The 143,129-nt window shown below is 41.2% G+C and overlaps 7 protein-coding genes and 1 pseudogene across 10 annotated transcripts; 4 read left to right on the top strand and 4 right to left on the bottom strand.

Moving 5' to 3' along the window:
* Positions 1-30,992: 30,992 nt before the first annotated feature.
* On the top strand, positions 30,993-31,664 carry RNASE10 (ribonuclease A family member 10 (inactive)). Its single transcript, XM_027843009.1, has one exon. The coding sequence runs from the start codon at positions 30,993-30,995 to the stop codon at positions 31,662-31,664; it is 672 nt and encodes a 223-aa protein (XP_027698810.1).
* A 48,832-nt stretch (positions 31,665-80,496) lies between these two features.
* Positions 80,497-90,089, bottom strand: PNP (purine nucleoside phosphorylase). The gene is made up of 6 exons (XM_027843121.1): positions 89,971-90,089; positions 87,236-87,405; positions 85,529-85,632; positions 84,673-84,848; positions 84,368-84,558; positions 80,497-83,658 (listed from the first exon to the last, which is right to left on the bottom strand). The coding sequence occupies exons 1-6, from the start codon at positions 89,979-89,981 to the stop codon at positions 83,438-83,440; spliced, it is 873 nt and encodes a 290-aa protein (XP_027698922.1). The 5' UTR covers positions 89,982-90,089; the 3' UTR covers positions 80,497-83,437.
* A 13,488-nt stretch (positions 90,090-103,577) lies between these two features.
* On the top strand, positions 103,578-107,347 carry PIP4P1 (phosphatidylinositol-4,5-bisphosphate 4-phosphatase 1). The gene is made up of 7 exons (XM_027842987.1): positions 103,578-103,755; positions 104,058-104,248; positions 104,630-104,736; positions 105,216-105,321; positions 105,571-105,623; positions 105,735-105,825; positions 106,516-107,347. Exons 1-7 carry the CDS (start codon positions 103,593-103,595, stop codon positions 106,657-106,659), a joined length of 855 nt encoding a protein of 284 aa, XP_027698788.1. The 5' UTR covers positions 103,578-103,592; the 3' UTR covers positions 106,660-107,347.
* Positions 107,348-107,444: 97 nt separating this feature from the next.
* Positions 107,445-109,643, bottom strand: APEX1 (apurinic/apyrimidinic endodeoxyribonuclease 1). Of its 4 annotated transcripts, none has more exons than XM_027842985.1 (5): positions 109,558-109,643; positions 109,049-109,191; positions 108,628-108,809; positions 108,213-108,405; positions 107,445-108,087 (listed from the first exon to the last, which is right to left on the bottom strand). In XM_027842985.1, exons 2-5 carry the CDS (start codon positions 109,113-109,115, stop codon positions 107,570-107,572), a joined length of 960 nt encoding a protein of 319 aa, XP_027698786.1. In that variant the 5' UTR covers positions 109,116-109,191; positions 109,558-109,643; the 3' UTR covers positions 107,445-107,569. The 4 variants fall into 4 exon arrangements, with proteins under 4 accessions (XP_027698786.1, XP_027698785.1, XP_027698783.1 ...); XM_027842984.1 differs by having other exon boundaries at positions 109,381-109,623; XM_027842982.1 differs by having other exon boundaries at positions 109,417-109,623.
* Positions 109,644-110,048: 405 nt separating this feature from the next.
* On the top strand, positions 110,049-115,658 carry OSGEP (O-sialoglycoprotein endopeptidase). Its single transcript, XM_027842981.1, has 11 exons — positions 110,049-110,271; positions 111,073-111,192; positions 111,314-111,489; positions 113,104-113,199; positions 113,429-113,478; positions 113,644-113,722; positions 113,947-114,012; positions 114,139-114,229; positions 114,539-114,614; positions 114,755-114,853; positions 115,366-115,658. The coding sequence occupies exons 1-11, from the start codon at positions 110,157-110,159 to the stop codon at positions 115,403-115,405; spliced, it is 1,008 nt and encodes a 335-aa protein (XP_027698782.1). The 5' UTR covers positions 110,049-110,156; the 3' UTR covers positions 115,406-115,658.
* A 52-nt stretch (positions 115,659-115,710) lies between these two features.
* LOC114028718 (solute carrier family 12 member 3-like) lies at positions 115,711-120,769 on the bottom strand. The gene is made up of 5 exons (XM_027842986.1): positions 120,668-120,769; positions 119,687-119,778; positions 119,360-119,482; positions 118,097-118,144; positions 115,711-117,415 (listed from the first exon to the last, which is right to left on the bottom strand). Exons 1-5 carry the CDS (start codon positions 120,750-120,752, stop codon positions 117,410-117,412), a joined length of 354 nt encoding a protein of 117 aa, XP_027698787.1. The 5' UTR covers positions 120,753-120,769; the 3' UTR covers positions 115,711-117,409.
* Positions 120,770-120,773: 4 nt separating this feature from the next.
* LOC114028733 lies at positions 120,774-126,449 on the bottom strand (annotated as a pseudogene).
* Positions 126,450-128,299: 1,850 nt separating this feature from the next.
* On the top strand, positions 128,300-134,873 carry KLHL33 (kelch like family member 33). The gene is made up of 4 exons (XM_027842948.1): positions 128,300-129,029; positions 132,196-133,120; positions 133,497-133,664; positions 134,155-134,873. Exons 1-4 carry the CDS (start codon positions 128,300-128,302, stop codon positions 134,657-134,659), a joined length of 2,328 nt encoding a protein of 775 aa, XP_027698749.1. The 3' UTR covers positions 134,660-134,873.
* The last annotated feature ends 8,256 nt before the right edge of the window (positions 134,874-143,129 follow it).

The following is a 143,129-nucleotide window of genomic DNA, read 5'->3' as shown; positions in this document are numbered from 1 at the left end:
CCAGCCAGAACAAGAAAAGAAACCTTTCACAGATAACAGGTAAAACTCCATAATTAGAAAACAATTTTCTTTTCAATTAGCAGTTGAGACTCCATCTTCTCACAGACTCCTGGTATATCAAAGTTAAAATTCACACCATCCCCACCAAACGCTGGCAGTTAAGCTGTCTTTGTCCAAGATTCTAAAATCTCTTAGAGACATAGCAACATTTCTATAGTTTGTATAGGACAAGCTTTTGATATTATTGTTATAAATATGTATAAGAATCAATGCTCAATAGTAAATAATAATAGTAAAGTAAAATAAATTCTCTAAGAAAAATATGTAAGCTATCAACAACTATATGAAAAATCCTCTAATTCATCAACAATAAGAAAGCAAGTTCATGGATCTCAAGTTAAGAACTCTTGTTCTAGATTCAGTTTACCCAATCCTATTACAGGCTTCAGGCTATCTTCACAGTATCACAGATCTGAGAGTTGGAAGGGACCTTAGCTGCCATCTAGCTCAACCCATACATGAAGGAAATCCCTGTTATAACATCCCCAACAAGTAGTCACCCTCAACTCCTATTTCCTAGATAAAAAAAATTTTTTTGGTTAAAGAAAAAAGCCCTGCTCTCCTTCACACCTCTTACTGAGAAAGAAAGAAAAACAAAACCCCTGTTATAAACTTGTATAGTCAAGCTAACAAATTTCCTTATTAGCCATGTCCAAAAATAAAAATTTCTTTCTGTACTGAGTTCTTTGCATATTAGGAGGCAGGTAGGTGGCATGTTTTAGTAGTGTGAGTCCTCAGGAATCCTGGTTGCTCATTACATTGATCAGAATTCCCTATTGCCTGCAAATATGCCCATGTTTCCCTCATCTTCAAAAAATCCTAACTTGATCCTTCTATCCTCACTATCCTGTATATCTTCTGCCAGGGTATATGGGATATTCAGGGAGGACTAGTATCTCTGGTATGAAGGTTTGGCCATGAAGGTGGCTGAAGCAGATGCTATGGAGCATTTAGAGGTTGGTCAGACACTGAAGACACCAAAGTTATCCACTGCATCCTGAGCCATCACCAGTCATCTTGACTTTTGTCTTGCCACTGGACTTTGATGACTTTGAGAGAGTGAGGCTAATAACTTTGTGCAACTCTGCCTCACTTAAACCCGATTCACACGCAGGTCAATACATCACTCCATAATGTTATTGGTCCTCTTTGAAAATAGAGGATGAACAACAAGAGAAATGCAAATTAAAATAATTTTGAGGTTCCATCTTAGACCCATACAATTGGCAAAAATGACCAAAAAGAAAATAGCAATTTTCTAGTACTGGAACAATTGTCAGTTGTTCCAACTACTCTGGAAAACAGTTTGGAACTATGTTACTAAACAGTGCTTATCTTTTAACCCAGCAATGTCATGAAAAGGCAAAGATAGAGGAAAAGATCCCACAGAAATATTTATAATGGCACTTTCTGTTGTAGCAAAGACTTGGAAACAAAATGGGTATCCTTTAATTGTCAAATGATTGAAAAAATTACAGTATATGAATATAATGGGATAATATTGTTACAATAAGAAATCACTAAAGGGACAAATTTGGAGAAACCCAGGAAGATTTTTACTAACCAATGCAGAGTCTTGTGAGTAGAAACAAGAAAATAATTTGTACAATGACTAAAGCTGGGATCCGTGAAAGTAGGTTTTCTTTAATATTTTAATAACTATATTTCAATACAATTTATTTCTTTTGTAATTCTATGTGTTTTATTTTGTACATTTAAAACATTATTCTGAGAAGGGGTCTATAGGCTTCACCAAACTAGTGAAGGAATTCATGACACAAAACTGGTTAAAATTTCTGATACGGCTTTGAAAGATTTAAGAACTGTGATCAATGCAATTACGATCCCAGAAGACTGACGAGTGGACATGTTTCCCACCTTTTGGCAAAGAAGTGATGGACTTAGAGATATAGAATGAGACATTTTCAAATATAGCCAATGTGTAAATTTGCTTTGCTTAACTAGACTTGTTACTAGAAAAGGCTTCTATTGAAGTGGAGGATTGTGGGGGAAGAAGTTGATGAGTAGTGATAATAATGGGGGAGAAGAAAAGATATTTTTAAAAAATATATAATAGAGGACTTTGTCTTCCCAAAGACAATGGGGCCAACTAGCTATGCCACCGATATCTTCAGGTAGGTCAAGTTTCCAGCCACCTTCTCCATAAGCTATTGAAAAATGGCTCAGAGATACCTTGAGATATACTTTCAAACTATTAGAATCCAACCAGGCAAATAAAAGCTGCTTTCTCTTTGTTTTCCCTGGCATAAGAGTATGGCAGTGCCCACTTAAGTGGTTTTTCATCTTCTCTCATTTCCAACTGTCTTTTGGACATGTTGAACTGGAGGTCTTGTAGACTTTTTAAATTTGACGTGTCCAAAATTGGATTCATCTCTTTCCCCAATCCCTTCCCTCTCCCTAACTTTCCTTTTACTGTTAAGGGTACCACCATCCTCTCAGGCATCCAGGCTTAAAATCTAGGTGATATCCTTGATCCTCACTCTTTCACCTCACATATCTAATTAGTTATCAAGTCCTGTCTATTTTACCTTCACAACTTCTTTCATGTAAGTTCTCTTCTCTCCTCTGACATTAGAACCACTCTGGTGCAGATCCTCATACCTCAATCCTGGACTATTACAACAGCCTTCTGTTTGGTCTCCCTATTGCAAGTCTTTCACCATCCTCTACTCAGTTGTCAAATTGATCTTCGTGAAGTCCAGGTCTGAACACATCACAACCCCTCCTTATTCAATAAACTCAAAGAATTGCCTTGTACCTCCAGGATCAAATGTAAAATCCTTTGCTTGGCTTCCTGGCAAACTTGGACTCTTGGCATGGTATTCTAATTTACTCTAGTTCCCTTGGGGGCAATTCAGTGGACAAGAGTTCTGAACAGACAGGAAGATGTGAGTTCTAGTTGTATGGTCCTGGACAAGTTATCTTACCTCTGTTTTCTCATTTTTAAAATGAAGATAATAATAGTTTCTACCCTACAGGGTTCTTGTGAGGATTAAATGAGATTATATTTGTAAAATGCTCTGCAAACATTAAAGCACTCTATAAATGCTAGCTATTATTATCATAGTCAAAGTTTGGCAGTCTATGCACATTTGTTTTTTTCCATTCTTCTTCTGTACCACCGCTACAGGAAATGTATAGAGATCTCTGGATTCCACAGTGATACCACTGATGACTTCTAAGAGCTATCATTATGAATAGAAGAATCTTCCACAATTGCTCTCAAAAAGATCGGGAATCAGTTGCCTGTATTTGCTCTTTGGATATATGTAACATCCCACTCATGAAATAGATAACATACATAATCTAAAACACCCATGACTGAGTGACCATTAGAAATCAGGAGACCCCACCAATGCCAGTAGTCAATTCTTGACTGTACTAGTACTTTCTAAGCCTTCAGTCAAGATCTTCCTTGCAATGAAATGGTATTCCTGGGTCAATGTATAAAGAAGTTGCCTAAACTAACTAAGGACAAATTGTCCCAAGTTAAGACCACCACCACCCTCCCTGTCCTCCTACAATAAATGAGGAACAAGAGGTACAAATCTGGGGGAAAACTGACTTTGGTTACCAGGTGGCAGGCTAACACCCAACTTTTAGATAACAAGAAAGCCATGAAAATAGGAATGGGTCCATGACTGACCATACAAATGGGGTGAGGGAAAGGAAATAAGTATTAAGTGTCTACTATATGACAGGCATTATTCTAAGTACTTTACAAATATTTTCTCATTTGATCCTTACCATTTTACAGTTGAGGAAATTGAGGAAAATATGTTAAGTGATTTGCCCATAGTTACATAGCTAGTGTCTGAGGCCAGATTTGAATGCAGGTCTTCCTGACTCCAGACCTAGCACTCTATCCACTGGACCAGCAAGATGCCTATCACTACTATGATAAGGACCTCTCTCTGTATTCTAGCAACTCAAGACATTGGCACTGGCCAGTCCACAGGCTGAATTGCTGCTTCATGGAGTAACTTTCTCTAAAAGATAACTCAGTACCATCTTTGGCAAGAATCTTTTCCTACTCCCCCAAGTCCTAGTGCCTTCTCTCTCAAACAACTTCATATTTAACAACTTTATGTATATATGTATGTATTCATTTTATATTAATCCTCTCTGGTTTTATATGTATGTGAATATATATATATATATATATATATACACTTGTGGCCTACCTTCTAAGAATGTAAACTGAGAAAAATTAATATCATGCTATTAAATTAATAACAAATTATTAATTTGTGATCCATCCTTTTCCTCCTATTTCTGTTAAGACCCAACTCCTAAAAAAAGCAGACAGTTTTAGAAGAGTGTATCAGTAAGTAATCTTCTCCTAGCCCCCAAGGCATATGCTCATTACCTAAATTGGACAGGACTCCACCCAATTGGGAAACCTAATTACTGTTTAGAGTGGAAACCTAATTCCTGTTTAGAGTACAGTTATCCCTTCCACATCATGGGGGTTAGGGACACAATGTCTCTGTGATGTGGAAAATCCATGTAAATTTTTTTGTCCCTCTCTTTGTACCGGAGAAGAAGTCTGAACTATTATAATATTAAATGATAAAATATGTTGAAATTATACAATACTATACATATATTTTATGCATTTCTGAGTTTCTAAACTTTTTCTGTGTCATTTTCTGTTTTTCGTGTGTCATCTGTGGCTTTCACAAAACTCCCTCCAAATTCCCATTTAATTTCCTATGCCAACCTGTGATATATTGAAACCATGGTGAGGAAAGTCACAATGTGGAAGGGATAATTGTAGAAACAGAATGCAGTCTTGGTGAGCCCTTACTCTGGGGGAAAGAACTCTTATCCTTGATCCCCTCCATTAGAGTTTAGGGCAACCCAGCTCATGAAGGAGGAAACCTGACAGAGAGGTCCAAATGGAAGTAGCTTCCCCTGTGCAGATGCCTTGAGGCTGCTGAGCCCCAGGATTAAGCCAAGTTGTCAGCAGAAGAAGCTAAAGACTTTTAGCCCACCTCCTCATTAAATGTCCACCAATCAGGGTTGAGTTTAATTTGTCAGGGGAGTTTCCTGTCAAAGGGTACACATCTGATTTAAGACATTTCAGATTCTCCCTTGGCGTCTTTGGTTATCAAGAGAAACCCCTGACCATCAATTTATTGATTATTAGCTAGCCTAATTAATAAATTGATTATTTATTACCTGGAAACTCTGTCTCTCAGAACTTTTATTCATTACAAAATTGCTTTGTATTTATGACCTTGGTGCAGGGTGGCTGGCACACAGTAAGTGCTTAATAAATGTTTGTTGACTGATATCACAGCAAGTCACTAGACCTGGCACAAGGAAGGGGAGGAGGAAAATTCTGCAATAATAAGGCCACTTTTAGAACCACCTGATCTAGGGACTTTGCCATATGACCAGTTATGTTTACCATTCATCCTGAATTTCCCAAATGATCACATAATGAAAGTTCTAGTGGAATGTAGGGGATCTAGCAATTTTACAGACAGTAACTGGATTCATCAGAAAAATGTTCCTCTATAGCCCTTTGTCTAGATAAATAAGTAAATAAGTAAATGAGTAAATTTACATGAGTAAATAAGGATTATTTCACCTTTTAAAAAAATTTCCTTTACATATTCCCAGTTCTCAAAAGAATTATCATTATTAATTTATTAATATCAATTCACAACCACATAAAAGAATTTCCAAATCACTAATCATAAGAGAAATGTAAATTAAAACAACCCTGGCTCCTAGCTCAGCTTTCCATTTCTTCAGATTTTCATCATATTTTGCAATCTTCCTCCACCCAGTTCCTCTTCACTGACTCCTAAAGACATTGGGCCCTGTTGGATCTTCTGTGACAAAGTGAAATAGTAGAGGGAAATTGATTTGGAATCCAGAAAATCTGGGCCTTAGTCTTGGTCCTCTCATTAACTAGCTATGTGACCCGGGCAAATCACCTCTTAACCTCACTTAGCTCATCAGTAAAATGAAACTAGATGAGAATCTAACATTCTATGATTCTAGTAATCTACTATTTCAATCCCTAGATGAGAAATGAGGACTTTGAACTTTACACAACTCATCCTGAGCAAGCCTTGGGGTATAGCCCAAAGCGAGAGAAGGGCAGGGGCCAAGAGCAAGATTGTAATCCAGGGCATATGTAGGGGGAGATGGGAACATTCTGAGCTTTGTACTTCTGCACCTGCAGTGTCTTCCTTATCTCCATCAATTCAGAATGGACCAGTATCTCCTTGTTCTCTTTAATGGAAAATCTGTGCTCATTTCCCTTGCCTCTTGCCATGGATCACCACCACCACTGCTGCCACCATGGACACCTGGTACCCAGATCTTTTATTTTCCTAGAATCCTTCAGTTAAAGGAGTTTTCAAGATTTTGGTGAAACATGTTCCTATAGGGAAACAGTAGCCATTCACCTTTCATATGTTCTCCTTCCTAATCTTTTTCTTATTTTCCTGCCATTGTCATCCCTTCTTTGGTAATCTCAACTTCCTTAGCCTACAGAGCTTAAGCAAGGGTAAAGAAAGTTGTTGTTTCAATGTCCACATCCAGAGTTGTGTGACAAAGGAAATTTTATATTATTTTTTATAATGGCCAAAGAGACAGCATTTGCCTTTAGCTTGTTTAATGCTCTTCCCAATTTGGCTCCAGGCCCAAACAGAAGGGAACAAGATGATACTGTCCCAGAGAAGAAAAGCAGATTCCTTCCTTTCATCCAAAGTGATACCACAGCAATCGGACTAATGTCCCACTTATTAGGTTTTTCAGTTAAACTGAGAATCTTCATGCAAAAACAATTGAAACTACCTCCAGCCTTTGTCTGTAGATTTAATACACTGGCCCTAAGTGACCTTAATGGGGCAGGAATACAGGTCTGATTCTGGCTCATTAAAAACAAGACATGGCCCTCTATTTCTCCTCTTCCCCCACATGATTGATGATAGTGACACTGATGAGAAATCATCCCCATTTATTCTTACAGATATTGCTTTAGTTTCGGGGGTTAATGAGTAACTTTGAGAATGAAGTTAAGTAGGTGCAATGGCTAGTTGTTGATACTGAAGATATTTTACTAAAAAGGCAAAGATTTAAATTTTTGTGTTATGTAAAAATAGGTTTGTGATATACTACATTGACTCTCCTAAGACTAATATCCCTGATATTGTAACCAGAGAACAACGAATAGAAACATCATGAATTTTGGAGATGGGTGTAAGATGCACCATTCTTTTATTCACCTTCATTGGTTGAATATCCCTAACGTCTGTGATTCCCCAAAATTCCAGTGTCTGGGTGAAAATATACCCTGTTACCAGAACAACGGGAGTATGGAGTTGAAAACTTGTAAATTCATTGAAAAACTCCTCTTCTGTGATTGTTTCTCCATGGCAGCTATTTGGAAAAATTCAGTAGTTGTCTCATATCTCTCCAAATGAGAGTACTTACTCTATTCCTGTGGGAGTAAAACACACTCCTGTCTTTATTCCATAACCAAGAAAAAGAAATGCTGGCTGCACAGGCAAAGGGTAGTGGATCCCCTCCCATCTGAAAGGAATAATCAGAAGAGAGGTAAATAAGCTGAAATTTTGAGTATTTCCACAGGGCTCTTCTTAGCACTTCTGAGGGGATAGAGGGGATAGAAATCTCCCTTTTTGTATCCAGTCTCTGTCTCTTTCATGCTCCCTGAGTTTGTAGAAGACATTGAGGTTGGTGAACTTCTTCAATTTCTACTGAAAGGCCATGGCAAATTCTTCCCTTCATGAGACTGAATAGATTTATTGACCACAGATCTTCCCATTGCTAGCCTGAAGCTAATAATGAACGAATAATGGATTTCAATTCCAAAGAACCAGACCACAAGACTGAGATATTTCACCATGAATAAGAACTTGAATTCACCTGATTTGTGTGTGGAGAGAGTGTAATCAGCAATAGTTTGAATATATTTCTATACAAGATATGGACATCTCCTAGAAAAGAAATGCAGTTGGGGTTACTTGGTAGCCAACCCTTCAACTTCAATTCAGTTTTCCACTTCCCTTGGAGATCTTTATAATCTTCCAGATTTATAGTGTTTCCTTAAGGTTTGGGGATATCATCCATTGGGAATTTTCCTTGATATTGTTAGATTTTAGTCACTGAGCCATGTCCAGGAGCAGTATCTGGGGGGAGGGAAGAGAGGGAAATGCAAATTCTTAGGCACAACCAAGAAAATCTGAGAGATAATAAGGCAAGTAAGTATCCTGAGATGAAGATGCCATTACGCAGAGAAGATTGGCATTTATTCCACTGATCCAAAAATCCTACACATATATGTGATGCACACTCTACTTACTGTTCTGTGTTCCTCCCATATGAAAAAAAATGACATAGCTTGCAATAGATATTACAAAAGATGAAAAGTACCCTTTAAACATCTTGGACATAGAGGAAGTGATACCCTATTTAAAAAGATAAAAACACTTAGTCAATAGTACTGAAAAACCAACACCTAAGCTTCTTTGAGTCATCAACCTTCTTTCATTAGGGACCAATATAATCCTACAGGCTTTGGTATTATCCTATAACCTAGGGGCCTCCACTAAAAGAAAATTTTGAACTTGAGGTTGCTAGTCAACCCCCTTCCCAGTGGACCTGCACAGGCTAAATTATTCACAGTTAACATTAGAGGTGGGGGAAAGGTCTAGTTAGCTCCTCCACATCATGGCTCTATCCCCAGCTGTTCCTCTCCCAGATAGGACCATATCATTGCTCCTCTTCTCTCCAAGAGAATTGGTTCAGGAACATACTCTCCTCTGGGAAGCTTGGTCTAAGAGTACTTACTGTTCTGCATTTGCAGATAACTACTTCTACCTCTGGCACCATTTAATTCCCTCATCTCCTGGGGCCACAAGTCTATCCCCTCCAGGAACACCTTGGATACTCTTTAATTGCTTCAATCCATCTCTGGAACTGAAAGTTTAATTCTACCATTGCCTCCTTAAAACTGCCATCTCTAGTGCTGAAGGTTTACCTGGGGTATGGGCAGAAGGGGAGTATATAAATGCATCAACTTTACCCCTCCCCAGTTCCCACAGATTCAAGTCCACTTTCTAATATACTATCTCCCTCTCAGCTCTAGTTCTCTAATCTCCAGCCAGTACCATCTGCTCCTCTTTATATAGCCAAGTCCAAGGATACAGCTTAGATCTACAATAGCTATGGCTCAAGCATCTTCAGTTAGGTATCAGTGAGTCAACAAGTACTCTGAGCTAGAGTCCTCTCCACACTCCATGAAGGATATATCCTTAATCATCCCAATGTGGCAGCAATGAGGAAACCCTTACCTTCCACAAGATGGTTTCAAATGCAAAACAAAGAGCTCATGCTTTAACCTCATCAGGTGGACCAGGCTGCTGGTCCTATCAAAGAAATGTCATTGATAACCTCAGTAGGGATGACTATACAAATATAGGGAGACTTCTGACTACTCCCAGTTACTTTCTCTACATGTGTTTCTATTTCCCATAATCAGTCTTTTGGGGGTGGAGTGGTGTATGTGTATGTATGTATATATATATATATATATATATATATATATATATATATATATATATACACACACACACACATATATGTGTGTGTGTGTGTGTATGTGTGTACCTACATACTATTCACATGCATCTATAGTTTAAGTGTGACTTGACCCAACTAGAAACTTAGAATTAGGGATTGAATACCATTTGTCCCTGATAAATCTGACAGATCTGGGCTAACAGACATTCAGACCAAATCATGCATAGTAATGAGATATTCCTCTATCTGCAGAGTATAAGGTTGTGATCCTAAACTGATTTCAGTCACTGGGGCATGGCCAGGAGCAATTTCCATTGTAGGGTGGGGAATTCAGCTCCTTGGGCATAGGCAAGAGATTTTGTTGTTGTTGTTCAGTCTTGTTTGACTCTTCGTGACCCCATTTGGGGTTTTCTTGGCGAAGATACTGGAGTGGTTTGTCATTTCCTTCTCCAGCTCATTTTACAGATGAGGAAACTGAGGTAAACAGGGTAAGTGATTTGCCTGGGGTCATACAGCTGGTAAGTGTCTGAAACCAGATTTGAACTCAGATCTTTCCTGACCACAGGCCCAGCACTCTATTCACTGTGCCACCTAGCTGCCAGGAAAACCTGGGAGTTAATAAGGCAAGTAAGGACCCTGAGATGAAAATGCCACTGTGCATGGAAGACTGACATTTTCTCCACTGGTCCCAGAGTCCTGAACATGCATGTGATGCACACTTCACATGCCGATCTGTGTTCTGCCCTATATGAAAAAAATGACATGGCTTGCAATAGACATAACAAAAGATTAAGAGTACCCTTAGACACTTTAGGCATGGAGGAATTGGTGCCTTATTTAAAATATAAAAATACTTAGTCAATGTTACTGAAAAATCAGAGAGTGACTTTTACATGGGCAACAGGAGTTTGATTCCTCAGGCAGGTCACAAGGCCTATAGGCATCCACCCTTGCTAGTTTGACAGGAAACTAGTGAAGCTGTAGGCATCTAGGAGGTACAGTGGATAGAGCATTGGGCTTGGAGTTTGAAAAACCTGAATTCAAATCCAGGCTCAGATACTTAATAACTGTGTTACTTAAGTCACTTAATCTATGTCTGCCTCAGTTTCCTCAACTGTAAAATGATAATAGCAACTATTTCACAGAACTGTTGTGAGTCAAAAGAGATATTGTTTGTAAAGCACTTAGCAAGTGCCCACCACATAATAGATGCCTAATAAATGCTTATTCCCTTCTCTTCCCACCACCTGCTACTCTCATTCCTGCTCATGTATTACTGAATGAAGTTGGAGAAAATATAAACCATGCCAACTAGGTTCACTACACATTTGTGTTACATTGTTTCAATTCAGCTTTCACTGCAACAAGGTAATCTTTTTACACCTCCCTAATAGATTCACTACTGCAATATAGAGAATGGCTTTTCCAAACCTTTTCATCCCTTCTCAAACTTCTCATGATTCCCCTTCCCCCGTCCCCTCCACCCCTCTCACCCCCTCCCTCTCTCAGCCTAGAAGCTTGTCTCACATTTCTCTGAAAAAATCGAGGCCATTCCCAGAGATCTTCCTATTTTCCCCTCATCATCTCACATCAATCAGATATCTTCTGCTATTACATTCTCTTTGTCCTGTGTCACATTAAGAGGTGACCCTTCTCTCTGACAAGGCAAGCCCTTACACAAGTGATTCTATTCCATTCTATCTTCTCCAGCAGACTGCTCTTACTAAGATCTCCACTCTCTTATCTTCCATCTCTCCTTATCTACTAGCTGCTTTGCTACTGCCTACAAACATGTCCATATTTCCCCATTCTCAAAAAAACAAACAAACAAAAAAAAACTTCATTTGATCCTTCCTGCTAGCTATTGCCCTATATCTCTTCTCCCTTTTCTGGCTAACCTCCTTAAGAAAGTTATCTCCACTTGGTTTCTCTACTTTCTTTTCTCTCACTCTCTTATTAACTCTATAGCCTGACTTCTGACATAATCGTTCAAATAAAATTTCTCTCTCTAAAGTTATCAGTGTGCTGAGTGAAGCGAGCAGAACCAGGAGTGTTACTGTACACAGTAACAGCAGCATTTGTGCAAAGATCAACTTTGTTAGACTTAGATCTTCTCAGCAATACAAAGATCTAAGACAATTCTGAAAGACCTATGATGCTATCCACATCCAGAGAAAGAACTATGGAGTCTAAATGCAGATTGAAGCATACTATTTTCTCTCTCTCTTTTTTTTGTTTTCTCTTTCTTGTGGTTTTCCCCTTTTGTCCTGATTCTTCTTTCACAATATGACTAATGTGGAAATATGTTTAATATGATTGTACATGTATAGCCTATATCAGATTGCATGCACTCTTGGGGAGGGGGGTGGGGAGGAAGGGAGAAAAATTTGTAGCTCAAAACCCTATGAAAGTGAATGTTGAAAACTAAAAATAAAGAAAAAATAAAGTTATCAGTGATCTCTTATTTGCCCAATCCAATGGCCTTCTCTCAATTCTCATCTTTCTTGACTTCTCTGTAGCCTTTGTCACTGTGATTACTCCTTGATATTCTCCTCTCCAGGTTTTCATGACACTACTCTCTCCTGCTTCTCATTTCATCTGTCAGATCATTCCCTCTCAGTCTCCTTTTTTCGATCTTCAGTGAATAGTGGGAGAAGGGTTGCAATGGCAAATGTAGGTGTTGTGAAAAAACAAATGGTATTACTAAAAGCTTATGTCTTTACACTCACAATCCAATTCAAGTCTCTATTACGTACAAAGTACTGTGGCAGGCAAGGTACAAAGATAAGTAAAATACAGTTACCCCTCTGAAAGAGATTGCAACCTAGAGTTGTAGAGGAAGTGGTGACTATGTCGATAACTATAGTAGTAAGTAGAATATGTTAAGCAGCACAAGAGTGATACAGAGAAAGTAGGGCATTCATCTGACTTGAGGGATAAAGAATGGTTTCATGGATGATGTAGTGTTTGATACTGGCTCCTGCCTCAAAAGCATCTTGGTGAATCTGGTCCTGACTGCTACCCTGGAAGGGGATGATGACTTTGGACTTTATTCTGCCTTCTTTGCCACGCCTAGCATAAGGCCTAGAGCAAGAAAAGCAGAACTGTACTCAGGGCATAGCAGCTGGGTTTTATCTGAGGGTTCCAACATCTGGAGGGTTGGGGCACCATTGATTTTTTTCTCATAGTGGCTCAGAGAGCACATTCCCTATACCTCACACCAAACAATCTTCTAAAAGTATCTTCGTCCAATGGGGTTGGAGGAGAAGAGGAGATAGGTCCCAGAACATGGATGTCATGATGATAAGAATCTGGAGATAGCAGTTTAGGCTCAGGAGAGGGAGCAGGGGTCAGGGCCTGATAGATGATGGCAGTACAAGAGGGCTTCCACCTCTCAGACTGAATCTGCAGTCAGAAGGTTCTTTTCTCTGTACCATCAACACACACCCCTACTACTTTTGCCCCAACTACTTTTGCCCCAGTTAAAAAAGCACCCCCCTAGTTATGGTTCTGAAGAGAAGGATCAAAGAATAGATCTAAGAGAAGTGGGGAGAGGAGAGAGAAACATTCTGAACTTCATTGTTCTGCCTCTGCACTGTTCTCTTCATCCTTAAATGTTCAACATGTACCGGAAGGGTTCATTCTTCTGACTTGACACATCACCACAGCTAACTATTGCCACTACTACTACCCCCATTCTCATTATCTGAAGCCAAAGTCTTTCATTCACCTCCGAATCCTTGGTAGGTTGAAGGAGATTGGGAGGTAGTTATGATGAATGAGTTTCTGTTAACATGCAAATGACAATCTCAGGTCCTTCTTTTGTTATAATGGAGGAGGCAGTTAGAAAACAGGAAGGAATGGGAACCCCTCCCCCTCCCCACATGATGTGGGGAAGGGCACTACAGAGGTTGGGAAATAGGCACAGAAAGGAGAAGCTGGAAGCATGGCAGACAAATGTTGCGGACTTTACAATTTCAATGTTGCCCAGTCCTGCTTATATTTTTCATCAATGCAGAAAAAATTAAAAGCTTTGAGCAAGGTATCATCTTCATCTGTTCATGATTTTCCACCAGTGTAATAATCTGGAGCCAGAACAGAATAGCCTGGTATGTCCTTCTTTGGGTACCATCTTTAAAGGATGTAGCATCAAAGGTATTGGAATGCTTTACTTTGTAGTGTCTCAAAAAACTAACTGTTCCAGGAGCCAATGACTCAAATTCTACCACTAGAGATTCTTTCTTTTGTTTCATGACTTTGTCCTCTTTTGAAATGTAGATACCCGAACAGGGGTGTGTTGGAACCCCCTCACAGGGGCTCTTGAGAGCCATTTGTTAAATTTTCAGGTTGAGCACTTGTGCCTCAGAAATCAGCAAATAATATAAATCCAAGCTTGGTTTATTGTTTTGCTGATTGTCTAGACTTAATAAAATGGTGGAGAAAATGTTCCTAATGCATATTCAACTTAAAAGTATTTCCTGTGTACATTTTCTCTGAGGAGCAGTTAAACATTTACCAGCGTCACCTCTGTCTTTTTTTTTTTAGTCATTTACATCTTAATGTGTTTCAGATTCTTTCCTGAAAGTAGATTTTGATAGGAAAGAGAGTGGAGAGAGGATGAGGATATTGTGAACCTAATGCGAAAGATTAAGACTTGGGGTTTAAAAGATTAAGACCTGGGGTTTAAAAGATGGCCACCAAGGGAGGGAGAAAATCCCCTAAAAGAAGTCAAAGCCCTTATACCTCACACTTTTGCCTGAGACTTTCCCTGCTGAGTCAATCATGTTACACAAATGCAATCTATTTTATAGTGGGTTCTTTGGGGCATAGGCAGGGTGGGTATCTTCACACTAATATTTTAAGTTCAATCTTTTTACAAAGTGACCCCAAGAAAAGATCTCATTCTTTTCCCCTTATTCAGATCAGTCTCCTTTCCATTGGACTAGATGTTCTGTAAAGTCTCTTCCAGCTCAGATCCTATGGTCCTATGATCTTCCTTACCTGTTCTCAACTCCACCCCGTCCTTGATGGGGTCAATATCAAAAGAGCCCAGGGACTACCCCAACCACAGAACAGGACTCACTCATTCTCTGCAGGAACCACAGTGCAAGGACTCCATCAGGTGAGCTGGCCCCAGGGTAGGACAGGGTGACCATTTGGATCCATTTGGATCTTTCCAAGAAGAAAATCTCAATAGATAAATAGAGAAAATGAGATTCAGGGTGGAAAAAGAGTATAGTGAACAGAAAAATAAGACAAGAAGGAATCTTTTACAAACATCATTTCATGTGGCCCATGTACCAAAATCCTATGAGACAGATAGGGCAGGAATAAGTTTACCTCTTCTGCAGGTGAGAGAGAAAGATGGGTCTAGAATTTGTAGTGACTTGCCAAGGTATCACAACTATTTAAAAGGAAAGCTAGGATTGGAAATATCTGACTCTTAGCCCAATGTACTTCCCACTGCCTGACAATAGAAAGAAATATAATGAAGTCCTCATGGGCAAATGAATAACAGGTATGGGGTTAGGATAGATACACTACGAAGTGACTTAGGATAGGAGCATTCATCAGACTTGGGAGAGGGACAGAGTACATATATCAGACATATGGTAGAAAGATATGGAGTTAGGCTGGCCAAAGGAGATACTAACAGGCAACATTGGGTCAAGCTCAATTTTTTTCCTACTGTGGGACCCATTTCCAACCCCAAGTACTATCTCCCTAAGGAATTAAGGACAGGCAGACCTAGGACAAAGTAAAAGGTTATAGGTTGTGTCTGTTGGCACTACTCTCTGTTTGCCTTGTGGAGTGGTGGAAAGGAGAATAGCCTGGGAGTCGGAAGACCTGGATTCAAAACCTGACACTTCCTGTGTGACTTTGGGGAAGTCACTTGATATCTCTGAGCCTCAGTTCTCCAATTTGATAAATAAGGATAATACCTGTTTATTCCCAGGATTACTGTTAGGATAAAATGAGAGGGTATATGTGAAAGAATTTTGTAACCATAGTGGATTCTAGAAATATAAGGCATTATTTATTATTTGTGACTGTGCCTAAAGTGGAAGAGTCCACAGAGGTAGGGTCTTCAGCTCATCTATGACTCTTCCCAATTTGTCACTGGCTGAGATGGGACAGAACAAGATGTCAGCTTTGCAGTGGTATCTACTTAATAATGGAACCAGGACTATAATCTATAGACACCTAGTTCCCCACAATCTCTTAACTTGCAATGGAAAGACTAGAATTGTCACAATGATACAGTTAAATATAGAAATAGTGGTTTTCTAATTGGAGGAGGCATCCTGAAATATGATTCAGGATGAGGGGGGGAGTGGTTGTATACATAGAGGCAGGAAAGGACACAGTGAGGACCCAGGGGAGGCCTGATAGTTGAGAGCAATGGTATCAAACTTCAATAGAAAAGTTTCCATGCAGTTGCACACCAACTTAGAAAATCACAATTTGACATGATCTATGTTGTATTGTATTTTTATTTATTTTGTGAAACATTTCCCAATAGCATTTTAATCTGGCTCTGCTGTACTTGGGAGTTTTGCCTGTAGGTCTGTGGGCTTCTTCAGTAGATCAGTGGTGTCAGATAAAAACTGGAGCCTCTAAACCATATATAAGGGTCCCTGTGGGTACATATTGGCTTAAAAACCACATGTTAATATTATCTATGTTTTATTTATGTATTTTTATTTATCTTATTTATGTATTTTTATTTATTTTGTTAACTATTTCCTAATTATATTTTAATCTGGTTCAGGCCTGCACTGGGGAGAATTGAAGGTCTTCCTTCGGTCTAGAGGAAAAAACACTGGATTCTATCTCTAGAAACCTCGGTATAAATCACATGGCTATACTTCTTACTAGTTCTAGGCTATGTTCAAAGTATTTAACTTCACCAAGCCTCAGTTTTCTCATCTCTCAAATGGGGATAATAATACCTGCCCTCTCAATTTTGTAGGGATATTGTGAGGAAATCACTTTGTGAATTGTAAAGTATTTTATAGATATGAGCTATTATTATATTCTTCCACCAAATTGCTACTCTCGTGTTTTATCATCATGTAGAAGTGATCCTTTTTGAAAATTATGTCAGTAGGGACAGCTAGGTAGCAAAATGGATAGAGTACTCGCTCTGGAGCCGGGAGAGCCTGAGTTCAAATCTGACCTGAGACACTTACTAGTTGTGAGCAAGTCTGGGCCCTGGGCCAGTCACTTAACCTTGGACACCTAAAAAAAAAATATGCCAGTGAAGGATAAGATCTCAGATGTCCTATCAAACTGGAAAGAAAAATTTCAAATACAGGCCTGTCAATAGAACCCATGTCTCTGGAAGAGCAGCCTGACCAGATTTATTAATGCCCACCACCAGAGGATGGCCCACTAGTTGGTAAATGGTTTTGGCCACTGCAACTCATTAAAATATCTATCAAGACAAAAAAAAAGATTCTAATCAGCATCAATAGATGAGTACTCACATATGAAATCATAGATCCTTGAAGTATGAAATAGTATTATATTAGATCAACCAATCACCTTTCCTTCTATCCAAAGATGGGCTGCTAGTGGGACTGTTAAGATCCTCACATTCAGGATACCTTTAAGTGACTTTTAAGGGGCAAGTATGGAATTACAAGTCCAGTCAGAAGCATGGGCTGATACATCTACTTTTCCCTGCAGAGCATGTGATACCAGCTGCGGTGGGAAAGCATTCCTTTCTATTGCTGCTGCTGTTATTTCAGGGGCTGGCAAAGGATTTCTTCTCTGTATAAGATGAGAAACCAGATAATAAAAATCATTACTTCGAAAGAGAAAAAAATCTAATTTGTCAAGTAGAAATTGTGTTGAAGAATATTGATTCCTAGTGAGTCAGACACAGGCATCACCCCTTTATATCTTTTCTTCCAACTTTACAGGGGTACTTACTGGTTGTGAGAGGAAGCAAATGATTGTAATTCTGGAGGTGAGGGTGGTGGGGTGGGGTGGGGATAGAATATAGGAGCATCAGGAAGGAGGCTTGGGGCGAAGGTATGTTGATTGACAGTATGGAGGGTGGTCTGGGTTCTGTGACCATCTAAGCCCCAAAAGAGAGTCAATAGTTGCTGTGAGAATGTGCTCTGGTTGTAGATTTGTATGATATTAGGGAATGGAGAGTTGTTTGCAGTGAGAATGGTTGTAGCGAGTGATGAAGACTGAAAGACAGTGAAGGCAGATGTAGAGGCTGAAAGGAGCTCTTGGTTCAAGAGAGGAGTTAGCTAGAATAGGCTTGTGACCTGGTTGTCATTATTTCCCTTATAGCTAGCTTATGGAGTCAGCAGTGAAGAGAGCTCCAAAGATCAGATTCTTGTGGACATCTGATATCTCTCTTGGTTTCTGTTGTAGAAAGGGGAGGGGAGAGAAGGGAAGGGAGGAAAGGAAAAAGATGAGAAAAGAGAAGAAAGTAGGAAGAAGAGGAGAGGAAGAGGCAAGAAGAGAGAAGTCAGAACACGAGAGGGAGGAAAATTAAGGGAAAGAAGAGAAAAAAGTAAGGAGGTGAAAAGAGGAGGAAGAAGGAAGAAAGCAAGAGGAAGGAGGAAGAGAGGAGAAGGTAGGAGGAGAGAGAAAGAGCAGAAGAGGAGGAGGGAAAGGGTGAGCAGGAGCAGGGAGGAGGAGGTGATAGAGAGAAGAGAGAAAGAAACAAGAGGAGGAAATAGGATTATTTATTAATAGCTATGAATGATCTCTAGACCTCAAGGACTCTCAATTACATTCCCACCCCTATTGGTATAGTCAAGATAACAAAAGACTTTGTAATTTTATTATAGCAATAAAAGAGATATTCGACTCATAACTCAATTGTGATGGTTCCCCATTATCTACAGGATAAAGTCTAAGTCTCCTTAGCTTGGCTTTTAATATTCTACATAACTTGTCCTTAACCTTCCTTTTCCAAATTTATCTTCCACTATTTCCCAACACCAACCCTCTATTTTAAGCACTGTTCTACTCACTTTTCTTCAAATATGATCTGTGTATTCTCACCTCCCCAGCTGTGCACGCACTTTATTCTCCCTCATTTAGAAAGCCCTCTTTCAAATGTGCCTTCCTTCCTCCTAATAAGAGGGCAAGGGGAGGCAGTATCTGTGTGGAATGTTAAATAGACTGTCAGGCAAAAATTGTGTATCAGTTATTTTTCCTGTCTTTTCCTTTGCTACAAGGGAAGAAGGTGGGACATATCCAGGAATTACTGTTGTACAAAGAAAAGGCATGAATAAAACCTAAAAATAAAAAGATGGGGAGAAAAAAGAGAAAGTCCTCTTTTTCCCCTTTCCACCTATCCTTCAAGACACATCTCAAGTCTCTAAGTCTATTTAAGGAAACCACTGTAAAATGCACATTTCATTTCACTCAGATTTGTTTTAAGATGTTCAGAAGGGGAGTAAATGTTATAACACTTTAAGAAATCTTTGGCAGAAATCCAGATTTAAAAAATAACGCTAAAAGTTTTTGGAGACTTAGCAAAGAGCAATTCAGTGGAAAGATGAGGGAGAGTAGAAAGAGCTCTGGATCTAAACCTTCATCTAAATCTTCAGCTTCTTCTATGAGGGCTCACTTTAGCAGAATCTGGGAACGTCTATGGACTCCTGCTTAGAATCACATTTTTAAATACATAAAACAAAACACATGGTATTGACTATGAAGGAAACTAATAGTATTGAAATTATTAAAGCCCAGGTTAAGATCCTATGCTTTAAAGAAATAAAGAATGATTTATAATTAGAGGGATACTCATTGCTCATGATTGGACTATGTCAATGTAATAAAAATATAATACTATCCCAAGCAATTTCCAGATTTTGCACTACACCAATAAAACTGTATAGAGCTAAATAAAATAATATCATGACTCATTTAGAACAGAGGTTCTTAATTTTTTTGTGTGTCCTAGATGCCTTAGGGCAATCTAGTAAAGCCTATGGACCCTTTTTCAGAATTATGCTTTTAAGTGTCTAAAACAATGCATAGGATTACAAAAGAAACAAATTATGTTGAAATACAGTTGTAAAAATCTTTTTTAAATTCATGTACCTGAGGATAAGAATTTTTGATTTAGAGTAAGGAACCTGTTTTCTAATATCCATTCATCCACTTACTAGCTGTATGATCTTAGGTAATTTATTTTACCTCTCTGGGACTCATCTGTAAATTGGATTAGGTAAGCCCAAAGGATTCTTCCAAAGCTAAATAATTATCCTAAAATCTTATCATAACAATATTAGCTATCATTTGTGCAGAGCTTTAAGGTTTGTGAAGACCTTTCCATTATGTTATCTCATAGGATCTTTACTATAACCCTGGGAAGTAGGTGTGGTATTATCTCCATTTTACTGATGAGGAAACTGAGGCTGAGAGAGGTTAAGTGACTTTCCCAGAGTCACACAACACATAAGTGTCTGAGGCAGGATAGATCTCAGGTCTAGCTCTAAGTCTGTAGCTCTATCCCCTATACCATCTAGCTGTTCTTAATAATGATAAAGGAGGGGAAAGGTTAGTTAGGCTAGTTTGGGGGTCAATGGTGGAAAAGTGTGGTTTTTAGATTGTCCAGTATCTGAGATAATCTACCACCTCTCCCTATCCCACCCTCCACCCCCCAAATAATCTCTTTCCAAAACAGAAACCAAGAGATCTTCAAATCTCAGTCACAATTCCAAGTTGTATTAGAAAGAATCTGATCTTGGAATCTTTCTTCATTGCTGATTCCATCCAGCCATAAGCCATAAGTACCTCCATGTAGGAGGTACTAACAACCAGATCACAACCCTACTCCAGCTACAACATTTATCCTCACTCCTCTCTTGAGCCAAGAGTTTCCTTCTGCCCCCACATTTGCCTGCCCTGACTTTCACTTTTCATCACTCCTGAACAGTCAAGTCACAACAACCACTCTTGCTCCAAATTCTCTACTCCCTAATATCACACAAATCCACAACCAGAACACACTTTCATGGCAACTATTAAAATGGCATAGGAATGGCATATGGTTAATTTTGAGGTTAACATGCTCACAGCATCCAGCCCACCCCATAAGTCAATGGTGTCTTACTCACATAGAAATGAAGGTCACCAAATCATATGTAAGGATCCACACAGGTCATATATTAACTTAGAAAACCACATGCCAGCATTATCTATGTTTTATTATAATTTTGTTTATTTTGTTAAATATAATTCAAGAGTCTCCCCTCCCCTCTTCCCCATCACTGCCTTGTCTTGGCCGTGGGGCTTGTGTGAAACTATGAGCTATGCCATACAGGGTTACCCATGTGTGTAAAAGCTGGCTTGAAGCTTAACATCAAAAAAACTGAGATCTTGGCTATTGGTCCCATCACTTCTTGTCAAACAGGGAAAAGAAATTAAGGCAGTGTCTGATTTTATGTTCTTGGGCTCAAAGATCACTGCAGATGGCAACTGCAGCCATGAAATTAAAAGATGCTTGCTCCTTGGAGAGGAAGCTATGGCACATCTGGTCAGCATACTAAAAAGAAGAGGCATCACCTAGCCAAAAAAAGTCTGTATAATCAAAGCTATGCTTTTTTCAATAATGATGTATAGCTATGAGATTTGGACTATAAGGAAGGTTGAGCGCCACAGAATTGATGCTTTCAAATTGTGGTGCTGTAGAAGGTTATTGAGAGTCCCTTGAACAGCAAGATCAAATCGGTCAGTACTTAGAGAAATTAATTCAGGCTATTCACTGGAAGGTCAAATACTGATGCTGAAACTTAAATACTTGGATAATGAGAAGACTAGACTCATTGGAAAAATCCTGATGTTGGGAAAGATTGATGACAAAAGGAGAAGGGGATGGCAGAGGATGAGATGGATAGAGAGTGTCATGGAAACAACAAACATGAACTTGGACAAACTTTGAGAGATAGTGGAGGATAGAAGGGTCTGGTATACCATGGTCCATGGCGTCATGAAGAGTCAGACATGACTGAACAACAAACATAAACTCAGGAGTCACTCCAGAGCGTTGTAGGTGAAACCATCAGGTTTCATGTTTGACACTTATGCCAAGACTATCAACCAGCAGACACCATTCCTGAGCCTCTTTCCTGATGTTCCTTGATTTTATACACACATACACACACACACACACACACACACACACACACATACACTGCAAGCTCAGAATTGCTTCCCTTTGAAGCTATCCATGCAACAGTGGAAGAAAAGGACATCTTCCCATAAAGGGTCAATACCCTTGTTTTTCTTACTCTCTCAGTCCTGTAGTTAACCATTCAGTTAGCAAGCATTTACTAAGCACCTACTATGTGCCCAGCACTGTACTAAGTGCAGGAGATACAGAGAAAGGCAAAAAACACAGCCTCTGCCTCAAGGAGCTCACATGCTAATGAAGGAGACAACATGTAAATAACTATCTATATATAGAATATATTGATTGGTTGGTTGGTTGTTGTCCTTCATTCTCAGAGAACCAAAATGATGCCACTATGCTGGAATCACGTTTCACTGTGTCCAACTGTGGTTGACGAGACCAAAATGAGCTCGGAGTGTTCTACCACAGGTCAGGCACAAGTAGTCCATGTGAGTGAACATTTGGGGTGTTTTCTCTAAATTTGCTCATTCTGCGTTTCCTTTGAGCTGTTTCAATTCTGTTTTGCTCATAGAAGACAGCACCTTCTCTGATGTGGGCATGCCATGCTGAGTGGTCCTATGCCAGCATCTCCCATGTCACACAATCAATTCCAAAGTTCTTAAAAGAGACCTTGAGAGTGTCTTTGTATCACTTCTTCTGACCACTTGCCCTATGTGAGTTCTCCATAAAATACTCTTTTTGGCAAGTGTATGTTTTGCATTCGAACAATATGGCCAGCCCATCAGAGTTGCACTCTCAGAAGCAGAGTTTGAATGCTTGGGAAGTTTAGTTCAAGAAAGGACCTCAGTGTCTGGTATCTCATCCTGCCAGGAGATCTTCAGAATCTTCCCAAGACAATTCAAATGGAAGTGATTCAGTTTCCTGGCATGGCATTGGTATACTGTCCAGGTTTCACGGGCATACAACAGTGAGGTCAGCACAATGGCTCTGTAGACATTCACTTTGGTAGTCAATCTAACACCTCTTCTCTCCCATACTTTCCTATATAGGATATATACAGTATAAATGAAAAGCAATCTCAGAGAGAAAGCACTAGCAACTAAAGGGGGGACAGAAAAGAGGGAACAGAAAGGGGGGAATCCCTCCAAGGCCTCTTACAGAAGATACGATTGGAGTCTTGAAAGAAACCAGAAAATTCAGGAGGCAGAGGTGAGGAGAAAGACCATTCTAGACATAGAGGAGAATGAGGGGAAAGGCCCTGAGCTGGGAAATGGAGGTTTGGAGGAACAGAAAGTATGCCAGTATAACTGGATAGAAGTATCTGTAGAAAGAAGTAAAGAATAAGATGAGTAGAAAGGTAGAGAGGGATTAGATTGTGAAAAGCTTTAAATACCCAACACAGGATTTTACATTTCATGCTAGAAGTAATAGAGAACCACTGGAGTTTGTTGAGTGGGGGCAGGGATGATTGACGTGGTCAGATCTGCTGTAGCATCCGAGGGTCTTAGCAGTGGTTGTCAGTCACCTTCTCCTGATTGGAAGAAGATGATTATAAGGGGACGATGATAAGGATTCAAGCATAATTCATATTTCTACTTTCTCTGCTTTGGCCTTGGAAAGACAGTAAGCAAGAAAGAAGCAAATGGTAGAAGCTAGGATTGAGGAGCCAATTCAGAAAGCTCAGTTTCTCCTTGAGGGACTTGTTAAAAAGAAGAGCTAAAAACCTTCACTTTGATAAATAACTAAAGCAAGTTACAAACCAGGAACTGTATGTCCAGGGTAAAACTATAGGTGAAAGTTAAGGTTTCAGGGTAGCTAGGTGGCCCAGTGGATAGAGCACTGACCCTGTAGTCAGGAGGACCTGAGTTCAAATCCGGCCTTGAACACATAATACTTCCTAGCTGTGTGATCCTGGGCAAGTCACTTAACCCCATTGCCTAGCCAAAAAAAAAAAAAGTTAAGGTTTCTCCTCAGGGCAGAATAGCAAATTGAGGTTATATCAAATCATAATCGACAGTTGATAATCATTATTCATGCATAAGTGTTTGTATTTCCATTTTTAAAATGCTTAATAAATTATATTTTGACTTAATGTGTTGTGGAAAGTTAGCAATTAGCGGTTGGTCAATATTTATGCTATTATTTAATAAAGGCTTATATTTTTACATAAAAATCAAAATTGATTGGATCTGGAGTATATTTCTGCTTCTTCTCAGTTATACATAATTAGGATGCATCTAGGGCCATCTCTAGTCATTTTGACCTATATCTTGCCATGGACCCAGATGGCTCCAAGGGAAAAAGTGAGGCTAGTGACTTTGCACAGTCCTCCTCACTTAAATGCGATTCACTTGCAAGTCATGGCATCACCTTCCTAAGGTAATGGTCCACTTCGAGAAAGAAGGACAAACAACAACCTAATTAGGATGAACCTTAAAGTTTGAACTACGTAGCTAAAGTCACAAATGACTAGCTGGCAGCTGTGGGAATTAAAAATACAGTGCTTAGGATGAAATGATCACACTAAAAGCCTGATTTGTAAATGTTTCTCTTTTTGGACTTTTTAAAAAAATATTTAACAAGCATTTTTCTCTTACTCCTTTCCCCTATAAAAAAAAAAGAAAATTAAAACTCATAATAAATACTAATAGTCAATCAAATCAATTCCCATATTAGCCATGTCCAAACATTTATGTCTCATTCTTCATTGAATCTATGACCTCTCTGTCAGAAAGTGGGTAGAATGCTTTATTATTGGTCCTGGGGAACCATGGTAGGTTATTGGATTGATCAGAATTTTTAAGAATTTCAAAATAGCCTGTCTTTATAGTACTATTATTACTGTATAAATTGGCGTCCTGGTTCTGCTCCCTTCACTCTGCATCTGTTCATACAAGTCATGCCAGATTTATCTGAACTGTCCCTTTCAATTTTTCTTACAGCACTGCAGTATTCCATTATATTCATATACCACACACACTTTGTTCAGCCGTTCCCCAATTTATGGGCATACTTTAGTTTCCAGTTTTTTGCCACAGCTGCTATAAATATTTAGTGTATATGGGTCCTTTTGCTTTTGCTTTGATTTCTCTGAGGTATTGAATTTATAAATCCAAACCTATTAAATGATCCCAAACATAGTATATTCTTGGAAGGATATATTCTCCAGGGTCAATGGGGTAAATCCTACTCTACATTCTACCTGTCTTTTTTCATGTTTCTAAACTAGCACACACAAAACGTGTGAATAACAAAAGGGCCTGACTAAAAGCAAGTTGAAAGCTACAAATAGTTGGCGGCTGCTTCCCAGAGCCTAACTCAATCTCAAACTAATCCTAACCTCTCAACTTGCCTTAATGAGACACTCTGCTTCTCTTTGTTGTAAGTAGTAAACATGTAATACATGCTTGTTAAATGACTGATTGTTTTTGCTATTGATCATATAGCCCTAGAAGGGCTATTCAAGGTGCTATATCAGGTAGAGCCAGGAGGTGGAAGGCTAGGCTCAAGCTGTTCCAACTCATTTGTTTGGTATGCAAGGAGAAAGAGACAAACTGGTGGCTTGCTGTATTAAATCAAAGCACTAAATGGCCCTAGATACTTGTGCCTAAACACTAGATACTAAATCACTTCATTCTTGGAGGGTGCAGGAAATTCTCTTTTTTGCCACCCTCAGTTTTTCTTACTCCTTCTCAAGCTCACTTTCTATGGATATAAAATAACCCAAATGATAATACATAAATCTCTCAAGGTTCAGTCCCCATTGCAATGAAATCTAATCTCTTTCCTAGCTTCATGTGACCCTGAAAAATTAATCAACTACACATTAAAATACATTTTGTAGGGAGGTGGAAAGAGAAGGATATATGGGACACTATGGTGATGTAAAAAATAGAAAATATCAATAAAAATTATTTTAAAGAATAATAACAATATATATTTTGTAAAACAAAATAAAAACTAACAAAGTACAGGATTAGAATTCCAGAATGACTTTCTCTTGTCTTCTGGATAATTTATCTGCAGAGCCATAATCTGGGACATGGTTGATTGGATGTGTGGGCTTGATTCCAAAGAGAGTTAATGTTGAATTGCCTAGTTACCTAAAAAATAGGGGGTGCCCAAATCCTCAGCAAATTCCCATAGGTTGAATTATCTGATTAGCTAGTTGTCAACTTGGAAGGTTCCATATTCAGAGGATAGAATTCAGGACAGATCAGACCCAATTAGAGGGGGGAGTTTGGAAGACCTCGAGTGATAAAGGCAGTCTATGGAGGTGCTGCCCTGGACAGCAAGCCTGCCTAAACCCTAGCGGGAACAACCCAATGCAGAGGCAGACAAAGCAGCCTGGGACAGACAGCCAAGAAGAGAGGCACAGCATTAAACAGGATGCCTTAAAGAAGGAACAACTTGATACCTCATCTACCAAGGCTCATCCCCATCCTGCCCCTACATGTTTACCTCTCTTTTTTTTCTCTCCTCTTTCTGCTTTGTTTCCTTTCTTCTCTCTACTTCCGGTCTTCTTGGACCAGAAAAGCCACTTGAGAAGTAATTCTTGTGATTTGACCAAAAAGCAGCAGAACTCCAAAAGCTAAACGCACACAAGGGGGATCTTTCTCAATATCACCTGGGCTCTGAGGTTTATAAAAGGGAAAGGGGATGTGATTCACACCTTTAACGCAGGTGGTACAGTCACAGATTATACATGATCAGGTTTTCATGTAAAAACAAGCTGTGTCTATGCTCTGATACCTTTATGAGGTTCAAAAATTCTCTTATTGAGTCAAGAAGGAAATAACTCAATTGACCGGTGATGGGGGGGTGGGGAGCACAGAATTAGCCATTATTCTAGAGGCATTGAAAAGATAAATTCTGAGGAGCAGTCAAGGCTTAGAGAAGTTGTGAAGTTAGACCCCTATAGGTGAGGAAGAAGGGATTTAATCTCTCTTCTCTCCCCATGCAGCATGACATCTAACAGCAGAAGGGGAGACACCCCATCCAGCAGTTCAAGAGGGAGAGAGATTTCAGGAACAATGAGACACTGCCTCTAATGGAGAGTGGATAAGTATGGAGGCAAAAGGGCTCACAGACATGCAGTTACCCAGAATCAGAATCAGAGGCAAATAGCACAGATGCACACTCCAGACAGACACTGATACAGGAGAAGCACACCTGAGAACCCAGATGGGCAGCCAGCTAAGCAGAGACGCCCTGTGAGGAGCAAACCCAGCAGGGCAGTGAAGCAGCCTGCCCAACAAGAGACACTGTAGTCAAAGGGAGTTGCATTAGGACTTTGGGAAGAGAGAAGACTTCCAGACCTTGCAATACTAGGGGGTGAGTTGTCTTCACCACACATTTGCTGCACGTATGCTTAATAACTATCTTGCTCTCTGAGTCTGAGTCAACTCTTTCCACCAACTGTATGTGTACTTGCGGGACAATGTGCCCCAAGTTTATGAAAGGAATGTTTTATAGAAACTCTTTTTACTATACTCTCTTAGTGAATTATTTTTTCTAAGAACTAATTGCCTATACTGGTTGATTGATAGGAAACACAAGTGCAGGAGCTCCTGAGCTGTGTTGTTAGGAGTGCAGTTCCATAGGACTCCCCTGGAGCCTAAGGTAGAAGGAGCAGTCGAATTCTGGAAGATATTTAACAACCGCGTCTCTGAAAACATCCAACACTTTTAAGTTTGTTCTGTATCATCAATATTTTCTCCATCATTTTCTTACCAACAAAACAATAAATCAAGGTCTGATTTGTAGCATTTGATGATTTCTGTGATGTATGTAATCACACTGAAAATTTATTCATTGGCTCTCTTGAGCAAGTTCTAGCTGACTTCAGCACAGCTCTGAACAAATTAGACTGAGGTATAAACAAATGACTGTCATCAGATCCTTTCCTGAAGCCAAGTTTCAGTAGGGGAAGATGAACTGGTCATGCAAACTGAGGAAGTAAATATTGCTGATTTTTACTTCTGCCTTAGGATCTGCCCTGTAACCACCTACTGGGAAAGAAATTGATAGAGATGACTGATAAACTAATTTATACAAAAGTATCCTTGATTTCTGAGAAGACTAGACAGCTCTCTGTTGGAAATGTTAGAGAAGAGATTAATGTTTTCTCCAAAGATTGGAGGCCCCTTCCAATTTGGGTATTCAATGATTCTAAAGCCTTCTCTTGAATTCATTCTTAAATTTCTACTAACTCCTACTTCACCTGCATCAGATATTTACTAGCTGTATGTCTCTGCACAAGTCAGTTTACCTCTATCTGTCTCAGTTGCTTCATCTCTGTGATGGGGAAAACAATAGAACCTCCTTCACAGAGTTGTTGTGAGGATGAAATGAGTTAACATATGTAAATCACTTTGTAAACCTTAAAATGTTATTATTATTTCATGCCAAAAAGAACAATATAGTCATATTGCAAAGACTGAAAATATTAGAGATCAACTTACAAATCCCTTTATAGACAACACTAATGGTCCTTGGACCACAGTTTGAAGACCCTGGCCCTATGTCTCAAATCCCGATCATTAGTTTTAAGACCTAAGCAAGTCATTTAACTTATCTGAGCGTCAGTATCCCCATTTGTAAATTCAGGATGCTATTTGTCTTCTTTACTTCAAAGGGCCCTTGTGAAAATCAAATGAGTGAATGCTTATTGGGGCACCCTCTAGCAAGTTTCCTGAAATTTCAAGTCTTTGAGAATTTTCTGGGAGCCTAAGTAATTAGGCTTATGATCCTGCTTATAAGATCACACAGCTAGTATGTGTTAGAGATAGGTTTTGTGAGCTCCAAGACCAGATTTCTATCTACTATGGCATCCTAACTCTCAACAATCATGAAACCTGTGGTTTCATTGATATATGGCACTCCCAGTAAGGGAAACTTCCTCTACCAACTTGGTACCTTCTCTGCAACATATAATCTAGGACAGAGTGCCCTGACCTAAAGCAGTGAGGGCTTAAGTGATTTGCCCAGAGTCACACAACCAGTATGTGTCAGAGACAAAATTTAAACCCCGATCAAAAATAAAAAATAAAAAATTTGAACCCTGGTCTAACTGATTCCTAGGCCAGCTCTCTAACCATCATGCCATGATACCCCTATAATATATTTTCTCAAACTGGAAAGCCAGATAACCATAACGGACAGTTAAATTGAGTGACCACCAAAAGGCCTGGTTTCCCCCAGAAAAAGAATTAAACTAACAAGAGCTAAAGAGAATATAGAAAACATTTAAATTCAGGTGTGTGGCTACAGGTCGGCCACAAACAAGAGAGCTGTGGGGGTGTAAGCAAGGAGCAGAACTGTCTAATGATTGAAGAGTTGCCAGTCATTTTCCAGTCTTGGATCATTTCCCTTCTTGATGATCAGATGTGTTTCAGCCTCCAAATGGCCTAATTTTATAGAATTTGTGGGGGTAGGAGCAAGAACAGGCTGAGAATATACCCAGAGAGCTGGGAGGTAAGGGGGTGGAAGGAGGGGACAGAACTGTATATAAGGATAAATACTAAACCAGGAGATTCATTAGTGTCCTCTGTAGCTCAGCTTCAGCATCTGATAAAGGGAAGGAAACCCTAGGTGGGAAGGGAGACTCCAGGGAGGATAAAAGGGGAGAGGCACGAAATTGAAGAGAGCCTTGGAAGCTATTCCAGTGCTCAGGTAAGTTACATCAGTACTGAGAGTACTGGAAGAAATACCATCTTAGACGCAAGGGACCAGCCTGTGGAGGTCTGCCTTGGATTCAGAGCTAAATGCACCTTTACTCAGCTGTCTTTAGATTTGGTAAGCAAGGCAACCCCGCACTAGCTACCCTACATCCCCTATCCTACCTTGGGGTTGGCTGAAGTTCAAATATAACTGGATAAAGAATAGTTTATCAGCTGTAGAAGCGTCCTCGAGGCAAGACCTAACTCTAACAAGCATTATCTGGTCCTGACATATAAAAGTAAATATTCCCCTCCCTGAATTGGCTTGGAGATATGGAATAGATAAGAGTGAAGGGAGCTTCTTCTTGCATTTGAGGTGGGGTAGGGGGTAGATTTCACAAGGAAAAATTGCAAGAAAAATAAGCATACAATAGCTTCATCTACATATAGGATCATAAGTATTATTGCTGAATGGGATCATTTAATCTAACAGTCATTTTACAGTTGAGAAAACTAAGGCCCAGAAAAACTGAGTGACTTTTCCAAAATAAGGAAAATAGTATTAGAACAAAGACCAGAAACCATGGTGTTTAGAAACCAAGCCAGTGTTTTTTCCAAACACTTCGCAGTCTCCCATTATAGTTCTCTATACAGAGTGAGGTTTGGAACTGGTTTCCCTATTGCTGAGGATATTTCTCAGATGTTAAAAAGGTAAGGTTAAAAAGATTTGCTCCAAGCGAGAGGAAAAAAATAAAACCTACCCTCACAGAATCTTGTTTCATTCAACCCTCAGAGCTTTGGAATTTATGATCCCAGGTTTACATTCTCACTAGACTGTGATTGTAATCTTGCTGAAGAGAAGTACATTTGTATGAATTTATGTTACCCCTGGCCTTCTACCTTGGGGTTGTTGTAGTCATCTATGTTTTAAGGGAATACTTGGGTGACTTCTGTTTTTCCCCTCTAAGGTACTGCATGTAGATAAAGTCTCAACTTCACCTATTCCCACTAATTTCCAACTCTAGCCCCTGTCAACTATAGAATAAAGACATTTCGTAGAGCCTCTTCGACCTGAGAAAGAGGCAGATCTTGTTTCTGTAGAAACCATACCACAAGACCTGGGGAGGGAAAGGCCCCAGAACTGTGATAGAATGTCTTGGGTCAGCATAGGCTATAGTAGAAAGGCCACTGGATCTTGAGTCAGAGGAGCTGGATTCATAATCCTCTAATGCTTACCACCTGTGTGACCCTAGGCAAAACATTTAACCTCCCTGTGCCTCTGTTTCCTCATCTGTAAAATGAGGAGGTTGGAGGAAATCATTTCTAAAGTCCCAGTTCCAAGGTCATGACCTGAAGATTCCAAAGTAAGGTCAGAAAGTAGAGTAGAAAGAATTACAAATATGTGAAACATAAGGAGATGGGTATTTTGTCATGTGTGGATGAGGGAATGTGGGGAAGGAAGACACCAAGGGACAGACTGGGAGAATGTGGGGAGATAAGTGTCTAAAAAAAACATATTCGTACCTCTCTTCTCTCCCTCTATCTCCCTTTCTTGTCTCATAGGAAAAATGAAGTCAGTCCTGCTGCAGACCTTTCCTGTGATGCTGCTGCTGCTGCTGCTGCTGCTGGGGCTAGGGCTGGGCCTGGGCCTGGGGCTTTGGCTGGCTTCCACAAAGCTAGAGGACGGCCAGGAGTTGCTGAACCAGCTCTGGGACAGTGACTCATGGGAAGAGGCAGAGACCACAGAGGATATAGGAGGCTTCAAAGCTACACAACTGCAGGAGTCTGGCAAGAATGACATGCTATTGGATGAGGTGAAAATGTCATTGGCAGAGGCCAGCGAAAAGGATGTTACTGGCCATGCAACACCAGTAACTGAGGAGTTGTTTCAACAGGAGGCTCTATTCTACTCTAGGCAGCTCAAGAATGATGGGGGCTGCGATGTCATGATGGCCCAGAAGTTATCAGGGCCGAAGGGCACCTGTAAGGAGAAGCATATCTTCATCCATGAGAGCTCTGACAAAGTCAGAGCCATCTGTGCCACCCCAAACATTCCTTGTAAGGAAAAGGGGAATAACTGTCACCAGAGCAGAGAACCTTTGCAATTGACTATCTGCCAACTGATGTACAACATGGGCTCTTCCCATAAGTGCAAATACCAAAGTGTTCCCGTGACCATGAACATAATCATCACCTGTGATGAGATGAACCCCCGGACTTTCAAAGAACATGCTTCATGATGCAAGCATCTCTTCTCCTTTTTCCTATTTGTTCTCACCCTAAGGATATAGAAAAATTGACTCCAGATCCTAATGAGAAATATATAGATTATCTAGTCCACCCCTCTCACTTGAAATGAAATCATGTTTGTAAAAAGTACTTAGTGCAGTACCTGACACATAATAGGTACTGTATAAATATTTACTCTCCCCCACCTTCCTTTCCCTTTCCCTTCCTAAATCAATAAACTGAGGTCAAGGAACTTCAAGAGAATTGCCCAAAATTCTCTTCCTTCTCTTCCCACCCCATCTACATACACACATCGTAGGAAGGCCCTGGGAAGAAGTGCCGACAAAATGAGTTCTCACCCTCTCTGCTTTTATCACCCCTTCAGCAATCACCCTAGTGAGTGTCTTCTAGAAAGTGGGGCATACCTTTGACCTTTGGGAAGATGGAGGTAAGAGAAGCAAAGCCATTAAGTTTCTTTTTTTCTGTTGGTATGGGAGGTAATGAAAAGGCAGGTCCGGTGTTGGGACTCTACCCCTGCCAAACCTCTTCTCTCAATCCAGGAACAGGTATAAATGGTGGAGAACTCTCACCCTAGTCTTGATCTCCTGAGTTTCTATTTCAGGAGAAACTTGGGTTTGGTTAAAATCGAGATAAACTGAGTCTCTTTGCTTTTGCTGCAATTAAAATGGTTATGATTGTGTGACAACTATAGGTGGGTAGTAATTTCACATAGGGAACCAAAATCAGTTCCATTTTAACCAATCCATAAGTAATGATAGTATCTCTCTTATATTAAAGGAATAATCAAGTAATATAAAAATTAGATAATCTGATTTTATGCTATTGATTCAAACAAGAATGTAGACATTTAGGGGAGGGTTCCAGTGAGTGCCTAGTTGTACTGTTCATGGTTGGCTATTAGTGTGAAACTCTATAGAAGTAATTCTTGAAAAAAAAATGTGAAGGAAGGTGGCATAGCAGTAGCAAAAATCAAATTGCATTACAAAGCAGGAATCATCAAAACAATATGGTACTGGCTGAGAAATGGAGTGGGAAGATCAGTGGAATAGATTAGGTACAAATGCATAGTAGTAAATGACCATAGCAATCTAGTGTTTGACAAACCCAAAGATCCAAGATTTGGGGACAAGAAATCACTATTTGACAAAAATTACTGGGAAAACTAGAAAGCAATTTGCAGAAACCAGGTATAGACTAATATATCATACCATATACTGAGATAAGGTTAAAATTAACAAGTGATTTATACACAAAGGATGATATCATAAGCAAAAAAGGGGAGAAGGGAATACTTTTCATGTCAAAGTTATGGAAAAGGGAAGAATTTATGACCAAACAAGAAACAGAGAGTATTATGGCTATAAAATGGACAATTTTGATTACATCAAGTAAAAAACTTTTGCACAAACAAAACCATAACCAAGATTAGGAAGGAAAGCAAGAGATGGGGGGAAGGGAGCACAGAATTTTTTACAGTGAGTTTCTCTAGTAAAGACCTCATTTCTCAAATATATAGGGAAACTGAGTCAAATTTATAAGAATATGAGTCATTCTCCAAGTTATAAATGGTCAAAGTATATGAACAGATAGTTTTTAGAAGAAGAAATCAAAGCTATCTATAGTCACACAAAAAAATGTTCTAAATCAAAATTGATTAGAGCAATGCAAATTAAAACAACTCTGAGGTACTACCTCCTACCTATCAGACTGGCTAATATGACAGAAAGGAAAATGACAAATGTTAGAGGGGATGTGGAAAAATAGGAACACCAATGCACTGTTGGTGGAGTTGTGAACTTAACCAACCATTCTGGAGAGCAATTTGGAACTATGCCCAAAGCACCATAAAACTGTGCATGACCCAGCAATACCACTACTAGGTCTGTACCCCCAAAGAGGTCAAAGAAAAAATAAAATGTACACAAATATTTATAGCAGCTTTTTCTGGTGGCAAAGAATTGGAAATTAAAGGAATGCCCATCAATTGGGGAATGGCTGAACAAGTTGTAATATATGACTACGATGGAATACTATTGTGCTGTAAGAAATGACGAGCAGGCACATTTCAAAAAAACCTGGAAAGACTTACATGAACTGATGCAAAGTGAAATGAGCAGAACTAGGAGAACATTGTACACAGTAATAGCAATACCGTATAATGATCAACTGTGAATGACTTAATGATCTAAAACAATTCTAAAGACATGATGAAAACTGCTATCCACCAGAGAAAGAATTAATAGAGTCTGAATGCAGACTGAAGCATTTTTTTTGTACTTTATTATTATTGGAGGTTTTTTGGTCTGTGCTTTCTTTTGCAACATGGCTAATGTGGAAATGTTTTGTGTGACTGCACATGTATAATCTATATTAAATTGCTTCTCTTCTTAAGGAGGGGAGAGGGAAGGAAGAGAAAGAGAGAATTTGAAACTCAAATTTTAAAAAATGAATGTTAAAAAATGTTTATTTGAGTTGTGGTATATGAATGTAATGGAATACTATTGTGCTATAAAAAAAGATGAGCAGGTAGACTTCAGAAAAACCTGGAAAGGCTTATATGAACTGATGCTGAGCAAAATGAGCAGAACCAAGAGAGCATTATACACAGTAACAGCCACATTGTGTGATTACTAATTTGTATAGACTTGATTCTTCTCAGCAGCGCAAGGATCTAAGACAACTCCAAAAGACTCACAATGGAAAATGCTATCCACATCCAGAGAAAGAACTATAGACTCTGAATACATATGGAAGCATACTATTTGCTCTCCTCTTTTGCTGCTTTGTTTTATTGCTTCATTCTTGTGGTTCCTCCCCTCAGTTCTAACTATTCTTTACATCATGACTAATGGAAAAATATACTTAATATGAATGTATAAGTAGAACCTATATCAGATTGCATGCCATCTTGGGAAGGGGGGAGGAAAAGGGAGAAAATTTAAAACTCAAAATCTTATGGAAATGAATGTTAAAAACTAAAAATAAATTAATTAATTATTAATTTTTTAATGTTTGTATGTAATTGAGAAAACATGTAAAAATAAATTTTTTAAAAACTGTTTAAAAAAAATAATCCTTACCAAAGAACAGATTCTTCCTAGACTTTTCCCCTATCCCTCTCACCACTGCCCACTAAAGGAATGACCTTTTGATAAGACAATAACACTTGGTTTGCCAGGGTTCATAACCTGAGCTCCATGAACTTTTTAAGTTATATATATTGAAAATATATTTCAATACAATTAGTTTCCTTTGTAATCCCTTGTATTTTATTTTAGGTATTTAAAAACATAATTCTGAGAAGTGGTCCACAGGTTTCACCAGATTGCCAATGTACTCCATGACATACAAAAAAAAGGTTGAAAACCTTTGGTTTAGAGCATCCTTAGCACTCTTAATGGTATGTTTTATTTATGTATGCATATGTCCTATTTTCCTTCCAGACTGTGGTCCTTCCTATAAAGACATGAACCTTGACTTACCCAAACTTTATATGTGGCTGGTGGTGAAATGGATAGCAAGCAGAGCCTGGAATCAGGAAGACTTGAGTTCAAATCTGGCCTCAAACAATTACTAGCTATGTGACCATAGGCAAGTAATTTACCTAGTTTCCTAATTTGTAAATGGAATAAACAATAGCACCTACCTCAAAAGGCTGCTGTGAGGATCAAATGAGATGATATTTGTAAAAGCACTTAGCAAAGGGCCTGAAACTTAAAAAAAGTTAGCACCTAAAGAAATAGTAGGTACTAAAGAAATGCTTATTTACTTCTTCCTTGCTAACACATCTCCTTGTATACAATAAGTACTTAAAAATACTTTTAAAATTGATGGTCAATAACTGGACCATGAAAAAAAATTTCTATTCAGAGGCCGAGGAATCCAAAATTTTCCAAGAAAAAGTGAGGGTTTAAGGTTGGTTAATTGGCCTAGGTGTAGAGAAACTTGAATCCTAAGAGAAAGCCTTACTATAACCACAGGCAGGTCTACAGAAGGACATAATATACAAATCAGTTAAATAAAGCCCTAGGTCACTTTTTCTTTAAAAGGTGGACTTCAGAAAAACCTGCAAAGGCTTATATGAACTGATGCTGAGCAAAATGAGCAGAACCAAGAAAACATTATACACAGTAACAGCCACATTGTGTGATAGTAAATACAAAATAGTATTATACATACTAGTATTTGTATAGTATCAGTATAATATTACAAATACAAAATAGTATTACAAATTATAAATATAAAATACAAAGTAAATACAGAAGAGTACATGGAGTTCCAAGAGTATACATGTGGGTCACTCTGCAAATGTGCCTCTCTCCCTACCTCTCTTCCAATGAATTCCTGCATTTCTTGTAGCTGTAGCATCCCTCTCTGAGGCAATTCCTCCAATTGGGTACTTGTACCCACAAGCATCTTGGGGTACTAAAGGGTGGCTAACTATTTTCTTCTTTCAGAGTTCTAGGAGCAACCCTTAGAAGGTGGAGTTTCTAGTACTACATCAATAGTTAGCCAGTAGACCAGGTCTGCACAACATACAGCTCTTGGGCTACTTGTGGCCCATCAAAGGTTTTCAGGATGCCCATGAAAAATGTAGAGGATGCAAAAGAAAATAAAGATGCAATGAGTTCTTTGTCTGCGCCCCACTTAACCCGCCTTCTACTAGTTACTATTGTGTCCATCATGTAATTTGGCAGATGGGTCCCCACTGTTCACTTTCTCCTGTTTAAGTGACCCACAGCAACTAACCATCATCTGTCTGTTTCTAGTCTGAAAGGAATGCTGTTTTTGGTCATTACTGGTGTTGAACAGGGATGAAGTGAGTGCAGCCACTCATCAATACAGCTGACTCCCACTATGTGATGAGTGCCAACAACACGAGGGCTTCTTTCCTACCCTTGCTGTATGATAGCCCTCCAAGTTACATGAGTGTCTGGCACTCTCTCTAAGGTCAGACACTCAGTTCAGTATTTCTTTATATGTGAGCAGTTGCTGTGGAGATTTTTTGGTTCTAACATTTAAGTTTTTGGGGTGACTTTGTAAAATGGGTGATAAAAAGAAATAGAAGATCAAATCAGAACATAGAGTGCTTAATCTGGAGTGGACAAATAGATATTTGTTTACTTCCATGAGAGATAAAATATTGTGACTTGTTTGCTGAGAAGTAATAGCTGTTCCAAAGGAACACAATCTTCATCGCCATTTTGAATCGCTATTATGTCATCCTGACATAAGCAAATTGGACACCAACGAAAAACAAATTAAAATATCCAAGTTGTTGAAAAATCACAGTGGGGAATAACAGTTTTTCAAGAAATTAAACTGTGAAAATGAGGTGGCTACTAAGGTTAGTTTTCAGATTTCTAAAGAAATTGCTGGGGACGGAGACAAAATGGTGGAGTAAAAGCAGTGACTTGCTTGAGCTCTCCCCCAAACTCCTCCAAATACCTGTAAAAAAATTACTCTAAACAAATTATGGAGCAACGGAACCCACAAAAAGACAGAGTGAAACAAATTTCCAGCCCAAAACAACCTGGATGTTTGATAGGAAAGGTCTGTTGCACCAGACTGGAAGAGGAGCACAGTTCAGCATGGGCCAGACAGGCAAAGACAAGGCCTGAGCAAACCTGGAGCAGGCCTCAGGAGACTGAATCACAGGCAGCCACGGCAGTTTCCAGTCTTCTCAACCCACAAACATCAAAGACAACTTAGAAGGTCAGTGGGAAAGGTGTGCTGGACCTGGGTGAGAGAGAAGCACGGTCCAATCTTGGCCCTAGTGCAGACCCCAGGTGGTAGCCCCAGTGACAGCAGCTGTTTCTGGAGCTCTTGGCCCACAGAAGGTGGGGAGATTGAGAGGCTGATCAGAGTGGGATTGCAGGGATCTCTTTGCTGGTGCTGAGGCAGAATTCTTTTGCTTTGCCCATGCTTGGATCTGGGTCACAGTCCTAGGTCTCAGTCTTGGGGTGAGGAGGAGTGCTGGTGTGGCAGAGCTTGTGGCAGCAGTGTAGAGGAATCCTCCTCACAGTTCCAAGGCAGAAAAGAGTGCTTGTGATCACTCATAGATCAGAACACAGATCAGAAAAGGAGTAAACACCTATCCTTTGATCATACTACCTTGGAAGAACTAAAAATTTATAGGTCTCCAAAACTATCTCTGACAACAAAACTCCTGAAGCTTGGGAAAGTACATCCTCCACACTGAAAGCAGACCCCTACCTTAACAAAGAGTTAAAAAGTCAAGTAATTGATTGGGAACACAAACAAACAGTGGAAAAAAATTCAGGCTATAGAATCTTGCTTTGATGACAAAGAAGATCAAAGCATAGAACCAGAAGAAGACAACAAAATCAAAGTTCCTACATCTGAAGCCTCCAAGAAAAATATGAATTGGTCTCAGGCTGTGGAAGAGCTCAAAAAGGATTTTGAATATCAAGTAAAAGAAGTAGAGGAAAAATTGGGAAGGGAAATGAGAATGATGAAAGAAAATCATGAAAAATGAGTCAACAGCTTGCTAAAGGAGACCTAAAAAAATACTGAAGAAAATAACACCTTAAAAAAATAGACTAACCCAAATGGCAAAAGAGGTCCAGAAAGCCAATGAGGAGAATGCCTTAAAAATCAAAGTTGGCCAAATGGAAAAGGAAGTCTAAAAGCTTACTGAAAAAAATACTTCCTTAAAAATTAGAATAGAGCAAAGGGAAGCCAATGACTCTATGAGAAATCAAGAAATTATAAAACAAGACCAAAAGAATGAAAAAATAGAAGACAATGTGAAATATCTCATTGGAAAAACAACTGACCTGGAAAATAGATCCAGGAGAGATAATTTAAAAATTATTGGACTACCTGAAAATTATGATCAAAAAAAGAGCCTAGACATCATCTTTCAAGAAATTATCAAGGAAAACTGCCCTGATATTCTAGAACCAGAGGGTAAAATAGAAATTGAAAGAATCCACTGATCACCTCCTGAAAGAGATCCCAAAAGGAAAATTCCTAGGAATATTATAACCAAATTCCAGAGTTCCCAGGTCAAGGAGAAAATATCGTAAACAGCCAGAAAGAAGCAATTCAAGTACTGTGGAAACACAATCAGGATAACACAAGATTTAGCAGCTTGTACATTAAGGGACTGGAGGGCTTGTAATATGATATTCCGGAGGTCAAAAGAGCTAGGATTAGAACCAAGAATCAACTACCCAGCAAAACTGAGTATAATTCTTCAAGGAGAAAAATGGACATTTAGTGAAATAGAGGACTTTCAAGTATTCTTGATGAAAAGACCAGAGCTGAATAGAAAATTTGACTTTCAAATGCAGGAGTCAAGAGAAGCATGAAAAAGTAAACAGGAAAGAGAAATCACAAGGGTCTTATTAAGATTGAACTGTTTACATTCCAACATGGAAAGATGATATTTGTAACTCATGAGACCTTTCTCAGTATTAGGGTAGTTGGAGGGAATACATGCATATATATTCCCTCCAGCTACCCTATATATATATATGTGTGTGTGTGTGTGTGTGTGTGTGTGTGTATACATATAAAGACAGAGGGCACAGCTGAATATTAAGGTATGATATCTAAAAAAAAATTAAGGGGTGAGAGAAGATTGTGCTGGGAGGAGAAAGAGAGAGGTAGAATGGGGTAAATTATCTCACACAAAAGAGGCAAGAGAAAACTTTTATGGTGGAGGTGAGGGGGGGGTGAGAGGGAATGAGCAAACCTTACTCTCATTAGATTTGACTTAAGGAGAGAATAACATACACACTCAATTGGGTATGGAAATCTATCTTACCCTACAGGAGAACAGGGAGGAAGGGAATAAGAGAGAGGGGGAAGATGATAGAATGCAGGGCAGATTGGGGGAGGGGTAATCAGAAGCAAATACTTTTGAGAAGGGACAGGGTCAAAGGAGAGAGTAGAACAAATTAGGGGCAGGATAGGATGGAGGGAAAAATAGTCTTCCACAGCATGACTATTACGGAAGTGTTTTGCATGACTACACATATTTAACCTATACCGAATTGCTTGCCTTCTCAATAAGGGTAGTTGGGGAAGGAGGGAGGGAGGGAGGGAGGGAGGGAGAGAATTTGGAACTCAAAGTTTTAAAAATGAATGTTAAAAATTGTCTTTACATGCAACTGGGAAATAAGATATACAGGCAAGGGGATAAAGAAATCTGTCCTGCCCTACAGGAAAATAGAAAGGGAAGGGGATAAGAGAAGGAGGAGGGGTTGATAGAATGGAGGGAAGATTGGGGGAAGGGGTATTCAGAATGCACACCAATTTGGGGTGGGGGAGGGGAGACATGGGGAGAAAATTTGGAACTCAAAATCTTGTGGAAGTGAATGTTGAAAACTAAAAATAAATTAATTATTAAATTTTCTAAAAAAGTGCTACTGCTGGGAAGTCTTTTACTGAAGGTGACTTCATAAAGAAGTGTTTGCTGATTGCAGTGTCTGGATTATATCCCAATAAAAAAGTGTTTTTGAGAATATAAGTTTGTCCCTTATGACCTTGCATTGAAGAGTAGCTGATGATAAACTGATTGCTGACAAGAAGTGTAATACATCCCATCAACTAAATGTAAACAGTAAGAAAACCTCAAAAATGTATTAAAACTTGTACCACTTAGCAAAGTAATTTTTTAACATTAGTGTGATTTCATGATAAAAATCTTAAGTAATAAGTGTAATTAATTGATATTAATTGAAATTTCTCCTTGTAATATGGTTTATTTGTAAAATAGTTTAATCATTAATTATACCTTTACTTGGAAAATGAGCTGCTAAAAACCTATCTGCGGCCCAAAGAAGTTTAGCCTATTTTAATTTTGGGCCCTACCTACTGCCAAGTTGTGCAGCTCTGCAGTAATCAACAATTAGCTTTTAGAAAAGTAATTTATTAAAAAGTTATAGCAAGAGTTGGTATAAAACAATCCACCAAAATCCTGAGGTTTGCTGTCCCACAGACAGACACAGAGTCCATGGGGGAGAGTGGGCTAGTGCCTTAAGGGCACTTAAGGCTGATGAGGCATACACAGGGAGAACTAGTGTGGCAGGAGTTCCTCCAGACTCCTGTAGCTGGAAGTACTTCCCCATCTCACCCCCAGCTTTCTATGAGAGGCATTAGTGTCTGGTGGCATTCCACTGGGTTGGCTCCACAAAAAGTGAAACATCTCTATTAGACAGGTGGGTCCACTATGAAACTGAACAAATCTGCTATTAGGCTATGCTACTCTCCTGGCTGCTGAACTGGCTATTCTTTTTGTGGGCTGAGTTTTTTTGCTGCCAGCTGGTTCATCAGCCATAGCCCCTCCTGTCATTAATGGAGATCTGGACCTCCCAAGCTCACAAAGTCACTGCCACTGCCTCCACCTTGGATTACTCATTCACGTAGGATTGGGAAAGAACAAATACCAATGACAGTGGTGGCCATGGGCTCACAGTCACCATGGCAGGGTGGGAGGGGAGATAGGACAGTCCTCCCAAATGGCTCTAGTGGAGGCAGGGAGGTGGAATGCAAAGTAGTACTGCCTCCTGAAGGAAAGAGAGCATAAGAAGGGTAGGTCAGCAGTAAAAAGCGGGTCATCTCTTTTGCATAACCACTCAGAGCTGATTCAGCACCCCTTGTATTATCATTTCTTCTCACTCTATGGGCAACTACAAGACTTTTTTGTCTTTAAGCAGTATTAACTCCTAGTCATCATAGTTGGAAAACAGATTCTCCTGAGATTTCACATTCACTTAGACTGAAACCAGGATAGAAATATATGGGCATACTTCAAGGACTACCTCCTCCACCTTCCTATCACTCCCCTCCCCCCTCAAGAAATTGTAGATTATTTAGATATCTATGAATGTAGAAGCAACATGTTTGGATGAAAGAATGTGGAATAGGTGAAGAAAACCAAGGAAAAGAATGTAAATCTTAATAAACTGTCATTCTGTTTCAATTAGTGTGATTTGTCCCTAACACTTTCTCTCCTCATCTTACATATTTGAGAGCATTGTTTGGCTGATAGCAATGTTATTTCAACAACTACTTGGAGGTCTCTGAAATTTGATTCTTTCTCCCTCTTATTTTCATCTCTACCTGGAACTGCTGCTGTAAGAACTGAACCCCTGAAAGGACAAATACAGAGGGCTTAAGGGATCAACTGCTGAAATGTCCGTATAGAGATATCAGGGCAAGGGGAGAGCAGGTAGAGTGTAAACCAAATAGTGTTTGAGCTGGGGAAAGCATACAGGTGTCCTGGCCCTGGAATATCTCCTTATTCAGAGAAAAGGAGAGGAGCATGTTAGGGGGACTGAACAGGGGCATTGAGGTATAATGAAAAGAAGCACTTAGTGACATGTGATGGCAGAGCATTTGTGTTCAAACCCTGTCTCTGCTATTCACTACCCATGTGACCTTAAGACACGTAACCCATCTGAGCTTTTATTCTATCACCTATAAAACTAGAGAACTTAATGATTAGGTCCCTTCCAGCTCCAATTTCTAAGATTTAAAATCCTATGACTCATCAGAACTTGCTTCTGAGATGCCCATTTCCCCTAGTCCTCTTCACTCTCTAAGAGACAGGACCAAAAGAGGTAAAAGTGAAACAAAATAAATTTGATGGAGTTGGAGTCAAGACAGCAGAGCAGAGGCAGTAATATAATCCAAGCTCTTCCAACATTTCCCTCCACACAACTTTAAAATAATGCATCAAATCAAATTCTGGAGTGGCATAGACAACAAAAGGTCAAGGAGAGACATTTTTTCTAGCTAAGATAACTTAGGAGGTCTGAAGGAGAGGCCTGTGACATTGGGGTTAGGGCTGGCCCAGAGCCCATACTGGGGCAACACCAGCAGTGGGTCTTGGAGGCAGTTGTGAGAGCAGTAGCAGCAGAAGAAGCTTCAGGAGCTCTCAGACCAAAGATGGTGATTGGAAGTGGTCAGAAAGAGATTACAGGGGATGTTTGTGATGACACTGAGCACAGAACCAGGTGTTGTTTGGCATTGTCAAACCCTGAACAAAGAGCCACCGAAGTTATGCAGTAAGTTAAGTCTGAAAATACCAAAGCTCACAGAGGTTATACACCAACTGTTAAACTCTGAAAAATAAAATAAAACCTAAGAGTTCACAGAGGCTATTGGCAAAAAGTCTTCTTTATTCCATTGGAGAAGGGAAACTAAACATGTGTCTCGGAGTCTGCTCTAATACAGAAGATACCCATTTTAGCAAGACCAAGTCTTGATACATATAGCAGTGGCTAGACAAAGAAACACAGTGAATTGTAGCCAGGGCAATGAAGGGGTAACAGCAACAATGAGGTGAGTTTGATTCGTAGCAAGACTTCATGATCAGAATGATCAGACGAGCAGGTACTCATCTGAGCTCAGGGATAACCTGGGGCTGGTATGGAACAATGCTGGGATTTTGCCGCAGCAGAGTTCATGTAGAGGTGAGCACAAGAATTATTGTTATGCCCAGCTCAGGGGACAGCTTGCTTGCTGGGTCTTAGATCTGGAAAACAGGGTGTCTCCTAATAGTAAAAAGAGAGAAAAGAGGGAGGCGGTGTTGGCATGGAGATCCTGACAGCACCTAAATTTCCCACACATAGTTCTGGGTCACAGTTCCAAAGTGGAGAGGAGTGCTAGTCATAGGGGATCTTCTTGATTAAGGGCCGGAGGACAGACCAGGAGAACAGTGACCAGAACTCTCCCCAGATCACATAACCTTGGAAACACCAAAAACTTTCAAACCCCAAAAACTCTAAGAAAAGCACTGTGAAAAACAAAACAAAACCTGAAGCTTGAGATAATGCATCTTCTACCAGGTGAGCAGAGCCCAATTTTAACATGAAGTTCAAAGTCAAGAAATAGGCTGGAAAAATGAGAAAACAACAAGAACAAAAAAGAACCTGACCATAAAAACCTACTATGGTGACAGGAAAGACCAAGACACAAACTCAAGAGAAAATAATATAAAATATTTACAAGCAAAGCCACAAAGGAAAAAAAGTGGTAAGTGGACACAAGCCCCAAAATGCAAATAAGAGTAATAGAGGAAAAATTGGGAAAAGTAATGAGAGCAATGCAAGAAAATTATGAAAAAGAATTAATAGCTTGGTAAAAGAGGTATAAAAAATACTGACAAAAATAACACCTTAAAAAACAGACTTGGGGGCAGGTAGGTGGTGCAGTGGATAGAGCACTGGCCCTGGAGTCAAGAGGACCTGAGTTCAAATCTGACTTCATACACATAACATTCACTAGCTGTGTGACTCTGGGCAAGTCACTTAACCCCAATTGCCTCACCAAAATAAATAAATAAATAGATGAATGAATGAATGAATGAATAAAATTTAAAAAAATAAAAAACAGAATTAGCCAAATGATGAAAGAGATACAAAGATCACTGAAGAAAAAAATTCCTCAAAAATTAGAATTGGGCAAGTGAAGCTAATGCATCCATGAGACATCACAAAACAGCCAGAGAAAGTAAAAAAAAAAAATTAAAAAGTAGAAAATGTGAAATACCTCATCAGAAAAACAATTAACATGAAAAAGAGGTCAGGGAGAAACAATTTAAGAATTATTGGACTGCCTGAAAGTCATGATCAAAAAAAGAGCCTAGACACTGTCTTTCAAGAAATTATCAAGTAAAACTACTCTAAAAATCTTAGAACCAGATGGTAAAAACAATTGAAAGAATCCACTGATCACCTCCTGAAAGAGATCCCAAAATGAAAACTTCCAGGATTATTACAGCTAAATTCCAGAGCCCCCACATCAAAGAGAAAATACTAAAAGCAGCCAGAAAGAAAATATGCAACTATCATGGACCCACAGTCAGGATCACACAAGATTTAACAGCTACCACATTAAAGGATCAGAGAACTTAGACTATATTCCAGAAAGCAAAAGAGATAGGGGCATAACAAAGAATAACCTACCCAACAAAACTGAATGAAATCCTTCAGGGGAAACAAAGGATATTTAATGGAATTGAGGACTTTCGTTGTTGTTGAGTCATTTCTGACTCTCTGTGACCTCATTTGGAAGTTTTCTTGGCAAAGATACTGAAGAAGTTTGCCATTTCCTTCTCCAGTTCATTTTGCAGATGAGGAAACTGAGGCAAACAGGGTTAGGTGACTTGCACAGGATCACACAGCTAGTAAGGTTGTGAGGTCAAATCTGAACTGAGGTCCTCCTGATTCCAGGGCCAGTGCTCTATCCACTGCACCAGGCCAGAGCCAAATAGAAAATTTCACATTCAAACACAAGATTCAAGAGAAGCATAAAAAGGTAAATATGAAATTGAAATCACAAGGAAATTAATAAGGTTAAACTCTTTACTTTCTTATGTGGGAAGATGATATTTATAACTCCTAAGAACTTTATCATTGTTAGGACATTAGTTAGAAGGAGTATACAAAGATAGAGGACATGGGTATGAGTTGACTATAATAGAATGATCTCCAAAAAACGGAGGGGTGAGAAAGAGAGATGCACTGGGAGAAGGGAAAGGGAGAGAAAAAAATGAGGAAAATTATCTCACATAAAAGAGGTGTGAAAGGAACAGCTTTTAAGATGGAGGGGGAAATAGGGGTGTGGCTGACAACTCTTGAACTTCAATCTCATCAGAATTGGTTCAGAGAGGGAAGAATATACATTTGTGTGTGCATATATATGTATATATGTATTCAGTTAGGTATAGAAATTTATCTTGCCCAACTGGGAAACAGGAGAGGAAGAGGATAAGACAAAGGGGAGAGGGAGTGATAAGGGGAAGAGGGAGTGATAAATGGGAGAATGGATTAAGGGGAGCAATGGTCAGAAATAAAACAGACTTTTGAGGAGGGACAGAGTTTAAAAAAGAGAGAGAGAAAGATTAAACAGAAGAAAATAGGTTGGTAGGAAATGCACAGTTAGTAATCATAACTATGAATGTGAATAGGATGAACTCACTCATAAAATGGAAGCAGAAAGCAGAATGTATTAGAAACCAGAATCCAACAATATGCTGTTTACAAGAAACACACCTGAAAGACACAGTTAAAATAAGAGGCTACAATGGAATCTATTATGCTCCAGCTGAAGGAAAAAGAAGGCAGAGATGGCAAACATGATCTCAGACAAAGCAAAAGCAAAAATAAACATAAGAGAGATGATCAGGAAAACTACATTTTGCTAGAAAGGTACCAGAGTTAATGATATAATGACAATACTAAACATATATACCATGAATGGCAGAGCATCCAAATTCATAAAGGAAAAGTTAAATGAGTTACAGGAGGAAATAAACAGTAAAATGATACTAGTGGGGGACCTCAACTTTCCCTTCTCAGAGCTAAGAAAATCTAACAATAAAATAAATAAGAAAAAAGTTAAGGAGATGAATACAATTTTAGAAAAGTTAGAATGATAGACCTCTGGAGAAAACAGAATAGGAATTGAAAGAATATCTTTTTCTCGGATGTACATGGCATCTTCACAAAAATTGACCATATATTGGAGCACAAAAAGCTCCCAAACAAATGTAGAAAAGTAGAAATATTAAACGCACCATTTCTAGACCATAAAACAATAAAAATCATTCCATAAAGAGCTGTGGAAACATTAAAAATTAATTAGAAAGTAAATAATTTAATCCTAAAGAATAAGAGGGACAAATAACAAATCATAGAAATCAATAATTTAGTTAAAGAGAATGACAATAATAAGACAACATTCTCAAATTTATGAGATCTAGCCAAAGCAGTATTTAGGGAAATTTTATATCTCTACATGCTTACATGAATAAAAAAGAAAAAGAGCGGATCAATGAATCAGACATGCAACTAATAAAACTAAGGGTAAAAAAATTTTAATCTCTGATTAAACTGCAAAGTAGAAATCCTAAAAATTGAAGGAGAGATAATAAAAACTGAAAGAAAAAAAGAACTAATTAACAAAACTAAAAGCCGGTTTTATGAAAAAAAACCCAATAAAGTAGATAAACAATTAGTTAATTAAAAAAAAGAATGAAGAAAATGAAATTACCAGTATCAAAAATGAAAAAGGTAAATTCCTACCAATGAAGATGAAATTAAAAGAATTATCAGGAGCTATTTTGCCTAATTATTTGCAGTAAAGCTGACAGTCTAAGTGAAATGGATGAATATTTATGAAAGTATAAATTGCCTAGATTAACAAAAGATGAAATAAAATAAATAAATAATGATTTAATTTATGTAAATATATAAATAAATATTTATTTATTTTGTATTATATATGATACATTATATAATTAACAGAACACATATATATCAATAATATAAAAATAAATAAATAAATAATTGGAGCATGTTTAATTAAATATAATATATAATAAATTAAGTTAATTTAAGTAAATATAATATGTAATAAATGTAATAAATAAAAATAATAATTAAATAAATAAATTATTATAAATTTGAAAAATAAAAATAAAATAACCCTATCTTAGAAAAAGAAATTAATTTTGCAGGGTAAGTGATTCTTGGTTGTAGTCTTAGCTCATTTGCCTTCCAGAATATCATGTTCCATGACCTCTGCTTTTTTAAGATTAATTATAGTCATTTACTATTGTGTCTTGTTTACCTAATCTGTTCCACTGATCCACCACTCTACTTCTTAGCCAGTACCAAATTTTTGATGATGGCTGCTTTATAATATGAATTTTAGAACTAGTATGGCAAGGCCACCTTCCTTTGCATTGTTTTCATTAATTCCCTTGATAATCTTGACCTTTTATTCTTCCAGATAAATTTTGTCATCATTTTTTCTAGCTCTATAAAATGATTTTTGGTAGTTTGGTAGTTTGATTGGTTATGGCACTTATTTGAACTGATGCAAAGTGAAGTGAGCAGAACCAGGAGAACATTAATCAGGAGAACTTGTTCACAGTGACAACAATATTGTACAATGATAAACTGTCAAAGACTTAGTTACTCTGATCAATACAATAATCCAAGATAATTTCAAAGGACTCATGATGAAACATGCTACTCGCTCACCTCCAAAGAGAAAACTAATGAACCCAGTACAAATTAAAGCATATTTTTAACTATTTTTTTTTGTAACATGGTCAATATGAAAATATGTTTTGCATGACTTCACATGTATAACTGATATCATATTGCTTGCTTTCTCAGTGAGTTGGGAAGAGGATGGAGGAATGGAGAGAATTTGGAACTCAAAAAATGTTTACAAATGAAACTGAGGCAGAGGTTAAGTGACTTGCTTAGGGTCACCTAACTTGTAAATGTCTGAGATCAGATTTGAATTCAGATCTTCCTGACTCCGGACCTGGCATCCACTGCACTATGTAGCTGATGAGCCAAATACGGTCCAAAACAAACATCTATGGCACTCTACCAGTTTGTGTCATGGACCCATTTGGCAGTCTGGGGAAATCTTTGAATCCCATCTCAGAATAATATTTTTAAATAATTAAAGGAAGTGTTAAATTTCAGTTAGATGCTAGAGAAAATAAAAGTGTAATTTTTTTTAACCATTCAAGTTCACAGCACTTCTCTCCTCAGAAAGATAAGAATCTAGGTTAAGAGCCCCTGCTCTAGGTTGGTATCAATCAACTAACCAACAATGTTTGGGTCTAATTGTTCCACCTGTTTCTAATCTACCTAATTGCACTATCCTTCGGCCTTCTCACAAGAATATTCTGAAATTTCTAATCAAATTCCTTGCTGAAATTCAGGTAATGTGTTTTTGACATTTCCCTTACCTACCAGTTTAGCCACTTTATTTTTTTTTAAAGTGAGACTAATTATCTTTAACTTGTTCTCTTTAAAACAGAGAGAACTCTTTAAAAAAGAGAACAATTTGTTCTCTGTAAAAAAAAAAAATTAACATACCATTTTGATACAACCCATGATTTCCAGCAAAAATCCAATCAACCCTGCCCTACAAAAAACATTTACTAAAAATAACCCAGCAAAACAACTGATTGCAACAGGCTACTTTTTTAGTTTATTGACTGTTAACAGAAAGGATCTCTTTTTTAACTTTGAAACTATGGTACTAGCATTGACATATATTTAACCCCCACTTTGTTGCCTGTAAGCATTGCCTATATTTATACTATTGTAATCAATGATTGTTTTTCTTTGGGTTCTGTTTTCTTCAGTTGACATCATTTCATGTGAGTCTTATCGTGTTACTTAACACTAATTATATTGGACATTCCTAATAACACAATAAAAATCCTATTACATTCATATTAGCACACTTTCTTTAGTCTTTCCCCAATCACTGAACAAATATTTGTTTCCAGTTTTTTTGTTATCATAAATAATTCTGCAATAAATGCTTAATATAGATGAATTTTTTTATTATTGTCAATAACGTCCTTAGGGTACCCCAGTAGTGGAATCTCTGAATCAAAAGGTTTAAACAATTTAGTAACTTTTCTTGCATAATTCCCAATTTTTTCTGTAGCAGTTGAGCTGATTCACAATCCTACCAGCAGTGAATTAATATACCTGATTTTCTATAGCTCCTCCAACAAAAAAAAAGGTGTCCCTTTTTTTGCCATATTTGCAAATATGATTTTGAGACAAAATGGGAGACCATTCAGCTCCAACATACATGTTCCAACAAAACCCCGAAGTTTGTATCAGATTGAATCATAAGGTCATTAGAAGAAGCTTCCAACAAAGCCAGCACTAGTACAGGGTAGCCTAATACAACTAGAGAGGGCCAGAGACATGTGTAGACTGTAAGGCTCTGTGTTCAAGGCACCAAGAGCAAAGGCCTCCTCTGAGAAAACCCTGGAGAAATTAAACAGCCTTAGGCTAGAAACTTCTAAGCAGCATGATCAAACAGAAACTAGTAGGACACTTAAGCACTCTGACCAAATTACCCCAGGCTCAGAGCCTCTGAAGTCCCTAACACTACCTGTTAAGACATTAGAAGGGGCCCTAAAGATATAGCTCCTTCAAATGTAAAGATCCACAAGAATTTCTAATCCTGGAAGGTGAAGGTTAGTGCAAGAACCCAGGTGACTGAAGGTGGAACCAAGCAGCAACAACCACTCCCCAGGAATAGAGCCTGGTGTTGGCATAAGAACCCAATTCAGGAGCTAAAGTTAGAGAGTTGAATAAAGAAATTAAAAGCAGGAGAATTTTTTTTTTAATGAAATAAAATCTCTCAAGGAAAGATTTGGAAGGAGAATAAATGTCTTCAAAGAGAAAATGTTAAACCTTACCCACTAATGGACTCCTGAAAACTGAAATAAGCTAAAAAGAAATAAATAAATGACACCATGAAACATCCAGAATTATTAAAACAAATCCAACAGATTTTAAAAAATAGAAGAAAATGGAAGATAACTGATTTTTTAAAAACCTAACCTGAAAAACAGGTTAAGGCTAGTCAATTTAAGAATCGTAAGACTCCTTGAAAACCATGACAAAACAAGAAGCCTGGACTACACTTCAAGAAATCATAAGTAGAAACTGGCCAGATTTATTTGAAAGAGTGGGTAAAGTGAAATTAGAGAGAAACCACCAATTCCCTGATGAAAGAAACCCCAAAATTAAAAGTTCCAGGAATGCTATAGCTCAAACCCAGAGCTCTCACACCAAAAAGAAGATAAAACAAGCATTCAGGGAAAAGCAGTTCAAGGACCAAGGGACCACAGTGAGGATCACCACAGCCTCACAGCTTTTACTGTAAATAAGAGGAGACCTTGGAACACAATATTCTCAAAAGGCAAGAGATAAAGGCTTTCGACCAAGAATAATTTTCTCTGAAAAACTGAGTATAATCCTCCTGGATTAGAGGGAATGGACTTGGAATGGATCATTAATGGAATAGAGGACTTTAAAGCATTTCTGATGAAAAGATCAGAACTGAGGAATTCAAAAATGCAGACACAAAACTCAAGAGAAATCTAGAATGTTTAAGTAATTAGGAGGATCTATATTAAGCAATGGTGCTGATGTTTTTTTTTTAATTTTATTTATTTTATTCTGAACTTAAGACATTAAACAAGCATTTCCATAACACAGTAGAATACAAAAAAAAGATGATGGTACATGAAACTGCAACCTTTTATGTGTACTTGCTATTCCTTTTAAATATATAATAAAGTTATAGTGTAACTTTTTTTCCTTTTTTCTTCACCCCCCCCCCAGAGATGGCTATCTTTAGACACAAATAGTCATCAAACTCAACTGGGAAACAAGCAGGGACAGGTTTAAAAGGAAAATTAGCAGCAGGGAGAGAATAGTAACAGGGGGAAGGGAAGAATTTAATGTTTTATATTGTATCTTAGAATATTGGGGAATGACTGAACAAATTGTGAGATATGAATATGATGAAATCTTATCGTGCCATGAGAAATAACAAAAGAAACTATTTCAGAAAATCTTGATGTATTAACTGACACAGAGGGATGTTTAAACAACAAGAACAATTTATACCAGGGCATCAACATTGTAAAGAAAAACAATTTGGAAGAATTAAGAACTCTGATCAGTGACCAACTGTCATCTGTGCAATGGCCAACCATGTCTCCAGAGGCCATGATGAACCTTGTTATCCACCTCGTGATAGAGAGGTGATGGGTATAAAGTGAAGAAAGGGACAATTTTTTTTTTTTTGCTACAGCCATTTTATGGATTTGGGTTTTTCTTATTTATTTGTTACAAGGGTTTATTTTCTTTCTTTTTCTCAGTTAGTTGGGTGAGGAGTAGAGAAAAAGGGTTAGCAATATTAGTACCCACCCCCAAAAAAGACAGCCATTGAAACTTTTTTTTAATGTAGAGAAGAGGACAGAAGGAACTCCAGAAGGAAGCATAGCCAAGCAGGTCAATTCTGAAAGTAACATATAGAATGTATTATATACTTCAGAAAAAAGCAAGTGGTATAAAATGAGTATTACAGTTTTATAGAGAATTCTTTGTGTGTTCTTTTGTATGGATGGATAGGCTCCTTTTATGTTTAAATGGAGAATTTTAAAGGAAAAAAGAAACCATATTTGTTAAGTTGCTGAATGTAAGGTAACATATTAGAGTTGTTTTAATTTCTGTGATTAATAATGTCTTTAAGGAATTTTCAGGTGATTGTTGATATTTCAAGTTTCTCCTTTTGAGAATTGTTCGTATCTTTTGACCACTTGCAGACTTCCTCTTTACAAACCATGCTGATCATGATCATTCTCTCATAAAATGCACAAACCATACATTTAATAATGTCTTATAAAAGGAAAACTTACTGGCTTACAGTTTAGACAAACTGCCTTCTCTTTGAAAACAGGGACATTTGTCCTCTCTAGTCCTTTGGCACCTCTGCCATTCTCCAAGATTTTTCATGGAAGCAAACAGTCTCTTAATTAGAGCATACATCAGTGGACATCTAGTCTAAACTGTCCTTTAATTGGAGTCTCCTCTACAACATCCTGTCAAATGGTCATTGAGATTCCACTCAAAGCTTTACAGTGATGGAGATTTTATTACTTCTCTAAATAGTCCATTCACTCTTTGTACTACATTAGCTGTTAGGAACCTTTCCCTTTCATAAAGCTGAAAGCTTCTTTTCATCTCTTCCACCATTGTTCCTAGTTTTGCCCTCCAAGGCCAAAGAAAACAAATCAGATTTATCTTCCACATGACAGCTGTCTCAATGCTTTTCAAAGGTTACCACTCAGCATTCATAAGTTTCTTATTCATTCCTATATTCACTGTTTTTCTTATTACCCTGGTATACATTTGATTTGTAACTAGTGGCTTCCAAGCCAAGTAGCAGCCACATCTCTTTTTTAATCTTCCTCTTGTCTACAATATACATTTTTTAAAATCCTTTTTTCTGTCCTTATTGTTTATTACAAACTTCAGTTTGATCTAGTTGTTAACCTCCCTGATATTCTTGCATTACCTTGTACCTCTTCTTTTGTATTTATCTTCATTTACTTGCCATCTTCTTTTTACATATCTTTTTAAAACATGAATTTTTCAGTGGATTTCCTGTGCTACTCCAATATCACTTTAAACATCTGCTCCTTTTATGAATTACTGGAATCATTTGTTTTTATTGTCAGAATTTCATACTTGAGAGCCAGAACTGTACCTCATGAGCCAACTTCCTCTCTAGAATTTTAAGCTATGGGATCCTACCCATCTTTTCTCTAAATTCTTGGAATGTAAGAACTGGAAAGGACCTTAGAGACTACATAGTTCAATTTTCTCCTTTCACAAGTAATCAATCCATCAATAAACATTTATTAAGCACTATGTGTCAGGCACTGTACTACATGCTGTGGATACAAAAAGAGGCAAAAGACAGTCCTTACCCTTAAGGAGCTTACAGTCTAATAGAGGAGACAACATGAAAACAAATATATACAAAGCAAGCTGCATACAAGATAAACAGGAAATAATTAAAAGAGGGAAGGTACTAGAATTAAGAGGGGTTGGGGAAGGCTTCCAGTAAAAGATAGGATCTTAGTTGGGACTTCAAGGAAGCTGAGGAGGTCAGTAGTCAGAGTGGAAAAAGGAAAGCATTCCAGGCACTGGAGACAGAGAAACTGCCCACAGCTGAGAAATAGAGTATCTTGTTCATGGAAGAGCTAGAAGGTCCAGTATCAATAGATTGAAGAGTACATGTCAGGAAGTAAGGTGTTAGGGTGAATGTCTCACGGTCTCATGAGAGCTCTGTTGAGGGAACTTTCCCATGGGAGTTCTAGCTTCTATCAGTAGAAGCTGAGGGTCACAACATAGTTGCGTGGCAAAAATAAGAAAGTCTCCCAGGACCTCTCCTTTGCTGACATGCAGCTCCCACGGTTGGTTTGGCTCTCCTCTCAATGGGAGATGAGTCCTGACACAAGCTCCAGCAGACCTGATGATTGGCTATCACAGGGGGATCACGCTTTGAACATGCATCACTAGGGCCATAAAAGACAGCTAACTGCACTCAATAAACGGAGCTTCTGCCACCTTGCTGTCTGCCACCTCATCCATGCGTCTCCGGGTTACAGAGCACTGAGCTGGTCTCATGCTCACCACTGCAGCGGCCGCGTCAGTAAGGTATTAAAAAAACTAAAGAGGAAGGGGAGGTACAAGTAGTACCTAGATTATGAAGGGCTTTGAATGGCCAAACGAGAACTTTGTATTTGCTCCTAGAGGCAATAGGGAATTACTAGAATTTATTGAGTAGGTATATAACATGATCAGACATGCGCTTTAGGAAAATCACTTTAGTGGCTAAATGGAGGATAGATTGAAGTGAGGAGAGAGTTGAGGCAGCCAGAGTATTGCAATGATCAATATTAATTTTGCAATATTTCAATAATCAATAATAGCTAGCAGCTATTGCAAATAATCCAGGCATGTGATGATGAAGGTCTGTACTAGAGTGGTGGCAGTATCAGAGGAGAGGAGGGTGGTATTTGAGAGATGGAGGTAAACATGACAGACCTTCACAACAGATTGGATATGGAGATGAAAGATAGTGAGAATTCCAGGATGGTTCCTAGGTTGTGAGCCTGAGGGACCAGAAGGATGGTGTTGCCTTCTGCAGTAATAGGAAAGTAGGAGAGGGGGAAGGTTTGGGGAAAAGATAGTAAGTTCTATTGGGACATACTGAGTTTAAGATGGCTACTTGACATCCACTTTGAGATGTCTGAAAGACAGTTGGAGATGTGAGCCAGAGTTTGGGGCAGGATAGATAGATTTGAGAATTGTCAGCATAGAGATGCTAAGTGAATCCATAGAAGCTGATGAAATTACCAAGTGAAGTAGTGTAGAGAAAGAAGAGAAGAGGAGCCAGAACAAAACCCTGAGGGACACCTATAGTTAGAGACCATGATCTAGCAGAGGATCCAGCAAAAGAGACAGAGAAGGAGCAGTTTCCCCTAGGGACCCTTTTCCCTGTAAGGGAAGGCAGAGGGAGAAGTGAAATGCCCATAGATTATGGTTAGATAAGAAGATTTAAAAATTCTTGAACATAGAGGTGGTATGTTGGTGAGTGATGGCAATATCAAGAGTATGACCATCTTTGTGTGTGGCTGAAGTAGAGCAGAGGAGTAGATAGTGGGAAATGAATAAGGATAGAATGTTTGAGGGAGTAGAAGCCCCCTAGTATGAAGGCAGGAGTTGAGGAAGAGAGAAAAATTGTGAGCCATATACCAAACTCATTGAAGAAGGAAGGGAAGTAACATGGGGGTCTATAGAAAACAGCTACCAGGATTTTGATTGGGTGGTAAATATGAATAGTACGAACCTAAAAGGAGGAGAGGTTCCTAAGTGTTAGAGGTAAAGGGAGAACCTTGAAGTAGCAGTAGGGAGCACAAACTATTCCAACTCCCTTGCCTTAACCAGTGAGCCAAGGAAAGTGAAGGCATAGCTAGTACTGGAAAGGGTGACCAGAGAGGCTTATCAGAGGAGGTGTTATCAGAGGAGAGCTAGATGTCAGTAAGAGCTGGTAGACAGAAGGAATGCTAGAGGAAAAAATTTAAGATGAAAGGAAGTTTGCTACCTATGGAACAGGCATTCCAGAGGGCAAAGTGGAAGGGTTGGGTGGAGTTTGAAATGTTATGGTAAGTCAAATGACACCCAGAAAGTTAAGTGACCTGTCTAAAGTCACACAACCAGTAAAGCTGGAACCAGAACCTAGATCTTCCATCCTGCACTTTTTCTTCTATATGCAACAACTTGACTCCTAGCAGGATTGTTCTTGACAACACCCAGGCAAATGGAGGTATGATTATTTATCCTTTTCTTAAGAAGATTCTAGGGGCAGGTAGGTGGCGCAGTGAATAGATCACTGGCCCTGGAGTCAGGAGGACCCGAGTTCAAATCCAGCCTCAGACACATAACACTCACTAGCTGTGTAACTCTAGGCAAATCACTTAACCTCAACTGCCTTACCACAAAAAAAAAAAAAATCTATAACTCTCCTAGCAATTCTTGCTCACTTCCATAGTAAGTGCTTCTTTTAAATGACCTCAATCCTGCATGTAGTCATTATAAACTCTGAGGATCCTTGTCTCCTACTTTGAGAACTGATTCTGATCACCCAGAGCAAGGTCACATATCCCCTTCATGGTTCTAAGGGTAGCCCAAAAGGGAGGGAAGAGTGATTATCTAATGCTGTTGGCTAGAGCCCCACCCCAATCCCTGTGTGTTCTCCCTAGTATCAATGAACAAGAATTATCACTGTTATTTAACCAACTAACATCAATTATCTTTGACAAAGGGATATTTACTAAGAGGATATAGTAAGAATAGGAAGTTACAAAACATTTCCCCCAATGCCTCCTCTATACTGCCCCTGTCCTTGGGGAGAATGGATTCATATTATATAATATTCATCCCACTCAATTCATTTCCAAATTTGCCATAGCTGATGGATGAATCACCCTCTTCTGGCTGCTTTCAATGTAGGTTGAATCAAACAAATCTCTTAGGACTCTACTCCTCACCTCTGGCTTCCAGAAAAATCTGACATGGACTCCGATTCATGAATTTCTGATATTTGCAATTCCCACTTTTAATTCTTTTTCCAAAAAATAGGTCATAACTAGAGATTTATAGCATTTCACATGCATGTACTTTTTTCCTTTGTTTTTTCTCTTTCTGGTTTAGATATGAAGAGTATATTTCTTTTATAGAAAAAATTTAGCAAGATCTTTCTTATGCCTATTTTTCCAAACAGTTTATGTGATATGTGATATTAGAATGAATTTTTCTTTGAATATTTGGTGGTATTCATGTGTAAATCCACCTGATCCTGAGATATTTTTCCTTGGAATTTCATATGTGGTTTATTCAATTTCTTTTCTGAGATTGGGTTATTGAAATTCTCCCTTATTCTATTTATCTGGGTATTTTATGTTTTTTTTTAATATTCATATATTTCATTTAAGGTTTTTGCTGGGCAAAATAATGGCTAATAATGTCTTTTATTTCATTTTCATTTCTTATGAATTTCCTTTCTCATTTTGGGTACTGGAAATTTGGTTTTCCTTTCCTTAAAAAAAATCATATTAGCTAAAGCTTTATAAGTATTACTATTCTCGGGGCAGTTAGGTGGCACAGTGGATAGAAAAACACTTGACACTTACTAGCTGTGTGACCCTGGGCAAAATCATTCAACCCCAATTGCCTAAAAATAAATGAGTATTATTATTCTCATTTTTAAATAGTTCCTAGATGTATTTATAAATTTAAAGAGTTATTGGGTTTTTATTTCAATTTTACTTATCTCTTCTTTAATATTTGGGATTTCTATGTGTTCAGTTGGGTTTTTTACAATTTCTGTTTTTCTAGGGTTTTTTGTTGCAATTCCAATTCACTGATTTATTCCTTTTCTCTTTTGTTGAAGAAAGCATTTAAAGACATAAAATTTCTTCTTAAGACTGCTTTGGCTTCATCTCACAAGTTTTGCTATGTTGTCTCACTACTATTGTTTTGTTGGATGGCATTATCTACAATTTTTAGTGTATTCTTTGACTCACCCATGCTTGGGGACTATTTAGTCTTCATTTAAGTTTGAATCCTTTCTTCAAATGCCTTTATTGATTATAATTTTTTGTGTGTAGCAAAGGATGTATTTAATATCTTGGTTTTGTTGCATTTCTTTATGAGGCTTTATGTCCTAGGACATTGTCAATTTTTATAAAGATTCCAGGTTATGATGAGAAACATGAATATTCTTTTCTACCCATATTCGCTAATTGTCGAAGACCTATCATTTCTAACATTTCTAAAATTCTATTTAGTTCCTTAGCTTCTTTCTTATTTATCCTTCTGTTAGATTTATCTGTGTCTAGAAAGGACACACTGAAGTGCCCAACTATTAGTTTTGCTTTCTATTTCTCCCTCTAATTCAATTAATTCTTCCTACAGATATTTACAGGCTATGCCATTAAGTGAATATAAATTTAAAACTGATTTTGTTGTATTGTGTGTGATACTTTTTAGCATAATGGAGTTTGCATATTTAACTCTTTTAGTCATATCTAATTTCAGTGTTTTATTCTCTGAGATCATAATTGTTATACTTGCTTTTTTTGAGTTTTACTGAAGCTTAATAAATTCTATTCCATATCTTCATTCTAATTCTGTGTGAATGTTTCAAGTATGTTTCTTATAAACAAAATATTGTTAGATTTAGCATTCTACTATCCTCTTCCATTTTGTGGATGAGTTAATCCCATTCACAACCATTGTTAACATATTAGTTTTGTATTTCCCTCTATCATGACTTCTAATATTTTTTCTTCTCTTTGCTTTCTGACCTCTCTTTTAAAAGGAGGTCATTCACTTGACAGAGAGATAGGAAAAGTTTGAGATAAACATTTTTGGACATGGCCAATATTTGAATGGGTTTTGCTTAACTATGCATATTTGTTACTTTGTTCATAGCCTCTCCAGGGCTACCTTCCCAACCACTTCTCCAACTCCCACTAGCACTGGTCAGGGTCAGTCTCTAGAATGAATCTGATTACTTCTTTTTGTGTTCTAGGAGAAAGACTTGAGAGGTTGAGGGTGGTTTTTCTATTACTGTTGCTCACAAGCCCATTTCTGATTCTCTTCCCATTAATTACCAATCAACCAGATTTAATTAGCTTTTAGGAAGTGGTATTTACTAATGATTTACCAATCAATCAGATTTAATTAGCTTTTAGGAAGTGGTATGTAGTATATTAAGAACTGTTGACACAAAAATATTCTGCAGGGGCAGCTGGGTGGCACAGTGGATAGAGCACTGGTCCTGGACTCAGGAGGACCTGAGTTCAAATCCAGCCTCAGACACAAAACACTCACTAGCTATGTGAGCCCAGGCAAGTTATTTAACCCCATTACCTAGCAAAAAAACAACAACAACAAAAAATTCTCCAAAAGTTTAAGGGGGGGCAGAGCCAAGATGGAGGAGTAAAAGCAGTGACTTGCTTGAGCTCTCCCCCAAACCCCTTCAAATACCTGTAAAAAAAAATGGCTCCAAACAAATTCTAAAGCAACAGAACCCACAAAAAGATAGAGTGAAACAAATTTCCCACCCAAGACAACCTGGATGGTTGATTGGAAAGGAATATCATACCGACTGGGAGAGGAGCGCAATTCGGTGTGGACGCGCAGGCCTCAGCAAACTTGGAGCAGGTCTCAAAGGACTGAATCACAGGCAGCTGTGGAGGTTTCCAGACCCCTCAACCCACAAACACCAAAGACAACTTAGAAGGTCAGTAGGAAAAGTCTGTGTCTGTGGTGGGGTCCCAGCCCCCGAGCATGGCCTGGGGCAGTGACTGCCTCCAGAGCTTCTGCCCACAGACTGAGGGAGAATCTAGCGACTGATCAGAGGGGATTGCAGGGATCTCTTTTCTAGTGCAGTATTCTCTTGCTTTGCCCTGCTTGGATCTGTGTCCCAGTTCTGGGTGGTGGTCCTAGGGGGAGGAGGAATGCTGGTATGGTGGAACTTGTAGTGGCTGTGGAGAGGAAACCCTCCTCACAGTTCCAAGACAGAAAAGAGTGCTTGTGGTCACTCATAGACCAGAGCACAGGCCAGGAAAGGAGTAAATACCTCACCCTTGATCATACCACCTTGGAAGAACTGAAAATTTACAGATCCCTAGAAGTATCTCTAAAAACAGCTGCACAAAACCCCTGAAGCTTTGGACAGTACATTCTCCACACTGGAAGCAGACCCCTACCTTAACAAAGAATTTATAATTCAAGTAATTGGCTGGGATCATGAGCAAGCAGCACAAAAAGAGTCAGACCATAGAATCTTATTTTGGTGACAAAGAAGTTCAAAACATACAACCAGAAGAAGACAACAAAGTCAAAGCTCCTACATCCAAAGCCTCCAAGAAAAATATGCATTGGTCCCAGGCCATGGAAGAGCTCCAAAAGGATTTTGAGAAGCAAGTAAGAGAAGAAGAGGAAAAACTGAGAGTGATGCGAGAAAATCGTGAAAAACAAGTCAACAGCTTGCTAAAGGAGACCTAAAAAAATACTGAAGAAAATAACACCTTAAAAAATAACCTAACCCAAATGGCAAAAGAGGTCCAAAAACCCAATGAGGAGAAGAATGCCTTAAAAAACAAAATTGGCCAAATGGAAAAGGAAGTCTAAAAGCTTACTGAAGAAAAAACTTCCTTAAAAATTAGAATGGAGCAATTGGAAGCTAGTGACTTTGTGAGAAATGAAGACACTGTAAAACAAATTCAAAAGAATTAAAAAATAGAAAACAACATGAAATATCTCATTGGAAAAACAACTGATATGGAAAATAGATCCAGGAGAGAGAATTTAAAAATTGTTGGACTATCTGAAAGCCATGATCAAAAAAAGAGCCTAGACATCATCTTTCAAGAAATTATCAAGGAAAATTGACCTGATATTTTAGAACCAGAAGGCAAAATAGAAATGGAAAGAATCCACTGATCACCTCCTGAAAGAGATCCCCAAAGGAAAACTCCTAGGATTATTATAACCAAATTCCAGAGTTCTCAGGTCAAGGAGAAAATATTGCAAGCAGTCAGAAAGAAACAATTCAAGTATTGTGGAAACACAATCAGGATAACACAAGATTTAACAGCTTCTACATTAAGGGACTGAAGGGCTTGGAATATAATGTTCTGGAGGGCAAAGGAAATAGGATTACAACCAAGAATCACCTACCCAGAAAAACTGAGCATAATCCTTCAGGGGAAAAAAATGGATATTCAGTGAAATAGAGGACTTTCAAGCATTCTTGATGAAAAGACCAGAGCTGAGTAGAAAATTTGACTTCCAGATCTCATGAGAAAAATGAAGAGGTAAACAGGAAAGAGAAATCACAAGAGACTTATTAAGATTGAACTGTTTACATTCTGCATGGAAAGATGATATTTGTAACTCACAAGTCCTTTGTCGGTATTAGAGTAGTTGGAGGGAAAAAAATTATATGTATATATATTGATAGATAGATAGTTAGATAGAGAACACAGGGAGAGTTGAAGATGAAGGGATGATATCTGGAGAATAAAACTAAGGGGTGAGAGAGGATTATACAAAGAGAAGGAGAAAAGAAGAAGTAGAATGGGGTAAATTGTCTCACATAAAACAGACAAGAAAAGGCTTTTATAGTGGATGGAAAATGGGGGAAGGTGAGAGGGAATGAGTGAATCTTATTCTTACTGGATTTGGCTTAAGGAGGGAATAACATACACACTCAATTGGGTATGGAAATCTATCTTACCCTACAGGAAAATAGGGGAGGAAGGGGACAGGAGAGCAGGAGGATGGTAGAGGGGAGGGCAGATTGGAGGACGGCTAGTCAGAAGCAAACACTTCTAAAGAGGGACAGGGTCAAAAGAGAGAATAAAATAAATGGGGGGCAGGATTGGATGAAGGGAAATAAACTTAGTTTTTCACAACATTACTACTATGGAAGTGTTTTGTATGGCTACACATGTATAACCTGTATTGAGTTGCTTGCCTTCTCAATGAAGGTGGGTGGGGATGGAGGAAGGAAGAAAATTTGGAACCCCAAATTTTAAAAACAAAAGTTAAAAAAAATTGTTTTCATATGCAACTGGGAAATAAGAAATACAGGAAATGGGGTATAGAAATCTATCCTGCCCTACAGAAAAATTGAAAGGGAAGGGGATAAGAGAAGGGGGGAGAGATAGAAGGGAGGGCAGATTGGGAGAAGGGGTATTCAGAATGCATGCCATCTTGGGGTGGGGGGAGGGATGAGATGGGGAGAAAATTTGGAGCTCAAAATCTTGTGGAAGTGAATGTTGAAAACTAAAAATAAATTAATTAGTTTTTAAAATTTCAAAAAAAATTAATTAAAAAAATAAGAAAAAAGAAGTTTGGGACACTTTTTCCATACAGAGTCCACAGAAAAGTGGTCTCAAATTTAGAGAAAACATCTGACTGAAGGATAAATAGCAACTCTTGACTGGATAAAAGTCCTTTTTGCCCTTCATGGAGTCCTCATGAAGTTCCCCTTAGATGTAGCCCTCAGCTGGGCTCTGAGTTTGGTGCCTCAGTGTCTTGAAGCTGCCTTTCTTTAGTGTGTCTAAGTTGTCTTTGGGCATGTATCTCAGCTCTCAAAGCAGAGTCTGAAATGTTGCCATCAGTTGCTGCTGTTCTGGAGATAATGAGAGTCCAAATCTTCATATCTTTCTAAATTCATAAGGTCATTCTCTGGTCAAGAGAATTGAGAGAAATAAGTTATCCCCAAACCTAGCCCCAAGTACGATTACCTCAAGCACTACTAGCCTGGCAGGTTGCTGGAATCATGCTGGAAAGCTCTTGCTGGAATCCTCTTGATGCAGTGCTTGACTCTGGAACTGGTCTCCTAGACTATTCCTGTTCAGAGAACTGGATCTCTGGGTCCCCTCAGTCATTCACAGAATAATATGGGATCCCCCCCTCACCCACCACCCTGAAGCTTACTTGGTTTAAAGCACTGGAAGCTTCTATTCTATTTACCTGTGCTAACTTCTCTGGTGCAATCCCTTTTCCAATGTTCCCAGGCTTCTTTTTTGTTTGTTTGTTTGTTTTTATGTAGTCCTGGGATGGCTGAAGGAGCTTATTATTGTTTCTCTCTTGATTTATTGATCAATACTCAGTCTGGTATTTTTTTTTTATTTTGGCTAGAATATATGTGGGAGAGAGGGACTCCTCTGTGACCTTGCATCACTTCTTCTGGCCTCCATGTGAGCACTTGCATTATGTATGTTCTCCATAAAATAATCTTTTAGGCAAATATGTTTGGCTTTCAAACAAGGTAGCCAACCCATGGGAGTTAAGCTCTCTGCAGTAGAGTTTGAATACTTGGCACCTTCAACTCCAGAAAGCACCTCAGTATCCAGTACCTTATCTTACCTGGTGATCTTCAGAACCTTCCTAAGACAATTCAAATGGAAGCAATTCAGTTTCTTGGCATGGCCCTAGTATGCTGTCCAGGTTTCCCAGGCATACAACAATAAAGTCAGCACAACAGATCTATTGACCTTCAGTCTGGTAAGCAGCCTCATACCTCTTCTCTCCCACACTTTCCTTCTGAGCCTCCCAAACACTGAGCTAGTTCTGACAACACGTGCATCAATCTCATCATCTATGTGTACATTCCTGGAAAGTATATTTCCAAAGTAAATGAATATATCCACAGCATTCAAAATTTCTCCATTTGCTGTAACCGATAGTTCCACATATACATGGTGTAGTACTGGCTGGTGGAAAACCTCTGTTTTCTTGGTGTTAATTGTCAGACCAAAATTAGCACAAGTGTCAGAGAATTGATCCATACTCTGTTGTATCTCAGCTTCAGAGGCTACATTGAGCGCACAATCACCTGCGAACAAAAAGTCAAGCACTAACTCTCCCTCCACTTTAGTCTAGACCTACAAGGACTGGTCCCTGAATGAAGAAATAGAAAGGAAAAACCTCAATCTTAACTTCATTATTGGTTTTTAATATAATAGAAAATCACCACTTATCTCACATGGAAGATTTGTCAGTTTTTATATAAGCAGTAGACCCCCTATCTTGTAAATCTCAACTGGAATATATTCAGCACCAAGCACTTTTCCACATAAGGGGAGCTTAATAGGGTTCAAAACTTCTTTTTCAGTTGGAAGTTCATCAACACTGATTGATGACAGTGTTGAGAATGCTATGGAAGTGTTCAGCCCATCTCTTCGGGATCATGTCCTTATCACTAATTAATGTTGTTCCATCAGTGCTGAGTCATTGAGATACTATAAATATTTCTGTACATTTTCTTTTTTCTTTGATCTCTTTGGGATACAGACCTAGTACTAGTATTGCTGGATCAAAGAGTATGTGCCATTTTATGGCCCTTTGGCCCATAAATAACCTTCAGGGCATCATAAAAGTGCCTTGGGTTGTTACTATCAGCATAAAAATGAATTTCATTCACCTTCTTACTGAGCCAAGAATCCTGCATCTCTCTAAACTTCACTTGTACTTTACTTTTGTTGGAGTTAAACACTGCCTTCTTAGAGACAGGCAAATTCTCCTGCTAGTAAACCCTGGGGAGTTCTTGTTTTTCATTTAGCAGTTTCTGAATTTCCCTATCATTTTTATCAAACCAATCTTGATGTTTACAAGTGTTCTGGCCCAGTTGAGTAAATGCAGTGCTATGAACCAAATCTCTGAAAGCTGCTTACTCATTTTCTGCTCCACTGTTGCCAGCCATGTGTTGGCTTAGCTCTCCTTCCAACTTAGCAACAAATTGTTCATGCACAGCTGTCTTGCCTTGGGGTGACCACTTTTGTTAAATGCCAATGTTTAATTTGGAGAGATACAGAAAAGGGTAAAATTTTAAATTAAGATAGCCATTCTTTATGTCTGATCTTTAATAATATTCTCTAAAAATTGTTTTTCTATTTGCATTTTTGCATGTCATTGTATGATATGTGTTTAATGTTTTTCACACTTAAGTTTGTTGTATTTATCTACATTTATATGGCATTGCATTTTAAAATTTCACCCTTTTTTTGTATCTCTTGTTCTCTGACTACTTAGATGAAAGAGAACATGTCCAATTCAATTCAGCAAACATTTATTAAGCACCTACTTTATGCAAGGCACTAGAGGTTAAAAAAACAGATATATGAAATATGGGTCTTAATATTCATAAGAGTATGTATTTAAAATCAACCTGTCAAAATAGGATTGAAGCAAAGGAATACAAAGAATAGTAACTCTAGAGTTAGAACACCTAGGTTCAAATTACCCTTCTGAAGCTGACCACCTTGGGAAACTTTGGTCGTCTGTAAAATAAAGAGGTTGGCCCACTTTCCCACTTTAGGTCTATAATCCTACGAGCCTATTCCAACGTAAGCTAGAGGCACCACTCATCTGAACCCACTGGGCATGGACACCTACACCTCTAGCCACTGTAGGTTACCCTGTGCAATCGAAAGGATTATGGACTGCACAGTACTTTTACTTTAGGTTCGGATCTCAAGATATAATGACATGTACTCAGTATAAACTTAACAATCACATTTATTTTACAATGATTAATAATGATTAAAGCAACACAAGCATATAAAGATAAGAATAACATTCAATGCAATAAGTAATAATCAAAATCAAGAAAAGGAGGAATAAGAAAAGAAAGGATACACACTCACTGACCAGGCAAGCTCAAATACCTACAAAACAGGGGAGACTGGAGACGATCAAGAGGTCTGATCAGGAGGCCAAAAGAGTAGTGTCCTGATCTTAAACAAGAGGGGCTGTGCACACACTCCGCCCTTGAACAACAACAGAGAATCAGCACCCCTATCTCTGACATCAAAGTACTCCAAAAAATCCCCTTTCAGATGCCCCTTTTGTATCTATGTAAACCAGGGGAAAACGATCCTAATATTTTGTTTTGTGTACATATCCTTGGTGAGCTCAGGTCCTGGATACGCACACATTCTAACAAAGGTGGGAGCTTGATCAGAGCCCCAAATGCCTGTTTGTTGTGTAAGTCTTCAAGGAGTGATCAGGTCCTTGGACAGTTATACACTTCTCTCAAGAAAAATGTTCCTTGAGATAAGAATTGCTTTCCCAGGTAACATAGTTTGTTGGTTACTTAATGTCCTGTCTCCATGGCACCCTTGGCCATGCATAATTCCAATTTACATTCTTTATGTCAGATCATGAGGCGGTTTCACAAGGGGCTGGAGAAGATTTTCCTCAGTTTCCTTCACACCCTGATTCATTGCCAGGGGGAATTTGATCTCAATCTAGGGAAGTTGACTTTCAAGTTTCACATTTATTGATTTATCACACTTCCTCCCAATACACACACAAACCCTGGAAAAAAGTTACTAATATGTAAAATTCATATTGCTCTAAAATCATAAGTTCCTTTAAAAAGAAGAAATTTTTAAATTGTTCAATACGCAAATGTGAATCATGTACAGAATGGGTTTTTTTCACACAGAAAAAGGAATGCTAAAAATTAAAGAATTATGACATGCATTACAGAATGATTAGAACATAATCTAGATTCATTTGGGAGAACAAAAGGGAACTAATGAAAAGAAATACAGGGGAAGGTGGCCTAGCCATTCCAGATTTTAAATTGTATTACAAAGCAGCAATCATCAAAACTGCTTGGTACTGGCTAAGAAATAGACTGGTAGATCAGTGGAATAGGTTAAGTATGCGAGACCGTCAATGACTATAGTAATCTATTATTTGATAAACCCAAAGACCCCAGCTTCTGGGATAAGAACCCATTCTTTGACAAAAACTGCTGGGAAAACTGGAAAAGACTATGGCAGAAACTAAGCATAGATCAAAATCTCACACCATATGCCAAAATAAAGTCGAAATGGTTTGATGATTTGGATATGAAGATTGATACTGTAAGCAAACTGGGAGAGTAAGGAATAGTTTACCTATCAGATTTATGGAGAACAGAAGAATTCATGACCAAACAGGAGATAGAGAACATTACAAAATGCAAAATGGATAACTTTGATTACATTAAATTGAAAAGTTTTTGCACAAACAAAGCCAATGCTACCAAGATTAGAAGGAAAGTAGAAAATTGGGAAAGAATTTTTACAACCAGTCTCTCTGATAAGGGCCTCACTTCTAAAATATATAGAGAATTAAGTCAAATTTATAAGAATACAAGTCATTCCCAATTGATAAATGGCCAAAGGATATGAACAGGCAGTTCTCAGATGAAGAAATTAAAGCCATCTATAGTCATATGAAAAAATGCTCTAAATCACTATTGATTAGAGAAATGCAAATCAAAACAACTCTGAGGTACCACAGTACACCTATCAGATTGGCCAACATGACAAAACAGGAAAATGATAGATGTTGGAGAAGCAGTGGGAAAATTGGAACACTAATGCATTGTTGGTGGAGTTGTGAAATGATCCAACCATTTTGGAGAGCAATTTGGAACTATGCCCAAAGGGTTATAAAAATGTGCATACCCTTAGACCCAGCAATAGCACTTCTAGGGCTATATCCCAGAGAGATCATACAGATGGGAAAAGGACTCACATGTACAAAAATATTTATAGCAATTCTTTTTGTGGTAGCAAAGAATTGGAAATTGAGAGGATGCCCGTCAATTGGGGAGTGGCTGAACCAATTGTGGTATATGAATGTAATGGAATACTATTGTGTTATAAGAAGTGATGAACAGGCTGACTTCAGAAAAACCTGGAAAGACGTGTATAGTCTGATGCTGAGTGAAGTAAGCCGAACCAGGAGAATGTTGTACATAGTAACAGCCACATAGTGCAATGACTAATATTGATAGACTTTACCATTCCCGGTAATACAAGGATCTAAGACATCTCCAAAGGCCTTGTGATGGAAAAAGCTATTCACATCCAAAGAAAGAACTATGGAGTTTGAATGCAGATTGAAGCATACTATTTGCTATTTTTTTTTCTTCTGTTGTGTTTTGTTTCCTCTTTCTGGTGGTTCCTCCTATCAGTTCTAATTCCTACTTAGAACATCACTAATGTGAAAATATGTTTAATAGGAATGTTTATGTATAGCTTGTATCAGATTGCAGGCCATCTTGGGGAGGGAGGCTGGGAAGGAGGGGGAGAAAAATTTAAAATTCAAAAGCTTATGGAAGTGATTGTTGATCATTCAAAATAAATTAATAAAAAAAAGAACATAATCTAGTAACTTATTTCTACTAGTACGATCAAAGACCAGAAGAGAAAGAGTTACAACCAAGGAAAGAAGGAAACAAGCACTATTACCTCTTTTGATCTTCACAACAACTCTGGGGAAGTAGGTGCTATTATTATCCCCATTCTACAGCTGAGGAAACTGAGGTACAGAAGTTAAATGATTTGCCTAGGGTCACACAGCTAATAAAAGTCAGATTTTAACTCAGGTCTAATTAACTTGACTCTAAGCTCACTGGCGAACTAGCTGCCTCTAACTGCTGTAAGTCATTGTCTTTCAAAGGTATATTGAATCATGGACTTTTTTTGTCTCTGACCTCAAAAAAAAGATAAATTTTTTAAATGCTGTGCCGTATAAATGTTGTCAACTCTCAGAGTTTGATCTAAGAAAGACAAAAGAAATTAGGTTATGTCCATGTTTTTAATTTCTCTCAAGTTGGCGACACACATGCATTACATGGGAGTGAGTTGCATTCCAAAACTAGGCCACCATAAGGGAGCCAATCCAGAACTGGCTCAATTTGGGGGTTAGAAGTACAGAGTTATATGCCCTGGGAAGAGCAGGTGTTCCCAAGGGACGCCAATCAACTCTGGTCGACACACTAGGAGTTGGGCTATATTAAAAAGAGGATTTTATACTTAATTAATTACTTTATTTAATTGATAATTAACCACATAGTTAATTATGTAACTTAGGTCACTTAATCTTGGTCAAAGAGACATGAATTTCCAAATCACCTGTCTTGACAATAGGGAAGAATCAACATTTTCCCAGACCTGTCTGGGCAACACAGAGAACTGAAATAGAACCATTTAGATGCGATCTTAATGTCCTTCTGAAAAAGAAACTGAACTTTGGAAGAAAGGGGGATGGGGGAAAGTTCTGAGTCTCCAAAATAATGATTACTAAGAAAAGTCATTTTTCACAATGTAGATGTTCATAATAATTTTAAGTATGAAAAGTATAAAGCACAGTTGTCATCTGATGACAAGTGCAAAAAAATCTAAGTGGAAAAGCAGTTTTTAGAAAAATATTGTCGTGGGACGTCAGACATAAAGAATGGTGGTTCAAAAGAAAAAAAGATCTTTGAGCAATGGTTGTCATTACAGCTTAGACCTCCCTAGATACAACCATTGTGGCAGACAGCAAAGCTCCCAATATGAAGGTTGCACACTTTATTTTTATGCTTCGTTTGTTTGTTTGCTTTAGTGGAATGGACAGGCTATCTGTCCATCCTCAGGAGAGCTAAGTTGCTGAAACTGGGGCTTAGAAGGCACGTGGGGCCCCCAAGTGGACTGTGGACTTATTTCAGAGGATCTACAAAGTTGAAAATTTTAATATTTTGATAACTATTTCAATATGCTTGTTTTCCTTGATAATCCTATGTATATTATTCATATAAAAACATTATGCTAATAAGGGGTCTATGGGCTTCACCAGATTGCCAAAGGGATCCATGACACACAAAAAAGGTTAAAATCCAGGTTCTAGAGGAACCTGACTGACAAGCAGGGGGCAAAAATCCTATTCTTACGGATGCAAAGAGAAGAGATCTGGGTACTAAGACAGGTAATACTGTTCTACTAACAGGTCTCCACTACCCAACTGCAGATTCACAATGCTATAGGGGAGACTGGGGAATCTGAGAGGCAAAATAAGATGGCAAAAGGAGACGGTGAGGCCCAAATAAAAGTAACAAATAGAAATGAAAAAAAAAAATAGGATGTAGGACATGGGTGTGGAGAGTGCTCCTGCAGGAAATGAAAGGTGCCAAAAAGCAATCAACAAGAAAAAAACAGGAAGTCAGTAATGAAAGTAAAATGCCAAATGACCTCAAAAGATATAAGGCAGGGGGAAAAAACAGGGAGGCTGGTCCTAAATATCAGAACTAATTTAAGCCAAAAGCAAAGAGGAACAGAAGCAGTTGGGGCTAACTTTAAAATCTCAAGCTGGCTACAATACCAGGAAAATGGATGAAAAAGCCAGGATTTAAGGACCCTATTTAAAGGAGTAATTATTACAAAGAGAAGATAATTGTGAAAGGCATGTTCAGAAGTCTAAAAGGCAACACAATTTGAAGTCAATCAAATCAGTAAATAAAGCAGCAAAACTCTGGTGCCTCCCTTCATACACCCTATCCCACCTGGCACACCAGCTCACCCTTCTTCCTCTTTTTTCCCACCTCACCCCCTCCAACTTAGTTCTTTGAAAGAGTAGCAGGTGGCAATAGTACCTTCATCTTTATTCCCATATGCAACCTGGCAAAGAAGTGGCTAAAATATAGCTGGGATCCAGGGTTCTTGAAGGGTCAGAAAAGCATGTCACCAGAGAAGCAAGTCAGTGCTTTTGTTACCATTAAAAAATATATATATAAATAAAAAATTAAATAGGTCACAAAAAGGGGAGCTACCATTTAATGTTTTTAGTTAAATAAATGTTTTTCCTGCCTTTTTCTCTGCAAATACAGTAGTTCCATTAAAAAAAATCTGCAGGCAATGTCAGAAACATGATGAGACTACTTATAAGACCCTGCCCCATAGCTGAATAGTGATAGTTTTTAATGGGCTAAATTTGCATTCCCAAACCCCTCCCCCTCGACTTTGAATCTTCCATGGTTGCATCTGGCTCAACAGTTGTTTCTAGATATGACTGTTTTGGAGGTGGGAGCCAGGGCTTTCTAACTGGCCACTCTTCATGCGTGACCAACCTCCAATAATATTTCGTACAGACTACATTCCTATCATACTAATGCTGGCCTCAGAAGTCATTTATTATTATTCCTCAAATATAGGATGGGTAAACTTACTTTTTGCATTCAGTTTCCTCTGCCTGGAATGCCCTCTTACAGCCTATATGTTTATCTAAGTCCCATCTTTCCCATGAAACCTATCTCAAAAAATAGGTAAACAAAGATGCCCCTTGGTACAGTGGAAAGAACATATCTGGAATCCTAAAAGGTGGATTCAAATTGTAGTCCTTTTACTTGCTACCTCTAAGATCTTGATAAATCACTTAAGTCAAGTTCCCTCAAAAATAAAAACAAGATTTTATTTTAGAGGATTGGAGGATTGATTAGAGATTGATTGGAGGACTCCTGAGATTTCCTTCAGTTCTAAATCAATAATTCTATGACCTCAGAGGTCTAATCCAGTCTATACCCATTCAGGAATTCCCTTTTATAATTTCCCTAACAAACGGTCCACAAGACTCTACTTGAAAATGTCTAGTACAGCAGAACCCACTGCCTCCTAATGTAGCCCATCCTCCTTTGGGGTAACTCCAGTGTTAGAATGATGAGGTAGAAAGGAGTGCTCAAGGCAGATGGAGCAAGTGGAATGCAGGATGTGAGATACGAGATAAGATGCAGGATGTGACCAGCCATAAAAGTGATCAAAGAAGACTATGCATTGAAGCTTCCCTACCGTGGACTTTCCTGTGTGCTTTCACAAAGCACTCTCAATTCCAGAACATCTCTTCCTCTCCCGTTTCCTGTTCCCTTTGCTTATCTGTATGATAAAGGCACCTCCAGACTACCTGATATCTCAGACATTTTGGAACCATGTTTACTCCTCCCATTCTCTTGTCTCCTTCCCCCATTCCATAAAATTGTATTTCAACCATACCTTTGACCTGGCTAACCACCAATGCCTCCTACAGGAAGCAGGGCCAAGCCCTGCTCTCTAAGAGGAATAGGGCCTGATGCCTATGCTCTGCCTCCCATGTGAAGTAGAGCCCATTGGGGCTCTGCCTCACAAGGAGAAGGCCGACTTGGGTGCATCACCCCAATAAATGCCTTTCTTTAACTTGGAGATTGTCTGAGTGAATTCTTCTAGGACTCTAGGACACATACATCAATTCTTTATCATTTCAGGTAGCACCACAACATTCTTGGGGTCCACCTGAACTCATCCCCGATGGCTAAGAGAACATCTTCTAAGTGAATTCTTTTTTTTTAATTAATTCATTTTTAGTTTTCAACATCCACTTCCATAAGCTTTTGAGTTTTAAATTTTGTCCCCCTCCCTCCCCACCTCCCTCTCTAAAATGGTGTGCAATCTAATATAGGCTCTATATACACATTTCTATTAAACATATTTTCACATTGGTTATGTTGTAAAGAAAAATTTGAACCAATAGGAGGAACCACAAGAAAGAACAAACAAAACAAAACAGAAGAGAGAAAAAAAAAAGAGCAAATAGTATGCTTCAATCTGCATTCAGACTCCAGAGTTCTTTCTCTGAATGCAGATAGCATTTTCCATAATGAGATTTTTGGAGATGTCTCAAATCCTTGTATTGCTGAGAAGAGCTAAATCTATCAAAGTTAGTCATCACACAACATGGCTGTTACTGTGTACAATGTTCTCCTGGTTCTGCTTACTTCACTTAGCATCAATTCATACAAATCTTTCCAAGTTTTTCTGAAGTTTTCCTGCTCATCATTTCTTATAGCACAGTAATATTTCATTATATTCATATTCCACAACTTGTTCAGTCATTCCCCAATTGATAGGCATCCTCTCAATTTCCAATTCTTTGCCACCACAGAAAGAGCTGCTATAAATATTTCTGTACATGTGAGTCCTTTTCCCATTTGTATGATCTCTCTGGGATATAGCCCTAGAAGTGCTATTGCTGGGTCAAAGGGTATGCACATTTTTATAACCCTTTGGGCATAGTTCCAAATTGCTCTCCAAAACGGTTGGATCATTTCACAACTCTGAACCCAGTGACTCTGGGCAAGTCACTTAACCCCAATTGCCTCACCAAAAAAAAAAAAACAAAAAAAACCCACCTTCCCCTAAGAACTGCTTTCACTGCATCCCATAAGTTTTGGCATGTTGTCCCACAACAGTCATTCTCTTGGATGAAGTTATTGATTGTTTCTATGATTTGTTGTTTGACCCACTCATTCTTTAGGATTAGATTATTCAGTTTCCAATTAATTTTTAGTCTATCTTTCCATAGCTCTTTATTACATATATATTTTTGTTGCATCATGATCTGAAAAGGATGTATTTAATATTTCTGCCTTTCTGCATTGGATTGTGAGGTTTTTATGCCCTAGTACATGGTCAATTTTTGTGTAAGTGTCATGTCCTGCTGTGAAAAAAGTATATTCATTTCTATCCCTGTTCAATTTTCTCCAGAGGTCTACGATATCTAACTTTTCTAAAATTCTATTCACCTCCTTAACTTCTTTTTTGTTTGTTTTGTGGTTAGATTTATCTAGTTCAGAGTGGGAGGTTAAGGTCCCCTATTAATATAGTTTTGCTATCTATTTCTTCCTGCAACCCCCTGACGTTCTCTAAGAATTTGGATGCTATACTACTTGGTGTATATATATTTAGTAATATTACTTCATTGTCTATGGTGCCTTTTAGCAGCATATAGTTTCCTTCCTTATCTCTTTTAATAAGATCTATTTTTGCTTTTGCTTTGTCTGCCATCAGGATTGCTACTCCAGCTTTTTTTACTTCAGATGAAGCATAATATATTCTAATCCAGCCTTTTACCTTTACCCTGTGTGTATCCCTCTGTTTCAAATGTGTTTCTTTTAAACAATATATTATAGGATTATGGTTTTTAATGCATTCTGCTATCCGTTTCTGTTTTATGGGAGAATTCATCCCATTCGCATTCAAAGTTATGATTATTATCTGTGTCTTTCTCTCCATCCTATTCTCCCCTCCTCCATTTAGGCTTTTCTTTCTCCTTTTTTCCCTTTCCCTCCTCATTAGAGTTTTGCTTCTGACCACTGCCTCCCTCAATCTGCCCTCCCTTCTATCAGCCCCCTCCCTTTTCTTTCCCATTTCCCTTTCTACTTCTTCCCTCCTTTCTATCACCCTTTCCCTTTTCTTTCCCCTTTCCCCTCCTATTGCCTATATGGCAAGTTAAATTTCTATATCTAACTGAGTATGTTATTCCCTCCTTGAGCCAAATCCTGAGAGTAAAGTTCAAACAATGCTCATCTCCCTCCCTTCTTTCTCTCTAGTGTAATATGTCTTTGTGCCTCTTTGTGTGATGTAATTTATCCTTTTCTACTTCCTCCTTTCCTCTTCTCCCATTACAATTCCTTTCTACCACTTCATTAGGTTTTTTTATCATCACATCAAAGTCAACTTAAACCCACCCCCTCTGTCTCTACATATACATATATATATATATATATCCCTTCTAAATGTCGTAATAAAGATACTCAAGTTCACAAGAGTTATGAGCCTCATCTTCCCATGTAGGAATGTAAACAGTTTAACCTTATTGAATAACATGGTTTGTTTGTTTTTTTCCCCTTTCCTGTTTACCTTTTTATGACTCTCTTGAGTCTTGTATTTGAAGATCAAATTTTCCATTGAGCTCTGGTCTTTTCATCAGGAAAACCTGGAAGTCTCCTATTTCATTGAATGTCTATCTCCTCACCTGAAAGATTATGCTCAATTTTGCTGGGCAGTTGATCCTTGGTTGTAATACAAACTCCTTTGCTTTACAGAATATCGTATTTCAAACCCTCTGATCTTTTAATGTAGAAACTGCAAGGTCCTGCGAAATCCTGACTGTTCCATAATATTTGAAATGTTTCTTTCTGGCTGCTTGCAGGATTTTCTCCTTGACCTGATAATTCTGGAATTTGGCTACAATATTCTTTGGCGTTTTCAATTTGGGATCTTTTTCAGGAGGTGATTGGTGGATTCCTTTGATGACTATTTTATTCTCTAGTTCTAGGACCTCAGGGCAGTTTTCCTTGATGATCTCCTGAAAGATGCTATCCACACTCTTTTTTTTGCATCATTGCTTTCAGGTAGACCAATAATTTTTAAGTTATTTCTCCTGGATCTATTTTCCAGGTCAGTTGTTTTTCCAGTGAGGAATTTTACATTTTCTTCTATTTTTTTATTCTTTTGATTTTGCTTGACTGATTCTTGATGTCTCATAGTCGTTAGCTTCCGATTGCCCAATTCTAATTTTTAGTGAATTGTTTTCTTCAGTTAGCTTTTGTACCTCCTTTTCCATTTGGCCCATTTTACTTTTTAGGGAGTTCTTCTCTTCGGTGAGTTTTTGTGCCTCCTTTTTCATTTGGCCAATTCTACTTTTTAAGGAGTTGTTTTCTTCAATGTACTTTTTTTCCCCATTTTGTCAACTGTGTTTTTAAATGAATTGTTCAGTTTTTCTGCTATCTCCCTTATTTGCCTTTCAAAATCCTTCTTGAGCTCTTCCAAGAAGGTTTTTTGGGGCTTGAGACCAGTTCATATTCCCCTCTGAGGTTTCAGATGTGGGTATATTAACAATGTTGTCCTCTCCTGAATTTGTGTTTTGATCTTCCCTGTCACCAAGATACTTGGTCATTGTTTTTCTATATTGCTGCTTGTTCATGTTGTTTGCCTTTTTTCTGGCTTTTAAAGTTGATCTCTGCTTCTGGGGCACAGAGGGCACTGTCCCAGGCTTCTTATGCTGGGGCCTGGCAGCCTGGTTATTGGTTTGCTGAGATGGGGCTTGCACTGGCTTGCTGGGACACCTCCCTTCCTGTACTGGTCCCCTTCAGCCACAGCAAGAAGGACCCTTACTGTTAATCCCAACCACAAGCTAAAAGACTGCTGTATCTGGTTCTTCTGCTAACTCTACTATTTCAGGATTTTTCCTGGGGCAATATTCTCTGGGTTTTTCAAGGTGAATAAGGGAGAGTGAGAGCTACTTACTGCTTACTCTGCCATGTTGGCTCCTGGAAGTCTAAATAGGTGACTTTCAAACATTCAGTCTGTGGGCTAATAGCTCCAGGAGCAGAGCTGCAGTTGCTGCTGCTGCTATTGCTGTTGATTCAGTCACTTCCAAGGCCTGTTGCTGGTTTGCTGGTGTAACACCCTACAGCCCTGTGTTAGACTGCACTTCTCTCTCACCCAGTTCCGACAGACTCCTCCCACTGACCTTTCAAGTTGTCTCTGGCATCTGTGGGCTAAGAAGATTGGAACCCACCACAGTCCCCTAAAGCCTGCTCTGGCTTTGCTTAGGCTGAGTCTGTGCTGCACCCTGCGCACTGGATGCTCCTCTCTCAGGCCTGTGCAACAGATCTTTCCCATGGACATTCCAGGTTGTCTTGGGCAGGAAATCTACCCCACTCTCTCTCCTTATGGGTTCTGCCACTCCAGAATTTGTTCAGAGTCACTTTTTAGAGGTATTTGAAGAGATTTGGGGGAGAGTTCAGCGAGTCCCTGCTTTCACCTTTTAAGTGAATTCTTTCACACTCAAACCGCTCTTCTGAATCTGACCTCAACAGGGAAGTTTTTCCTTACACTGAACCTCATTCTATCTACTCCTTTTCAGCTTTCAAGCATTGCTCTTAACTCTGCCTTATGGGGCCAAGTGGAACAATTCCAATTCTTCCCCCAAATGCATGACAGCCTCTCAGACACTTAAAAACATCTATCATGCTTTCCAAGTCTTCTGTTTTCCAGCCTAAATTTACTCAGTTCCACCAGCCAATCCATACCATGATTCAAGGCTTTTCACTATCCTAGTCTCCTCCTATGGATGCTATTCATCCTGTCAGTATGTGTGTGTGTGTGTGTGTGTGTGTGTGTGTGTGTGTGTGTGTGTATACATGTGTTGTTGTTTTTTTAATGTGGTGCCAAGAAGCAAGTACAATAGCTGTGGTCTGACCAGGACAGGGTTCCTTCGTTAGGACATTGCACCTTTCTTGACGTAGCCAAAGACCATATTTTTTTTTTTGCTTGCTTTGGCTGTTGATTACATTATTGAATTCATATTGATCTAATACTCCTTGAAAATCCTGGGATTTTTTTTTTCAGACAGGCTACTATTTAGCCACATTTCCTCTATAGTGTACCTTTGAAACTGATTGTTTTAAACCAAGGGGAAGGCTTTGCATCTATCTTTATTAAATGTTATTTTACTAAATCTAGCTCATCATTCTGGCTTGTCAGCATCTTTTTGGATCCTCTCTTCCCACATGTTAACTATTCCTCTCAGGTTTAAACTATCCATAAATTTAATAAGCATATTTATGCCTTCATACAAGCCATTGATTAAAAAAAATGTTAACCAACCCAGGATAAGTTTCTGGAGTACTCCATTCAAATATTCTCCCTAAGCTGACATGAAAGTATTCCTGAATACACCTTAGGAATTCTGATTCTAATTCTAGAAAAACCTGACTATACAATCATCTAATTCTCTCCATCTTTTCTACAAAGACAACATTAGAGATGCTATCAAATGCCTTACTCAAGTTTAAGGAAACTATGTCTATAGCTTTCCCTTGATTTACCAATCTAATGACTGTATCAAAAAAGGAAATAAGATTGGACTGGCATAATCTGTTCATTATGAAACAATACTGGCTTTTAGCAATTACCGTTTTCTTTTCTAGATTTTCAGAAACTATTCTTTTAATAAAACATTCTACAAATTCATCAATCATCACTGAAGTCATCACTGTCTTTGAATTTTCAGACTCCATACACACCCTTTTTCTGAAAATTAGAACATTTGTCCTTTTCCTCTTCCATTCCTGTGACATCTCTCCCAATCTCCACAAGTTTCCAAAGATCACAGACATTAGCTCAGAAATCATATCTGCCCCAGTCTTTCAGTTCCATGGGAGGAAGTTCAGCTTGGCCTTGCTCTTTTACTACCTTCACTTTATTTTGGGTTTCATCTCCTTTTTTTTTTTAAACCATTTTCTCCTGTCCTTTCTCTTTTTGTTATTGCTCTGTCCTTTTTAGGCTAAGCATAGTTCATACTGACAGGAGCAATAAATAAATAAAATTAATGAAAGTTGAGTAGTTCTTCCATCTCCCCATCAGCCATTGTCATCCAGTCAACCATACTTTGATTTAGCTTCTTTTTTTTTAAATATACTTTTAAAAATGTAACACCTTCACTCACTCAGTGGACAGTACCCTAAAGGACATTGTGATTGTGCTATACTGCTACCTGTAAAGGAACGTGAGTCCTGATTGGCTGAGAAACTTGTATAAGTAGAAAAGTGACTTACTTCAGGTGCTTGGAGGGCACACTTTGGAGAAGAATATTGAGAGATGAGGGAAGCCAGCTCTTAATTTGACTTTTTGATTCCCAGCACTTACAATCTTAGAGACTGTACAAGTAGACTTTCCAGAGTAAGAATTTACTTTGTCTCTCTCTCTCTCTCTCTCTCGTTATGGTTTTCTGCTTGGTGGAACAAGGATTGTTTTTGCTTATTTTTAAAATCTTGCTCCTAAATAAAAAGTTCATTTATTCTGACGTATTCTAAAAGCAGCTGGGTGGCACAGTGGGTAGAGAGTGGAGCCTAGAGTCAGGAAGACATGAGTTCAACTCCTACCTCATACTTCCTATGTGACTCTGTCCAAGTGATTTAATTTCTCTCAACCTCAGGTCTTCATTTGTAAAATGAGGGTAATAGTATCTACCTCACAAGGTTGTTGTGAGGATCAAATGACATAACATGTATAAAGCACTCTGTTATATAAATGCTAGCTACTATATTATTGTCTGGGCGGCTGGTGGTACAGTGGATAAGTGTCAGGCCTGGAGTCAGGAAGACTCATTTTCTTGAGTTCAAATCTGGCCTCAGACACTTACTTGTGCCCCTGGACAAGTCACTTAACTCTGTTTGCCTCAGTTTTCTCATCTGTAAAATGAGCTGGAGAAGGAAATGGCAAACCACTTCAGTATCTTGCCAAGAAAACCACAAATGAGTCACAGAAAAGTTGGGAAGAGTTGAACAAAGCTGAAAAAATGATTGAACAACAATTATTATAGTCTACCCTAATCTCTGATGTCTGATTCTCTGTTTGATAATTACTTTGATTTTTTTAAGAAAAGGTTTAATAACTATTCATATGGTTTTCTGGGTTACCAGTGTTTAAATAATCAGGGAAAGTGGTGATGATCTTAGGATCCCCTAAAGTATTCTATGTCTAGACCAGAGGTGTCAAATCCAGTTTAAAATGTAATTGGTCAAAATGTTTAACAAAATAAGTAAAAATAATATAATATAGACAATCTTAATTTATAGGTTGCTAAGCCATATGCAGCCAACAGGGATCTGTTTCTCTTTGAGTTTTTCACCACTGGTCTAGATTGCCAATATCTGACAAGGGATGGACAAATGTAATTCCAGTCCAATATTCCTCCAGCCCTTCATCTATCTACAAAGGCAGTATCCAAATGGAGAAGGGTGGACCAAATCCTAGATGAAATATCTATTCATGTTATTGGAAAGCCAAGCAAACAGGGTGTCCCAAAAGTCATAGTGCCATTTAAAGCTACTAAACTTAAGCTATATCTATAAATCAGCTAAAAATTATATCAATATCTTGCAGAATCAATAAATTAAGTTAAAAGGGACAGCTAGGTGGTACAGTGGATAGAGTACCAGGCCTGAAGTCAGGAAAACCTGAGCTCAAATCTGACCTCAGACACTAGCTGTATGACCTTCAGCAAGTCACTTATCCCAATCGCCTCCAAAAAATAAAAAATTTTAAGTCTCTCTCGGGCTCTTCTTCCACAATCCAAAACTTGGTGATCAGCCTTTCCTTTGAAAGTATATATAGATCAAAGACTTTAGAGCTGGAATAATACTCAAAGGTCACTTAGTCCAATGCCCTCATTTTACTTGAGAAAATATTGTCCATTGAGAGGATGCCCATCCATTGGGGAATGGCTGAACAAAGTGCAGTATATGATTGTGATGGAATACTATTGTGCTATAAGAAATGTTGAGTGAAGTGAGCAGAACCAAGAGAACATTGTACACAATAACAGTCACATTCTGCGATGACTAATATTGATAAACTTAACCCTTCCCAGCAATACAAGGATCTAAGACATCTCCAAAGGCCTTATGATGGAAAAAGCTATTCACATCCAAAGAAAGAACTATGGAGTTTGAATGCAGATTGAAGCATACTATTTCCTATTTTCTTTTCTTCTGTTGTGTTTCGTTTCCTCTTTCTGGTGGTTCCTCTTATTAGTTCTAATTCTAACTTACAACATCACTAATGTGAAAATATGTTTAATAAGAATGTAAATGTATAGCCTATATCAGATTGTGTGCCATCTTGGGGAGGGTGGTAGGGAGGGAAAGGGAGAAAAATTTTAAATTCAAAAGCATATGGAAGTGATTGTTGATAAATCAAAATAAATTAATAAAAAAAGAGAGAAAATATTGTCCATACCAATAACCTGTTATTTTAGACCAGGGGTGGGGAACCTGCAACCTTGAGTCCACATGTGGCCTGTTTTAGACCATTGCTGTTGCATTTGTTATCTTTTCATACATGTTTCCTATCTGAATAAACTCTAAACATTACCCACCCTAAAAGAGTCTTTCAGGCTCTTTTAGGGAGGTATGTGTGTGATCTGATAAATTAGGTGGCATTATGAATAAAGTGTTAGACTTAGAATCAGGAAGAACTGAGGTCAGCTATTAACTCTTGACATTTAGTAGCTGTGTAATCCTAGGCAAGTCAGTTAACCTGTCAGTCTCAGTGTCCTCATCTGTAAAATGGGGATGATAGCACCTACCTCACAAAGTTGTTGTGAGAATCAAATGACATAAACAGAGCTCTGTGCAAAGAAAATATATGTATACACACACAAACATACTATATGTACATATACACATGTTTCTGCTGTTATCTAGAAGTAACCTTTAGGAAGCCTTCCCAGACTAACTTCTTTTTGTTTATCATTTAATCTGTGGCCACCACCTTTTACACAGAAAGTCCTATACCCTTATATAGTTTGTACAATATTATTTCTCATTTGATAGACTACTTTGGAAATGTGCAAAACCTAGGACAAAGTACTATACACAGTAAGCATAATAAATGCATATAGAATCTATTGATTGGCGTGGAAAAAAAACTTTGTAAAGTCTCATGAAGCACTATTACAAGTATGAGTTACTTACAGCTAAGATTCACTCATTCGTGGACCATTTATTAAATATTTATTAAATTAGGTGATTAAAGGAGATAAAAATGCACTTAAGGCATAGTTATTATTCTCATAGGGAAATACAAAATATACATATTGACAATTTGATAAATATCCAGAATTATAGTGCAAAATAGAATATATAAAAACATTAAGACAAGTACAAAGAGCTATTCAAGAGCCAAGGAAAGAAAGATCATTTCTTATTGGAGTTTTAATAAGGCTTTCTGAAAGAAGTCACATTTTTAGAAAAGTAGTAAGCCTTAAATATATATATATATATAGTAAGCCTTCAAGGTGAAAGGAAGGAAGAGGAGAGAATTGTTTCCCAGAACACTCCAAGCACAGGGAATAGTGAGAGTAAAGGTGTGGAGTTTGGCTATAAGTCTCTCCCAAGGTTAATTTTTACTTTCCCTACCTTCTTGGTGGCCGCTTGCATTGCTGGGACACCACAAAATGACTCAATTTCTTTCAAGTGAAAATGAAGTTGGGTAGCTACTCTATCGCATAAAAAGCTCAACACACTTCCAGTAGAGTGCATGTCCTCCTCTATCTGAGCTTTGTAGTTAGGATACCAGTGAGCCTCTGCTTAATCATCTTCCCATCAAATACTGTAACTCCTATGGCACACTATTACTTTCTACACACTTGCTAATAATTAAGCTATCTATGTTTGGTCCTGAAAAAGCCACTAGACACTCTTGGGTCCTTAATTCTCAAGTTGCATGGTTCCAACTCATTTAGTTCTATCAGAGCCAAGCCATGGTATTCAGAAATGCAGAAGAGGAAAGAGAGCCCATAGACATAATCCAACTCTTGATTTAATTTCACCCACCCTAACAGGTATCCTAAAGTTGAATCTTTTCTCCAATTAATATAAAGAAATTATAGTTGGGGTGCTTATCTAGAAGAGAGATGCAGAAGGTAGTCTCAAATCAGAACTTATCTGTTCTGGCAGAGAGAAAAAGCAGATGCTAACGGCAAATTGTATGAAGCAACTGTTTTGGTGGTAAGATGGTGGTACCATGAAGAGTGACAACACAAATTGGGCACAGTTAAGCAAGAAAGCCAAAGAGACATCTTGATACTGAAATAAAACCATTTCCTCTGGTTAATATCTAGCTGGAAAAGCATATTTTTATAGAAAGAGGTCAGAGCATAAAGTACTGTCTAGGAACCGGAGGCACCAGAGGAGAGGTTCTAGCCTGCCATAAGGTATTAGGAGAGCAGTAGTTGCCTTGGAGACAAGGGCCATCAAGAGTGAGGGAAAACTCAGCTTAAAAGCAGAAGGGTGCCAAATTGGTCTCACAATTTTGCCCTAGTAGAATATTTTGGCTATCTGGGAAACAGAAAACTACTTCCTTTGTTTTATGCATAGCCACAAATGCCATACTTGTAGGAGAGCCTAATTCCTTTGTTGAATAAAATCAGAAGGTAAGTGCATTGTTTAGCTACTTCCTGACCACTTGTTTGCTCAGCCCCCTATAGTCTGATGGCTACTACTCACATTCTTGTGAAACTGTTCTCTAAAGTTACCACTGACCTACCTAATTGTCAAACTCTGGAACTTTTGTCCTCATCCTTCCTTGCCTTTTATGCAAAATCTGACCCCTTTGACCACTGTCCTCATTCTCCTCCCACCCCTTAAATGTAAACTCTTCCTTGCCCCAGCCTCACCCCCTGTACCTCCCTTTCTTGGTTTTATATACTCCCAGGACTATTGACCCCTATGCCAATGATTCAAAAATCTTATCTCCTGTTCTGACCTCTCCTGAGGTCTAGGTCTATACTTCTATCTATCTGTTTAGTGTACAGGTCCATGTAGACATTATAGACCAAATCTAAGGTTGTCAGTGCTGAGAATCAAAACATATTAAGAGCTAGGTTCCCATAAAATTCATCATTCTTTCTAATTTCTACCTAATAGCACCATTATTTTCCAACTTTCCCAAGGCTGGAATCTCGGGGATCATTTGACTCCCCAAACCTTCCACATCAGTTGTCAAGTTTTAGGGATTCTACCTCTGCCATCCCTTGAATGTATCAATACTGTCACCAGCTAAGCTCATGCCTGTTGCACTTCAGTCCAAGCTTTTAAACTGACCTCTAAACTTGTTTCTCTCTGTCCTAATCTGGAGAGCTATTAATCAGCTTCCTAATGTACCAGGCATACTACTCTGCTCATATCTCTCTCTTGCTGAAAATTAATAGTTTCTCATTTTTTTTCCAGACGGGAACCCAGATTCCTTAGCCAAGCATTTAAGATTTATTAGCCTTATTCATACAATTCTCCTTGAGGAACCCTAAGAAAGGAGATAATTCACTGGCCCTTGAATTTTTTCCCACCTTTCTATATGTGTTCTTGCAGGTTTCCATAGCTGGAATGCTAACTGGCTATATGTGACTTTGAATTCTTCCTTCTGTTTCCTCATTTATAAAATGAGGGATTATATTGAGTGAACTCCAAATTCTTTCCTGGCTCTAAAAATGTTGTTCTATATTCTATTGTGCATTTATATCCCATATCCCCCTACCACACCAAATGCCCTTTGACAGTAGAAACTTCTCTTTTATTTATCTCTTTGACAACACCTAACATTCTTACAGCCTAAACTGTTGTTCCCCATCCAGTCAAGTGTTCAGCACAAAAAGGCAGAAACATTTCTGTCTAACTGTCTTTTTATTCCTATATAGTACTAAATTTGTAATACACACTGGTCTTGGCCACAAAGAGCCTCAGAAGTCATAGGATGGTATGGTGAGGCCTCAGGGAATGTACAAGTAGTCTTCTCAAAATATTAGCAACAGCTTTAAGGTAAAGTGGACTTAATTCATAGACAAGTCTATTGGAGGTGGAATGAAGGATGTTGGGATGTTGGCTGTGAGTAGGAGTTAAAATGCAATGATCCAGCTTTCCATGGTGGGAAGGGACCAATGGAATAAAAGAGAATTAGGTGCCATTAGGAAGGGCCTGAAAGGATAAGTAGTTATTCCAAGGAGGTGGAATACCAATGTTTCTCACATCTCTACCAACCTCAGGCAGAAAGCTAAATGGCTCAAACAAGGAGGCAAAGCTGGACACTGTTGGGAATACAAAGTAGGCAGCAGGGAAAGGAGAGGCCAGGCAGCCCGGTGGGTCAAAAAGTCTTCTCAGAAGGTGGCTGCATGTTTTCCACAAGAGTACAGACAAGTTGCTCCAACTTCTTCGCAGCCAAGGTCCCAGCCACCAATACCTCTTCATGATTGGCCGTCTCCAGGCTTTCATAATCCAGTATCGATTTGTTCGTAATGAGGGAGAATCCAAAAACTCGAATGCCACAATGCCTGGCCACTATCACCTCTGGCACTGTACTCATCCCTGATGAGGAAAGAAAGGAAACTGATGTCAAGACTGCCTTTAGAATGGCCATCATGTCATCCACCTCAGACCTGTGCTAATCAGCTCAAGCCCATCTTCTAGTATTCTCCAGGACAGGTCATAGTGGAGTGGAGAAATATTAGAACAACCAAACTACCTGGCAAAGCCCTTTGAAATTAAGGGACTGTCTCAATGGATTTGTCTTAGGATTTAGGATTCCCTTAGAAAAAAGCGAGCTGGGGGAGAAGGGCAGCTAAGTGGCACAATGGATAGAGCGCTGGCCCTGGAGTCAGGAGGACTTGAGTACAAATCTGGTCTCAGACTTGATAGACTAGATACTTGACACTCACTAGCTGGGCAAGTCACTTAACCCTAATTGCCTCGCCAAAAAAAAAAAAAAGAGCTCTTCTTCTTTGGAGTTTGGAATTTTTGGTATAAAATGGTTGACCCGTAATGGCCAGAAGAGCAGATATTAATTAAACCAGTAGTAAATCATTAGCACTGACTTTAACATTCAAAATTCAGTTGAATAGAAAACGTTTAAGAGATACTGTGCTATTTCCCTAAAAACCGTTCATCTAAGTTAATAACTAATCTAAATTTAATCCTTTCAGTTTGATCTACTCCCCTTTAAACCCTTCAGGATTGTAAATTCCCATCTCCTCCTTAGGCCTCTAAACCATAATTCTGCCAGGGCTCCCCTTCTTACCAACAGCATCAGCCCCTAGTTTCTGCAGAAACTGACACTCTGCAATGGTTTCAAAGTTGGGGCCTCCCACCATAACATAGGTTCCTTCCTGCAGTGGTCTTTCCTGTTCCATTTCCTTCCATATCTGATGGGCCATCTGTCTCAAAATCCTGTCGTAGGCATTAGACATGGGAGGAAACCTTTCTCCAAACCTGAAGCAAAGAATGAGAATTGTTGACTCATCTAAGATAGAGGAAACCCTCCTCTGACCACTAAGTGCAGAGAATCAATTTTAGCTCCATCCTCTATGAATAAAGTCCATATACCTGTCATCATTGGGGCCTCTGAGTGGATTTCGGCCACTGAGGCCTGCCAAGTTGATATGATCTCGGATCAGCATAACATCCCCAACTTTATATTCAGGGTTCAGCCCACCAGCAGCATTGGTGACAATTAAGGTATGCACATCCATAAGTCGGAAAACCCTCACAGGGAATGTTACCTAAGGAGTCAAAAGGACAAATGTCAGGCACCCAGGAATTCCACAAAAGCCCCGAAGTACAAGATAGTGCAAGAAAGAGATGGGGAGAAAGAGGAAAGGAATGGCTAGAAAAAACCTTAAAGATAAATTTTGTCCAGCCCCGAAGGGGGAGGTTAAGTGATTCACCCAAGATCACACAGGGAGTAGCACAGCTAAAATTGAAACCAGTCCTTGACTCCAAGTCCAAGGTTCTTTGCTATGCCAAATATGGAGGGAACTGGCATCAAGAAGAGATAACTATGCTGTCATGGGAGGACCACACATAGGAAGTCAAGTCTAATCATGTTATCACCTTGCCATATTATTCTCCTTCAGCTTTCGATACATTCTTCTCCAGCCACCCCCTAAAATCCAGATAGAAAGGTACAAAGCCTCCCTAGTACCCTCAGTCCTCTTGCCTATCTGGTCTCTCAAATGCCCAGATCCTCATCGTGTCAATATTTACATGCCACAAATCTCTCATAGCGAAAGTAACGGGCCAGAGACTCTGATGATTACCTGGCTAAGGAAACAGGTATTGGATAATATCTAGAAAGGAAGGGAAAGGTGAATGGTTGACTCATGAGGTTAGTACTAATGACTAAAATCTCTCACCCCTTTCTGATAGGAGTTACCCATCTATGTCTAGGCATCAGACTCACCTTCCAGAGTGGGTAGCCTTCATAGGGGTGGAATCGGCCCTTCATCATCACACAGCACTTGCCATGTAAGTATCCAAATACCAACTGCCCTGCGTGTCCTGGTGCTGCATGGGAAAAGGAAAAGGGAACCAAAATAATTCAGCAGGAGGTGTTTCTCATTTTCTGGGCCTCTGAAGGGACAGGAACTGAATGGTTCTTCGGGGTCTATGGACACCCCCAGGGAAAATGAAAATATGATCTACCTGCTTCACCTCTTCCAGGATAAGACTCCATAATAGAAAAAAGAAATGTCTCTGGTGTTTTCTCTCTGGAATCTGAGAATGGAATTATATTGGTCCTCAGCTACCCAGCTGCCTAGTCTCCCAACCAAGAAGCCTCAGGGGCCTAGAAAGGGACAAATGAGGATAGATTAAGAAAGGACAGAGGATGGCCTATTAGTAAAAGGAAAATAGGCCAAAGGGCTAGTTTTCTGGTACTACCTCGTATAATAACTATTATTAATCAGTCTCTTAATTGTCATTTCCAAAAAGAGTGGCTAACCTAACCTCTCCAGAATTAATAAATGGCTTAGGAGATGGGGTGCACTCAAAAAGAGAATCAGAAGCAGGAGTGTAGAGCTTCTACTTGGAAGTGGGGATTGAAGGAAAGGTAGGTTAGGGTAATGGTAGACATGGAGGGAAAAAAGCATCAATAAACTTTTTTTTTAATTCAGAGAAAAAAAATACAGAAGGAGACATAAGGGCAATTTTGTTACTAATTTGTTAAATTTAGCATATATTTTTTTAAAAATTGCATATAAACTCATTTTCTAATTCCCTTTCATGACCTTCCTGGTGTGCTGAAATATCTGTATTTGATGATGATTGTTACGATCCCTCACAAACAGAGTATTATGAGAGTATATGGGAGCCAACTTCATTGTCTCTTAGGGAATTGGGCCTTCTGTCTATATTGGTTGTAGGGCACTTTTTCCATGCCTTCCTGAATATCTGTTGTTTCCTTTCCCACCGTTTCTCTGGACTCCTCTTACTTTAAAGAGTTTAGAAAATGTTCCTTAATTAAGGCCTTGGATTCTCAAAGGGAGAAAGGAGATAGGAATCTAAGAAATTAATAAAAACCAAAAACACCCTACACTTCTTTATCCTACTAATTATAATTCTCTGCACCTCCAACTTCTTGCCAGGCAATCTTGACAGCTAGACAACTGAAGACCAGAATGAGCTCATTCTCATTTCCCAGAAAGACAACATGAGAGAGACTCCATATTACTGGAAGTCTCCTAGTTACCAAACATCTACAGTACACTGCCCAAGTCAGATGGCCAGTCAGATTCTGGTGTTGTACATACATGTGTTGCCCGTGTTTGCATTTATCTGTTTGTATGCTTTCATAAATGAAAGACATTCACATATCCTGTATGTACCTTGGTGGAAATGTTTTCTGACACCTGGGAACTGAGTTCTATCAAACCACCCTGAAAACCTAGCAATGGTCTCTCCTAATTTTGATGGGTTTTTCTCACCTCTTGATGCCTTTTTCTACTAGAAGACAATAGCTTTTTAATACTGGGGCAAATCCTGGGACTACAAGGATTTGCCTCTAGTTATGAAAACATTTTTTTTCCATAGGCCTTTCTCCACATCCCACCTAGGTTCCAAGACCAAGTTCTCTGCTCCCCAAATCTGCCAACATCATCCCTGTGAGTACCTGTGCTTCGAGGGAAGTTGGGTATCTCATTGTAGTCAAAGGCCTGGAGTGAGGTCAATTTATCCGCCAACCCCCCCAAACCAGAACCACAGATCACTGCAATTTCAGGTCGATATTTAGTATGGGATAAAAGCCACTCAGCAGTTTTCTTATAATCCTCATACTTGAATCTAGGAAAGAGAAAAGATTCATTAAATAAACTGAAAGAGGCAACCAAAACTAAAGAAGGGAAAGGCTAATATCCCCAGAATCAAGTAATCAATGAAAACTATTCATTAACAGATGGGTAATGAGGAGATGGGGGGTAGGGAGGGATGGGCAACAGAGTGACATCTCCTCCGCTCCTCTCCCCTCCAGTTACTCAGAATGCTTATGCCTCCTCTTCCTTTGAGGCTCCAGAGCAAGATAGCTTTTATCTTGGGGAAGGAACTGAGAGTTTCGGCATTGGAAATCAGAGCGTTTGTCAAGTGACTCAGAGAGGTTACAGTGATTTAGAGTACACAGAGGTTAAGAGCCCCAGGCCAAGGGTTGTGGCTCCTAGATGTAGTGATCTTCAGCAAATCACCCAAATTCTGTCTCATTTTTCTCAATTGTTGTTGTCATTTTTCAGTTGTGTCTGTCCAAACCTCTGTGACCCCATTTGGTGTTCTCTTGGCAGAGATACTGGGATGGTCTGCCATTTCCTTCTCCAGCTCATTTGACAGATGAGGAAACTGAGGGAAACAGAGTTAAGTGACTTGCTCAGGGTCACACAACTAGGAAGTGTCTGAGGTCAGATTTGAGCTCATGAAGAATGAATCTTCCTGACTCCAAGCTCATTGCTCTATCCACTGGGCCACCTATCTGCCCTTTTCTTCACTTCAAAGAGTTGTAATACAATCTGCCATAATTCAGGCAGAAGCTTGTCGAGGGTAAATTTACATGAAAGTGTTTTTCAAAGCAGTAAACAGATTTTTTTAATTCACTTATGTGTCCACCAATTCTTTCTCCTTTGCTTTCCTTAAAATCACCAAGAAGCTAGATTTGCACTCCTCCCTGGAATAGGAGCCCCTTTTAGCTAAAGTTAACTTTAAGAAATACTGCCCACTACCACTGAAAAAAAAAGAAAAGAAAAAGAAATTCCCAATCAAGACACTTAACTTCTCTGGGCCTCAGTTTCCTATTTTGCAAAATGGGGAGATAGCCTCTGAAGTCCCTGCCAGCTCTAAATTTAGGATCCTATGACCCCTCAGCAAAGAGGCAACCTTGAGTCTTCTCTATAGTTTTAGGGACTAACCTGAAGGCAGTAGCAATTTAGGAGCCTTCAGTCTCTCAGTTCCAAGTTCTTTCTCCCTCTCAGCTTCTCTCCAGGCCAGGTTAGAAGGTGCAGGAGTGAAAAAGAAAAGAGGGACTATTGTTCTAGCAGCAACAACCGTCTCCAGAGGATTATTTGCCTCAAAAATAGAACCCAGGAAACTGGAGCAAAGGATTCCTGATTCCAATAGCCTTCCTTGCAGAAGGTAAGGAATGGGCAGGAAGGGTAGGAGGGGTCAATAGCATTGCTGAAGCCCTGAAGTCAGAAGTCATGGAGTGGTACAGGAAGAGGCAATCAGGAAAGGAGAAAAAAAGAAAAAGAAAGATCTATACCTCAGAAGAGAAGTAAGGAAGAAAAGGGTGGAGGGTTTTGAATAAACCACCACACCCAAAAGTCTCTTTCTCAAAAGCCTCTGGCTGAATGACAGTATCATAAATTCAGGGCTAGAAAAAACCTTAAATTTTAAATTGAGGAAACTGAGGTCCAGAGAAACTAAATGACTTGAACCCAGAGTCTCAATGGTAACAAGAAATTATCAGAGCTAGGATATGGACTAGACATCCTCAAACCAAATCCAGCCTTCATTCCCTGCTCTCTATTCATCACCAGAGTCACTTGGCAAGAACTCTGGACCCCAAAGCCCAACCTGTCATTTTCTTCTCCAAGACAAAGCCATCCTGCTAAGAAGTCTCAAGGGAAGGAAAGAAGTATAGATATTCAAATTAAGTGGAGCGGGAGAAAAGCCGGAAAAACGTGACTCTGCTGCCCACTCCCCACCTGTACCCCTGTACCCCTCAGTCTGTCCCATCCACCGGTAGTCCCAGCCTCCCTACTTCTGCCAGAGGGCCCCTAGACTCTCAAATACAGAGAGGTCCTCCACCCTCCATAAAACCTCTCCAGCTATTGGTCCATTCCCAGGGATAAATCAAAATCAGATAGAGAGAAGAAGCCTGGAGCCTCTAACAAGGGAACAATGATGCTAGTCTTTGAACATAGTGAATGCCCCAGCACTTATTCCTTTCCCAGAGATGTGATCTCCTGATCTCAGAACAGACAAGGTCATGATGGTGGGAAGGGTGTGTGGATAGATGTGCCTGGGTACAGGGTTGGAGCAGGTAACTACACCGTTCTGAATGGTGATCAGACTCCTAATTTGAATAGGGACTGTCCCCAAATTTAAACTTCCTTCATCTCAATGCCTGCACTTTGTCTCCCTGCCCCATCTCAGAGTTCGATCTCAACACTCACATGTCCCCACCCCCACCTCCCCATCCTGGAGAGAGAGGCGGGAGCAGAGAGCCCCACAGTGCTAGGCCTCGGTTCTCGCCATGCACCCTCTATGCTCCTAGGCTTCCTAGATCACTTTCACCCAGCCTCCCAAGTCTCCCTGACGTCTATTTCTCCTCCCCTGTCTCCCTGAGGGTCTTTAGGCCTGACTCACTCATCCTCCATGGCTCGGTCGTGGTATTCGCCTCCTCTCTGCCTTGTTCTACTCCTCTCCGCTCTGCTTGGCTGTGCTGAGCACCGAATGCCCCAGTCAGGAAGCACTTGCACATATTCACTCGCTCTTGGCTTTATGCCCCAGCCAGTAAGGTCCCCAGCCAATGGCAGTTGCAAACGCAAGAACTAGCCTGTCTCCTTGGAGACCAAGCTTGATTCAATCACTAAGCCCAGTATAACATGGAATGTGTGTTTGTTTGGGAGGGGAGGGAGGAAAGAGGGAGGAGACTCTGAAAGGAATAATAAATGAATTAACTGTCCCGGGAGATGATTAAAGAGATATAGACCATACTTCCCTTTTTTTGCCTCGGGGGCATGAAATCTGGCAGACCACTTCCCCTTCCCACCCTCCACCACCGTAATCTGAGTGGAGAAAGTTTATAGTCCTATCAAGAATTCATTTCTATGAGATTTGAAGGTTAAAAGAGAACTGGGCCTAGGTAGGTGGTCTTTGACTGGTTGGCACACAGGAGAGGCCAAGATTCCCTATGTGATCTGTGATCAGAGTTCAGCTTCGACTCCCAGACCACATTCAGCCCTTCTGGAATATCACAAACTACCCATCTTCTGTCACTGATTTACCTGAGTGACTCAGGGCAAGTAATTTTCACTGGATGCACCTAAATTCCTTCATTTGTAAAACAAAAGGGAGGATTGCATTAAATAGCTTCATAGGTCCCTTCCACCTCTAAATCATAATTAGCCCTGTGAGAGTGGTCCACAAGTATTTATTAAGTGCTTACTAGCTGCTAAACACTAGGCTAAGCAACTTAAACAAAAACAAAGTCCTCACTCTCAAACGATTCATAATGTAATGGGAGACACTTCTACATATATTCAAGATATACACAATGTAAATGAAAGATAATCTCAGACAGCAGGCACTAGAATATGGATGGGGGGATGGGGGGAGGGAGGGCATGAAGTGGAGTGAGATTACAGACAAAGAGGTATCTCAGAAGGCTGTTGCAGTAGTATTGGTGAGGAGATGAGGCCCTGTACTCAGATAGTGACTGAATGAATGAAAAGAAGGGGGTATATAAGAGAGAGTTTGTGAAGGTAGAAAAGACAAGGCAACAACAGATTGAATACATGGGATGAGCACAAGTAATCCCAGCCTGGGTGACTGAGAGAACGGCAGTGCCCTTGACAATCATAGGAAAATTGGGAAGAGGGAAGTGTGTGAGGGTGAAGATACTGAGTCTTACTTTGGGAATGTGGAGTTTGAGATGTGCAAAAAGCATTTGGCAATGCAGGACTGGAGCTCAGGAGAGAGACTAGGGTTGGATATATTGACTTGGGAATTACCTTCATAGACATAATAATTAAATCCGTGGGAGCTGAGATCACCAAGTGAGAGAGTATAGTGGGAAAGTCAAAAAGGGCCCAAGATGGAGCCTTAGGGGACACCCATAGTTAGTGGTTAGTAGGTTTGACCTGGATAAAGATCCAGCAAAGGAGACTGAGAATGAGCAAGAACAATTCTAGGTGAGATAGCAAAGGAAAAAAAAAATCCCACAAAGCAGATTATCCCACACAATACTGTGCAACTACAACAAGATGCATAAAGGGTACACCAAAAAAAAAAGAAAGAAAGAAAGAAAGGTGCATAAGAGGTTGTGGGGGTGGGAGAGACTGAGGATGTAGGGCTTGAGACACCTGAGATCCATATCTGGCCTATGAAGGGTGAAATCAGGAAATCAGGAAAACAGAGAGAGGTCTAGAAGCCAGGATGTCTGAGTTCTTTACCAAAACATGAAACATGTAAAACATGTGATGGTGAGAAGCATGTGTGAATGGAAAGAAGGAAATATCTTAAATTTTCAGGGGTGGGGAACCTACAGCCTCAAGGCCACATGTGGCCCTCTAGGTCCTCAAGTGTGGCCCTTTGAATGAGTCCAAACTTCACAGAACAAATCCCCCTAATAAAAGGTTTTGTTCTGTAAAACTTGGAATCAGTCAAAAGTCTGTACCCAAGGACCTAGAAGGCCACATGTGATCTTGAGGGCGCAGGTTCCCCACCCCTGAATTCTAAAATATGAAATTTTGGGCCTTGGTTCTGATTCTTAATTCCATAGAGAGGGGCATGCCCCAGGGTTAAAGTTCCTTAATTGAAAGTAAAAGTGTTATCCATGCTCTGATCTCTTACACCTGTTTAGCTACTCGTTGATTGTCCTGCCACCCCTAAAAGAGGACTACCTACCTCTAGCCTCTAATCTCTCCTCACACCAATTCATTCCCTCCCCTCCCCATCTCCTATCCCCCATCCCCTTTATAGTGCCTTCTCTCAGAGATTATCTTTCATGTACATTGTGTGTATCTTGAACTTACATAGTGGTGTCTCCCATTAAATTATTAAGCATTTGAGAATAAGGACTTTGCTTTTGTCTCAGTTGATTAGCCCATTGAACCTCAGCCTCATGCCTATACCCCTTGTTTTTTCCTCACGAAGAATAGTGTTTCTCCTTCCTGAACCCAAAATTGTACTTTTGCCCTATACCATTGCTGGCACCACTGCTTACAACCCTGTTTCTATCCCTTCAGTCTCCATACCCATCCTTAGCCTGTTCACCTTCCTGTCTTCAATTTGTTCATACCCTTATCTCATTTATATTCTTTTTTCTTTAGTCTATTCCTATCTTTATGCTAGTCCCTGACTAGGATTGTGTCAGATCATATCTCTATTTTTCCATAGCCTAATTTCTTTATCTAGTCACATTCCTCACACTGTTTAGCTTATATCAGTCTCTGCCTCCTTCAGTGGAGACATTTGGCCTAGCGTGTTGGCAGAAATAGAATACTGAAAAAGTCATTTTAAAGACATTAGGGACATCTCCATTCACTTCATCACCCAGACTCCTAAAAAAAAAAAGTAGTTAGAAATCACTTCCCTGGGAAGTCTCTTGCTTCTGGCCAGAATTCAGGAACCAAACAATCACTCTCATTAGGGTAATTATGCCTTATTACCTTTTTACAACCCTTTCTTCTTCCTCTTAAGGAACAGTCTGCACCACACATTGCCACCCCTCCATTAACAAGACCGAAAAGGAACAAACAGTGACAGAGAGAGGAACAGGGTCTTAGTGGTCCAGTATTTCAAAATCAGGGTGAAGAGTCCTCAGAGACCATGGCTTTTAGCCTTATGAATCATCAACAGAGCTAGAAGTGAGCCCCCAGGGTTCTTCAGATTACAGGTTCTAGAGAGGGAATTCCTCCATCCCCTATGTCTTGCCACAGGACTAAGATGGCTCCAGAAGAGAAAGTGAGGGTTGTGACTTTGCACAGCCCTCCCTCACTTAAATCCAATTCGCTTGCAAGTCCCGGCATTGCCTTCCAGATGTCATGATCCTCTCTTCGAGAACAAAGGACAAACAACAACAACCCTTCACCTGGAATGTCACTTTACATCCTACTTTCCCTGGACATCAAGATTCTCCTCCTTTTAAATCTTGCCTCACCTATCCATGACCTGTACTGGGTACATTTCCTATCCTATGTATCACCTCCATTGCTCTCTTCAGAGTTCTGGATCCCTGACTAAGCCATAACCTGCATGAGGGGAAGGGGATGAAGGGTGGAGGATGTCCCTAATAGCCTGAGTCTCAAAGGTTAAACTCCAGGGAACCACACTGAAATATCTCCCCAGACCGGCTGTCCCCCCAGTAGATAACCGGGTACAGATCTGGTACATGGGGTGGGCCATGAAGTATCAAATCTAAATGAGGCAAAGTCTCAGTGCAAAAACAGCTCCCTAAGGTTGGAAAGTTCTCCTGCCTGCTACAGTGCCATGGTATGAGATGTTAGTTCTGCAGCTGCTGCATTTTGATCCCCTCACTTGATACACATGTGCACAATTGCATTCACATTCAGGATCTAGGCAGGGATGGGGAACCAACAGCCTCAAGGCCACATGTGACCTTCTAGGTCCTTGGGTGCGGCCTTTTGACTGTGTCCAAGTTTTACAGAAGAAATCCTTTTACTAAGGGGACTTGTTCTGTGAAGTTTGGATTCAGACAAAGGGCCGCACTTGAGGACCTAGAGGGCCACATGTGGCCTCTAGGCTGCAGGTTCCCTACCCCTGACAGGGGCACTGGGAGGAAAGGAATTAGGAATGGACATTGAATATGTTATTCTTACTTTCTCATGCTCGAGAAGACAAGAAATGACAGCAGGTGGGATTTGGTGATAGCAAAGTCTTAATTAAAAAGGAAGTAATCCATGTGTCTGGAATGAATGTAATAGAAGCAGGAAGAAGGATATGTAGGAAACATCATAGCTACTTCCTCATGGATCAGGAAAGTGTGCTTTCCTTATATGCTTCCCACGATACATACCTCTATTCATTCTCCTCCTCATCCTCCATTGCTTTACCAAAAATATCAAAGTCTGGCCCTATCATTCTTCACTGCACCCCCATCCGCCCTCTTTCGCCTACTCCTCCCCACTCTTGTGGGACCCTGAATTGCAAAATCGGGGAACATATAAGGGCAGGTAGGTGGTGCAGTGGGTAGAGCACTGGGCCTGGAGTCAGGAAGACCTGAATTCAAATTTAGCCTCAGATACTTATTACCTGTGTGACTCTGGACAAGTCACTTAACCCTGTTTGACTCAGTCCTGAGCTGAACAGGACCGACAACTACAAGTAGATTATATACTCCTAGAGGGAGAGACTGCTGCATTGTATTTGTTATCTCCAGTGCCCATTACAACACTTTACACTTAATAGGCAACCTTCAAATATATATTGAATTGAATGGAATGGAATCCTAGAATGCTAGAGTTGGACGGGACCTTTTAGATTATCTAGCCAGGTCACAAAATGCCAGGGAAACTCCTGAGTGCCACCAGAAGCAGATTAAAATATAATTGGGAAATGTTTAACAAAATAAATAAAAATACAACATAATGCTAATTTGTGGTTTTCTAAGTCATTATGTAGCCTTCAAGGATCTATTTCCATTTGAGTTTGACACAACTGAATTTAATCTATTTTCTCTCTTCTTCAGAACACTAGTCCAGATGATGAAGAGGGTGATCTTTGTAACCACACTTCAATGGTACAGATGCCAAATGCTGAAACTGCTAGACACATAGAAGGTCCTTAATACAGCACTGTTCATTTTAGGGCATATTTATCATAAACTGGGTCAGATTGATACAAGGACACTTCTTACAATTTCTGGTTTTCATGCATTTGCTCACAGTCTCCCTGCCTAGAAGGTCCTTTCCAGCTAATTCAAATGCTCCCCCATCCTTGAAATTGAGTCAAATCCCATGTCCTCTATGGAAAACCTTATTTACAACTAACTTTTCCCATCCTATTACTCTCAATGCCCTAATCATTTATTTTCTGTATCATACGGTGTTTTGCAGAATCTCTTATTGTAATCTTGTATTAATAAAACCTGCATTTTGGGTTTTTTTTTAAACTGTTCACATATTTCTGGCTTGTCTGAAAAGGAATATAAATTCCTCAATGGCAGATTTCCAACACAAGGCACTTCTAAGATATTCAGTAAATGCTTGCTAATTCATTTAGTTGTTGAAACTGATCACCAATTGAACCCCATCTCTTTCAGAAAACCTTCCCTGCTAAATCAGTCAAAAGTAATCTCTGCTTCCCATTGATCTAGGTTCCATTGTAATGTACCACTTAACACATATTTATGGAAGAAATCATCTAATCAATTTGAAGAGTCAACAGAATCTCTCCATAAAGAGACCTGCCCATTGCACCTAGTTAAGAGAACAAAGAGAACTCCTGATTAGTCCAATTTGGACTGAGGTCCTTAGTAATTTTTATACCTGAGTTGGGATTATAACACTGGAAACTTGACCTAAGTAAAGAAGTACCCTCATTTGAAGAAGGAGGGGCTACAATCCTGTGGGAGGAGACAGTGAAAAGGAATTTACTAGAGCTTTTGGTGGCTTCCTATTTAAAGGAATCTTAGCATCTAGTTATCAATCAATCACAAAACATTAATAATAACATATAGCACTTACTATGTGCTAGGCACTGTGCTAAGCACTTTACAATTATTATTTTATTTGTTCCTTGTAATAACCCTGGGATGTGTGTGCTGTTATTATCTTCATTTTAATTTCTATTTTACTGATATGGAAACTGAGGTTAAGTGACTTGCCCAGTTAGTAAGTGCCTAGGACTGGATTTGAACCCAACTTTTTGAGTATATACCTTGGGCTCTAGCCACTGCTTCACCAAGCTGCCCTACTAAGCACCAACTATCTGTCAGTCACTACACTAGGCTTTGTAGATACAAAGACAAAATGAAACAGTCTCAAGAATGATTAGTTATTTCTTCACACTTGACATCCAAGAAGGCTGATTTCTGGGGCAGCTAGGTGGCACAGTGGATAGAGCACTGGCTCTGAAGTCAGGAGGAACTGAATTCAAATCCAGCCTCAGACCAAAACACTTGACACTTACTAGCTATGTGACCCTGGGCAAGTCACTTAACCCCAATTGCCTAAAAAGAAAAAAAAAAAGGAAGAAGGCTAACTCCTGGGGAATGGAGCAGAAATGGAGTGTCAACTTTTATAGTGAGCAGGTATTACATTATAAAAAGGGCATTTAATCTGGAGTCAAATCCTACTTTGACACATTGACTGTGTGATCTTGGACAAGTCTTTTCCCCACTCTGGGCCTCACTTTCTACAATTGTAAAGTGAGGTTAGACTAGAAGGCCTCTGAGGCCCTTACAGCTATAGAAATTAGGTTATTTGGGGGAAGGAGTTGAAAGAGGGCCTGTCTCCTCATCCCCCAAATCAATGTACCTCATCCTGGAGCTGGGAGGGACTCTAGGGATCATTTAGTCCAATTCAGTTTTACAGAGGAAGAAACTGAGGCCCCACAAGGAGGAAATGGCTCGCCCAACAGGAAGGCTCATTCGCCTCTTACTCAAATTGAGGCTGAGCTGCCATGAAGTCAGATCACGGAGCCCACAAATCATAGTCAAAGACGAGAGCTGCTGTTGGAACGAAACTTGTCTAATGCACTTATTTTACAGGAGAAACAGAGACCCTGGTTTGAGTGGGAAAGAGGGACTAGAACCTGGTTATCCGGACTCCTACTCTAGCGCTCCTTTTTGCCAAGCTGTTGGAATCTGGACTCCCTCAGAAGCAAGGGAGGTACCTTCAGAACCATTGACCCCTAGTCTCTTGCTTCTGGGCAAATAGTGAAGCAGTGACGGTGTTCTACAGTCATTCAGTACACCTTGGCTCCAAGCTGACCCCATCCTCAGCTCCCTCATACAAATACTCATATTCCACTCCAGGGGAAAAAATGTAACCAGCTTTGGAAGGCAAAGGCTCCAAAGGAAAAGGCAAATAAATTGTGAGGGAGATAGAGGCATTCCCAAGAAGGTCTCACCCTTCAGCAGGCACTGAGGGGCTTGGTTCCTTCCCAAGTCTAGCCCCAACCTGAAACGTACCTCTCCTAGGGCAGAAATTACAGAAAAGCAGAGAACTCCCGAAGCTCAGGTGAAGAGGTAGAAAAGAGTGTTTGAGGCAGATGGAGCAAGCAGGATGCAAGATTTGAGATTGAGATAAGATGCAGGGTGACCAGCCAAAAAAGTGATCAAAAAAGACTATGCGTTGAAGGCCCCCCAATGTGGACTTACCTATGTGCTTTCACAAATCACCCTCAATTCCAGAACAACTCTTCCCTTCTCCTTTCCTATTCTCTTTGCTAATCTGTATGATAAAGGCACCTCTGGACTACCTGATATCCCAGCCATGTTTACTCCTCCCATTCTCTTGTCCCCTTTCCCTTTATTGGACACCTAACCCCAATAACTGCCTTTGCCTCCTACAGGAAGCAGGGGTGCTTTACTCGCTTAGGGGAACAGGGCCTGCTGCCTATGCTCTGCCTCCCACGGGGAGTAGAGAGCCCACCGGGACTCTACCTCACAGGGCGCGGGCTCATTTGGGTGCATCACCCCAATAAATTTCTTTCTTTAACTTGGAGAACTGTCCCAGTGAATTCTTTCAAGATAATAGTGATGGGGTATCATTCAGTTTCAGAAGCCGAGACCTTTGCCCCTTTTCGCCAAAAGGAATTTGGCTCCCATTTGTTTACAGACCCCCGAAGACCCTTAAACTTTTAGATTCCTTATCGACTCTCCTTATCTCCCTTTGAAAGCCCTGACCCTCCCTTTTGATATTATTCTGGTGCCTTTCAAACTTCTACTTTCCAGTTCGCTTCATTATGTATTCCCATTGTCTATTCAATCTCTCAGACCTTCCAATCGGAATTCTCATTTAGACCCTTTTCCCAGCCCCCTCCTCTAGCCACCCAAAATTACTTTAGTGTATATAAGATCCACCCTGACCCCCATTCAAATGCTAAGATTTTCTCATGCCCAGAAGGCTGAGACTGTCTCATGCCCGCTCATCCCTAAGGTCATTACTAATGTTCGGATTCCTTAAGAGTCTGTCCTATATGATTTACCTCTTAACAAACTTTTTCTCTGGCTGGAAGAAGATTTGAGTTGATTACCCATTCACTGAGTATTAGTGGGTGCTAAATAAACGTCCCCCTAGAAGAATGAAGATTTCTTGAGACCAGAGCCTGTTTCTTTCTCTTTTTTTAATCTTTGAATGATCCAACGAGGGTCTATGATACTCAAGTACCAAAAGGAACTTGTTATAAGGTCCACCTCGAGTCTATAACACAAATCATAAATGCTGATGATATTGCTGCCAGGGGAGAGAAAAAGCATTTATTCAGCTTCTACTATGTGGTAGGCACCATACTAAATACCCTACAAATTTTGTTTCATTTGTTCCTCACAACAACCCTGGAAGGTGGGTGCTAATGTTAGTCCCATTTCACAGTTGAACAAACTTCGGCACAGTTTAAGTCACTTATTCAGTTAGGATCTAGCTAGGAAGTGTCTGAGGCTGCATTTGAACTCAGATCATCCTGACTTTAGGACCAGTGCCCTATCTACTATGCCATCTAGCTGCTTCTGCCAGATCCCAGAGTATTTTCTAAGTGGTCTTTGGATAGTCTCCTAACTGGCCTTTGTGTTTCCATTCATTTCCTTTTCCAATCCACTCCTCACAATGCTGCCAAAATAATTTCCTTAAAGGTCAGGTCTAACCATGACCCTCCTCTACTCAAAATCTTCAGTGGCTCCTTATGACCTTTAGCACAAAATCATTAACTCAGCAGCCCAATCTATATTTTCAGTCTTTCCTCCCTTCAATTCCTCTTTAAGCATTTTCAGCCAAAAGAGGCCATTAAATCAATAAATCTCAATCAATCTACTAGCATTTGTTCGGTGCCTCTCGTCAGGTTTCATGCAAATTGCTGGTGACACAAAGACAAAAGTGTAACAGTTCTTTTCCTCTAGGAGTTTCCATTCTTGGTTTTCCCCACCAATCAGAAGAAATAACCTATGCCAAAGACTACACATAAACAAGATATAGACAGGATAAATTGGGGGTAGTCTCAAAGGGAAGGCACAAAGATTAAGAAGATCTGGGAATGGCTTCTTGAGGAAAGTAGGACTTTAGTTGAAATTTGAAGGAAGCCAGGAAGTGGAGACAAAGAGGGAGAGTGTTCCAAGCATGGCAAACAACCAGTGAAAACACTGGAAGTCAGGAAATGGAGTATCAGTGTGTGCTAGGAACAGCAAGGAATATGTGAAGGGAAATAAGATGTAAGAAGACTGGAAAGGCAGGAAGAGACCAGGTTATTGAAAAGCTTTAAAAGTCTAACATAGGATTTTATATTGAAGGGGGTGGGGGACCCAGGACCATAGGTAATTATAGAGAAGAGATCTGAGGTTGGGAAACCAACAAAGAAAAAAATCAGGAAAACAATTGAGCAGAAATCTAGCAAAGACATTCATGTTGTTCCAGGGCCTAGATTGCCTCTGTATGTCTTCCCTACCTACTTGTTTTCAAGAAGTTTAAAAGAAGAATTTAAAAAACTAGGAAACCTTGAACCTCAGAGTTATTTGATTACTGGGCAAGTGATTATTGCCTGCGTTTAGTCTACCCCAGAGGTGTCAGATGACATAATCTGAACCAGATTAAAATGTAATTGGGAAATATTTAACAAAATAAATAAAAATATAATAAAACATTGATAATGATGTGGATATAAACAGTACCCTAAAGGTTAAAAAGAATATTAAGGGTTGCTTTTCCAGTACTTTGTGAGGCCCCTCCTGAGGAAGTAGCTCATTCTGTAACTCATCCTGTAATTTAAGAGCATCCTAAAGTCCTTTTCCCTTATCTTGAAATACCATAAAACTTCTCCTCAACTTGTACCAAAAGAATTGCTGTTGTCTCCCTTATACTGTGTTCTCCCTGTCCTTAATCTCACTTGTGTCCCCCTTACCCTTATCCTTAAACTTTACCAACCATAAAACCGTAAAAATTTTCCTGTCCTTAATCTTCAACCATCATAAGATCCTAAAAATCTATAAGCTGTATAGCTTTCTGTCTGCGTAAGCCTGGTCCTCCCAAATATCAGTACCTTTTACTCAACCCCATGGCTACAATGAAAGGTCCATGTGCTTTCACCTAATAAAGCTCCCAATGGCTAAAAGAGAAGTCTAAGTGACTTCTTTCACACCCGAACTGCTCTCCCAAATCTGACCTCAACAATAATATTACATTTTAAAACTTTAATTTTGAGTTTGACACCACTGGTCTAGCCTACAGGAAATGTATTGGAGGGCCATCTAATTAAGGTGAGGCACTGAAAATAACTGAGGCTCAAATTTTCTCATCTCTAAAATAAAGGGGTTGGGCTACGTGATCTCTGCGATCCTTTCTATCTTATCCATTGATTAACCTTTCTGCAAGATTAGATTCACATATTCAAGACTTTCTGTAAAACTAAAGGATTTAGAGCTCTAAAGGGTCTACAGATCTCTATGTCCAACCCTCTATTTAACAGACTCAAATCTGTTAAGCTCAGGCCCAAGGAGATGAACAGTAACTTGCCTGATGACTCACAAATAGGATACAATAGAGCCAAAATGTGAATCCAGGTTTTCTGATTATGAATTTCTTGCTACTGCTACCTACAAGAGACCTTCTACTCACTATATTACTTAACCTGAGCCTAAACCAAGACCACTTAGAAGAATGCACTTTCCAGGAGTACAACCCAAATCTAAAAGGTTCAGCTAGAAACAAGAAAACTGGGGAGATAGAGCAAGTCTAACTTCAACTGATTTAATTCCTTTAAATGAGCACCCCAGGCAACTTCAAGAATATGATTTGAAGGTTAACAGGATATAAATCAGCCTGTAAGGCGAAGGGAGGTGGGGGTGAGGGTTACTGACCCTAGGGCCTGTGGATTCAGGGCTCTAAGTGATTATTTGATCTTAAAAAATCTCAATCTGTAGAATCTCATTTCCTCCTAAATTTTTTAAAAATCAGTTTTAAGTGAGTTTCCAATGCAGCTTTGAATTGGAAAACATTTCACAAAACTGCTTCAAACTTCTTAGGCCCTCTTTAATATGGTTCCTGAGGCACTCACAACACTTAAACCCAGAAAATATTCCCACATTTCCTATCATTACCACCACCACCCTCCCCCAGGCCCCAACTACAATTCCTTGTCTTCCCTCTACCCTAGGACCAGCACTGCAGCCTATGCCTAGAGGTAACACTATAGCAGAAAGAACAAAGAATTTCGTGGAAAGATCTGAATTTGGGATCTCCTTTGCTAATTACTGTGTGACCTTGAGCAAGTCCTCTCACCTTCTAGGTCTATTTCTTCCGGGATAAAACAGTAGGAATTTGAATGAGATGATCTATAAAATCCTTTTCAACTCTAATCCTAAGAATGATTTCTAGCTGTTGAAACTCTATGCTTTAAAAGTCCAGGTCAAAGTCCAACTCACTTTTCCATGAACTCCTCCCTGAACTTAGATCTATAGCTGAAAGAGAACATAAGAGTTCATCTAGTTCAATACCTTCATTTTACATATGATAAAACTGAGGCTGAGGGAGATTACTTACTCAAGGTCACATAGTGAAAAAGGAAGGATTTGAATCCAACTCAGTCTCCAGAGTCAGCAGTTTCTTTTCACCACTCTACTGCTCTCCTCAGTCAGAATAATTTCCCCCCCTCCCCCTTCTATACCAGGATAAACATTTGGCCTTTCTTAATGGCACTCAATGGGTCTTTTGGTTGTTTGTACAGATGACAAAAAAATTGTAATTCATAAAACTTTTATTAATCACTTAATTGTGCAAAGCACACAATCAATTTACTAAGCTCTCACTATCGGGGCCAGTCATTTTGCACAGCTCCGCACAACCACAAAAAGTAAAGTAGTCCCAGCTCTCCCATTTACAATCCAACCTGAGAAATAAGTAATAATGATAATAATAGCAACGCTTATACTGCCCTTTAAAATTTACAAAGCACTTTTGCATACACAATATAAGCAAAACTTATTGGTCACTATCAGAATGGACGATCAAGAAAGGCTTCATGTAGAAAGTGTTTTAAGTTGAGCGTTAAAGAAAATTAAGGATTTATAAAGGAGGTGAGGTGGGAGTGTACCATGTGAGTAGAGTGGGCAGGGAGAATTAAAAGTTTAGATAAGAAAGGTCTCTTCTCTCAAAGGCATACGATCCAAATGATAGGAAAGATGGCTAGATATGCAGTCCAGAGGGTCTAGGTTAAAATTTTCCTCTGGCCACAGTCTTTATGTGACCTAGGTGAGTAACTCAACATGGATGAAAATAGCCTCAAAATCCATTTTTAAAGTGCTGGGCAATCTTAGTAGAGTGCCCTGGGAAGCGCACAAACACCAGAGCCAAATGTCAAAAGCGTCTTGGCTCTACCTAATAACTACGATAGCTGCAGCTAAGGGAACTCCACTTCACACCCAGCTCCCAGGCTCTTTCTGGCCACGCCCTGTTGCCCCGAATTAGGGCGCTAAACCCCAACCAATGAGGCTACGAGTTTGAGACCAGCAGCCAATGAGAGAACGACATTATGTTCTAGGAAGTGAATACCTCCGCAGGGAAGGAAGCGAAAGACAAGAGATCTCATCACGAGGTTAAAAGGCTTAGGCAAACAAGGGAAAATCAAGGTCACGTGCTCTGGGAGCTGAGCAAATCAACTAATCAGAAGGCGACTTTCTTGGACACGTGACGAGGGTTGGGGCGAAACCAGTCGGACACCTCCCCCTGGCCCGGCGGTAGCGTGATGGCCGGTGGCACCAATGGCCAGATGGTTCTCTAGTCACGTGAAACTTCTGCAAGGCTTTCCAGATCACGTGGTAGCGGCTGTCAGCGAACGGACACCAATGAGCGGGGACAGTGGCTGTCATGGGACGAGGGAAAAGGTCCGTCTGTACCAATGAGATCCTGGTGAACTTGCTAATTTCACCATCACGTGCAGCGGCGGGACGGAAAGGGGCGTCCACCTGGGAGGGAAGCGGGGTGGGGGCTTGAGGGCTGGGCGAGTGGGGCGCAGGCGCTTTGGGGACCCGGTGGCGGCGGCGGCGGCAACATCGGCGGAAGGAGCCGGGTCCCGAACCGGAGCGGGCGGCAGCGGCCATGGCGACGGACGGAGAGCGCTCTCCGCTGCTCTCCGAGCCCAACGACAGCGGCGCCAGCGGCAACGGGCTGGTGGGGCCCGGCGGGGGCGGGGCCGGCGCCGGAGGAGGCCTGGTTCCCTCCGCGCCGCCGTACGGATCCGGGAAACATGCCCCGCCTCAGGGTGAGGCTGGGCCCCGCTCTAATATTTGGACCGAGAACCGGGAACTAGCGAGGGCGGGGCCAGGACCGAAGGTGCGGGGCTGTGACCCTCCCGTCGGACCTGAGGGAAAGGAAAGGAGGTGGGGCTCGCTGTCTTAGCAAGAGGCGGAGCCTTGGGCAGAAATGGGCGGGTCCTTTGGAATGAGGGCAATGACTGGTGCCTGAGGGAGGTTGAGGCTTACCCTGGTCAGGGTAAATAGGGCAGGACATGTGGGGTGACATGTGGATGATCATGGGTGACCCACTCTGACTGTGCTTCCACAGCATTCCCTCCATTCCAGGAGGGTCACCCGGCTGTGTTGCCCGGGGAGGACCCACCACCATACTCCCCCCTGACCAGTCCAGACAGTGGCAGTGCCCCTATGATCACATGCCGAGTCTGCAATTCTCCTATCAATGTGGAAGGCAAGATGCACCAACATGTTGTTAAGTGTGGTGACTGCAACGAAGCTACAGTGAGTTTCATTATCCAGGATTTTTTAGTTGTCCAGTTGTAGACCCCGAAATTTTTCCTGATTCTTGTATATAAATCCCAGGAATTACACAAGTCCAGACATCTGTCCTTCCTCTCTTCCCTCCCAACACCACCTAGAGTAAGTCCCACAGTTGTTCTACTTTGTATCCATCTCAGGTTTCCCCTTGGTTTCTGCATCTATATCTAAGTTCATCCGTGCTTCCCATGGTTCTTTTCCATTCTCCCCAGTGTACCTTCTTTTCTTTCTAATCAGGATCCTTACCAGCCTCCTGGATTATTACTCTTGAGCCCTCCTCAAAAGGTATGTTTGGAAGGGACTGAATTCAGGGCTTTTGGTGCTCACCTCCCTATTATTCCTTAGCCAATCAAGAATGCTCCACCTGGGAAGAAGTATGTTCGATGCCCCTGTAACTGCCTCCTCATCTGCAAAGTGACTTCCCAGCGGATTGCCTGCCCTCGGCCTACCTGGTGAGAGCAGAGGACTAGAAAAGCCAAATGAGGAGGGATGGAAACTAAAGAAGTTGTAGGGAATTTAAGAGTGAAGGAATATATGGGGATAGAAGGAGACTGGGGAAGGGCTTGCTGGTAGAACTGCAAAATTCTGCAAGAGGAAGTTCAGAATGTGGACAATGAAGAACTCTTTCTCCAGGATGATTCTGTTTTACCTAACCAGCCGGCTTCCTTGGATCCTTAAATAAAAGGTTTGGGGGCAAGATGAGGCCTTCTGGGTCTAATGGGTTATATGTAAGAGTATAGATTTGGTGATCTGAGGCCTAGGCCATTTTCTTTTTTTATCAAGGTGTGTCAGTTAAGGATAGTGAGGCAGAGGATCTTCTGTGGAGGAGGAAGCATGTAGATACTGTCCAGGTGATCTATGAAGAGGGAAGGGAACAGTTCTTGGGATTTGAAGGGTCCTAAGGTATCCTTCTTTCCTCCCCCATCAATAGTAAAAGAATCATCAACCTGGGTCCAGTACACCCAGGGCCTCTGAGTCCAGAACCACAGCCTGTAGGTGTCAGCGTCAACTGCGGCCATTGCAAGAATACCTTTCTGGTGAGGAAGGATGGGACAGGCTGGGAAAGGGCTCGTAGACATTTATGAGAATATATTCCTGTGAGTAATGTGAATGTGTAGAGGGTGGGAAAGGTCAGTTATTGAAATCACCACCTTTGCCCTTTTTTGTCCTTTCCCTTATTCAATCCTTGTATTTTTCCATGGGGATCCCTCAAAGAATTGACTTTACAGAGCTTTTTTATTTCTGCCTTTACCACAAATTGACCCCTTGTCCCATGTTCTCTATAGTGGACAGAGTTTACAGGTCGAACCTTGGCACGTTGCCCCCACTGCAAGAAAGTGTAAGTGAATTGGAATTGATATTATAAACTTAGTTATCAGAGGGAGGAGGTGGGGGATGAGGACTGTATAAGGATTACAAAGTCATGAAAGGCTTGCTTATCCCTTCATAGCTCATCCATTGGGCGAAGATATCCCAGGAAGAGATGCATTTGCTGTTTCCTACTTGGGCTACTATTGGCTGTTACTGCCACAGGCTTAGCAGTGAGTAACCAACTCTTTCTCCTCTGACCCTTTACTTTTCATCTACCTGTTTTATACTCTCCAAGTTCACCACTAGAATCAAAGATGTCATAAGAGTAGTTAAAAAAAAAACAAACCTGGGGTTTATCTGACCAAAAAAAGGCTGATAGAGGATTGATGAATAGTTTTTAGGATTGAATGGTTAAAAGGTTTTCTCTCCACAGAAGAGGACAAATGAAATGGCAAGTGATAGGAACAACTTTCAAATTGCAAGCTGATGTAATTTTGTCTTTTTTTTTTTTTGGAGGCAGTCTGGGTTAAGTGACTTGCCTAGGGTCAGACAGCTACTAAGTGTCTGAAGCTGGGATTTGAACTCAGGTCCTCCTGACTCCAGGGCCAATTACTCTATCCACTGTAACACCTAGCTGCCATGTATAACTTTGTTTTAAGTAAGATTGGGAACTTCCTGAGATTTAGAGTGAGTGGAGAGCTACACGCCCAGTGGGTAATAACTATTACCATGAGGTAGATGGGGGTTGAATATCCCTGAAGAGTTTTGTCTCATTTCTGCTGTAATTGCCTGTAGATGGGGGTGGGGCTCGGAGTGTAACTGAAACTAGCTTGGATCCAGTGTTTTATCAGGTGGCGGACTGACATATTGGTACTGTGGCACTGATTCCTTTTCTTTTTTCTTCCATATTCCTCTCCTAGTTTGGCACATGGAAGCATGCCCAACAGTATGGGGGTATCTATGCAGCTTGGGCATTTGTCATCCTGCTGGCTGTGCTCTGTCTGGGCCGGGCTCTCTACTGGGCCTGTATGAAGGTCAGCCACCCTGTCCAGAACTATTCTTGAGCCCCAAGATGACCCACTAACTGTGCCTGGCCCCTCTCAAGCAGGGACAGTGACACTACAGAGGGGAATGGGAATGTCCCCTCGGCTTCCCTAAGAGGAGCCAGGCTGTTGCCCTCCTCTTCTATAGGGGAAAGAAATGGGAAGGAACTGGGCCCTCAGAGACAAACAAGATTGGAAGGGTGGGTGGACCACTGCTGGCTGTTTGGTCCCTTCTGAGGGCTGCCTGTGCTTGGGGTGGAGTGGGAGATAAAGTATCCTTACCCCAAGTTCTGGAAAACGGTTATAGCTCTTTCCTTCGTCCATCCTTTCCTAAGGGGCCATTCCTGTCCCTCAAACATTCCAGGGCAGGGTAGGGGTAGGCAGCCCTGGGAGTTTTCCTCCCTTTTGCACCCCCAGGACCTTGCTGCTGCTATTGCACTTCACCAGGGGGTAACTCTAATTTGGCTGCCCTCTTGGCCTCCTCTCCCCACCCCTTTCCATGCCCTGTGGGGGTGGGGTCAGCCGCTGCTCTGTACAGTACTATGGGAACTGATGTGTATATAGCTATTTAATGTGGGGTATGTTCCCCAACCTGTGTTCCCTCTCCCCAAGTCCTTCCTCTCTTGCCGGTTGTGGCCGGTTTGTCTGTCTTTGGGGATCAGGGGCTCATCCTGTGCTTGTAAATAAATGAAGTTGTGACTCTACCTTATTCGTGTGTCACCTTTTTTTGAGTGAGGGAAGAGAAGAGATTCCAGCCCTTTCCTATGATCCCTTCCAAAGGGGATAGGACATAAAGACAACAAGGCTGGACCTCTATGGTTCTTTATTCTCAAATAGAGATTTCAAAAGTAGTCAACAATAGCATTCTTAAAATTAAAGAAATAGTTCTGGATTTCTGGTTGCTGAAGAATCAGTTTAAACTGTAGAAGAATTACAATGCCAGCAATAGGGTGATAGGACAATGGTCACTACCTAGAGCTTTGGACCGGATCTTACTATCACACAGGGCAGGGAGCAAGGACTGGGACAATAAGAAATAATCAAGCCGCCAGCCAACATTCTTGGCTCGGGCATTCATCATGTAGGTCCAGAAAGTATAAGCATAAGCTGCCTCTGGATAGAGATGGCGGAAACTGTCGGTCAGCGGCACTCCCTGGAGCAGCTCCCCAAAACCTTGTCGTTCCTGTGGGGTAAACCCAGCATTTTTCTTGTTCCCCTTGGGATTGCGCAAGTCAATTTCTTCATGGGCCACATTGAGGTCTCCACAGAGCACAACAGGCTTTTTGGCACTTAGTCCCTTCAAAAACTTGCGAAATGCTCCATCCCATTTTTGTCGATAATCCAGTCGAACCAGCCCCCGTCCTGCATTGGGCACATATGCTGTCACCAGCACAAACGCCTCAAACTCAGCCACTATCACCCGGCCCTCCTGATCATGCTCTTCTTCACCTATGGAATGGATACAACAAACACAGAGATCCAGCATTAGAAAGTGGAAGTGAGGTTGGAGAATATTTCAAACACTTCCACTCTTAGGAAACAGTAGGGGCTAGGAGCAGCAAGCTATGTCTCACCAATGCCAAAGGTGACGTTGAGTGGGCACTGTCGGGAAAGGAGACCAACACCACTGTATCCTTCTTTATCACTGGGTGAGGACCAGTACTGGTAGGTAAGTCCAGGCAGATCCTTAAGCTCAGGTGGCAACTTGCTCTCTGAACATTTGGTTTCTTGGAGGCAAAGTATGTCAGGGGCTTCTTCCTTTACCCACTGTCCATGTAGAAAGGAAGGCAGGTTACAAGGACTTGCTTGTCCCAGACCATCACCCTCTGTCTCCTCCCCAACTCATCTCATCCTAAAGCCTAAATTCCCAAAATGAGATATTGGCATTCTAAGGGGAAAAGCTTTAAAGCAGATACACTAACAGGACTAGACTCCCAAAAGCAAGTTAGTAATTTTGAGTCATTTTCCCTTCCTGAGAGCCATACTCACATCCAGACCCTTTTTCTTGATCCAGGCCCTGAGCCCATCCACATTCCAGGAGCATATTTTGAGTGTAGAAGGCTTGCCACTAGGTGAGGTTTGCTTATCTGGGGGGTCCTCATACGTGGCAGATCCTTCCCCTGCTGCCTCCTTCTCTTTTGCACCCTTCTTAGTCTTCTTAGGCTCAGGCTCTGTTAAAAGTTTTGTTGGGAAAAGGAAAGACAGATTTCTCAAGGGTGATAGCAGCTATTTCTACCTCAGGTGGCCCGTGATAACCAGCTGACCAAGAGGTCCACCCAATGGAAACCTACTCTGCCATTTTCCCATTTTATGGAGATCTTCATAAACCCTTATAATGTGTACTTTTGTCTCCCATCACCTGGGCCTCTGATTCCTGGGGAGGATAAACAAATCAAGGTCCATGTGTTACCTTTAGTCTCTGGCTCCTCACTGATCCCATCCTTCACAGATACTTCCTTCTTCCCTCGCTTTGGCATCCTTCTCGCCCAGAACGCCCCGCGGCCCAAGCCCCCTATAGCCCAACGTAACAGAATCCTGGTCCTGTGGACACCTCTGCGGACACAGCGAATTGGGAAGGGTTAAGGACACCAATGTTTAAGTTTGGTTATGGAGGACGCGGGGAGGGGCATTCCCTTTGGACTCCCCTCCTGATAAGGCTTTGAAAACCAAACCCCCTCCACCCCCCACCCCCGTTTCCCTTCCTCCTTCCCAAAGCATCCCAGGATTCTCAGCCCCTGTTACTCTGAATCCCAAGGCCCCGGCCTATCAACTTCATACTGGAAACCTCTTGGGACCGCCTCCTGGGCCGGCGGACACTTCTCGCCTGCTGCTGCTCTTAAAGTACCGCCTAAAGTCAGAAGTGCCGGGGGAATCTACCCCGAAGTCGACTCTGCTTTTAAGATAGAAGCCCCTTCCTACCCCGAACACAAAGAACACAACGCGCGATTCCCCCACGTGGGTTAGTTGGCCCTGATCACGTGGTCTAGGATCGCGGGCTTGGGAGAAGAGGAAATGGCAGGGATTGGCTGAGTCGAAACGCGGTGAGCCCGCCCCTCCATGTGACTCAAATACGTATCACCGGGAGGTCTTCTCCTTCGGGGCTGTCTATCCTTATGCCTTACGTAAGGCTCCACCCTCCAAGCTGCGATAAAGGCCGTCGAATGAAGAGGAGGGCAAGAAGAGTCCGGGATTACCTACAGGAGACTCATTGGCTTGGTGATGGGACAGAGAGGAAAAGACGCCGAGTCACCCTCCCCGGCAGTACCTAGGGCAGACCGTACTTGGCACGGTCGGAGGTGGGGGGGGCCTTTTGGTCCCGTCGCCATAGTGACGGGGGCGGGGGCAAAGGAACTGTACCGTTAGTGGCTGGGGCAGCCGGCGCCAACAGCGCTTGTCGTGTTGCGGTAGGTCCCTGCCGCGTTCTGTGACCTCTGTTCTGGCTGTAGCAATGTCGGCGGGGGTGGGATAAGGGCGGAGCTCCATGGATCCCCGGCACCTCTGACCTCACAACCCCAACCATGCCTACGGTGCTTGGTTTCGAGGGTAGCGCCAACAAAATCGGCGTGGGCATCGTGAGAGATGGAGCGGTGCTGGCTAACCCTCGGCGGACCTACCTTACCCCTCCGGGCACCGGTCAGTGATCACGTCTGAGGGTTGGGGTGGGGAGAGCTTTGCCATCCCTGCTTCTTCTCAGGCTCTGCTGGACCTGGAAAGTAGCGACAGTAAATACGAATCACAGTTAGGTGATAACAGGTAGATATTAGTGTTTGTTTGGTGACAGCTTCCCTGAGAGGTGGGGAGCCCAGCCCTGAACGTCCCAATTTTACAGATAAAAATGTTGAGGTTCAGAGAGGCGAGATAATTTCCCTGCGCAGCAATCGCAGCAATATCTCTTTAAAAGATAGCAAAATACTTCACATCTGTTTTCTCCTTTGAATCCTTACATAGTTCCAAGACGTGGATAATTGTAATCAGAGTTATTGTTCCCAATTTTGAGATGTGGAAGCCGAAGCTCAGAAGAGGTTGAGTGACTTTCCCATGCTCACATAGCTAAGTGTCAGAGCTGGGAACAGAGCAGGTCTAGCACTCTATCCCCCAAGCCGAAGGGAACTGGATTTGGAGGCAGAGAACAGGGGTTCGTTCAACTGATCATGGGCAAGACACCACCCCTGTGGGCCCCAGCTTCCTCAGTTATAGCAGGAAAAGGTTGGACTGGATGGCTTCCATCTAAATCTGTGATCCAGTGAACTATCTCGTGTCAGTGCTAGAACTCAAATGCAGATCTTTCCAACTTCTGTTCTTTCTACTGTAGCGAGAACCAGTGTCACTCAGAGTAGTGGTATGTACTTTTAGTCCCCTAAATGGTGAATTTCTGGGAAATTTCTCCAAAAGAAGGCATATGACATCTGACCCCCGTATCCAACCCTCTGCCAGGCTTCCTTCCAGGAGACACTGCCAGGCACCACCGAGCTTGTGTGCTGGACCTGCTGCATGAAGCACTGACTGAAGCTGGACTGGACCCTAAGAACATTGATTGTATCGCCTTTACCAAGGGTATGGGTGGAAAAATGGCCTTCAGGTTGGGAATGGGCTGAGACTTGTCTAGTTTCAAAAGCCCTATCTTTGTGGACTGATCTCTTGTAGATTGCTAATCCCTCTTTCTCCTTCACTTCAGGCCCTGGAATGGGTGCCCCACTAGTCTCAGTGGCTGTTGTTGCCCGAACTGTGGCACAATTGTGGAATAAACCATTGGTGGCTGTGAATCATTGTGTAGGCCATATTGAGATGGGCCGCCTCATCACTGGAGCCATTAGCCCAACTGTACTCTATGTTAGCGGTGGAAATACTCAGGTACTGGGAAAACATCACTTATTCCTCCTTGTAAGACTCAAGGCATTTTGATTTTAAAATGAGTAGCTGGAGCAGAGTTGTGTAAAACCATGATGTATCATACCCCTAAGGTCGAATCAGCAATCTTTTTAAGATACAGCCAGTACTAAAAAAAGTTCTAGGAAGTTCTGTTTTAAATGATCAACAGAATAAGGTGGCACTGAAGTAAATTATAAAGTTTAGAAGTTTTTCATCTAGAAAGATGAAGGCTGAAAAAGATTATGATAAAAGTCTGAAGATTTTGGATAAGGGAAACATGAGTTTGTTTACCAAATCTCAGAAAAGTAGAGCTAAGGATATTTATTCATCAAAGCTTCCTCAGAGCAGGATAGAAAGCACAACAGTATCAGTACTCTTGTGAAAATTGGACCTAATGGTTTTTCTTCCATTTTATCGTCCTTTGTGGTAGCTTCTTGAAGGTGGCTAGTGAACAAGCATTGATTGAGAAACTTAATAGGGACTTAATGTTTATGAGTTACCATCCCATGTATTTATCAAAATGTTCAGAGTTTAGATATATCATTATCTTTTTCCTTGTGGATCTCATAGTTTAATGCAGAGGTTCTTAACTTGGGATTCTTGATTTTTTAAATATTTTGATAATTGTATTTTAGTATTATTTATTTCTTTAATAATCCTAAGTATTTCATTTTATAGGATTCACTAGACTGCCACAGAGGTCTGTGACAACAAAAAGGTTAAGAAACCTTGGTATAATGGGACTTAGATACAAATACAATTACAATATACATAATTGCAAAACGTAGTGACACATAAAGTCTGAGAGGGAATCAGGTCCCAGAGTGAAGTTGAAGGAGTGATAGCAGGGGTCTTACTTCGGCTGAATAGGTTTTCCCTTTCTGTACCTTATTCCTTGCCACTAGCCCTGTGCTGTTGACTGGCGCTGGGAGGAGGAGAAAAACCTGGAACCAAGATTTGGGATGGAAACAGCAGGTTTTACCTTCCATGAGTGGGGCAGAACTTGTAGCTACAATGGGAGGGCCTCAGCAGGAGTTCGGGGGAAGAAACATTCCTCATCTGTACCTCTGGGATAACTATTCATATGTAAGAGTTCTTTATTGACTATCAGGTCTTCATAAATAGGAAGACTATCTACTGATTGGGTTAAAAGATGAGTGTAAATCAGTAAAATATTCCCTATTGTCCAGATTTCTCTGCTCAGTCCATGGCATATACTTAAACTACCCCTAGCCTTTTGAATGGCTTCTGCAGGACCCTTTCTTCCTACTTTCTTATAGGATACCCTCTTTTATAGCTCACACTGACAGGACCATGTCTTCAAAGGATATATGCCCAGAGAATGTGTAGGAATTTCACAGGCTAGATAAATATCAATGAACTGGGTATCTGTTTTTTGCTCTCTTATGGACTAGCGAAGTCTACTCTTGGCTTCCCTAGGCTATTTTCTATAGTAGGAATACAGAGAATAATTCATTCAAAAACTAAAGACACTATCTCTTCCCCATTTTTTTAAAGAAGTCTTAGTTACTATATTGATTGATTGTAATGTCATCCCCAAACTCAGGGTTTCATGGACACCCCTACCTCCTTTAGGTGATTTCATACTCGGAACATCGCTACCGAATCTTTGGGGAAACCATCGACGTTGCTGTCGGTAATTGTCTGGATCGATTTGCCCGAGTTCTAAAGGTGAGAGAAAGAGATTTGGGTGCCTAAGGGAAACATAACAAGTAATGGGGCCCACTAGGCTTCCATGGGGATTGAGGAGAGGACATAGGGTTCTAAGCAGTCAAACTGACTTTACAGTGGGAAGATCACAATAGAGAAATATTGAGCAATCTAGGCCTGCCCTATGTTCCCTGTACATCTAGCTTAACCCCCTCCCACCTCACTGCTTTCCTGTTTCCTCCCCTACCAGATCTCCAATGATCCCAGCCCTGGCTACAACATTGAGCAGATGGCAAAGCGGTGAGGGGGGTATGGGGTGGGAAGAATATTAAGGGTTATGGGGGAGGCCAGAAAAGGGAGACTGGCAAGACTTCAGGGCCTTCCCTCCACATACGAATGTGGTTGGGCAGAGGGAGAAACCTTCTTATTCCCTCAGCCTGATGCCTTATGTACTCTTCAATACAGAGGCCAAAAGCTAGTGGAGTTACCATACACTGTGAAGGGGATGGATGTCTCATTCTCAGGGATCCTGTCTTATATTGAGGTGAGTATGAGAGATGAGGATCTGGATCATCCCTCCAATACACCAGGTCACACTGGAAGGGCATTGTGGGGTATGGATCCCAGGAGTATAGGCTTCTAAATCTCATCCTAAAGACAGCCTGAATTTTAAGAAAATAGGTATCAATTCTCTTGGCTCAGACCACAGACTAATTTCTATCCTTACTACATACCACATGCTACCTTTAGATTTGTTTCCTTACCTAGGAAGCAGCTCATCGAATGCTGGCTGCAAATGAATGTACCCCTGAAGATCTGTGTTTCTCTCTCCAGGTACTAAAGGGGAAAGGACTGTGGTAGAATACTGAGGCTCAGGAAGCCTTGTAAATAGGATGGGATTGAGCTGGAATGATTCTTACATGTTGTATCCTTTTGTTTCCCTCCCTGATCCCAATCCAGGAAACAGTGTTTGCAATGCTGGTGGAAATCACAGAGCGAGCCATGGCGCATTGTGGCTCCCAAGAAGTCCTCATCGTGGGAGGTGTGGGGTGTACGTATCATTGGGTGTCTCACACCCACATACCCATACATATGTAGATACACACATACATACACATATGTACACATACATCCATATATATTTTCTTCATATTCCAATATCATATTTTCTAACAAGAATTCCAGAGTTCCTTTAGTCTGGTGGGAGGGAGGGTGGGACTTTCCAACCTCCCCACCCCACTCCCTGTTCCTCTGAATTGACTCTATAAGAAGAATATAGCTGGGATTTGTTGATTGGCTGGGGACTTAAGTTAGAGAAACAAGTGGAATGAAACTAACCTGACTTCTATCACTAACTCAGGCAATATGAGGCTACAGGAGATGATGGGGACAATGTGTGAAGAACGTGGTGCCAAGCTCTTTGCCACTGACGAAAGGTGAGAGTGCTTCCTCCTTTTTCTCTCCTGTCCATTTCCTCTCTTCTCCAAGAGTCACTTATTCTAGCCAGTGGATTGTAGGAATGATATCCCCTTCCTCGATTCCCAAGGGCTCATGTATTTCCCCATTTTACCCGCAGATTTTGCATTGACAATGGAGCTATGATTGCTCAGGCTGGCTGGGAGATGTTCCAGTCTGGACATAAAACAGCACTCAGTGATTCTGGGGTCACTCAGAGGTGAGATATTCCTTCTCTTCCCCACCTCTTCCAATATACAAACATCTTGGAGACAGTTCCATATCCTTTGATGAGAGGAGAAAGGGGTTAATGTTTGTATACTTTGTCAGACATGGGTTTTTGTACTGGGTGTTTTTGTCTAATTCTTCCTCTTTGTTACAAAGGGAGGTTTCAGGTTAGAGGTCGTGGTTGGGAAATAATCATAATGTTTTTAAAAAATAAAGGGAAGGAGGGGCAGCTAGGTGGTGCAGTGCATAGAGCACCGGCCCTGAAGTCAGGAGGACGTGAGTTCAAATGCGGCTTCAGACCAAACACTTGACCTGTACTAGCTGTGTGACCCTGGGCAAGTCACTTAACCCCAACTGCCAAAAAAAAAAAACAAAAAAACCCCACAAAAATAAAGGGAAGGGAGGCGGCGTCAGAATTCTGCATCTGGGAAAGAAAGAAGAGTGCTGGAGAGACTGACTCTCAGTCAGTGTCCCCGTTCTTTCATCTACCATCTCCCTCCACAGGTACCGTACTGATGAAGTAGAAGTGACTTGGAGGAACTGACCTCCTGAGGAGAGGGTCACACAGGGTCAACACCAAGGAAAACGTGAATGTGGGAACCTTCCCTCTGGTCACATGATGGATTTCAGAGTAGGTTTCCCATTACCTCTTCTAGAGAGCTGAGCTTCATCATCATCAAGCAGTCAAACATCTTTGTTTTTGTGTGTCTGTCACTAACATGGATTTCTCAGAACCCATGTGAATTGCCTCGTGCCAGGTATATAGAGGTACACTAAATAAATGCTTATTGATTTGACCAGCTGACTAAATAAAAGTGTTATTGACCAGAAAAGGTGATGACCAACTTCTTCAGGATGAGAAAGGAAATGTATTGAAAATACACAAAAAGGTTGTTTGACATCAGAAATTTGGCAACAGAAATGGTTGGATGTAAAGCTAAGGACTGGGGGGGGGGGGGTTGAACTGCCTTTCCTGGATATTTCTGAAGATGTTTGTTCATTGAAATCCTATTTGGGAGGAGCAGGGAGCTGGTTGTATAAATGGGGAGCAAAGAAGTCATCATTGCACATTAGCCCTAGATGTTTAGTTGAAAAAAAATTTTTTAATAGTTTTGAGGTGGTGGAGATCTGGGAGAGGGAACCCCTCTTTGAAGTTGTATACCCTGTTGTGGGCTTGGGAGGGGAGAGCTGGGAAGTCCTCCTAAAGTCCTCCTGGAGCTAGGACTGTGGTTTCCTGGGTCTTCTCTTCCTTCCTTTGTCTGCAGCTATCACTGGCAATGCAAAGTGTGTCCTATTGGTTTCCATGGATAAAGGTGATGGGGGCAGTCAAGCCCCAAGACAATATCTCCAACCATGCTATGTACAGGGTCCCAGGACAGACTGATCTTGGGGCCACAGGCAGAGGATCCTATTGTTGACATGTGGTGTCAGAAAGTAAGACAACACACTTTAGGTTTCTCTGGTTATTAGGGATTCCCCACACTAGTACCTGGGATCTATTTCTTTTGCCATTTGGCATCTTCCTAGACTCACATAATGATAAGGGCGGCCTCTTGGCAATATTCATTGCTGCAGGACTTCATGGAGACGCATCTGATGTACAGATTGTAGGGAGGGGAGGGGCAAATGAGTCAGAGATGAGCTAGTCATTGTGAAAAACTGATCATCCAGAGACCTAAATACCTTCCTTTGATTAGCCTACAGCTCGTGCTCAGAGATGTTCCCTAGAGGAGCAGAAGCAATAGAGGAGATTGAGTCCAGTTTTCTCTCTAATGGTAACTCCTGTAGCAGATGTGAGGCCACCAGATCTTCAAATGTCTTTCAGCTGCAGACATGGGAGGAAAGCTCAGGCTTAGCCCAAAGCAAAGGTAGTCTTTGCCATCCCACAGAATTCCCAGGTTCAAACACCACAGAGTGTCTGTGTTTTCTTGGTTCTCTGCGCTGTTTCACCATATTCCCTTTGGTCAGCTCAACCCTAGCCATTCCATTGAACACTAGAGTTACTCCATTTTCCCCTGGTTAGTCCCTAGTGCTACAGCTTTTTTTTTTTAAGCCCTATTTCAGCATCCTCTCACCCTCTATCTTCCAATGCAGCCTCTCTGGTTAAGTTGTAGGTCATCAGATCATAGCACATTAAGCCTCTCGGCTGTGTGAGAGAAGGTAAGACAAGAAAAAGAATACAGTAGAGTAGTTGGGGGGGTCCTGACCTTTTCTCCTTCAGTTTTCCTGTGAGTTCTAGAAGCACTTCCACCACCTGGAAACCTAGATGGACTCGTTTGAGGACAGAGTGAATCCTAGCAGAAGAAGAGACAATGGAGAGTATGTTGGGTGAACAGCTTGAACTCCCTGCCATTCCTCTTGTCACTTCCTCCCACTCACACAGTGGAGGACAAGCTATCCCTTGACCTGGAACATGGCTTCATGTTCCCCTTGTGCCTGGCTCACTCTGCGCTTCTCCTCTAGGCATCCAGGAGGGTTGCTCACAAAAACTCAAACAGGCTTCGGGCTCATTTCTTCTGTCGAGTCAGCAGATAGGGGATAAGTACTGTCAACCCTGTAAAGCAGGAGAGAAGAGATGGACAGCCTGTCTTCTCCATGCCACATTCAACTCCAATATTACAGAACAGAAACGGGGGAAATTGGATGAGAGATAAAATGTGACAGGCTCTGAGATAATGAATGCGCCCATAAGAGGGGAGATTGGCATGAGGAGTAGCATAAGAGATAAGACTAGCTTTGGCTATGATTGGGAATCCAGTGAAGCCCCTTGATCTAGTTTGTCTTTGAAGTTTAAGGGGTGGGCTCATACAGTGAAAAGCTGTTAATTCTGTACTCCCTTTTGACTACCTCATCCTTCTCAGAATTGTCCCCTACCTGAAAAAGGTGGGAATATGGGGATCCCTACCTCTATCATCACTCAGCCAGTATACATCCACTGCCTGCTGGCCCTGCTTGGACTGGAACAGGGTTCAGGGCTGCTAGTCTGGTGGTGTGCCCAAGAGGAGGCAGGTGGGGAGAAACTCAGACTACCCCCTGTCCCTAGCAGGTCAATTGCCCCCAACCCAGTCCCATAGATTTCCCATTCTCCCAAGAGAATTCTGGGAAAGATAACCATATACTTTCTATCCTAGTGGATTACTGAGTCACAGTTGCATTTTTTTCCCTTCTGTGACCTTGGCATCCTATTCTTGTGTAGTTGCCCTTTTCCCTACCCACTGCTATTCCGTCTGCCTACCTGCTCTGGATTTGGCAGTCCCCACCTCTTTCTCCAAGGCATCCATTCCTTCAGAGTCCAAAAACACCGAATCCACCCGTGGAAGGGCAGGTAGGAGAGCAGAAGAACAAGTTGTCATGATGTCACCTCCCTAAACTCCTTTTTCTTCCCCACCTCCACCCCCACCCAGATTTCTACCTTCTGAATAACCAAATTCTTTCAAATGAAAGAGGAATCCTGTGTACTGTTTGGGTGACTCCAAGTATGAGTCGGAAAGATAAGAATATGTGGACAGTAGGATTTGGAAGGACCTTATGGCAAATTCAGAGACTCTGCTCCTCCTGACCATACCAAGCCTTAGACTGACCCCAAATTATGCTCTCCTCCTTCTCCAAAAAATACACTTAAATTTTCCTTTCCTTCCCCTGAAACCAGTCTCAGGAAAGCCTAATTTATAGACAGAGAGGAGATGTGGAACTAAATCTACTCCTCTTTGAATTCTGGCATCTAATTCCTTTCCATCCTGAGTCTGGCTCATTGTGCTGACTGGAATATACTCTTTTTTTTTTTTTTAGGCAATTGGGGTTAAGTGACTTGCCCACGGTCACACAGCTAGTAAGTGTCCAGTGTCTGGTCTGAGGCCAGATTTGAACTCAGGTCCTCCTGACTTCGGGGCCAGTGCTCTATCCACTGCACCATCTAACTGCCCTGGAATATACTCTTTTTATTCCACATCTAATCTCTTCATTACTAATCTCTGACCCTCCAATTCCTTGTATTCCCTAATGTCCTCCCCTGTTTACTCCGGCCTTGGCTACAGGGGTCACACTCAGTCCCCTTGGCAGGCAAAGAAGACAGACTTTATAGTGGTAATCAAAGGCATTACTAATGAGGAAGGAGAAGAGACAGTTACTGAAGGTATAGGAACTGATGGAAGCACCCCTCACTGGGGTCACCTTCAGTTCATTGTCCTGGAGGATCACCATGATCATGTCCTCTACTACCTCCTGTCCCCAAGCCCCATCTCCCCACCATATTGAATGTAGGGTGTGCAGTTGGGATCTCTTCCCCCCACACTCACTGCAGTCCTCTATAGCAGGTGTGGGCACCTCTTGCCAATCATGCTTATATCCCAAGACTAGCACATTGGGTTTCAGCTGGCACAGACCTGAGACTTGGGAGAAGAGGCAATAAAAAGATGAAGGAATGTAGGAGGCAGCATGATGAGGATGAGAGATATGGTAGTTCTATGAAGAGGTGAGAGTGTTAGTCCTTAGCACTCACCTGCATGAGACTCTGTGCCCCAGCTCGAAGCTCCAGTGCAGAGATGGCTGTGTAAAAGGAATGGATCTTCCGTGCATTCAACCCTTTCACATGGTCCTCTGAATCCTGAATGTCTCGGGTCTCCTAAAGGTCCAACAGAGCTTGGGGGTTAGGAGGTCTTCTGATTCAAATCTAACCTTAACTTCACTGTCCTGAGCTCAGATGACAAACATTTGTCCTTTTTACCTAGAAATAAAGTCATTGTTCTACCCCAGTACCTTTTATTCAGTACTTCTATTTCTTTTCCTACATCCCATGTCTCCATTTACCGAGGCTACATTCCCATACATCATAAGACTGATCTTGGTAAAGGCGTCCACAAAGTTCATCAGAGCTAGTCGTTAACTGGTTGGTCCAGTCATTACCAAACACTGAGAGGCCTGGGAAGAGAAAGGCAAAAATGGCATTAACTAATGAGCTATTTGCCCCTTCTATAGTTAACTTTAGAAAGATGTGGAAAGAAACCTATGGAGAAACGTAAGGGCTCTTCCCTATTACAACCGGTTAGAATGAGACTTGAAGCCCTGGTGTCCTCTACCTTCCCTCTCCCTTCCTCCCTTCCCTCATTGTTACTAAATGGTCATGGATTACTCCTACTGGAGTCTCTCTCCCTGATAATTCCTCACCTTTTATCTCCCTCCCTTTTCCCTCCCCACAGGTTCTCTGCAATTTAGTATCCCTCCCTGAAGGAGTATCTCACCAAAAGTTCTCAACATGATCCTGTACATTGGGCAGACTCACTGAGTAGGTCAGAGCTGTGTGATAGGCATAGCCAGCCTGGACTGAGGAACCCCAATTCACATTTGTGAATATGGGACAAATGGTCAGAGAGCTGACCAATGTAGAGTGAAGTGGGGGAACTGGAATAGCAAAGTCACCAAGGTGGTTGGGTTGGGTGTGAGGCTCGGATGCTACCTCTCTCTAGCCCAGGGATTGGCAAAACATTGGCCCTAGGACTAATACCTGCCTGTTTTTGTCAAGCCAGGCCCTTGACCTAGGAATGGTTTTTACATTTTGTAAAATATAAAAACCATTCTTAGCTCAAATGTTATACAAAAACAGGCAGTTGGCTAGATTTGGCCCTCCTACCCTAGTTTGCCCACTCCTGTGTTAGCCTATACACAGACACAGACACAGACACACACACAGACACACACACACACACAATTCAGGATTTCCTGTAGTGGGAGTAGTCCTCTGCTCTTCTCTCACTTCTTACTTGATGCCCTATCCCACTGCTACCTTTCCACTCTCCACACCCTTCCTTACCAGGCTTCCTGTGGAAGCTGTAAAGTAGCAGAAGAAAAATGGGTACTACAGCTATCAGTGCTGGCCACCAGGTGAGGAGAAACATGATGAGCAGGCAAGGCGGGAAACCCAACAGGGATAGCCAGGGACTATACTGTTGGAATGAAAGGCACCAACCTAAGCCAGAGAGAAGAACATAAGCTGTCCCTCACTTTTAATCCCCAACCTTTATTCAGACTCCCAAGTTTCTATTTCAACTCACCAGACACCCCCTGGGTCCCAGTTCTGTTCCCAGCACCCTCCTTCCATTTTCTGCCTCCCAAATCGGCTCCCTAACCTAAGAGATTCCCAACCCCGGCCCTGCAGTCATCAGGTGAGTGAGTAAGCGAGGTGTGAAAACAACTGAAGTTGACAAGGGCATAGGAACAGAGGAAGAGTTTGGAGATAATGGGAGCAATGGTGTTCAGCTCTGCTTTAACAGAGAAATAAGAAAGCTAAGTGAGAGCATCCGAAGTGAGGGACACAGGAATTAAGTAGGCCTGTAAATCTTGGGGAATCCTCCTCACAGCTTCTCTAATAGACTAAGTCATTTTCTTAAATGCTAGGGAACTGGAGAAAGGGGCAATAGGGGTGGTGGATGAGGAAAGGAATGGGAATAAGCATTTATTAAATGCTTGCTATGTGCGAGCACTGTGCTAAGCACTTTACAAATATTAGCTCATTTGAAGGAAGGGGTATGGATCCTGGAGAACTTGGGGGAAAGGGAGAGGAATGAACTACATAGAAGAGGAACAAAATAATGCCTGGGGCCCTGATGGGATGAGAATGAAGCCTACAGCAATGATGAAGCAAGTACCCACGTAATGGCTCGTTGTTCTTGCTATATCCCTTCCCAAAAAAGCCAATGACAGGGTACAGCTTTTCGGGTCACAGACACTGAAGAATTGGGTGGTTTAGCAAGAGCTAAGACTGGGAGCCCAGATGGTGGGAAAAACCGAACCTCTCACCTCCTTTACAAGGGTTGGGAAGGATTTGTAAAAGCACGTAAATGAGAAAGCAAGGGCCAGAGATCCTGGTGTAGGGGAAGTGTTGTGGGGAGGGGAGGAGATGGAGAGAGAACTCATGGAATCTCAAGGATGGACTAGGCCCTAGACCAAGAGACATCCTTAGAAGAATGTGGAAGAAGAATGGGAGGCAATGGTGTGCTAGCACAGGCTCCCATAGGTTCCTGAGAGCCTGTTAAATTTTCAGTGTGAGTATTTGCTCCTTGGAAATTGACATACGCAACAAAATTAGGGCTTGATTGATTGTTTTGTTGATTGTCTAGATTTAAGAAAATGTAGGAGAAAATGTTAATAATGCAGATTGAATTTGAAGTGTGTCAATATTGTATGTTTTTTTAAAAGTTTTCAGAGAGCTGATTGTTAAACATCTACTAGCATACCACTGACTAAACATTTTCGGATGGGTAAATCAGGATAGAATGAATATCCTGGGGAACCTTGAGGGGAATGGGGGAAGGGGAAGTCTCAAGCATTCTGCCTCAGTCCTGGTGAAGTCATTTATGGGTTGTGTATGTATAAGGACTTCAAATATATATATATGTATGTATATGTATATTTTTAAAGAACCAACCAGCTGGAGCCATATCCACCCCCATCCCTTTTCTATCTTCATCTCTTATCTGACCCCCACCCCAAAACACTGCAGGAGGGAGGCACATCCCTAAAGTGTGCCAATGGATGGCCCCTACCTGACTGTAGGGGCCCCACACTCCCCACTTCTCCTGCCCCTTCCAAGGTTCTGACTGACCTGGAAGACTTTGAGAGCAGAGACAAAGCAGAGGATAGTGTAGCACTGAAGATTCCAGCAGACTGCAGAGGACTGAGGGCAGGCACTATGCTCATGGTCTAGAGAAATAAGGTTGGTCAGGAATAGAAATTGAAGTCCTTAACCATTCATTTTCCCCTTATCCCCTCCCCCCTCTCAGCTTTCCCCAATGTTCTCAGACCAGAAGAACTTCTGCTGCTAATCAATGATCTCAGTGTCATATCCTCAGTTGAGCATCTCTTTTCTTCCTGTCAGTCAGGTTAGACAGTCTGTAGGTACAGGAGCCAAGTTCCTGACAGCTGCTAAAGTCCCAGCCACATGCACACTCTGGCCCTGCACAACTCCTGTTCCCCACACCCATATCCATCATATTCCTTGAAGCATCTCATACCACACAGGAGCCTGAGGATACAGATCCCTTTCCAGGGAGAGGCCCCTACCTAAGGGCAGCCATGCAGACAAGGTCCAAACCTCTCCCAGAACTGGAATTCCTTCTGCAGTATCCCTGGCAGAATGACCCAGCCTTAGCATGTCTGCATCTTAATAATAAAAGAATACCATAAGATGATATGTAAATCATTAATTAGTTGATAGATAGGAGTATATGATCAAAGAATCAATGGGTACCACTCTTGCTCATTACATTCTCTTCACTCCAGTCTCTATTTCTTCTGAGACCAGGTAATTTTGCAGGAGAGGCAGGTGAGAAAGGTCTTACCAATGATGGCAGTGATGCCCAGGTAACAAAGGGTAGTTCAAAAGATGGCGAGGAGGGTCCCTTTAGGGATGGCTGTGGTTGGGTCCTAGAGGCAAAAGCAAAATACAAAGAGGAAAGAGGAAGCAAAGTAGGAAGAGGAAATAGGAAAGTAGATTACATCTTCACAATACATACACATATGCCTACACATAGGGTTCCCACTTCCCCCACTATCTTTCGCAGGCCCCAGCTCACCTTGAGGTCTCCAGAAATATTAGCCCCAGCCAAGGTCCCTGTGGCTGAGGGGAAGAAGATGGGGAACATTCCAAAGAAGATGCCATCTGGACTTTGCCATGGTGGGAGCAGATTTTCCAGAAAAATATTCTCTAAAGAGAGGGTCCTGGAAAAGCAGAAGAAAGGCTATGAAGAAAACTTCAGCCCAGTGTCCTTCGGTTTACTCCTTCACCCAGTATGTCACAGAATCATAAATTTAAGATCAGAAGAGATCTTAGAAGTCATCAAGTCCAACCCCTTCATTTTGCAGATGAAGAAACTAAGGCACAGGGAAGTTAAGTAACTTGCCAGGGTCACACAGCTTGTCAGTTTTGAGATCTGATTCAAATTCAGAGTCTTCAGACTCCAGGTCTAGCATTCTATCCATGGCCACCTTGTGGCTTCTGGTCTTGTTTTTCCTCCAACCCGGCTTAGTTCTAATGATTTGCTTCAAACCAGGAGGAGTGAACAACCTTGTAAGCAGATCTCTGCCTTCATACTTCCCGGTACCCTTCCCTTTCTCCTCACTTCTGTGCCCAAAGAAGCCAGTGGCACGTCGGTTGGTGTTTGTAGGAAGCAGGGTCCGGATGATGTAACTGATAAAGGAGAGGAGAATAAGGAGGAAGAAAATAATTTGGGCCTGGAAGACCATGGCAAAAGGAAATATGTAAAAAGGGAAGGTAAGAAATGTTTTTGTTCAGTTGTGGAAACAAGTACTTTTGCTTCCCTCTAATAAACAGCTTCATTTAAATTCCATCCTAACTCTTCTCCAATCAATGTCTTCTTGTCCCATCTAATAAGACCCCACACTGACAAACAGCAGGCTTTGAGGAAGCTGGTCAGAAGGGTGTTCTACTCCCTCCCTGAGATTCAATGGCCCCCTCCCACTCTGAAGAGATCAGCCTCCAGACTGAGGGGAGATGCCATGCCTCCTTCCATCACAGGCCTCTTGTTCCAAGCTCTCCATTTTAGTTCCCTAAGGCTGTGCACTACTTTGACTCAATTCTCTATATTTCCTTTGCTGACCCCTCCCTCTTTTTTAAGACCCTCCCCATTTTAAGCCTAGCCCTCTCTGAATTCATCTAAGGGCTTTCCCCTCAGCCCTTACATCTCCCACCCTACTCTCTACACCCTCCTCCAATAAGCCCCAGAGTGCCTGCCTTGGATTCCCACTCCATGCTGGCCAGTGAGACACCTAGCAGGACCATCACAGTCACAATGCTCATGATCCTCAATTTGTCCTCTGGCTCAACCTGATGCAGCTGCACCCCATGTTCCTAGTGTGGGTGGGGAGGGGGAAGGGAGAAGCGAGGCATGGGGAGGGTCACAGGTGGTCCTACGAGTAGGGAAAGTCAGGGGGGCCCACAGGGGAAGAATTTCAAGATGCTCTCTGTCAAGGAGAGGAGCACTTCTGGAAAGAAAGAAGAGAGGGCGGGATAGTGGAGTGGAATGGAGTGAGGTTGGGCACCATACCCGGAGCAAGTCACAGAAAGTCTCAGCAAAGCCCACGGTATGTACAGCCACAGCCACAGGCACAGCATTGGAGGTGAAAATGAGGCCGATGGAGCCTCCGAGCTCTGGACGCAGACTTCAGGAGATCAAAAATTATGTGCCTCCTGGTGAGAGAGTGAAGAAGGAACCAAAGATCAGGAAAGAAGAAAAGAGAAGATCAGGAACCAAGCAGCAATTCATTCCCCAGCCGAGCATAGTAGGAAGGAAGTTGGGCTGGTCTAGGGTGTCCAGAGTTGAATTCGGATTGCTGTTTTCAATGAAATTGGCAGATCCCATGGATAGGAGGAGGGATTGGTTAGGGGAGGAGACAATGGAAAGAGGGGAGAAAGGACAGCAGACTCACTAGCTTTGACTTTGCCATTTCTAGAAATGGCAGAGATGGATAGACCAGTGATGGTGGTGACCAAGGCAGAGAGAAGAATGATGGCCCATGTGAGTCCTGGAAGAGTCTTAATTAACATCTTTGGATTCTAATGCTCAGTACATCCTTTCCTCTTAAACTGTACCTCCTCTACTATCGAAGTCCTTCTATTGGTTCATACCTATGCCAGCCTGGGCTGTGATCTAGGGTAGCTGAGGGTAGAGGATGATGCCCCAGGTGTTGAACATGTAGCACATCTGGGGGGAGAAAACCCTGGTGAAAGATCAGCAGTCTTCCCTCAAGAATCTATGTCCCCAGTCTACTCTGACTATTTCCCTGCAAGCCATCTAACTTCTCTTGGCTTTAAATTTCCCACAGCCCACAGCTTTTCCTATTCCCTGTATGACTCTTCAGCCCTCTTCATTCCCCATATTGCCTTCTCCAGTCCTTACCATGACTCCCATGACACAACCAAAGAGCATAGGACTCCTGCCAGCTTGGCCACCAGTCTCAGCACTTTGCTATTCTTTACTTTTCTGGGCAGGCTCTTCTCTCTGTTCCTCAGATAAGGGGTTAGCCCCCTGTTCCTCTACCTAAGAAGACTTACACCCACTCCTCTGAACTGGAAGTCACTTTGCCCAACAGTCCTCAGGGTATCAGTGACTAGAATCAGCCTCATTTAGGAGAAAAAAATAATTATCTCTTGGAGAAGATAAGGAAGGGTCTCCCAATGAGGACAGGAGTATATATGGGGTAACAGGGTTAAGAATGGGTGTGGGAGACTCACAGGACTGAAGTGGGTGTGAAATGAGGGTTTTAAGGAATACAGACCTTCCTAAGTACGAGGAGGAGGGGAGGAAGGAGATGGAGAGGCCCAGACATATGAAGGTGAGATTTGGAAATTCTCACCCAGGCCTGGCTTCAAAGTGCTTCCAGGGAGGGCCTATTTCGACAGAGGCGAGGAGCTGCAGAGTTGAATAAAAGTCATAGCAGGGCCCAGTGTCTAGAACCTTGTAGGCTGGAGTTGGGCTCAAGTTGCCTGATGGGAGGTCAGGTGCACGAAGAGGTCCATCCTCTTCCAGTTGGGTGCCCAAAGCACAGGGGGTTTGGTTCCATCTTGGAGAGGCCATGGGAGGAGTCCAGAAGTGGGGAGGTTGAGGAGGAGAAGGGGAAGTTGATGCAGACAGAAGAGATGGCCACTATCTTTCAACAGGGTCCCTCTGAGTCTTGGCTCCAATACCCAAGATAACCTGGTTACCTTGAGGTTCACAGGATTTATTTCCTCTTCTGGTCCAGCACAAGGCTAGGATGCTCTGGCCCCCAAGGGATATTGAAGGGGTCAGAGTAGAGGAATCAGGCCACTAGTGTCAGGACTTCGGACTCTAGACAATAAGATAAGGAGCCTGGGCCAGTCTATGACTAGACAGCTACCCAGATTACTACCTCCCTCATCCCCAGGTACTCTTCAACCTCACCGGAGCTGGAAGCCTCAACCCTATTCGTGTTCCCCTGCAGCTCTGTCTGTCAGGTTACCCTGTCCAATCAGGCCCAAACTTTTATCCTAGACCAGTTTTCCTCCAGCAGACTTTGGCTTGTCCTCTCAGAATCTGAGGGTGGGGGAGGGGCATCACTGGCCCCCTTCCCAAACCCACTTCTCCTCACCAACATCTGACTCAGAGAGTTTCTGGGGGATTTGGGTGGAATTTTACAACCCCAAGAGCTCCATCTTTGAAGCTACAGAAAGGTTGTAAAGAGGAGCTCTGGGGAGATCCCAGAGGTATTGGCTCCAGCTTGGGAATCCCAAAGTCTTGAGCCTCAGCCAGTCTCACGACTGATTCCTGGGGCCAAGATTGAAGTTATGCCCCATACACCACTCCCCATTCGAGAGTCAGTCAGTCCTGGGTGGGAAGAAGGAGGAGGGAAGAAGAAGGAAGAGACACAATCTTTGAACATTCCAGCAGGTAGAAGGCTTTAGAACACCTATCCCTTCCCACAAGGCCTTGGAGATGGGTCATTTTGGACCTGCAGCCCTGAACCCTGCCCTCTACACCTCCTCCCCATCAGTCTCTCAGGCTCCTGGTCCACCCTGGGGATAGAGCTGGCTTCTGTTTGCCCTTTTCAGTAACATTGTTTCTTCTTGTATCCTAGCTTTATAGAGAACAGAAAAGTCAGTACCAAAGCTTTGGGAAATCGACTCTGAAATACCTCTTCTCCATTCGTTGTAGGCCCCTTCTCCTCAGACCAGACCCCATCTTCTTTCCTTTGCTCTCTTTCCTGTAGCCCCAGCACAGTCCCCCAGCTCGAAGCCTTCCTTGAGTTCTTCTCACTCCTCCTCCTTCAGTCTCCATCTGCCACTGAGTTTTCTATGTTCAGCTCCCCTACTCAAGTGGAAGAGAGGTCATCTGGGGACTAGGCCCTGGGGATTGGGTGTCCAAGCCCGGGCAGCGGTAACCTCAACCCCTTACCCGTCTATAATTAGCCCATTCAGGGCGACAGGCCAGGGTGGCCCCACAAGTTCCCTCTCCCTGGGGTTCAGAGATAAAGCCCAGCACCCAGGTGAAGAGGATGGAGGAGCTTGTGAAGGAGACCGGCTATAGAAACTGACTAAGAACAGGTCTGGGGAGCAGCAAGGGAGAGGGCAGTGGTTGGACAAACACTGAAGTCCTCAAGTCCGGGAAGGGTCCCTATAAAATTCTCTGCCTCCGTGGGGCTCCGATTCTATCTCCTTTCTGTAAGATAGCCTGGCTTCCACAGAAAGGCTGAGAAGAGGGAACTGTCCTGGAGCAGGGCAGAGGGTAGGGCTGGGGTGTGTGTGGCAGAACGCCTGAAGTACGACGTTTGGTACTTCTCGGACTTGGTGGGTGGTGCCGGACATGGAGGTGCATTTTACCTACGTTCGCGGACTTAGCAGCTCAAGGTTTTACAGGCGCTTAATCTCGTCCCTCTCCCACCTACCCTCAGACCCAACTAGCGTCAGACCATGAGTTCCCCAGACACGGTGATCTGCCGCCCTGGCGAGGGGCTACTTTCCCCTCAGTCCCGGAAGGACTACCCCAGCCTCCCCTTACCAGCCCAGCGAAGCCCCACCTGGCCGTCCTCCCCAGACGAAGACTCAAGTCTGCTCCCCTTCCCTCTGGAAGAACCCAGTCACCGGGCCTCCGCCTCTGGAGAGCTTCCCTCTCCCACCTTGTCCCTGGAGGAAGGTGAAGAAGGGGAACCCCAGGTGCTGGTGAGTGAAGAGCACCCAGGCCAGTTCTTTGCAGAAGCTCGACGGCTTCGGGACTTGAGCCTGCTGCTCGATGAAGAGGTAATAGTGCAGGGTCGAAGGTACGCAGTGCATGGGGTGGTCCTGGCTTCTGTCAGCAGCTTCTTTCGCTCCCGGCTGCTGGGGAATGGGTGTCCACGACCCCCCATACAGCTGGATGTAACCCCCCGGGGCTGGGAGGCCGTGCTGACCTTCGCCTATGAGGGGGTGGTAGGTCCCGCCCCTTTGGGTGATGTAGTGGCAGTGGCGGAGGTCCTGGGGGCCCCTCGGGTAGCGGCAGCTGCTGTAAAGAGACTGGAGGGGGACCAGAACCAAGGAGACAAGGAGCAGGAGGCACCAGATAAAGCTGAGGAGTTGAGAGAGAATCTGAGTAGCATCGAGCAGCTCTATCGTGAGGGTGTTGGCTGTGACCTGGAGCTGGAAGCAGAGGGCTGCCACCTGAAGGGTAAGCACCTGGACAGGACAGAAGGAGGTGGAGGAGGAAGAAATGAGGAGAGGCCAAGGCAGCTCCCGACAGAATTCTGTGCATTCACTATATCCAAGCGGAACTAGGTTGCAAAAGATGTAAAGGGCATATGTAGACTTTTTTTGGGTGTATATATAACTTCCTTGTGCTCTCCATATATAAAGGTGAGCTGCCAAGGATTTACTGTCAAATAGAACATGCGCTTTGAAGTTGTTTTTCCCATACTGGTGATAGATTTACACTGACTCTGCACTCTTTCTATCCCTGTCCTCTCTTGAAATAAACAACATTCATTTACAAGACAGGTGGCTGGGGTTAGTAGTACAATCTGTGGTACAAGTAGCAGCCAATTGGGGCAAAGAAGGATAAACCTAAGACCTTGGCCTTATTGGTCTGGCCATGCTCTGGTCAGACACAATACTAATGGAAGGAATAATATGGAAAGGTGAATGTCAATTGACACATATACTTGACACTCATTGGCAGACCTGGGTCTCCTACAGTTGCTAAGCAGATTTTCTTGCTCTGAATTCAGTTTAGTGTTATCCTAAAGCTCCCATTCCAAAATGCCCTGGTGCTCAAGATCATACTCTTTCTGACACATTTCTTATCACTAACGGAGCCAGCGACAATAGGTAAAATATTAGTTAGTTTGTTCTATGAAGCCAAGGAATAAGGAATGCTGGTGAAACTGCTCATGGATGTGACTTATGCCAGTGGCACATGACAAGAACACAGCCACCTAGGCCTCAGTAGATTTCAGAAGACCTTGAGGGCTGGATCTTTCATTTTGTCTCTGGCCCCTAATGCTTGGTACAGATTCCAAAGGACCAAAAAAATGTAGTGCTAGGATCCAGAATAATAGAACTGAGAGGTGGAAGGGGTCTAAGACATCATCTAATTCAATCTTATTTTCCAAGTGAGAAAACAGAAGCTTTAAGGGGAAAGAAAACTTAGGTGCTTAGGATCTCACAAAGAATTAGTGGCAGAACCAAGGCAAACCACAAACTCAGGTTTTCTGATGTCTAGTCTGCTGCTCTTTTCATTATATTACATTGTCTTCAGAAGATAATTCTAGATTAGGCACATTTGTGTGGCATATTGGTCTATTAAGCAATGGTATTTACAATCTAATTCAATAATTAAGTGCCCACACATGTAAGCTGAGGCAGCTAGTTGGGGAAGCAGGTAGGGTACCTGGCCTGAAATCAGGAAGACCTGTGTTCAAATCCAGCCTTAGACACTTACTAGCTACATGACCCTGGGCAAGTCACTTAACCCTGTTTACCTCAGTTTCTTCATCTGTAAAATGAGCTGGAGAAGGAAATGGCAAACAACTCCAGTATCTCTGCCAAGAAAACCCCAGATGGGGTCATGAAGAGTTGGAAATGACTGAATAACAACAAATATGTAAAGTACCACACTAAGCATTAGGGGCCAGAGACAAAATGAAAAAGATCCAGCCCTCAAGGTCTACTGAGGTCTACTGAGGCCTGTGTGACTGTGTTCCTGGCACCTGACACAGGCATAAGTCACATCTGACACCCTGAGCAGTTTCAGCAGCATTCCTCATGTATCCAACTGAACAGGACAGGATTACCAGCAATGAGGTCTGGGAATAGGACCAACTCACTGGCACTAAAGTAATGCTCACTGCAGAACATATTCAATGAGTGCAGAAAGTTTACTGGCACACCACCTAAGGAGCTGTTGTATGTCAGATCCAGAGGAAACCTGCTCAACTACTAGCTGACTCCTTGAACTTAGGCATACCTACCTACTTAGTCTAAACCTGTTTCATCATCTTTAGAATGGGACTGGGAAGAAGATGGGGAATTAGAGACCTGAGATGGTCTCTAATAACAATAGCCAGTGAGGAAGTTATAGGATGAAGTGGAGAGAGCCTAGGACCTGGAGTTAGGAAGATCTGAGTTCAAATCATGCTTCAGCCATTAGTAACTGTGTGATCCTGGGCAAGTCACCGAAACTCTCAGACTCAGGGAATGGGGATAATAACAAAGTCTACCTCCCTGGGTTATTGTGAGGATCCATGCACTTCTGATCTCAAAGAATTATTCTAAAGTAGTATAGTTCACAAAGCATTCTAGAGTAGTATAGTTCACAAAACATTTTCCTCACAACTGCCCTATGGGAGAGGTAATGGAATGCATTATTATACCCATTTTACAAGGAGGAAGCTGAAGCTCAGAGACATTAAGTGACCTGCCCAGGGTCACACAGCTATTAAGTGTTGGAGATGGAATTCAAATTAGGGTCTCTTCTGACTCAGCTCTAATATTCTAGCAGATGAATTACCATTTGGTCAGGCAGATGGAAGAATGCCATTAGGAAAGCAGAGTCAGTGTGTGATTGTACAGAGAGAATTGTATTTGGAGTCAAGGGACCTGAGGTCTCATCCCAATCTTGCTCCTTGTTATCTAGGTAACTTTAGAGCACCAAAGTTTTATGATCCTCCAGTTTTCTCTCATCTGCAAAATGCTCATTGTATTATCTGTCCTATCCACCCCTCACTGATGTTATGAGGTCCATAGGAGGTAAAGTAGCTGAAAATACTTTCAAACTAAAAAATTGCTTTCTATGTAAAGATTCTGTATTATTAGACTGCGCCAAGGCAGAGTTCAAGCCATGTTAACTACTTCTAGACTTCTGGGTGACAATAGAGGCAGGTAGACATAGGAGCCTGGAGTATAGCAATCGATCCCTGGAAGAAAGGCAACTTGTTAAACAAAGGTTTGACTGCAGAACTGAGTCAGAAATGCAAATAGCCAAGTAGCAAGAGATGCAAGGATGACAGTAGAGTCCGCTATCAAGCAAAAAGCAATCTTCACAAGGTACAAGGTGGGCACAGGGCTGATGGCCGTATCCTTGTCTTTTCAACCACATCTACCCACCCTTGTAGCAGTTACTGCCAGTGAGGAACTCTATTAGAAATAAAAAAAAAGAATAATGTTCTGTTCCAGGTGACAGCTTAGGCTCTTTAGCTGGATTGGGACATGGGGGTTTCTATAGTCTACAGGGGATAGTATAGGAGATTGGCACTGAAAATAGGTAGAGCTACCAGGGTCAGGGTGAGGCCTGGTACCTGTTCTGACTCCATGTCCTTCCAAATTTCCTATGCCCACAGTTCACCGCGTGGCTCTGGTCTGTGGGAGTGAGTTCTTCGGGGCGATGCTGCTGAGTGGGATGAAGGAATCCCAGGGCTCGGTTGTCGTCCTGCGCACAGTCTCTGCCCCAGACCTGCAGCTACTTGTCTCCTTTGCCTACTCAGGGGTGCTGCAAACAAACTGGCCAGGGCTCCTGAGGGCCACCCAGACTGCCCTGCAGTACCAAAGTGGCTCCTGTTTGGCCTTGTGCCAGAGAGCCCTGGCCCGGGGCCTTAACCCTCTTCGATGCTTAGCCTTGCTTCCTGTGGCTGAAGCCCCAGGACTTGAGAGACTTTGGGACAAAGCCCATTACTACCTCCTCAACCATCTGCCTGCTGTGGCCTCCTGCCCTACCTTCCCAGACCTGCCTTCTCCCTTTCTAGCCAACCTACTGGCCAGTGATGAGCTGCATATAGAGGAAGAGTTTGAGGCCTTTGAGGCGGCATGGCGCTGGTTGGCAGCAGATCCCGTTGGCAGAGAGCCTGAAGCTGAGACTCTGCTGCACTGCGTCCGTTTTGGTCGTATGTCCACCCGGGAACTGCGGCTTGTGAGAGCTGCTGGACTACCCCCACCTCTGCCCTCGTCCTTGCTGCACCAGATTCTGGTGGAGGCAGAGGTGCCAGGCCGAGAAAGGAGGCGGGAGCCTGATCGGGCACTGGTGGTGATTGGTGGAGATGGGCTCACTCCAGACTTAGCTCAGAGTCAGCCATCCCGAGGGGTGTGGTGGGCACGGGCCTTCTGCAGTGGTGTGGGGCTGGTACATACAGTGGAGTGGGGCAGGTTACCTGCCTTGCCCCCTCCTGGGCGCTTCCAACATGGTGCTGCCAGTCTCACTGGGAGTGAACTATACGTCTGTGGAGGGCAGCATTACTACAGCTACTCAGACACCTTGGCCTCAGTCCTCAGGTATGGGAGAGAAGATGTAGTTGGGGTAGAGTGCAGATCAGACTAGTCCTTGTTGCATAGGTGCCTAACATTTTTCTGGGGCTGCTTCAACCAGGTGGAATCTTTGTTGCAGTAGCCAGATATCTCCACAGTTCTCCATCTTCCAGCCATACTTACCTGGCAGGAAATTACTTAGGGAGGGCTTTGAGGGTAAAGTAGAAGGCAACAAAGTACCAGAAATCTGGTGAGTGCCAGATCTGGAGAGCAGAACTCAAGTATGAAAGTCGGGATATCTCTGCTGGGAGGGGAGGGGGAAAGGACGACTTGCTGATTCAGGAGTAGTATATAAGCACCAGAGCTAACTCTACCCATCTCTCTTTCCTGTGTGTGTTCATAGGTGGGCACCTGGCCAAAGTAACTGGGAAGAGTTGGCTCCAATGTGTCAAGCTCGATCCTTCTTCCCGCTGGTGGCTCATGATGGACATCTTTATGCTCTGGGTGGGAGAAACAATGGGGCTCCCTTGGATTCAGTAGAGGTCTACGATCCCAAGCTTGATGCTTGGAGGTGAGCAAGAGAGAAGATCAATCAATCAGCAAACCTTTATTAAGTGCCTACTATGTGCTGGAGAAATTGATGATGGAGAGAACAGGCTTCTGCTAAAACTATAGCAACTACTTACCCCTAAACAAGATGACCTTTTATTACTTCACTGTCAAAATGCACAGATAGCAATCTGTCCTTTCAGTAAATTCTTAGTCTCATAGAATCTCAGAGTTGTGAGGGGCCTCAGGAATTATCTAGTCCAATTCCTTTCTGAGCAAGAATCTTCTTATTTCCTTATTTGTGCCCTCTGTCTGCTAGGGATAATGGGATGCCCAGACTAATCCGCATCCATATCATGGTGCCCACATTTAACTGGCCCAAGATAGTCAGTGGCATGAAGGGGCTGATGGGATCTAGAGTAAGGCAGGGGGGAGGAGGCCCAGATACAAGAAGGAAGTTGAGGATATCAGCTGTCCTTCTCCACTGAATCAGTCCTTTGTTCTTCCTACAGGACAGCACCACCCCTCCCCACACCTTGCTTTGCACATGCAGCCTCTGTGCTGGATGGTCAGGTCTATGTGAGTGGAGGCTTCAATGGGACTGGTCAATATCTGGCCTCCCTCTTTAACTACAACCCTACTCGCAAGCCATCATGGATCCTGCTGAGTCCCATGAAGACCCCTCGGGCAGGTCATGTCATGGTGGCACTCGGTGGACGACTCTATGTAGCAGGAGGTCTGGGTGAGGCTGGCGACCTGCTTAGTTTTGAAGCCTATGAGCCCAGGACTGACACGTGGATGAGCCTGGAACCCCTGCCCTCCCCCCATGTGGGAGCTGCTGGAGTCTCTCTTCAAGGGGAGATGCTAGTTTTGGGGGGCTATAGCCACCGAACATATGCTCTCTCCCACCTCATCCATGCATACTGCCCTGGCCTAGGCCGCTGGCTTTGTCTGGGAACCTTGCCCCGGCCCCGAGCTGAGATGTCTGCTTGTGTCCTTCATCTGTCCCCAGTATAGCTGCAAACCCCAGGAGCTGACTTAGCTCAGACTTAAATCCATAGTGGGGCAGAGAAAGGAGTGGGATAGGAGGAGAAAAAGACGGAGAATCAGGATGTGCAGACTGAAGATGTGGGGGAGAAGGGAAGAAGCACTTGAGGAAAGAAAACCAATAGGTTATATGATGAGGGGATAAACTTTACAGTGGGGTTTCTTAATTTTTTGTGTGTGTCATGGACCCCTTTTCAGAATAATATTTCTAAATACTGTACACAATACAAAATACATAAGAATACAAAAGAAACCAATTATATATACAGTTAACAAAATATTTTTTAAATGGACTTGTGGAACCCTAAGAACCCCTGAAGTAGGGAAGTAAAAAGCACCTAAGTTAGGAGGCAACAACTTTGTTCAATTCCAACCAAGGTTTATGGACCTAACAATAGGCCTATGTATGGCACAGGTCATGGTATCCTATCATCCTAGGATTTAGAACTGGAAGGGAGCTTAGAGATCCTCATTTTATGGATAAAGGAACCAAAGTCCAAAATTTTAAGGGAGTTGTGCAGGTTCATGTAGGCAATAAATGCAGCCTACTGAAGGACTATAGGAAGAAATGGGAAGCAAGGAAAATTTGATAAAAGTTGGAAAAGGGCTACCTAGAGGCCTTCTCTTCTCTTCCCCGTCTTTCCCTTTCACTTTGTTAAATAATTCTCTTTTTTCCACTGTCCATGCCTCAAGCTGTCTAAACCCTCCTGATCAGACCAGGTCCCTCCTTTGTGGGGGAGGCTTAGGAGCCCCTTAGGCTGAGCATGGTTTTTTCCATATCTCAATCATCACTTCTTCCTCTGGGTAACTTCTAGGTACCAACAAGATTGAAATGTCAAGCAAAGAGGCTCTTGACTAGGGGTGTAAAAGGTGAGGAAATGCAATAGATAAAGTGCCGGATTTGGAGTCAGGACAACCCTGGAGTCAGGGTTCAAATCCTGCCTCTGATACTTACTAGCTATGTGACTTATCAAAATCACTTAATATTTCCAATCCTCAGTTTTCTCATTTATAAAGTGAAAGGATTTCTAAGGTCCCTTCCGGCTCTAAATCTATGATCCTATGAAGTATCAATGTCTAGGAACGAACTTCAGGAAAGCTGCTGATAGAAGTAAATGTGTGTGTATATGTGTGTGTGTGTGTAGGGGGTCATATTTGGTGAGGGGAAGGAGAAGGTGAGGCAAGATGACATTAGAAGAGCATATAGTGGAAGGGATGATTGTGGTTTAGGGGATGGAAGCTGAGCTAAGTAACTTCAGTGCCTAGATCTGTTCTAACCTGGTATCATGCCCAGCCCCGCCAGGGTGGATTGTGAGGTGGGTGGAAAGAAACATTTTTGACTTAAGATTCCCTGGCTGAGCAAAAGGTAGATACAAGGATCATTTGGAGACTATAAGAACTGTACAAGGGACACCCCTCCCACCCCCAGCCCCTTTAGTCCTTTTCCCTGGAATTTTCCTGAATCATGTGTTTTCTGAGTGGGGAAGGGGAATAGGGCAAAGATACGCTGTGCTTTGGGGATATTTGGTGTCCATTTAGTCAAAGATAAGTAGCTATTTCAAATATGCTCCAGGGATATGCCTACATTTATTTAATTTTTATTTTTTTATTCTGAACTTAAGAAATAAAACAAGCATTTCCATAACAAAGCAGAATAGAAAAAAGAGGATTGTACATGAAACTACAAATCTATTATGTACAACTTGCTTTTCCTTTTAAATATATAATAAAGTTATCATGTAATTTTTAAGGCTATGCTGTTTGTATTTCCTTCTCTCCTTCATTCTGTTCTATTCTAGGCACTTAAAAATGCTTTATTTATTTTTCTTTCTTCTTTCCTTTCTTTCTTTTTGGCAATCCTATTGCTAATCCCTGCCCCTCTCCTCTTCTTTTACCACCTTCCCACTAAAAAACAAAAACATGTTGGAGATGCAACCTGTTGAAAGTATGCTGAAGTTCAGGTTCAAGGTCAAGTCTTGGTCTGTGGATTTAGTTGTCACAAATAAAGTCTCCAAGGGAGAACACAGAGCAATAAGAGCAGAGAGGGCTGAAGACAAAACTTGAGGTGACCCACCAGTGAGGAGCATAAGAAGGAAGAGAAGATTGAAAAGAAGCAGTTAGATGGGGAAAGAACCTAGAATAATAAATTATTTTAGAAACCAAGGGAGAAGAATATTTCATGAAAAAGAATATGGTTACTATTGTCAAAAAAAGGCAGAATTTTGAGAGAAGAGAAGAGAGGAAAGAAGAGAGGAGAGGAGAAGAGAGAAGAGAAGGGAGTTCAGGACTGGCTTTTGAGGAGCTCATGGGTTGGAGATGAATGGTGATCCAGCAAAGAAGACCGAGGACCAGTCACACAAGTAAGGGAACCAAAAGTGTATAGTATTATGGAAAGGAAGAGAGGGTAGTTGATAGAATTAAAATTCAGAGAGAAATCAAGTAGACAAGAACTGAGAGAAGACTATTGGACTTGTCAGTAAAGATAATTGGTAATTTTTAAGACAGCAATTTCAGCAAAATGGTAGAATCAGACATCAGACTGCAGACATGAGAAATGGGGACAACAAGAACAGTCCAAGTCTCTGGGAGTTTGGCCCTAAAAGGGAGGAGAGATACAGGGTCATAGATTGAACAGATGGAAAGGCCAATCAAAAGTTTTTAAAGTGTGGGAGCTTGATTGTATGCATGAGAGAAGAAACCAATGGTTGAGAAAAAATAGAAGATAAGAGAAAGAGATGGAATTATTAAAGAGGCAAGCTTCTGGAGAAGATTACAGGGAGTAAGATAAAAGGCACAATTGAAGAGATTGGGTGAAAAAAGGAGAGGCATATTTTGAGAAACAGGATGTGGAGAAAAGGGAACTCTTGATTTATGGTGTCAATTTTCTGAGTAAAGTAGGAAGTTAGATCCTCAGCTGGGAAGGAAGTGGGAAGGGGTCATGTAGGAGTCTTGAGAAGAGAAGAGGCAGTTTGGAAATATTGTTGAAAATGTGATAGAGAGTCAATCACGTAAGAATAAAAGGATTGCTATGAAGCAATGAAGGCCTATTTGAGATTAGATAGCGTTGGAGGTTGAAGTCACAGGACTGAATGAAATGGTTAAGGGAGAGAGTATAGAGGGAATAGAAAAAAAAAGGTTACCTTGGGGTACACTCATATTAGATCATATTAGATCATAAGAAGAAGACAAGGAACCAGCAAAGGAGATAGAAAGGATGCAGTGAGAGAAGGAGGCAAAGGAAGAAAATATGATGTTTCTGAAGTCAAGGGAGGAGAGAATCTCCAGTGAGGCGGGAGTGATCAACAATACCAAAAGCTGCAGAGAAGCCAGAGAGGCCCCAAAAAAGATTTTGGGTTTTTTTTTATTAGGAAGTTATTGAGGACCTTTGAGACAGCAAGTTTCAGTAAAATAGTAGAGGGAGAAATCATATTGTAAGGGATTGAGGAAAAAGTAGGCAGTGAAGAAAGTGAAGTAAATAAAAATAAATTGTAGGCAGTTAAATACAAGGTAGTTAAGGCAGGGCTAACAGGTGGGAAAGGATCATTCATACAGAAGGTAGTGCTTGAGATGTATTTTGAAGGAATCAAGAGATTCTAAAAGGCAGAAGTGAGGAGGGAGAGATTCCAGAGATATGGTACAGCTAGAGCAAAGGTAAAGAGATGGGAAATGCAATACCATATGTGAGGAACAGGGAGAAGGCCATTTGGGCTCAATAATAGACTATGGGAATAGAAGTTGGGATCAGACTGTAAAAATGCCTTAAAAGCTAAGGAGAAGAGTTTATATCTTATCCTAGAAGAAATAAGGAGCCACTGGAGTTCATTGAGTAGCTTAATTACATGATCAGATCTATGCTTAAGGAAAATTACTTTGTGGAAGATGGATTAGAGGGGGAAGATATCTGAGACAGGGAGACCAGTAAAGATGCCATTGCAATAACCTAGTTGAGAAGTGATAAGGGCCTGAACTATCAGGTAGTTAGATAGATTTTCTGGACCTGTAGCGAGGAAGATATGAGTTCAAATCTTGACTCATAAACTTACTAGCTATTTGACCCTTAGCAAGTCATTTAACTTTAAGTCTCAGTTTCTTATCTGAAAAATGAGGCTAATAATAGTACCCACCTCCCAGGGATGTTGTGATGATAAAATGGGATACTATTTGTAAAGTACTTTACAAACCTTTAAGCACTATATAATTGGTGAGGAGAAAGAAAGAGTTAGTTGTAAAAGATTTTGTGGAGGTAGAAATAGCAATATTTGGCAAATGATTAGATATACTGTATGAGAAAGAATAAAGAGTGAGCAATAATACCAAGACTACTTGGGTTGACACCTGGGACATCAAAAGAATAGTCATGCCTTCAACAGAAATGGGGAAATTTGGTGGAGGAGAGGGTCTGAAGGAAAGATAATGAGTTGGGTTGAAGACATGTTGAGTTTGAGATATTTCTGTAATATCCAGTTAGATGGTTTATGAAAAATGGTGGATTATTTCTGAAACAAGGTCCTGGAGGAGGGAGGAAAGAATAGGATCAAAGACAGAGGTAGATGGATTAGCCTTAAGGAAGATTATGGATACCTATTCTGTGACTGGAAGGAAGGAGAAAGTGGATGGCAATACAGAGGAATAGAGGAAGAGAGCTCAGGGAGCTTCTATTGGATGGGCTCAATCTTCTCAGAGAAGAAGGAGACTGTCCTCGGCTGTAGTTGTTAGAAAGAGGGGAATGGTCAGGGGTTTGAGGAGAAAAGATAAGGTTTGGAATAATCACTATGGGGAATGAGAGTCAGTAAGCATAAAGAGGATTATCAAATAGCTTTGAGGTCTCAACTTTGGTTATATACCAGAAATTAGTAAGAAGTGAAATCAACTTAATTCCTTGACTTTTCCCACCAACACTCAACACCTAGGGAAAAGGAATGAATAAATTAGATGGTAAGGCAGGGTTGGGAGGAAGAAGAATCACCCAAGGATTAAGATTATCACATTTGGAATGAATTAGAGAGGAGCTAATGAAATATTGACTTGTATATCATAAGGTCAAGGTTGGATATGGAGGCAAACAAAGAGTAGGAAACCTTATAGTCTTCACTGACATGATTTCCTATATTTTTCTTCCCATCAGTCACCTTGTTAATTCTTTATTTGTAATGTACCTCAGAACTGCCTTCTTCCCATCCATTCCACCACCACCACCTTTCCACTTTCCATACTACCCTTCCATCTTAACCACATTCAGCTTCCTAAAACAACCAATTTCAATCATGGTACCTCTTCATCTCAATGCCCTAAAGTTGATTCTTTATGGAGAATTTATCTCTAAATGTTGGCAAGGAAAACCATTGCACACCACAAAGATGGAATGCAACCTACATCAGGAAGCCTTCAGACTCAACCAATTGATTGCTGATCCCAGTATATTAGATAGTACTCTTGGCTGGAGTTGGTCAGTTAATTAACTAAAAAAAAAATTCATTAAGGGTCTACTATATGCCAGGTACTGTGTTAAGTGTTGAAGATACAATGAAAGGTAAAAGACAGTTCCTGGCCTTGAGGAGCTCACAATCTAATGGACTGGTCAAACTTTCCCCTCCCAGAGTGGAATACTGTGACAGGCCTCTGGTTTTATAGCCAGATTTGATCATCTGCCTGAACATCACTATGTAGAGAAAAGAGGCACATATGCCATAAGAAGCCCGACAAGCAGAAGGTGGCAGAAGAAGATGGTCAAAGAGGATGGGCCACCATAACAGCACAAGGATGAGCCAGACTCGCCTGCTAAGAAGCTGCCTCTGGGGCAAACCAAAGTCATCATTTCTATGGAGGCAATCTTTATTTACTAAGGTTCTAAGCCCCATTCTCCAGAGGATAAGGGGTCCCAAATCACTGCTACCAACTCTTTTCTTGACCAGTTGACCACCATCTGCCTACCTCTCTGATCTAAATCACTATATCTGGACTCCAGGCATTTTCTCTGGCCGTCCCCCATGCCTGGAACACTATCCCTCCTTATCCTTGCCTCCTGACTTCCCTGGCTTCCTTCAAGTCTCAGCTGAAGTCCTGCCATCTGCAAGAAGCCTTTTTCAGTCCTTAATGCTAGTACTTTTGCTCTTTTGATCCTCTCCAACTTGTACCATACATATCTTTTTTGTACAAAGTTGTCTGCATATTGTCTCCCCAATGGACCACGAGCTCCTTGGGAGCAGCGACAATTTTGTTACCTTTGTGGTATCTCCAGCATTTAGCACAGTGCCTGGCACATAGGAGGCCTTTAATAAATGCTTGTTGACTGATTGACTAAATCACAAGAAACTAATTCACCTTTAAAGAAAAAACAACTACACAAAGGCCAAGGCAGAATTAAGTAACACAAAGAATACAAGAACTACAGAGCTTAGTCTGGTAGGCAATTGCAGCATTCCAAAGACACAGAGCAAATTTTCTCTCAGTTAACCTTAAACTTATTACCAGGAATTCAGCACTGGAAAGAATGAGTCTGTTTGTTTGTTTGTTTTCCATCTTCAGAAACTCAGGTAAACAATTTACTAAAGCAAAGAGAAGTTTTGCTGTACGTTATTGGAGGGTGTATCTATGCCAACAAAACCATTGATGCTTGAAGTATTGGAACTAGTCTGGCCGTATGCTCTTTTTTCCTGCATTTGTCTCTACCTTTAAAATTTTTCTTCCAAATGAGCTCTTACCTTAATTAGTCGTCTTTGTTCAGGAAAATAACTTAACCTTCTTGTCTTAATATCTATCTGGAGCCTTGCCTTGGCTTCCTTCCAGCCTATAGGCTCCCCAAAGTCCGTTGTATCTCTCTTAGTCAAAAAGCTGTCCAAAGGCCCTTCAGTCTTATCCAATCAACTGCTGATCACAGTACGTTATAGTCCTCTTGGTTGGGGCTGGTCAGGCTCTTTCCTTCTAGACTGGGATACTTTATCAGTCAGTTCTGATCCAGTAGCCAGATCCCACAGTGCATCTGCCTTATCAAACACCATTGTGTGAAAGGAGAGAGGCATGGATGTCAGAAACAGCACAGCTAGCAGATGCAGGAGGTGGACAGAAGTGGATGGTCAAAGAGGTCATGGGAGAGGCTAGGTCAGGATGAAGGACTGAAAAAAGCATTACACTAGTACAGAGCACTGGGGATGCAAATAGAAAATAGTAAAAATAAGAAAACAGAGAAGTAGGACAGTCCCTACTCTCAAGAAACTCATGTTCTCATGGGTGGAAAATTCATATGGAAGTTTTCAGCTGCAAGTCAGACGTGAAGGTCCTGAGGTCCTTAGGGTGCAGTGGCAAAACAGATGATATATCTCTTCTTTAATGTCATATGCCTTGGCAGGAGGCAATTATGTGATAGTTTTCAACCTCTACAGCCTGGGGTTCAGAGCTATAATATGAAAATATTACCCTAAAGAAACAGAAAGTTTGGGAACTCAGAGGTTCATACTGTTTTCCTTTCAGCTTTTTCTTTTTATCTCTCTGCTGTCCTCCTATCTCCAATCTCCAACTGCCTTTCAGGCATCACGAATTGGATGTCCAGGAGACATCTTAAACTCAATATGTTCAAAACAGAACCCATTATCTTTCCCCCTAAACCCTTCGCCTCCTACCTTTCCTATTACTGTAGAAAGCAACATCATCCTCCCAGTCTCTTAGGCTTAGATGACCTAGGAGTCATCCTGGATTCCTCACTATTTCTCATCCCCCATCTCCAAGCTGTTGCCAAGGCCTGTCAGTTTCAATTTTGTGCATCTCTTGAATACACCTCCTTCTCTCCTCTGACACTGCCACCACTCTAGTGCAGATCCTCATCTGGAATACTGCAATAGCCTGCTGGTGGGGCTGACTGCCCCAAGTCTCTCCTCACTCCAATCCATCTTGTAGCCACTAAAATGTTTTTTCTAAAAGATAGATCTGATCCTGTCACCTCCCCCTACTCAAAAAAATCCCAGTGGCTCCCTATGACCACAGAATCAAATACAAAATGCTCAGTTTGGCATTCAAAGTCCTTTTTAACATAGCCCCCTCCTACCTTTCCAATCTTCTTATACCTTACTCCCCTATATGTTCTCTTCTATCCAGTGACACTGGCCTCCTGGCTGTTCCACAAACAAGATACTCCATCTCATGGCTCCAGGCATTCTCTCTGACTGTGCCCCATGCCTGGAATGCTCTCCTTCCTCTACTTTGACTATTGACCTCCCTGAATTCCTTTAAGTCAACTAAAATCTCACCTTATACAGAAAGCTTTCCCAATTTCTCTCAATTTCAGTGTCTTCCTCTTGTTAATTATTTTCTATTTGTTTTGTATTTAGTTTGCTTTGTATATATTTGCATGTTGTCTCCCCCATTAGACTGTAAGCTCCTTGAGGGCAAGAACTGTCTTTTGCTTCTTTTTGTATCCCCAACATTTAACACAGTGCCTAGAATATAC

Source organism: Vombatus ursinus, unplaced genomic scaffold (assembly GCF_900497805.2).
Source record: "Vombatus ursinus unplaced genomic scaffold, bare-nosed wombat genome assembly UNPS02014894.1, whole genome shotgun sequence".
In the NCBI taxonomy this organism is placed as follows: Eukaryota; Metazoa; Chordata; class Mammalia; order Diprotodontia; family Vombatidae; genus Vombatus; species Vombatus ursinus.
This window is presented reverse-complemented; position numbering and strand designations above follow the sequence as displayed.

Bases quoted from the DNA above. Each gene is read 5' to 3' on its own strand.
- LOC114028718 (XM_027842986.1), bottom strand. From the start codon at position 120,752: ATGTTTCTCCTCACCTGGTGGCCAGCACTGATAGCTGTAGTACCCATT. The intron at 119,779-120,667 runs GTAAGGAAGGGT...TTCTCTTCCCAG, and splicing joins CAGCTTCCACAGGAAGCCTG to GCCTCTCAGTGTTTGGTAAT. The intron at 118,145-119,359 runs GTGAGTGCTAAG...TGGACTCTGAAG, and splicing joins GGGCACAGAGTCTCATGCAG to GAATGGATGCCTTGGAGAAA.
- OSGEP (XM_027842981.1), top strand. From the start codon at position 110,157: ATGCCTACGGTGCTTGGTTTCGAGGGTAGCGCCAACAAAATCGGCGTG. The intron at 111,193-111,313 runs GTATGGGTGGAA...CCTTCACTTCAG, and splicing joins TTGTATCGCCTTTACCAAGG to GCCCTGGAATGGGTGCCCCA. The intron at 111,490-113,103 runs GTACTGGGAAAA...TACCTCCTTTAG, and splicing joins TTAGCGGTGGAAATACTCAG to GTGATTTCATACTCGGAACA.
- PIP4P1 (XM_027842987.1), top strand. From the start codon at position 103,593: ATGGCGACGGACGGAGAGCGCTCTCCGCTGCTCTCCGAGCCCAACGAC. The intron at 103,756-104,057 runs GTGAGGCTGGGC...GTGCTTCCACAG, and splicing joins GAAACATGCCCCGCCTCAGG to CATTCCCTCCATTCCAGGAG. The intron at 105,322-105,570 runs GTGAGGAAGGAT...TGTTCTCTATAG, and splicing joins ATTGCAAGAATACCTTTCTG to TGGACAGAGTTTACAGGTCG.
- RNASE10 (XM_027843009.1), top strand. From the start codon at position 30,993: ATGAAGTCAGTCCTGCTGCAGACCTTTCCTGTGATGCTGCTGCTGCTG.
- PNP (XM_027843121.1), bottom strand. The intron at 84,559-84,672 runs GTATATGGACTT...TCTTTGCTTCAG, and splicing joins AGAGGCCCCAATGATGACAG to GTTTGGAGAAAGGTTTCCTC. The intron at 83,659-84,367 runs GTAAGAAGGGGA...TTTCCTCATCAG, and splicing joins ACTAGGGGCTGATGCTGTTG to GGATGAGTACAGTGCCAGAG.
- KLHL33 (XM_027842948.1), top strand. From the start codon at position 128,300: ATGAGTTCCCCAGACACGGTGATCTGCCGCCCTGGCGAGGGGCTACTT. The intron at 129,030-132,195 runs GTAAGCACCTGG...CTATGCCCACAG, and splicing joins AGAGGGCTGCCACCTGAAGG to TTCACCGCGTGGCTCTGGTC. The intron at 133,665-134,154 runs GTGAGCAAGAGA...TTCTTCCTACAG, and splicing joins CCCAAGCTTGATGCTTGGAG to GACAGCACCACCCCTCCCCA.
- APEX1 (XM_027842985.1), bottom strand. From the start codon at position 109,115: ATGCCAAAGCGAGGGAAGAAGGAAGTATCTGTGAAGGATGGGATCAGT. The intron at 108,810-109,048 runs GTAACACATGGA...AACTTTTAACAG, and splicing joins TGAGGAGCCAGAGACTAAAG to AGCCTGAGCCTAAGAAGACT. The intron at 108,406-108,627 runs GTGAGTATGGCT...CTACATGGACAG, and splicing joins TCAAGAAAAAGGGTCTGGAT to TGGGTAAAGGAAGAAGCCCC.